The sequence below is a fragment of the Platalea leucorodia genome (assembly GCF_965183815.1).
Source record: "Platalea leucorodia genome assembly, chromosome: 12".
NCBI classification, from domain to species: domain Eukaryota; kingdom Metazoa; phylum Chordata; class Aves; order Pelecaniformes; family Threskiornithidae; genus Platalea; species Platalea leucorodia.
In genome coordinates this window covers 462,719-584,614 of record NC_138834.1, presented here as the reverse complement: position 1 = coordinate 584,614, position 121,896 = coordinate 462,719, and the positions used below count along the sequence as shown (strand labels likewise).

The 121,896-nt window shown below is 42.0% G+C and overlaps 3 protein-coding genes across 6 annotated transcripts in view; all 3 read right to left on the bottom strand.

The window, feature by feature from the left end:
- Positions 1-19,206: 19,206 nt before the first annotated feature.
- MAPK1 (mitogen-activated protein kinase 1) lies at positions 19,207-57,103 on the bottom strand. Its single transcript, XM_082325280.1, has 9 exons — positions 56,770-57,103; positions 39,308-39,490; positions 37,387-37,576; positions 31,403-31,519; positions 29,507-29,621; positions 28,796-28,927; positions 26,530-26,639; positions 25,683-25,810; positions 19,207-23,141 (listed from the first exon to the last, which is right to left on the bottom strand). The coding sequence occupies exons 1-8, from the start codon at positions 56,910-56,912 to the stop codon at positions 25,694-25,696; spliced, it is 1,107 nt and encodes a 368-aa protein (XP_082181406.1). The 5' UTR covers positions 56,913-57,103; the 3' UTR covers positions 19,207-23,141; positions 25,683-25,693.
- A 6,440-nt stretch (positions 57,104-63,543) lies between these two features.
- On the bottom strand, positions 63,544-106,715 carry PPM1F (protein phosphatase, Mg2+/Mn2+ dependent 1F). 2 transcript variants are annotated; one of them, XM_082325146.1, is made up of 9 exons: positions 106,494-106,715; positions 95,742-95,872; positions 90,113-90,312; positions 89,302-89,490; positions 88,019-88,162; positions 86,948-87,041; positions 85,676-85,800; positions 65,413-65,525; positions 63,544-64,585 (listed from the first exon to the last, which is right to left on the bottom strand). In XM_082325146.1, exons 1-9 carry the CDS (start codon positions 106,667-106,669, stop codon positions 64,513-64,515), a joined length of 1,245 nt encoding a protein of 414 aa, XP_082181272.1. In that variant the 5' UTR covers positions 106,670-106,715; the 3' UTR covers positions 63,544-64,512. The 2 variants fall into 2 exon arrangements, with proteins under 2 accessions (XP_082181272.1, XP_082181271.1); XM_082325145.1 differs by lacking the exons at positions 63,544-64,585; positions 65,413-65,525 and having other exon boundaries at positions 77,008-85,800.
- A 5,093-nt stretch (positions 106,716-111,808) lies between these two features.
- The window catches only part of TOP3B (DNA topoisomerase III beta), a 14,538-nt gene continuing 4,450 nt past the window's right edge, over positions 111,809-121,896 (bottom strand). For 2 of the 3 annotated variants that reach the window (XM_082325296.1, XM_082325295.1), the window contains 13 exons: positions 121,337-121,533; positions 120,739-120,895; positions 119,530-119,643; positions 118,563-118,653; positions 118,092-118,246; positions 117,756-117,861; positions 116,367-116,513; positions 115,470-115,643; positions 114,540-114,668; positions 114,134-114,283; positions 113,583-113,683; positions 113,140-113,341; positions 111,809-112,291 (listed from right to left, as the gene is read on the bottom strand). In XM_082325296.1, coding sequence (XP_082181422.1) covers positions 111,810-112,291; positions 113,140-113,341; positions 113,583-113,683; positions 114,134-114,283; positions 114,540-114,668; positions 115,470-115,643; positions 116,367-116,513; positions 117,756-117,861; positions 118,092-118,246; positions 118,563-118,653; positions 119,530-119,643; positions 120,739-120,895; positions 121,337-121,533 — 2,205 coding nt within the window. In that variant the 3' untranslated portion in view covers position 111,809. Of the gene's footprint in view, positions 112,292-112,526; positions 112,940-113,139; positions 113,342-113,582; positions 113,684-114,133; positions 114,284-114,539; positions 114,669-115,469; positions 115,644-116,366; positions 116,514-117,755; positions 117,862-118,091; positions 118,247-118,562; positions 118,654-119,529; positions 119,644-120,738; positions 120,896-121,336; positions 121,534-121,896 lie in introns of those variants that run through there. The other variant, XM_082325297.1, reaches the window with a different exon arrangement.

The window sequence follows — 121,896 nt, the reverse complement described above, 5'->3', positions numbered from 1 at the left end:
CAATCATATTATCATCAGTAATATAATGCACACCGTTTTCATGGGACTGATTTTGACACTGACAACTCTTGCCTATGTTTTTGTTGTGAGCTCTGCATCATGAAACTTCTCTTGAAATATAATTCTGTAATAGGAGGGGCTGGTGTTGCTGTTTCTCGTTAGCATTCTAATCAAGAATTATGGCCTGTAGTTCTGGAATTCAGTGGGTTATGGGAATTGGAGAGGTGGCATGCAGTCATTGTCCCTGTGGTTTAGCACGTTAGAAATAGAACTGGTAGGTGAATCGTATCCAAAAACATAAAAAGCCATTCTGAAAAGAGGACACGCTCAAAACGTGACAGGTAGAGGCAGGAAAGATCATTAAAGGCATCGAAACTGACAAAGAACGTCAGGATCATTCCTTCCTTTGCTTCTTCAGGATATGTTAAGTCTCAAAAGTTTGGAGACTTTAACCAAATGTAAAAGAAAAACCCCGATTGGTCTTAGAATTGTCAAGCTCCATGTTCTCCGTTGTAGCTGAAAGACGACTACCAAAAGAAGGAAAAATCATTTTTTTAAACAAAAATAATTTCTTTCCTATATGTTTGCCATAAATGTGAGCTTAGTAATGGGGAAAAAAAAAAAGTTAGCTCTTCTCGTCCCAGTTACTCAGGTTTATAACATTGTGTTCTCTGAAGTTCTCCAAGGAAAAGAAATATGCGTCTGTTTCTTGGGACATGGCAGCAGCCGGCCTAAAGAGTATAATATAGAAATAACTGACAAAATTAATATCAAACTTCTGATTATATATTATGAAAATATAACATTATGCATGAATTGCAAAACAGCTTGTTGCTAGGTCATAAATTATACTGGTATTTGTCACAGCATATTTTAGTTACTTGTCTGAAACTGCGTGTGTAGGGAGGTATTTCAGGTGAACAAATAAATGAGTATCTTTTCATTAGGGATGATTTTTGAAACCAGTAGGATTAAGTGTTAAATTGTACTGCGTATGCCAACGTAAAACCTGCAAGCCCAGGAAAGATGCAGTGAAGCTATTGCTTCAGTGGATCAGGGAATATCAAGCGGTATGATCAGCTGTCCTGAAATACTTTGAGGTCTCAAGCTACCCTCACGTGGAGAATAGGCAGAGGAATTTGTTTGGGGGCTATGAATCATGGGTTTTATACGATGCAGACATCTGCTCATATACATATAAATGGACGTGAGGTGGAAAAAGGTCTGTATCACCCAACTCTGGATACCTAATTCAGGGGTAGATGTATTCTCTCTAATCAGAGGGCTGAAATACACACCACTAGAGGGTGATTTGTCATCTGCAAAATCTGAATTGCTCTTTTTATCCCCACCATCGCTGTGGAAGTGCTACTTTTATCTCTTGTGTGACTTTTGAAATAGCAAAACCAGATGTTAACTAAACTTTTCTAATATTCAGACTGACAGATATACAAGTGTCCTACCTAAAGCAGAAAAGTTCACAAGGGAATTAGCCAGCATACAAGCCCTTCAAGCTTCAGCGTGCCTGAATAGCTAGGTTAAATGTCTATTTTTTTTCCCCCCAGAATTTGGTTTTATAATACTTAAGTATCTACTTTCACTAGAAAATCTAGACCTTTCACTGCAGGATAACAGTAGTAGGCGCTTATAAGCGTTCAGGTTTTGTTATATGCTCCTTTTGGTCTTTAACAAAAACATAAGGCCAACAGAAAGAATCACCTTGATATGAGCACAGTAATGAAAGTGGTGATTGTAAGGACAAGTGACAGCCATATTTATTCCTGAAAGTTGTTTCTTGTCCTAGCCAAGCTGTGGAGAGAAAAAGATACTGGCTCCATGAAGTTCTGACTGTCCACAAAAGCGGAGGCAGCTGCAGGGACTGCGAGCAGCTACTTGCCTAGTCCGGTAAGTGGGGAAGCCCTGCAACTGGTTGTTTCTGCTTTTCCTGGTAGCTGTCATTGGATTTGCAGAAAGTCTTTCAAGAGACTCAAGAGCAGAACAGGCAGTTGTAGTGTGTGAATACATGTGTATATTCCTCTATGTAAAATGAAAACCAGTGTTTTTCTAATGGGAGGCTTCATAACTGTTCCATTTGTGTATGTATCTGGCACAGTCAGTCAATTACAACCTCTGGAACCGTAGGATTCACAGATCAGGATGCAAAGGTGAGATACAGTAGAAATTAAGTCCTGAAATTGGGGACACAAGTATTTTGACTCGTTCTAATATGCTTTAGACTGCTACAGAAGAAGATTCAGGACCAAAAAGCAGTACCAAAAGTAAACATCAGAAGGTCTTCCTATTTTAATCAACAGTGTAGATTTAGCCAGTGGTGTGAGCTGAACATTATATCTCCCAGTCCTAACTCTCAAATTCCAAAACTTGCTGTCTATGTACAATTTACCTCAGGTTTCCCCTTATGGGAAATAAGCACAAGCATTTTATCTATCAAATGCAGACTTGTTTTGATAATTAATGTTGTGAAAGCATACTAGAGATGGAAAACAGGATCAAAATGGTAGGCAGTCTTAACATTTGTCTGTGACCTGTTTCAGAATTCAGTATTTGGATTTAGTTTCTGATTATGAAAGTGCATTGATGTACATGAGTGGACTGGACAAAATCTGTCAGCGAACTAGCGCCTAACCCAGGAGTTCTGTAACTTCCCCCTCATCTCTGAAAAAGTAGTAGCTATTTTAAACTATCCCAAGCTCGTTTGGGAGGGGCGTGTCTAGATCATATCCAAAGACTGAAAAGACAGAACTGTTCTGAACCGCTGACAGCGGCTGGATAATTCTGAATGCAGAGAGGGCTAGGTTGTGCCTCCAGCAAGATACATGGGGACTGTAGCCAAGAATCAGACTGCACTTTACCGTGAGACTGGAAATGGCATCATCAGTTTTGCAGCTATTCACTCCTGGTAAGTAAATTACACAGTACAGTGGAACATTTGAATCTCAATTTAGCATGCAAACAGGAGTGGCAACACAATAAACCAGCACAACAACACAAACAAACTAATTGCACTTTGTGAGGACCATAGGTTTTTAAAGCGCAAAAGCAGATGCTAGCATGTACTGTCTGTATTTAGCAGTGAAGAAAGCAGAAGATGCGTTTCTCTAAGGCAAAAGGGAAAGGTACGAGACTTAAAAGAACTACATAAGCTTTTCAACGTACACATACTTACAAAATCCCCCTTTATACAGGATTGTCATCTGCTTCATGCAGCTACAGACTCCTTGGCTAATTGTTGGCCAGCTATTACTTACCTGAGAAGTTAAACCTGTGTTTCGTGAGCCGTAGAAAAGCAGAGATTAATTTTCTGTTGATTCATGTTTTGTATAAACACATTCTGCATATGCTTGCCTATATATGCAAACCAGTTGGCTAAAGGCAGGGATTCAAGCTTTTTCTGTTTTAGGTTGGTTTGGTTTCTGTTTTTTCCTTCCTCTAAGAGGTGTGTTTCTCATCTTAAAACCTAGACTTACATTTCCATCCTCATTTTATATCCTGTCCAGCACAAGCATAGTCTATCATTTCACAGATAAATAGGGCCAAGGGGATTACTGTAATCGCGTGGTACAGCTCGCTGTAAGATAGAAGCCATGTGACTGGTGATATTACTTGTCATTTAAACCAGAACATCCCTTAAGAAAACATCCCAGAACATCCTGTCTCTACAGATTGTTAATTCCTTGTTCCAGGGCACTGGAACTCTCATTGGCAAATACATACATCTTATTTCTCCCTTGAATGTATTTAGTTTTCTCTTTCAGCTGTTTTTTTCCTTCGTCCGTAAGACTGAGGAGACAATAGGACTCACCATAGATAGAAGAGCAAATCATCCTTTGGAGTAATGGCATTTTATAAAGCACATTTTTCAATTTCTAAGTTGTTTCTGTATCTCTTCGCAGATCCTTCTCCAAGTTATCAAATGATAGCTGTGGATTCCAGCAGTGATTTTTGTCCCTGTCAAGCACAGGACAGCTCTTTTCCTATTTAGACAGTCTAATGATCATATCTGTCTGGTTGGTTGATTGCCAGGCGTTCGACTGATCCTTCACTAGGACCCCCAAAGGCATTTCAGAATTGCTGTTCCCACTTCAAGAACACAAATACCTGCCTGTTCCCACCTTTCTTTCTAAGCAAGCAGATTTGCAAAGTTTAAAGCCCAGAGAAGCCCTATAGAGAGGGAAACGAAAGCTTCCCTGAATGACAAACAGCATCTCAGATACATCAGAGGCACCGAGTCGAATTTCTTTTTTTTTAAGTTGTAACACCACTTTCCATAACTTACTAGGAATATATAGTAAAGTTTCTCTAATAGCTTAAATGCAAATTAGATTTGAAAATCACTGATGTTTTAAGAGAATATAAGCAAAACGGACTTCTGAGAAGAGATAACATGGCAATTGGTCTAATAAAAATGTTAGGCCACCCCACAGACCCCATCTTATAGATGTTTTTAGACAATGATAGCTTATACAATGCTAAGAAAATATATTTCTCTTACCATTAATCCGTTATTAATCCATCAGCCTCACGGCAACTATTTTAATATAGTTAGCTGTTTGAATAAACAATATATGAAAGATAAAATGACTGCTACAGATGTTTAACTCCTGTCTTTTTTACAAGCAGTACTGTTGTGCAGATCGTATGTTGTACAAACATATCCATTGTTAAGTTGAAAGAAGTGGGGATGTGACTGGCCTGTTCATAAATGCGCTGACACTTTGACGAAGACTTCTGCTACTGAGAATCTGATTATAAGGGGAAAGCACAAAAAATAAGTTAGCTAATTGATTGTAAAAACATTTTCAGCTTGTTAGTGTTTTCTCCTGAATTGGTCCGGACGTACTGTACAAGTTAAAAGCTTGGCTACATTCGGGAGGCACCTTTGGTCAAGTACGACCAGCAGGTCACCTAGATTTTTTCAGAGGTGAATCAGAACATAGGTTTCCTTAGTAAAGCTATACTCCAGGAAAAAAAAAATAGATACCTATTTTGCTGAGGAGGATTGACTTCCTGTGGTAGCCAGCGCACTGTTTGCAGGGCAAAATGCAACAGGGCAGGGTAAAACTGCAAGGCATCACACTATTCTCTAGAATTATATGAAGACAGATGTTCTTAAAGAGCTTCTTCTTCTTCGCAATGTCGAGATGACTATACAAAGTAAAAAGTAATGATGTTGGCCATGGAAATTTTCTACCAGAGAAGGACAAAAATAAAAGATTTTATTGTCGTTAGTATGAGTCCAGTCTAACTTTGAATGACGAGGAGACTGAAGAGGAGAACAGTAGTAACAAGAAGAAAACATAGATGCTCTGTACCTGTCAGAACACAGGATTGTACACTATAACTCGACACTGCAGGCAGGCCTAACTGATGAATTTCTTTTTAATAATTTACCAAAAGGCGTCTAAAAAGACACTGGAAGGAGAACATACATGGCAACCCTTGTCTTCCAGTCCTGCTCGCGGGGATTTTTATGTATTAAATTCACTGCGGTAGCTGCTAGAGCTGCCTCTGCTGTTTTATTACTTATATTGATACACCTGATTTTGTAAGATTAACCCAAGGGCCTTATTTACCACCCTTTAATTTTTCCCTCCTTTTAATCTTTCCTTCTTTCTTTTCCTCAGGCCGCTTAATTTCATAAACCCCCAGAGAATGCAACTGAGTCTAAAGACTAGTTTTATTTAGAGTCAGGAAAGAAGCATCACTGATTTTTTTTTTTTTTTTTTTTTTTTAATCGGGTTAGCTGTAAGAGTGTCATTTGTGCTTTGGAATGATTTATATATGAACTCTGTACTCTAACTACCAGATATTTCTGGGTTTTGTTTTCCCAATGCTGCCTCAATAACTAAGCAAGAAGCAAACAATCCTCTTAAAGCTGCTGAAGGATTTAGAGACAAAATACCATGTAACGTTTTCTTCAGTTCGGAAGATGTGCCTGGTACTGTACTGGCTCCATCTTGTGGCTAAAACTGTACCGATTTTTTATAACAGGTTAAATCTTCTACCATCATCCTTACATAAATATTGATAAATAAATGCGTGACCTTCCTTTATAACTTTTAGAACAAATGGGTCGAATGTTTCTGGTAACAGAGAAATAAGGAGACTGGTTAAAGACCAGATTAGCTCAAACATTGCCTGTTTCCCTGTGTAACACTATCAATCATAGTATTTGATTACATCCTCCTCGTTACTGTTAGAGAAGCCTCAGCCAGGCATAGTGAGCACAGACATACGTCAGCACTTTTTGACTCCAACCTGCAGTAATGTTGCTGTTTGGTATTAATGTGGTGCGGCCAGTGAAGTAACTTGCCACTTACCTTCAAGAATTGCCTAGAATTTCTACCAAAACATAAGCACAAGATGGAGTGTTGTTTATTTTGGCCCCATTATTTTTTTTCTTCTCTAAACCAAATATTTTTCAGGTGGTTGTCATTAAATAAAATGCTAGCCTTTGAATGGAAGAAAAAAACAGATACCTTTCAATCAGCCTCTTGCCTGTAGAGCTCTTCCTGCATCCCTGAACTAGAAGTGTATTCAGTAACTGCCCCAATTTGACTGCTTGCCCACCCAAACCATGAACTCAGCGTAGGAAAGGACAAAACAGGCAGCAGAAATTACAGAAGGCCGCCGACACCTGGACTCACTGACCACATAGCTCAGCAGGTCCCCTGTTCATATCCCAGTTGCCTAAGTTCACATTTTGGTATATAGCACAACTATATGTTTTCCTCAGACTGCAAAAAAAGTAAGTAGTTCGCTTTTAGCACCTTCAGTGTTGGCAGCAGGAAGGCAGTGAGCTGACAGGGTATGCTGGATTTTCTGCGCTGTCGTATGTCGCCTTGTATGTTACTGGATAGAGCTTCTAACAGTCACATTAGAAATTGCATTCATCTCTCCATAAATACTGTCAGAGATGCGAGATTGCAGAGATCAGGAGAATAGAAATTACATTTCCAGAAACTGGTACAGAGCTGGTTACTGGGTACGTGACAGGATGAGGCTAGCTGCACACGTATTTTGTCAGTCTTAATATGAAAGACGTATCCCCTGATCCATGTGACATGGAAACAAAGAAAGTGCCTGTTTCCAAGGAGTCGCAGGCCCCAGCAAAATATGCCTGGCAAGAACAGTCTCTCTTGCTATGTCATACAGAGCAGCCATGATACCCAAAGGTGAGTGACAAAGCAGCCTTACCTTGTAATATGAGTGCCAAGCTGCAGCGCTTTCGGTATCTAGAATTCCATTTTATATCCCCTGCAGACGTGCTCAGACATCTGAAAGTAAGTAAGTGCAGGTTTGCAAGACTGACACGAAGTGAGTTAATAGTATCAAAGTCTCACTCTTTCTGCTGTACATCATATGTGTTTCATAAATCGAATTTGCTCATAGCTGCACTACAGTTTTATATGAAGAATTCCTTGCTAGATTTTGTACTAAGAAAATATCTTCATATTAAATAAGTGTGTCACTTGGTCAGAAGGCAGTATGCACCCCGTACGCACACACTGTGCTATGTACTGTGCTGTACAGCTACTAAAGACTTATTCTGTTCTGCTCTGGTACTTAAGCGTTTGTCAAAATGTTTTCTGAGCCTGGGACAGTCACCAGCGTAGCTTGTAGCTCAGCGAGGCAGCACAGGGAGGAGGACAGGAGAGGAATGGGCTGGCCGGGTTGTTGCAACCACCGCACGGTTAGCATTTTAAATGACTGGAACAAGGGTGGGAGGAAGCTATAAAAGACTATCTTACATCTGCTCGAGACAGCAGCATCCAGCACTAAGCATAGAAGTTACCAGGCACATGTCATAGCGTGCAATAACAATTACTTAAAATAAAGACAGAGGCAATGCTGCTGCTTCACGTTCTGCAGTGCGCCAGGACAGAAGGTTGACTGGTGATACAGGGATGAAATGCAAATATTGCAATGCCGTCTCGATCGGTATCTAAGTTTTGGAGAGGCTGGCACTCAGGTGTATCTTATCCACACCGCCTATGGGCCACAGTCTTCAGCATCGTTTCCTGCATCACTGTATTCAAAAAAAGTTGCGTCAATGCTGGCATACCATGCAAAATAACTGTCAAAGGTGCGCTTGTCCTTTGCGTTTTTGAAATCCATTTTGCACCCAAGGTTTTGCTTTTGTACTCCCTGGTATCCTTGTCAAGACCCAGTTCAGCCACCCTTTTCTGCAAGAGCTTCAAAAATATCCGCATTCCATTGCCTCATTTCTGGAGTATCTCAAACTTTTAGGCTGTAAAAAAAAGGTCAGCCGAGACCTCTGCATGGCTCAGTGAGGCACAGGGCGGGACCAAACCAGCTGCTCCGGCAGGAGCACACAAGCACAAGTCAACATAACTCACAGAAAAGTGATACCTGCTCTTTCGTCAGCTCCAAGAGTTACAGAGCAGACAGCGTACCTGTCTGAGCGGGGTGGGAAGCAGTGCCTGGGAACCAGTGCAAAGCCTTCAGAATAACTGTCAGAACCAGCGAGGTCCCCCGAGCGTTAGTGTCCAGAAGCTTCCTCCAAGACACTGCTGCTGCTACAAACAAGATTCTGCAATCCCTTGGATATTATTACAAGAGAGAAATCCAGTCACATATAAGCTACAGTAAAATTAATTTCTCATGTTATCAAGCTGCAATACTGTTTTCTCTCAGTCCTCTATCTTGAATTGCTTTTTGATACTTATGTCAGTATGTATGAAGAGGGGTGGATGGGTACAGAGACGTGAAGAACAGATTGTACGAAGTTCGACCATCATAACTAGCATAATGACCATCATTATGTTTATATTAAGAAAGTACCCGATGCTTCACCTTGCTTCTGTGCTTCATTCCCTAACGTGCTTTATTCATAGGTGGTTGGAATTGCTTGGACCCACACCAGAAACTGGGGAAAAAGGGGAAGAATGATCAAATCAGTCCCCCCACACCAAAATTTTCTTTTAATCCTCATTTCTGCTGCCTTGACCAGTCATACTGCACACCCACTGTGAGACTCAGCCTGCTTTAAAAAAAAATCACACACAGGAAAACAAAACAAAGAAACAAACCCAAAAGAAAAGAACCCCCAAACCTACCATGTAAAACCATAAATCATTCACTAACAGTTTCAGAGGTATGTTCCTGCTCTAAACTGTCGCTAGGTTAGCCTTTGATAAACATTGGAGCTATAATTCTAGAGGGTTTAGATGATGTTTTACAGAACACTTTAGGTATTATTATTATAAATTTCGCTCTTTAATGATCACTGTTGTTCAGCAAGGTTTTTACTTACATAAACGATATTCATGGCAACTTTCCACCAGCAGATGGCACGACTACAGACCACAATCACTCCAACAGCTCTGCAATTACTGGAATGGGCAGGAGAGCTTTGAAGCACGTAGGTCTAAGCTACGGTTATGCTTTTCCTTTTCTTTTAACAGCTTTTATTTGGATTTTCATGGAGGCAAGGCTTCTAGTGGGAGGCTGAACAAAAAATATTATTACATCTTTTCTAGGGCCAATTTTATCTCTGTTCTTTTTCCTCTCTGGAGACTATACAGCCCTGTTGCTGAAAACTTTGACCTGCGGACAAAATTAATAGCAAATGTTACACAAAATGGCTTCTGATTTCTAGAATATAGATTGTCTTTATGTGTAAAATCCAGTGCTTGAAACGTGCAAACGAGTAGCACAAGAATGAAAGCTCGGCCCAAGAGCAGGAGCAGCACAAACGGTGGTGGTGCAGGAAGGGCAGCCTGAGGAGCAAGGAGGGGTTCGTTGTGTGCGTCTCTGCGGTAGCTGAAGGCTCTGTACGGATGTGAATGACGCTCTTTGCTCCCAGTATCTTCCAGTCAAAATGGAAAAAAGGATGTTGTGAGTGGTAGCGTCCTGTATAGCATACAGGCAATGTGGCTGAAGTACGGGCAGAACCAAAAGTGAAAGGGTATATTCCATGGCTAAATCTCTGCTAAATTACTGCAAAAATGAGCGGTGTAAGGCATAAGCAAGTAAGAACTAAAGATCTACATTCTCCTCCTCTTCTTGAGTAGGTCTTCTCCAGCCCCATGCAGTCCAGAGGTGGCCCAGGGCACCACCTCTTCATTGCTGTCAGCGGGGGTTGGACCGGACGGCCGTCAGAGGTTCCTTCCAACCTCAGTTTTCTGTGGTTGCCTTCATTAGCTTGCACACATTTGACAAAGGCTAGCATATAGTTGCAAAGAATTACAGCAAGTTCTCACGATGGACTGCCTATTCTCCAGCTAAGGCTGGGCATTAATCTGACCCTAGGACAACCCTTAAGTCTGACAGGACTAAAGAAAAAAATAAAACAACAAGAAAATAACTGATTACAAGAGACAACACATGGGAAAATCATTGCAAGAGGATAGCAGGTAGAGCACCTCTGACTGCGCCCATTACTTCCTGAAGGAGACAGGGCCCCGGGTGAAGCCAGCTTTTGGGCTGGTGTAATAAAACCAACGTGGCATCGGAAGAACCACCCAGTCGCATGGTAACTTCTGCTAACTGCCAAGCCCTGGAAGCTGGCGGCCCGTGGTTTAGTCACCAGCAGGATCTAGGAACTGTGTTTGTAGGAGAGCATGAGCTGGGTTTACACTGTCTATTTTCCCGAAGCTTTTTAGATATTAGCTAGCTTTTCACTGCCTAAGTAGGTGCAAAGGGTATACGATGTATTTATTACCCCTGAGCAGGCCATACAGATAGTTTGTAATTTTTAGTAGTTTTTTTTTATTCTAAAGAGATCCCAGGACATGGAAGGGTGCATCCCAAAAGAAAAGCAAATAAAGTTTCCCCCTGCTCCAAATTCAAGTACAGTCAGCAGGCAATAGCAAGGCAGGATCCCTGAAACGCCGTCACACTTCTTTTCACAGTGAAAATTACGAGGTGTTCAAGTGATTCATACATTCAAGTAAAACCAAAATATACACATGCAAAATTTCAATAATTTAAGCCAAAAATGTCATCACAAAGCCATTCTCAGTGCAAGTGAATGCCAAGGCAGTACTTGGATATCCTGAATAAGCACCTTAAGAGCTGCAATGGACTCTCCTGGTTAATTAATTGCTATCTTTGTTTGAGGAGGTGTGTGGCAATTGGCGGATAGAAATGTTTATACAAGAAATGCCACGGGCTTCATTGTTGCTGCTCACCTCCCTACCCACAAAAAACGCCTGGGTTATAATCACCGCCTTCAGACGATCTCTGTTGCACGCACAAATTTCATTCATTCAAGCACATTGCTTCTGAGACATTTTTGTTTTCTAGTACCTGTTTTTTTGTTTGGTCTTTTTTTGTCAGAGATTCCATTCAATAGCTATCATGGACATGACATTTTATTCTGAAAAGGGTTGTATTTGTTTAGAGTATGCTTAGTCTTTGAACTAAGCGTTTAGTTTAATATGCTTGCTGTAAATAAACTCAATTACCCCTTACAGTAAAAGACCACAAGCTCCTGCTTTGAGAAACTGTTTGATCCATGTTAAGTGGAACTGTTTCCAGATAAATGTTTCCATGTGGGATTTGTCTCTTAATTCACTTAAATAGCTTGAAAAGAGTCAGGCTCCCGAAGACTGTACGTAACAGTTGCAGGGAAGGAGATTTAAAGGGAAGACTAAGGTGAAGAATTACAGGAGCAATTGGAAGCTGAGAAGCAGAAATCATATCCAGGCACTGAAAGTCATGAGCAACACTGAACGGTCATGTCTTTCTCCCCCGACTTTAAAGGATTGGTTTGAAGGGAAAGCAATTTTCTTCATTACTTAATAAAAGTAGGAAGGGAAGTTGTAGTCAAAAACACATGCGTTAATACAGCCGCTTTCAACAGACTGACTGTGACTGGCAGTACCTGACGTCGAGTGGTGAAGGCGTCTGGCCCAGCTGCTGGTTGTCTGCATCTTCAAAGTGAAGGGCAAATTATTTGTTCTTTGCTCATTTATTTGGCACTATTTAAAATCTGAACATAGCTAACATTCTTAGACAGCATCACATAGCATTTTGTGGCTGACCAGTTGCTTTTAAAAGAGTGGAGACTCTCCTTATTTGCTTCCCCCCCTGCGGGCAGTTTCAGGAGAACTCCAGACTGGATGTTGTGCAAGTGCTGCATGCCTGCCACTGGACCTCTGCAGCCCGTCCCTTCAAATAACTGTACTTGCACTGCAGATCGCTAGGACAATTATCTGTAAAAATGAATGCACAAAATGCTTCCTAAACCTGAGCAGTTTTCTAAAAACGGTTTCTTCCAAATTTGCACGCTCTTGATGACTGTCACCACAATACACAAGGAAAGCAAAAAAATCTGTTCTGGTTTATCTCTGTCAACTCCATCGTACAAAACAAAGCTAGCACGGGCAAAGCTGCTTGCCCAGGTTGGTATTACTGTCTCACTTAGTGTCATTTGCCTAGCAGAAAACTCAACTCTGTAATAACTACCACCAGCTCTCACAAAAGAAAAAGAAAATAACTGATTTCAGAATTAAAGTTGGAGTGAACTTCTGCTTCCAGAGGAACTTAGAGTGGAAGAGGGAGGAAAATCTAATCAGTCACAGACAAGGCATCGACGAGCAACATCGTGTAGTCTGCACCGGCAGGAAAAACCAGGGGAGGAAGCCAGAGGAAGAGGGGAGAGAGAACTGCAGAGGGTGATCCCACAGAGGTGCCCCAACAGCAGGAGCGGCGTTCAGGACGGCGGATGTCCCACAGCCCACCCCCCTGCTTCCCCGGCCCGCCCCGGCCCAGGCCGGCTCTTCGCAAAGAGCCCGTTGCCAGGGCACGGAGCAGAAGGGGGTTTTTACCTGCGTGCACAAATACAGCTGACTGCAGCCTCGGGTAGCTGGGAGTGACGAGTTGCTCATCTCCCCAGCGCTGCAGAAAATTCAGCCATTTGAATATTTTCTTAAAGTATTCCACAGGACTGACTAAAACATTCATCCCCCAAAGAAAAGGCATGAAAACCCTTACACATCAGATTTTATCTACGGCTATACTGGCATGAAAACCCTTAAACATCAAATTCTGCCTACTGCTATACTGGCCAATGACAGGCCCTCCGCAACACACGCGTATATACACGAAGGCAAATGGTTGTGAAGAGCTTAACATCTGACTGCTGACGAGATCTCCTCAGGACTGTTTTCCAGAAGAGAAAGGGAGTATTGTTCACAAACGCGTCCCCGCCAGCTCCCGGCGGTGCCTGCCGTACCTCTCCTCCCGCCCGCGCGCCCCTGGAGCCAGCCGCGCCGCGCCCCTCGCTCCATCTCTGACAGCGCGCCAGCCACGAAGGGAACGCAGCAGGGCAGCGTATCTGTTCTTTGCCCTAAAACACAGCACCTTGTGTTCTCTACGCAGGTCAGGCCTCTTCCGCTTTTCTCCGCCACCCTCTCAATTGGATGGGAAACAGGCAGGCCTCGGCTAGCGCTGATAGGCTCCAAGGACAAAATGCTACCACAGCAACAGCTTCCTAATCAGCTTCCAACCGTAAATCATTTTGCGTTCTCTACTTGCTGAACAAATTGTGAGAGATATTTACATTAAAATGTATGATTGCTCCACTGACAATCAGTTTGACCTAAGTGTTGATTTGTTGTCATCTAGCAAATTATGTTGCAAAGTTTCTGCCTGGGAATAATTGCTGTCAATGCTGTGGTTGCCTGGAACTTGTTACCAGGACTGGGTTGCTGTGGAGGCCAGTCACCAGAACGTTTCTTGTAAAAGGCGCAGACACTGGCTTTATAATCACCAAGCGCGACGTATAGGTCCTTCAGGAAAGCACAGTTAAGATTTACAGCTAAGGTCACGTCACACGTTTACAGAGCAGCACCACAAATAACTTGACCATGTGTTTACAGTAATTTTATTTACAAGTTACCACATGACACCTGTAGTACTACAGTTTTCATAACACCATTAGCAGTAAAATAAGTCACATCTAGGAAGAGTAGGAGGCAGCAGAGAAAAATGTGCACAGAGATTGCAGAAAAGCTATTCAGTTACAACTGAAAGTAAGTATTTCTCTACAAACTTTGAAAGTGAGGAGGAATATACACGTGGAGAGGAACAAGTTCTTCAGCCCTGTTATTTCTACAGCGTTAAAATTTGTGTACAGTGACACTTGAGTATGACGAATACTACACACTAGCAGTCAAATGCAAGTGGTGGGGAGATAACTGTCTTAACATCTTGCCGTTTCGAGCACTCAGAAAGGAAAAACAAAGGTTCCCTCTTTTAAGGGAGAGTTATCCAGGGCTGGTTTACTTGCAGAGCCAGCGTGCAGAACGGCTGCTGGGGGCCAGGAGGAACAGAACTTACGACTAGAAAGTTCCCATGCATTGCATGTTGCCCGCGCGGTCTTATCTGGTCTCGAGTTAAGTAGGTGGTGAGTAAAACCAGTTGCAGCATTCCACAAGTCTTGTTACAGTGCCATGATCTAGTAAGGCTGAGCATAGCTTAGCAGAATCCCAAAATCAAGCAGAGAAAAAAAGCCCTTCCGCTCGCTTATAATCCTTGGCTCTAACGATGCTGGTGTTGAGCCTGGGCCTTTCTCAGGAGGAAAAACGTGGAGGAGCAATTCCGGAGAAACGCTCTAGACCTAGATGTATTCTGACGATAAGACTCAGAAGAAAATAAGCTTAATGCAGCATCAGATGCAACCCTTTTCTGCTTCAAAGTACAGCAGCAGCTTCCAGAAAGCACACACGTGTTATTCAGGACCTTCCCCCCACGGACGTCTTTAACAGCCCGGAGCAACTGTCAGCGCACACGATCCATGCTAGTGGCAACCGCTGGAAAGACAATGAAAATAAAAGCTGCACGGTAATAATTATTTCCACTAACTACACACAGGATATATTGCTTTTGGTACAGTGCCATTTATTGTCACAAGAAGAAAGCCAGTGATTAAGTTGAGCACATATGGATTATGCAGACCTTCGCCATGCTGGAACAACAGCGTATTATACTTAGAGAAATCTCACCAAGTCAGCTGTAAAAACAGCTTAATACAGTTCTCCCAAAATACCAGACATCATACCCTCAAAAACAAGTTTATAAATTAAGTTTAGCTACAAAAGAATGCTTAAGGAATGACCACAGTTTTTTTCCTTAATGCCCACGCTTCTGTCTGCAGCGCTGCGCTTATGCTGCGTGCGAGAGCAAACGGCGTCAGAGCACGTAGCTACAGTGACATCAACAAATTCGTTTAAGTGCTTTTGAGTCGGCTGGCCTGCGGAAGCTCGCGTTCCCTCTGCATCTGCGGCATACCTGTTCCAAAAGCCTGCAAAAGTATATACGTGTACAAAAACTAACAAAAAGCTTTTTGAAGACACAGAATGCATTAAAAAGTCTAAAGTTCGAGCTCTTGAGTCTATGATGTCTCAGCTACAAGTTAGAATATTTGTGAGTTTTAGCACTTCCAGGAATATAGAAAGGTTTTTTAGTCAAAATTTCCTTTTAAGCACTAGCTATTGAAATTAAAGGTGAATGAGGAGAAAGGCTGGAATAAACACCTTCCCCTGAATTGTTCAGCTCACTTGTGTTATAATCAGTCCAGCGACGCTCAAGCCAAAATTCTGAATATTCGGCATTTTGCATTTGCAGTTTTAAGGCAGAAAACCGTCTTCAGAACAAGCCGTTTAGTCTTGGATCTAACAAAATAAAAACCCCAAACCCGAAAAGGTGCACCTCAAGCCTTTTAGTAATAGCAAATTTTAAAAATTTCTATGGCATTCCCTTACAGCTTTGGGTTTTATTATTTTTTTTGCTAGAAAAGCCTGATTTTTGAAATAGTTTTCAGTGTGCTGAAGCACGCACCATGGCTAGAGAGACTAAAACTTTCCATCGTTACTTCTGGGTTTTTTGTTCGAGGTCAGCATCGAGATCCTAAGGTGGAGTCAGCAGACGGCTGTGCCGCGCAGCGCCCGGTCGGTGCCGCCCCGGCGGCGGGAGGGGGGCGGCTCTGCGCCGCCCGGGCCTTCTCCCCAAGGCCAGCGCCGGCGGCCGGGGCCCAGCTCTGTCACGCACAGCTGCGGCCTTGGCTCAGCTTTACAGAAGGACAAAAATAAAAAAGCAAACAAAAGTTGAGCGGTGAGAGCGCGGGTAATCTACGGCCACGCAAGATACAGAAAAGTAAAAACAAAGAAGCGCAGTCGCCGAGTCAGTCATAGTCGTCACAGGGCTTTGGAGAAGAATGCCAACGTGGAAAGCGTAAAACCCTGAGGAAGAGAAGCGTCGCTGGAAGACGGTAACGCAGCGAGATCAAAGGCAGCCCCGTCCCAGCAGCGAGGGAAGGAGACACAGAGGAGGAGTCGACAGCTGACGCGGCTGAGCGTCGCACAACCTCACAGAAAGACTCGAGATAAATGAAAGTATTTTTTACCTCTGTATTTTTAGATGAGAAAATGCTGCAAACCCAACATGCTGTCAAGGTATTTCCTGCTCTTTTCTGGGAAATCAGAACTAGAATACTTTAGGGCTCCTTTTTCAGCCTTCACGTACAAACACAAGCTACCTCTGTACCAAGTAAAATGGAAAGCTAGAAGGATCACACATTTCTCTGCCACACTAATTAATTAGATGGAAAGGGAAGGAACTTAAGGAAAACGGGCCGTGCGTGTGTGTTGGGAGGAAGACGAGAGGCAATTTTAGGGAAGGAGCAGGAAGCTTTCAGTATTCACAAGGTGTTTCAAGATTTAAAGTCAAAAAGTTTGAACCAGAAGCTGTTGGACTTCAGGCAGAAGGTCCCAACAGCAGCAAAGAAACCCACTGGAACTGGGCTTCATGCCACATCTCAGCCGAACGCATTGTTCCTTTCTGTTCCTTACACCTATTTTGATGTCGCCTTCCCAGAAATCCACGTACAGTTACCAGATGGCATGCTGTGCTTCCAGCAGGAAGAGTCTCGGGAGACTTCCCGGCTTTCTTGCTTACCTCTCCGCTGATTTACGTCAGTTTAACTAATGGGATCAATAATCTGTTGTTTACCATCAGAAAGCTCACGAATCGTACAGAAGATTGATTTTTGGAACAACTGGGACTTGCTTAGCCTCGCCTTGAGTAGGAAGACAAAGAGAAAAGTAAATTGTCACTAGCAAGATAGATACACTGAAAAAACAGGCAGAGGTCTGGAAAACACCTCAGGGAAAGTCATCGGCGCGAGTAATTTCTAAAGGGGAAAGAGAGAGGGGTTCCAGAAGGATTCTCGTATCCGACTTCCAGGATGAGCCTTCGCAGGAGCACCGCATGAGCGGGGCCACATCTGGGATGGGGATGCCAGCACCGGCCCCCTCCAGCACCCGGCAGAGCACCAGGGTGTTGCTCTGCAGGCTCGCTAACGCGGCCTCCGGGACCGGAGCTCCAGCTGCGGACCTCTCCCGGCGCCAGCCGGAGGGCTTCGCATCTGGGGGAAGGACGCATCAGCGCAAGGTGCCCATGAAGAGACACGGCACGTGCTTACGCGACAAAGTTTCCAAGTCTCCTACACGCCTCAAACGTTTTTCTTATTTGTTAAGCTTGTCAAGCGTTACATATATGCAATTTAGTAGAAAGAATAACTGAAAATGAAATGTGCGCAACACAGAAGCTGGCATCTTTGGTCTGCAGAGAAAGTCCCGGGGTCAGCGCTCTACAAAGCTCGATGCCATCACACCTACACTCGTCTCTCTCCCAACAAACAGGGCTCGTACTGGGAAGCAGTTCCTCACAAGCCGTCGTGAGCATCTGAGCGCACCACGGCCCCCAGGGCGGGCGGTGCCGCTCCCGGAGCGGCCGGGGGCTCCCGCTGAAGCGGGCCGGCCCGCACAAACCACAAGCCCACGCCCAGACCCCAGCCCCGTCTCCGCACTCTGACTCCAACAGCTTAAGAGCGCCCGTTGTACCTGGGGCTTACAGATGGAGAGGATCAGCGTCCAATTCTGGTGAAATACAGGAAACATGCGTGATATTTCAAACGAGCCCTACTTGAACAAGGATTACAAGAGTGCCGAGTCCATCAGGAGCTTGTCAAAACCCCCACTGAGACAGGCTGCAGTCCGGCGACGCCCTGAAGCAGCTCCCTGAAGTACGTGCCATTGTGAACGCAGCGTCCTGCTAGAGGGAACGAAGACAGCGAGAGGCAGCTACAGTCAACAAAAAAGTAAGAACACACATAAACCTATCTACGGCAAAATGAAATTCTCTAATATTCTGGGAAAAAGTAACACAAAGGAGGATGGAGAGATGAATTTTGACAGGCCAGTTCTCGTGGCTGTTACAGACCTGTCAGTTACGGCTAAGCTCTCTTTAGTTTCAGGTCACATCTTCTGTGTTTTCATATTAATTAGAGAAGTTTCCAGCTGCCATTATCCAACTACACCTTTTAAGAGTTCAGTTCTTTGGCACAGTCTGATTTTAGGCTAAAAAAAAAAAAAAAAAAAAATCATTAAAAGCCCATTACAGCGATAGAAGCTTACTTGTATCGCTCCCAGAAATCACGTTTCAAACCCGTGGCCTGAGAAAAACCTTTTTGTAGTAACATGAAAACATCTGGTCTCTAGGGATCCCTCAAGTAGTTGTTGTCAAGACTGCATGGGAAGAGGGCGATAGCTGCATGAATATCAATGTAAAGCGTCAAAAGAGCCTGTGAGTCATCAGATACACCGGGATCGATTTGCATTACTCTGCGCTCAACAGTCCAACACACTGACGATTTCCTAACTTTCTCGCACCAAAGAGAAAACATTTCTGCCTGGCCATAAAGAAACTTACACCTGTGGTGGTTTGGATGGCTTCCCTAATTTAATTTCAAGCTGGTATAATCGTACAGTGGAGCGAGCAGGCTTGAATATTTACAAATATTAAAGGTAGGCTACTCACTGCCGCAGCGTTCAAGTGCCAGCCACTCCTTAGATAAGCCCGTGTAGCGCAGCAGCGTATTCACGGGTTACACAACAGCAGGTCACCTCCAAGCAAAATTCCAGCCGTTCTATACATGCACAGTACTATGCCGATTTGGTAATACAGGGACACAATTTAATGATTTTCTTTGCATTTGTTTTTACAAGATTCAGATGCCAAAAACAAAACAGAACATTAAGTTACCTGATTTAAAAAAGAAAATCACATACGTTTACAACATCAAAAGAATAAGACGAAATATAAACCTTTGCTACTTACAATTGATCTATACAGATTAACCAAATCACACATCTGTCACAATATAAACGTTTAATTGTTACAATGAATAAGAACATACAGAAAATGGTTTATTTTTTTTTTTATAAAATCTTCCTTTGCTTTTTTATTTTAAACTTACCATTAACTAAATTAGCTATGCAGGACTTGTGGGGTACATGACTAAGAAGGCACCAACAGTACAAAGCAAAGACAAAGCAGTTTGAGTATTTTAAGAGTGCTCTACACTGATACAACACGAGAAAAGGCAACAATAGTAAGTAAACCAGCTGCAACCTTTAGAAATTTGTTCTAGATTTACAAAGGTAGCCCAACTTCTACACTTCCGCCGATTTCACTTAGTTTGATCACAGCACATGCTACAAAAACCATTGTAAGCTTCACTTTACTAATGTGCACTTTTCACTAATTTAGTGTCTTGATTTCAATTGTTAACTAAACCATTTTGAACCACAAATGTATTTAAAACTTAGTAAAAGGATTGTTTGGACTTTTTTGTTGAAACCACTGCATTTACAAAAATATTTCCCCTAAAATCTGGGATTGCTTGAAGACATTGCTGTACAAATATAAAAGTACTATGCAAGGGACCAAATTCATGAGTCTATGGTGTGTGTGTACAGACCTATATTTATACCATATCACTGTGCTGTAACAACACAATAAATTTATCGATAACCAAGGCCTATATAAACTACACTAACATAAGCAAATATATATTAATAAAGTTTAAATCTATAGTACAGTTGCTCAAACAGCTTCGACATGGTATAAATATATCGTAGCATATTACAGTGGGCAGCAACAACAGGTTTTTCTTTTTCTCATTCTGTAAGGAAAACCACGCTCAACTCCTTGGGTTTCATTTGGCCACTGCCGAGCTTTGTCCTCACTGCTACTCCCGAAAGCTCCTGGTGCACCACACCGCTCAGCCCAGGTAGCGCGTCGTGCACTTCAGGTTCGCTAGGACGGGGGGGATGAGGAGGAGTCTGGCGACAGTCAGGACAGCAGAGTAAGATGCCTATCTGCCAAAGCATCCAGGAGAATTTGATGTTTGCATATTTTTCTTCAGCTGCAAGGTTGGAATGTTTTTGACAGTGAACTGTTTACATTCCTTATTCCCAAAACATCTTTACCATGAAATATGCGTGTTACTTCAGTTAAGAGTTGCTGTTCTCCGCTCTAAAATATAAAAACTACATAAAGAAAAAAAAATTAATGTAAAATTGATGAAATAACTGACCTAACACAGTGTTGTTATAGGCACCTTCTTTTAAACTATTTTCAAAATCTGACAAAAAAAAAAAAAATCATGCTTCTGCATTTGACACGTCAACAAATTCATCCCAACAATGTTTACTGAAGTCAGGAAAAGACGGATGAAGGTGGTTACTGGTACTAATGGATGCCAACTGGATTCAGCAAGAATAGCTAAGGAAGAAAGCCCGAAAGCACCAGCTGTTGGGTAAAGCAAACCCTCGGCTTCTCATCCCGAGAGACAGAACGCAAGGGTAAGCCTGCATCTCCCCAAAAATCCAAAATTAAAGGAAGTATTAAAAAAAGAATTGGGCAAGAGAAGGATGAAGCAAGCTGCCAAAGTTCTTCCTTAATAAATTAAAACTGAGGTGTTACAAGCTAATTTCAGTAACAGTCATCTTTCCAACCACGCCAAAAATGATTCCTGTAGTAACGATGATCGTGCAAGTAGCAGAGATTCTAGAAATATTTCAACTTTTCAAAACTGAGTGAGAAAAGCATTTTGGTAAAGGTGTGTAGAAATGTCAAGAGAAATTTCTACACTAGTATCAACAGTCAAGTGCATATTTCTATAGAAATGTTTTTAGCATAGGTTCCATACCACAATTCAATGATCACTTGTGCAGTGTCCTGACAATGCTCCTAATATGTTCCCCGCAACAGAGATTCAGGTACCACAGGAACCTCCTAATAGAAAATGCCCTTTGATGATGAACCCTTGCTTATTAAAAATTAGTTTTGGCAGACTAACACTTAAACGATAGGAAAAGAAAATTCTGAAATGGAATCTTGTAAGCACCCTTATCTATTGAAGTCTAAGTTAATGGCTTTCTAGATTTCTTTGAAAAGCAGACTAAATGGTATGAGGAAGCCTGGAGTTATTAACCAGCAAGCGTCCTTGGATACTACAGTAGCAATTGAACCTGATTTCCATTCAAACACATTACCCAAGAGGAAACCAAAAACTAATTCTTAATGTTAATGTGAAGATATAAGATTTAAATTTATTTCCAGGAATTACAAGTGCATTTTGTTCATATTAGCAAGCAGTCTTTATACAATCCATTCTTCACTGCTGCCAAAATAAAATGAGAAAAAGACAGCAGAGATATGAAAAGCTAAAAATAGAACTATTTTTCCTAAATTATTTGTTGAATAGCATTTCAGTTGAACACAACTCAGAGGTAACAATAGATTATTTTTTTTCTCAATCATAGGCATGTGGCACTTAGACAATCATCTTTGCACAGAAAGCTTTAACAGTCATGCGAGGGCACAGTAATTATTTTAAACAAGGCAAATTTCTCACCACAGAGAGCAGTGGGGAAAGAAAAGGAGGCACTGCACTGGAACATAACACCTAGTAAACTCCACATTATACAATTTCAGTAACAAATACTTGAAAAGATCATTAAAAGGTATACAATTTTAAACATTATTTAGTGCTAGCTTTGTTTGGTTGTCCTAACTCAGCATTATCAGAAAAGTTTGATAGTACTTGACAACAGAACAGTACTTCATGTCACGAGCTCATGGAGGCTTGATTACAAATCACCATAGTGTAGGTTGCAAGAAATGAACTGGAGATGCTGACATGCTGTAGGAGCAAAAGTAAAATCAAAACTTTCTCATTTAAAGATGCAGTGTTCCTCTCTGCAAAAATTCTGAATGTCAGTGATTAGAGTCAAATGTAAAAACTATCAATCCTCATTTGAAGCATTTCATTGGTATGCAGGATGTAGGCTGAGTTTATTAACATCGTATTTTGGTTTCTCGCTTGCCACCACATACGGATGCCTTCCACAGAGAAAAGCATTCACCTTTAGGTCATCATGCCACTATGTTCTTTGTTAATCTTCCACCGCACGGTGAGTAAGCGTAAGTTGGCGAGCTGCCACTCATTCTCTTTGCACAAGTCTTATAAACACTACTACACGGTATGAATTTTGGAAGTACTAGGCCTCCAACATGGTTAAACTTTAAACGATCTCTTTTAGAAAAGGCAGGGAGAAAAAGGTACAAATTTTGTCGATACATGGAAAAAATGTTTCTCAGATGAATTCAATTAAGTTGGGTTCCTATGTGGCTCTTACGCTGTATAGAATACCTGCATGTACAGCACAGGACACCCAAACGAGTGCATAAGCAAGATTAACGTGGACACGACTTATGCTGTCATCCATAGCATAATGGTATAAACTCCGCTGGATGCTAACCATTTCTATTTAAAAAGGAAGTGCAAAAAAAATCTGGGATGTCACTGACTTAAAGTGCCCTGAATAGTAGCTTTTCTAAAAAAAATGCCAGCGACTTCAGTAAAGTCAGAAAAACATAGTTCATGGTGTAAACTTCTTACAGGTTAATGAATTATCTTCTTGGATATTGATCCAGGAGTGAAAGGAACCACTGCATCTTTCAAACCAGAAAGCAAGCAGTTAAAATACGGCCAGCAGTAGGTGCACTTACAGTACAGTACTGCAACATGGGCATTACGCGTAGGAGTGTCAATTACAATTCTTCAGGCTTAAAAGATTCATTGAAAGCATGAAAAGCCAAAACTACCAGGAACTGCCCTCCTGAATGGCTCAAAGGAGTTAGTGGATAAGCTGAGAGAGGCCACAAGACATGACCAACAATAAAGAACTGGGAGGAGGAACAGCAACGTTTGAGCATGCCCAGTCCTTTAAGTCCTTGTCCTACAAAAAAGAGCAGAGACATATTTCAGTGAAGAAGGTTTTAACATCGCCTTTTAAAACAAGCACACTTTCCTAGTTCTAGGCTTTATGCGCACTATGTTTACCATGAGTCAGAGACAGCGGTACCAATGCATGTTAAAAAAAAAAAAGTCAGAGACAGCGAATATCAGTGCATTACAGCTTACGTCAAAATTTTAAATCTTCAAAGGCCTAGGAAGATTAATCGTAACTAACGAAAGTACATTATTTGGTCATCTGAAGAATCTGTTATTTTCACATTGCTTCTCAATTCCAAAAACTGCAGTCAAGGGGGAACTCCTGAATCTCCAGAAATACCACACAAGAAGTACAGGGGGGGTGCAGGGAGCAGAAACCCGCAGGAGGAGACTGTTCCTGTCCATTTTAAGCCAGCTCCTGGGGACTGGCCTTCATTAGGGCGTCAACTACTTATGTTTAAACTGTTGTGATGTGGAATAGCTAATAATTCTAACCACAACTGACTAGGACAAAGTACCAGCATATCATTATCAAGCTGAGTACAAGATGTAAATTTCAATATTGTGTCAGCCAAATCAACTCTTCATAGCAGCATTTAAAGGTAACATTTTTAGCAAACCAGAAATTTCCATTAGCACCGGATCGCTGATGTCTTTATCCCTGATCCCTTTATCCGTTAATCCCTAATACAACCGGGGTAAGTATGGTCTGGGCAAAGAGGCAAGCAGGAGACATCATAAACTACCATTTACCACAACGTTGGCTATTTGCTCTCCCTTCCTTCATACCACCGCCTGTCGGTAACAGATTTCATCTTACTCCTAAAAATTTATGTCATTTTCTTCCAGCATGTGTACATGTGCTGCTAGTGCCTCTTGTGCAGACTCAGCTTTAGAAAACACGGACGGGAAACAAGCGCCACGCATGTTACTGTGTCCCAGGTCTAATTCCATTGGCAATGCCCAGCTAATAAGAGCCAGACGTGTGAACCTCAGATTCACCTGACTTTTAATTATTAAACTAGTTTCAAATGTTAGCTAGCAGCTTAAATAAACAAAATACGCTATTTCTAAAGATCAAAATTACATTTGCGAACTTCTATACATTTGAATATTCAAGCCAGTGGCAACAGAAGTTACCCTGTTGTGCTGGCTTTGGCTGGGATAGAGCCAATGTTCTTTACGGTAGCTAGCGGGGGGCTATGGTTTGGATTTGTGCTGGAAACAGCATTGCTAACACAGGGATGTTTTAGCTGTTGCTGAGCAGGGCTGACACAGAGTCAAGGCCTTTGCTGCCTCTGCCCCCACCCCAGCAGCGAGCAGGCTGGGGGCACCGGGAGCGGGGAGGGGACGTGGCTGGGACAGCTGAGCCCAGCTGCCCCCAGGGCCGTCCCACCCCGTACGGCGTCATGCTCAGCACCTAAAGCTGGGGGAAGGAGGAGGAAGGGGGGGTGACGTTTGGAGCGATGGCGTTTGTCTTCCCAAGTCCCCGTTACGCACGATGGAGCCCCGCTTTCCTGGGGATGGCTGAGCACCTGCCTGCCGGTGGGAAGGAGGGAATGAATTCCTTGGTTTGCTTTGCTTGTGCGTGCAGCTTTTGCTTTCCCTATTAAACTGCCTTTACCTCAACCCACCAGTTTTCTCACTTTTACTCTTCCAATTCTCTCCCCCATCGCACAGGGGGGGGAGCGAGCAGCTGGGTGGTGCTTAGTTGCCGGCTGGGGTTAAACCACAACATCTACTTAAGAAAAAACTGTATTTTCAAGTTTCCTCAACTTTTTGTTTTTCTTTCTTTCCTATGAAATCATCATTAAATAAAAACCTGGGGGTATATGAAACTACTGAGACTTGCAAGCCTTGTGGTATATGAAGAACAGTTAAGTTCGTTGATTTATTAAAAAGTCAGAGACAGTGAATATCAGTACATTACATTTTAAGTTAAAATTTTAAATCCTCAAAAGATTAGGAAGATTAATCATAGCTAATTTATGAATATTTAGATACCTATTCTTTCTTACTCACACTATTTTGGAGGTACTTAAAACTGAAGTTAAATCATACTGAAGCTTCATGGGGTTTTTTTTCCCCTTTAAAATAATTTAAGAGATTTCTCCTCTGTACATTACATTTAAGGAAGAATGTTTTTAAGTAGTATTTGAAGCCATATGACAAAATAGTCTGTAATATATGAAGAACATTACCCCCTTAAAATGTTTTTTTGAATAAAATCTGCATCTCAAAGTGTTACCAGAGCTTTTATTCAGAGAAGCACTATTTAAATGTAATTCTTATTCCCTAAATGCAACCTAAAAACTAGGTAAACATCTCAATTGCCTGGCTTCCCTGTAGACACTTCAATGTTGTGGGCAAAACTAAAGTTTCTTCAATAACAGAGTGGGACTGAGGTCAAATGAACACGCATAAAGCAATCCTTTAACAGCTAGTATCGTGTCAACGAAAAGGTAAGTTCTACATTTCACCAGTGGTAACAGAGTTCCAAAATTCTTCCCCCTGCCCAAGTGGTTTCGTGTTGCTGTGACTTTACCTATGCACAATTTAAGATCGATATCCCGGCTGGAATCTAGCAGTTTCCTCAAAAATCAGTTCTTTCAGCTTTTCCTTCGGCAAGTCATCCAACTCCATATCAAACTTGAAGGGTGCTTCAGCTACAGGCTTAATAACACAAAAGAAACATTATTACTTTGTTAAATGTTACTGTTCTGTTGAATTTCATGTAGTCCCTGTATGGGGAAAAAAAATCTGAAAATGCACCTCACAAAAATATCTAATACTGTGCAGTCTTCAAGGAAGAACTCATTCTATTAATCCTTTGTGTGCTTTATATATTAGTTTACCAAATTTTAAATCAAACCACAGCTACTCGAATCTAAACCACAAGTTAAAATATTTGTTAAAGGCTCATAACTTAGCATCTACCTGAAGAAAAATTATCTGAAACATTTGTATTTCTTGGAATAAACATACCTGTCCCTTAAGAAAAACTAGCTGATTTCCTCCTCCCCTACTTCTTCACCAAAAGCAAACTGAAATCCCATTAGAACGGTATGCTAAAGTACAGCGAGTTCGGGTTTGGGGGGTTTAAATGCATCCTCTGATGGCCAGCTCAGTTATTCTCCTCCTTTCTCTCGGACACTATGAAACAACCACAGCAAGCCGCGCAGTCCCATTTTCAGGAGAGTACACCTTAGCATCTATTTATTGTGTTACACATCCAAAATGTTGTAACACAACAAGAAATACAAAGTTTTGGTAAATTGAGGCAATCCATTCTTCAACTCCATTAGAGCAGTAGAAACCCTGTCCTTAAACTAACGAAGAAAATAACCTGTTGCATCATTTAATCAACATTTACATTTTAACAATGTCTTTACCTCGTCGCTTGGATCATAATACTGCTCCAGATAGGGATGGGCTAAAGCTTGCTCGACTTCAATCCGCTTATGAGGATTAAAGGTCAACATTTTATCCAACAAATCAAGTGCTAAGAGGAAAAAAAAGTGAGCAAGAGTTTAATACACGCTCCAAAGTACAGAAGCGTTATAAACACTGGTATTACATAGAAAATACCCGCTACCCTGAGTTTTGTGCCAATTTCAATTTACAGTTGGATTTCCCAGCTGCAGCAGCAGTACCAGGAGCAGCCGACTGCCTCCTCTGACAGAGGATCTTCCTCTGCCCATCTTATCGCCGCTCCCGGTTACAGCTGCCTTTGGCACGGCCCGGTCTGATGGAGGTGCACCCTTTCAAAGGCTCCTCAGCGTCAGCATGAATGTTGAGAGAAGAAATGCACAGAACCCTGTGGTACAGTCTGTTTTTAACTACAGCAGAAATTGAGTAGGTCAGGCTTTTTCTTCACTCAGATAGATGCTTTGCTTCTCAAACCAAGAGAGAGCTTTTCTGAAATGACTAAGTAATCAAGAATACGTTCTTATTCTGAAAAGAAAACTCAGCTGTTTAATAACAAAAGTGTCATCCAGAAGTCCTTAGGAGTTCTGGATCATCGCAGTGAACTATTATAGCATAACTAGCAGCCCAGAAGATGCTCTCCAGCTAAGATGCAAATATATTAATATTCATGAGATTCAGGCAAAATCTGTTGAAGACAACTCGTAAAGAATCCACAGAGAACTTGCAGATCCAGTAAGACAGAGCGAGGTCTGATGAAATTCTGGACAAACGTTACAAGTTACTGCAATTGCTCAGCTGCTTTGATTGTAACACGTTTTCCTTCTCCAAGAAAAGGAAACAGAAGGATTAGAGTAGCAAGAAGCCCGAAGAGATCTGCAGTGCTCTACGTTCCATTCCACTTCTCCTCACCACACCATTTATGACACGGAACATAAATAGAGGCTTCTCTCTGCAGTAAAGTCGTTGTAGCTTTGCATCAGGATAAGATGCATACCAAGCATTGCAAAAGAGAGAGAACTTTACCACTGCATTCAGTGGCAGTTTGAAAAAGCTGCAAACTTGCACAGCAATTAACATTAAATATTTTGATGCAGTTTTCTGAACACTGGAAACTCACATGCTCACTCCATGCTACGGCGTGTCGTGCACAACGCTTTTTACTGAAATGATTGACAAACAGCTTTTTGAAAAACTGCTCTGTCAAAGCTACTCTTCAGAGTTAGATGACAAGGTGTTGCAGAAGTCAGGCAAACTGCATGTTCCCCTAGCAGCTAAGCGTATCAGACTGCTACAATTTGAGCTGTCAGAAGCCCACGGTAAAAATTCTCACATTGATGAGCACTATTATAAAAGCAGAATAAATCACTGCTCTTTCTCTGAATGATAAGGATAATCAGCTCTACACAGTTCCATCTGCAGAAATCAGCTCTTACATGGCAGTTCAGTACCTGATCATATTCACTAAGAGTAAATTATCATACCATTTAAAAAAGAAAAAGTGACTTAGGAGTTGTGTCAGAACAGGTAAGAGTGCTGTACCGTGAATACAACTGCCCTTAAACTGTATGAAGTAGAATTTAAAAGGCAAGTTAGTAGCTTTATAGCAAAACAAAGTCATATTTACCCTCTACTAAAGCTTGTTACGAAAGGCAACAATTATTACATTCCTTGCTTTTATAACTTTTGCTCCACTTATTGTAACTGGGATTCTTTAACCCGTTAAATTTTAACCTTTCATACTGCCGAAGGACCCATACTTTGACTGAAATTATCCTGTTTGACCTAGAACTGACATGCAGCCTGCACAAACGATACCGAGTTCAGCAATAAGCAGCTCTCTCCTATCTGATTTTAGAAGCAAAGTTCAAGATTTGTTTGACGCCTATGTCAAACTCCAATGCCTATGTGTAGTAAAGTGTCATGCTTTCAAAGACAACAACGAGAGTTAGGATTTACATTTTACATGTAAGTTAAAGATCAAACACCACAACATGTAATCTTAGAGTTACTAAAAATTGCTTTAAAAAGACAAGCTAGTATGAGGGTTTCATGCTGGTTTATGAATTTATCTTAGACTTATACTGCCGTTCTAAGGGACTTGCACGTTCTATTTCCAATATAGATAAAGATAAATTCTTAGGGTGGTTTTAAAAATCCCATCCTGCCATTACTTTTGGTGCTTATTTCCATTTTGGAAGATCTGATACAATGTAATAGAGCATAAAATACCTTTGGGGTCAGCATTTGGAAACAGCCTGTTCCATGGTACCTTATTTTTGTGTGGTAGGGAAAGCAAGTAGTTTCTGGCCTTTAAATTTATTATACAATTCAAATCTTCTTGGGAAGGGGATCCAAGTATGCCTAAAAAAAAAAAAATACAAACAGTACTGTGAAAAACACATGAAAACAGTTATATCACATTTGCTAAAACTCAATATTAAAACTGCTGGGAAGAAGATTTCAGTCTAAATGTTTTAAGAGTATAGAATACCTTAGAATTTTTTTTTTAGAAACCCTTACTAAAAAGGTTTTAAAGTTTCTTTTTCTTGTAAGTAAACAAATGCATTTGAGTTTTCTAATGATCAGTAATTTGTTTAAAAGATCCAGTTGAGTGGCATATCTATAGACATTTAAAAAAAAATTTGACCTGGACTTAATAGTGTATTTGAGCCTTTTTTTTTTTTCCATATTATTTCAAAAACATCTCTGCTGATGTAGTAAATAAACTGGTAAGTATCATCTAGTTGCCCCCCAAATCAATGATTTGTTGTAGAAACCACTGCGGAAATAACTACAGGGACCAGATGATACACCTGCCGGTCCATCCGCTGTACACTGACCAACAAGAGAAAGAAATGAGTGCCCAGGGCCAGTTTGGTTGGCAGAAAAGATGGCGAGAGACAGGCGGATGTGGAAATGCTACTTTCGTATAGAGCTTACCAAGGATATGGTTAAGTTGGTCAAGGTAGTGTTTTCCTGGAAAGATAGGTCTGTTGGAGAGCATCTCTGCCAGAATACAGCCTACTGACCAGATGTCAATAGACTTGGTGTAACCCTGCAAGTAAAGCAAAAGCACGTTTTTGGCAAAGAATTTTTTGCATGACTGTAGCAACATGTTACTTTAGTAAATTTTGAAAGTGCATGCAAATAAATCGTTTTTTTAGATGAGTCATGCTTGTTCATGCTGTTTGATTTTTCCGTACAGAATGGAATAATTAAGAATTGTCTATCAAAACACTATTTTGAAGGGGTAGCAAGAAGTATGCAAGATATGCTTTTCTAAAAGGATTCTCTAAGTTTAGCTAAACATATTACCAACTGCAAATTTTTGAGACTCCCTAATTTTATAGCGAATTTACACTAGCAGATTTTGGAAACGAGCTATTCTTCTTCATTGTATATCTCCTAACAGTATGTGAAACGTGAAAAAAGCCATCCTTCTTCCTAATAGGCTCTAAATACCACACAAGTGAGAAGCCTTCAGCATCAAAGGGGCGAAAGGGCAAAACTGCGTGCTGGTTAGCTGATTTGTAAAACACAACGGGTAAGGAAGCAGTGAAGATGATATGAGAAGGCCAACAACAGTAAATGGGACATAAGGAGAATGGAACGAACGGCCCTATCTTCCCACGTACGGATAACCTGTGGTAGCTATGCAGAGGCACGCTGGTTACACCAGCGCCTGGGTAACACAGGGGCAAGTTTACCTCACGAACCCCTGGCCCCGTAAGCGCCTTGCCTTACTCTCCCAGAGCCTGCTGCCCACCGTCCCCCGGCATTAGCTGGGAGCTCCCAACAGCAGCTAACACCTTTGCTGAGCCAAGCCACCTCAGCGCCCGCTTCGCGGGACGTGGTCGCGTGACCATCTGTTTTCACGGCACTGTAATTCTAAAAGGAATCGGGCTATAGGCCAGGAAAATTGTAAGTTGACCACCTCTTCAGAAACACACAAAATATTTTCTTGCCAAAGCTGCTGATAAATGTATGTGGATATCCAGAAATAAGGTTAAGCTGCCCTATGTTCATGGCCTCAATGAGAGCTTAAAATACAAGAAGCTGGAAAAAACCCCTCGACTGGTCAGATGACTATTTTCTAGAAGCACATTAGACACACTATTGCCACAACAAATCAAACCCAACCACCAATGAAGCAATAATCCTACGGAAACAACAAAGTCTTTGAGGAATACAAAATACAGACACAGATGTCACATAGGTATTTTGCGAACGAGCATATGGCTGTAGAAACTAATGCGAAGGCTATGAAGGATACCCACTACTCACGCCATACAGGGACCGGATACACCTTAAAACTGCCACAGAACATAAGAATAATTCCAAATATAAAAAGACCCAAAGGGATGATTTCATTAAGACTATGGGAATGCAATTAAGATTGGCACACAACAAAGATCCCATGCCCTCAGAATCAGATTCACCCTCATTATACATTCTAAACCTAAATCAAGATGTCAAGACAATATTAAGGCAACATTTGCAAGCCTTGATGAAGACAGTAGTAAAACGCTCTCGTTGCTCGTACTTCTGTCCCGCTCTGTGGAAAAGCATTTGATGGAAAGAAGTCTCATGACTGGCACGGAACCGGACACAGGGGGGCTCATGCACACGTTTACTCAGTTGTAGTATCCTATAATGGTATCTGGAATCACAAATTCATTGCAAGCCAGTAGCTACACTGCAAATCCACTACCACATTTCCTCAAGACTATGCACGCATTCTGATCCTAAAAACACAGAGCGGGGGGAAGCAAAATTGGTACTCACAGGTGAATAACCAGCCACAGAAGCACCGCAGCAGTCCAGTGTGGTTCTTACCTTAGAATTCAGCATGATTTCAGGAGCCCTGTACCAACGCGTGGCCACATATTCTGTCAAGAATCCTGTGTGATCATGATCTGGATCTGCAACACGAGCCAGTCCAAAGTCACAAATCTGGTTTTAAAGAAATTAAAAAAAAAGTATATTAGACATACAGCTTCCAATACTACAACAGTACTAATTCGCCATTCCCCAACCCATGATGTAACACCTACAAATACAGGGATGGCAACCTGTATTTTTAGAAACAAATTATCTCACAAAGGTTAAGAAAAATGTTTCGGATAGAAGTAAAAAGAGTATCCGATTAGGCCATGCAGGGGGCAGGAAGAATAAACGGTTTGGGGAAAAAAAAGATGTTCCTGGTGTACAATTTATGTTCCACTTACTTAACCCCTTCTCTGCCAGATAGGTGGCAAGATATATTGCTCCAACCTGTTATTAGAAATTTACCAGAAAACAGAAAGAGATGATTTCCAGAAAACAAAATTACCAACCAACACATTTGTAGCAAAGTTCAATACCCCTTTTTACAAAAGCTACCATCATAACTGCATCTTTGCATGAGAAACATCCTGTCCAATTATGAGATAATGGTAGCCTGAGAGATTATAGGTTGCTGAAGGAAGCATGAGCTTAAAAAAAAAACCAAACAACACAGAAGAAAATATTTCTCAACCTTGCATCAGGAAAATAGTTTTATCTAACCATGAAAAGAAAAATAAACTTTGATCTAGACTAGTAAGTTCAGCAAAAAGGAAAACGTGTTTTTATGTATACTCTGGTAAGGAGGCTCCATGGCTTTCAGAGCTATTTAGCGTCCTCTCTCCAGAGAGAAATTCAGAAAACTGAAAATGTGAAGAAAGACAGTGTTCTAGAGTACAGCAGCTGTTCCCTTCTTGCCTTCCGAAAGGTAAATGGCAAACTTGTTGAGTGGCACATTAGACACACTCATATGCTTCTGCTACCACCAAACCAGTTTATCATAACGATCAATTGCTACACGAAGTGTATTTGCATGAAAGAATATGTACTCGCAGAAAAACAAGGCAACAAACGTAGGAGTAGCAAACAGGAGGTTCCTCTGATGCAGGCGTTTTATAATGGTTTACTCTTTGATAGGTAATTGTGTACACTGATTATATTGAAAATGTGAAGTAATAATATGTTGTAGTCAATAAAGACTGTAATGGATAATCCTACCAAAACCACAGAAACCTCATTCTACTCTGGCAACCTACTCCTTTATTTTCCTGGAGGGACAGCCTGTGAAACAACCGATAGATCGGTTAAGGAAGAAGTGATTCAGCCCACTAAAAGCTACATCTGAAAAACAAGATTCAGCAGCTGACTGTTAAACAGAGGGACTGAAGAAACGGCAATAATGAAATTCATAAGCCAGGCTGCATGGGATGACTCCTCTGACTTCAGGTACATACTAAAAAAAACCCCGAAACCCGGAATCCTTAGAAAACAAAACCAAAAAGAGCCCTTTTAAGCACGTCAAGGTTTTCCCAGGCTACGGAAACAGAGCAGCTGCCTTGTGTGCAATTAGCAGCTTACATAAAGAGAACCAGTACAAATAATCAGAAAGACAGAGGCGAAGAAACTGTAGAGGACAGCTTTATGGACTTCAGAAAATAATTATGCAGGCAGACAAAACTGTTGCAACCTCTTCCTCCTAACCTCAGAAAAAAGCTAGATAAGACTATAGGCAAGGAGACTTGCGCAGAATTATTGCGTTACACATAAGCAAAGTGCTATGATTTGTTATTAGTAAGACAAAAGAAGAAAGACACTCTCCAGTCCACAGTGAGGAGAAAGAACTGAATTAAAGAAGGTGTCTGTGAATCTCTCAACTCAAGTAGAAAAATGCACATGGGATGGAAAGGAAGATTAATGACATAAAAGCTCATTAAAATGACAAAAAGCCCCTACTGACTAGAGCAGAAACAAGTTAAGCAGAAAAGAAGAAACACCATTAGTGAGAAAGGCATCAAGGTTGAAGCTGCAAGAAAGAGGCTTTTGGCTGTTAGCAGTGTTCTCAGCAGCTGCAGAGCTGACCGGGAGCATCCGCAGGGCAGAATAAAGGAGAAGCTGGAGAGGCCGGCATTCTGCCTCAAGTCCCGGCTGCAAGGGTCGAAGCAAAGGAACTGGCTGTACCCTGGCGAGGGCAGACAGTTCTTGCCCTGTGGCAACAGAACACATTTAACAAAGCAGCTACCCTATTTAGGGGAAAAAAAATCCGAATCCACCATGCCTGTTCAAAAAATAATTGGTAAAAGTCAAAGCACCAGAAGAAGGTAGGCTTCTCAATCAGAACTAAAACAAAAGGAGAAAGAATCTGTGACAGCAACATAATGACAGGCAAAATTTTCTTGGCATTTTGACTAAGTCATAGCAGAGAATAAAAAACTGCATAATGAAAGACCCAGGTATGTCAGTCAGTGCTTCATGCCTCCGAGAGACAGAACAGATGCTGCTAAGAGAGAAGGAATAACTTCCCCACTAAATAAATAAATAAACAAAATGCCAGCATCCTATTTATATATTTAGCTTCCACTTCTTGAAAACAATGTTCTTGTAATCAGTATCAGGTATGCTTTTTTTTTTTTTTTTAAACAGAGATGGCTTAAAATTGGATGAAGCTATCAAGCAGATGGGAAGATTTACGTGGATCATGTACATATGACCATTTACTAAGCAAACAGGATGACACCCCATAGCACTACTAATACACTGAAATATCTGAAGTTGTATCATGGAGTGGTCTGTCTGTGCGTATGTATACACTCGTACAAAAGGAAAAGGAGAGGCTTCCATTAAGTTTAGTTGTTAATGATAAGATGGTAGTTGGAACAGTTGCATCTCTAGAGTAATTGGTAAAATCCCACAACACAGAATAACTTGCAGTTCTCCTCAAAAAAATCCTCCCTCATCACCTTCCTTTCAAGCCTATTGAAGTATCTAACAATTCCTGGATGTTTAATACTTGGGAGTATTCATAAATAATATTTATACAGTGTGTTAATGTTTTAACCAAGTCAAAGAAGTAGATTCTCAGCTACAGCAAACTGGTACACTGAAGACACTTGCAACACACTAGTTCAGAATCTGTTTAAAATAACTTTGACCTCATTTTCTGAAATATTAATGCCACTGGCCTAGGAAAATTATATGGTCATGATAGTTTTTATGTAACTTATTTCACAAAACTGGAAGACAGGTCAAATTGTTGGATGCAGATCATCATGAAAGCATGTGAAAATATTTCTAAAAATCTTAGATACTGTTTTAGAGTATATTCCAGCCCGTAGCATGTCAGTATACATTAATCTCATTCACGGGAAAGATGCCAGGCTGCAAAAGAGAAGACCAGTATCTTTATTACCCAGGACTCTCACTGGAGAGAGATTCCAAGGTAGCAGCTTTCATGGACTCTCAAACCTAATCTTTCACTGAAAATACATAACAGGAGACAGTGAAGTCACATGACGTACTCTCAGAAACTTTCATTCGCTATGTGGTAAATTATATTTAAGGTCTCATTTAAGTCTGTAGCATAGCCCAAGGAAACAGAAACAGCTTTAGGTTCTGCACTTCTGCTCTGAGCCTTTCAGCTGCTTAGGTCAAGCTATAGGGCTCACAGACAAATTGTGTCAATAGAGACTCACACATTTCTTTCCTGGAAACAGAATCTATGATGCAGAAGTCAAGATCACGTTTAAGGGAGAAGAAGGAAGCAGCTCTTGTTACAACCTGTAGGACTCTCAGGTCCAGAAGAGATCAACAGCACTCTCTCATAACGCCATTAAAGAAAGCAGCTAACAGCATTACCACTGAAGATGAACCAACTTTCTTCCGAAAGTGTGGTTTTAAGTTGTTCATTTTCACAGTATGCTGTGATTCGAGTTTATGTGCAGTAATCAACTTTGTAAGCATGCACAAGTACATAGCTGACACACAGACTTGCAGAACAGCCCTAAAAGAAACAAGTTAGTACAAGTTCAGCATTCATCAGACAAGGCCTAACATGTACTAGTTTTCTCTCCAATTCTGTTGTTTAAACTTTAGATGCGGTATGAATACAACACCAGAGTTCCCCTTAGGTTATGAAAAAGCATATGCTCTGTCATATAGACTACCATATTCTGCACTAGGAAGCACATATTGCAGTGGCATATTGTTTTTAAAAATCTTACAAAGAAATTGGAACAGTACTCACTAAGGTTGTATTGTATTATTTTGCCATACAGGGAGCTTACCTTCTTTTTCATGACCATCTTACTTGTGTTAAAACATTGCATTTTATTGCCTTTAATTGCACATAACACAGAGCTACACTCAAACTGTTCTTTCCTGCTTCTATCACATAGTCGTCGTAAATTTTACTCCATTTCTTTCATGAAGGGGTTAATGCCTTGAAGGGATCTGATGTAATAACAGCTGCTGAAATCCCACAGCAAGAGTCAGAGGTGGCCAGTCCAGCAGCACCGTGCATTAGGAAAAGCTGACAAGTAGTGGTGGGAATGTAAAGCAAACTGATCGTGTAGCCAGTACTTAGAATCCACCAGCATATGAACAGCAAGGACTTTTCTTGGAATTGTGACAAACTTGTATGGCCAGCAACTGGTTTAAATTTTGAAGAGGCTATTTTTGGTTTGTTTGTTTGGTTGTTTTTTTTTTTTTAAATGAGAAAGCGAGAACTACTATAAAAAACAAAGTGTAATTAGGTGCAACACAGTACGCAACACACACAGTTGTACCACCTCAGATCAAAGTAATGTAAGCTCCGTAATCTTGCTCCACCAGTGGCCAACAGCAAATGCATAACGTAAAGCGTAAAAGGGAACATACTCCATTGCTTCTCTACTAGTCTCTCTCATCTGCCACGGATTTGCCACCGTGGGACTCTAAACCAGAGGCAGCATTCCATAGCTTTTTCTTCTACTAACTTGCTTGGTATTTTTTTAAGTCACATTATCTGTAATATCTACAGTGCTCTGTGGTACCAAATTCCACCGCTTAACAACGCTGCCAGTTACCCACCGCGTCCTTTCACTCTGAGTGTGCCACCGGCTCCCTTCATTTCCGCCCCCCAGGCCCCCTGCCTTTTTAACAGGTAAAGACAGTGAACAACTGTTCTCTATTCACCCTCCCTATGCCCCTCACAATTTTATCAAATTCTATTGTTTTCCTGCTTTTCCTCAAGCAGCATCTCCCAGCAGAGGAGGCTAAATAGTTCTTTCTGATATGGAGAGAAGTACTTTGAAGTCCTGGTCTCCTCATTTCAAAAGCATATCATACAGAGAAGTGTGATAACTATGATCACACGGCACTGAAGACTCAAAACCAAAGAAAGTTATAAAATGGCATGTTTTCTGTTTTATTCTCTATTTCTGTTCTAATTCTTCACACTTGATTTGCTTTACTGAATGCCACTAAGCATTGAGCTGACATTTTCCAAGAATCATAACAGCTCTAAGATCACCCTTCTGTAGTATTAACTAGTACAGAGCCCATCCCTGGAAATGTAAATTAGGTACGTTCTCTCTCCAAGTAATTGCATTTAATCAGCACTGAATTTCACATGCCATTTTAGCTGGGCACTAATATGAAGTCCTTTTCCAAAACTGAACAATTAACAGTTTAAACACAGAGAAACCAAGACTCGAAATACACACAGTTTGAGTTTACCTTCTAGGTAAACACAATTCTGCTTCAGGTAAGTATTTTCACCTGGCTTTCAAAGAGGCTGTTTCAAAGTCGGCCTCCAGATGGAAACAGTGATGCACTCATTAAAATAGCATAACAGTGAGTTCTTAGTCACTCAATAGTTATTTTATCAAAATCAATAATGTTTTAGCAATCTTTCCAGGATACAAATCACATTAATCCCCAGTAACAAAACCACATTCATGGTTATAGCAGGTAGTTTCTGAAGACCATGGGAGCAAAATTTGTAAGAAATTTCAACTAACCTTGAGATCACAAGTGGTGTTAAGCAGCAAATTCGAAGGTTTGAGGTCACGATGAAGCACATTGGCTGAATGGATATATTTTAACCCTCTCAGAATCTGGTAAAGGAAATAACAAATGTGGTCGTTGCTGAGGTGTTGAGTCTTTAAGAGCTTGTAAAGATCTGTCTCCATAAGATCTTGCACAATGTATCTGTCAGGCATCAGATGTAAGGCAGCAAAACAAGCGTGGTGTCATGTTAGATATCAACATACAGTACCAGATGAAACTTCTGTAACAATTTTTCTGTCTTGGCTGTTTCACAACAATTACAAACTATGTAGTTGCTTCTTGCTTTACAAGTTTTGAATCAAATCAATCCTGTTACATGATGCAGCCCTTTACAGAATTAAGAGGCATCAGCACATCGTCCTCTCAAATTAATGATCATAAACCTCTATTTCTTTATATTAGAACTTGATTTTTATTGGAATCTTAATATGATCAGATTCCTATCCTGCTTGCCAAGAAATAAAGACTGTTTTTTTAGTTTAATGAGTAACAAGCTTCTGAGATACTTGCTTCCAGTGGTGTAAAAGCATGAAGGTTGAAGATCTGATCATTTCTGATCAGTCTTCTCTGCCACCTCTCCACTTCAAAAATTCAGCTGTTACTCTCCTTTACTATATATTTATTACGCTACATTGAACAAAACAGTCCTTTGCTTACCAAAATTAAATTCTAATATTTTCAGTCAGATAGTTTTTTTTTTTTTTCCCCAAGACTGGGAGGAACATAAAGAAAAGGGATTTTTTTTTTCTGCTTTGGCAGGAATGGGTTAAGTAAAATTTTCTTCTCCCTTAATTCAATTTGGCTGCAAAACCCTTGGGGTGTAGTTCCATGATCACTTTTCACCAAAATAGGATTTCGTTAAAACACACTACTATTGCCATTCCAGCTGGGCGTTCCCATCCTCTCCTCTGGGTACTGAGATGGGATCACACAACTAGGACATCTTTTTACAGGCAGTGTTCGCTTACTTTAGCCAAAATGGCCACAGAAATGCACCCTCAGAAGCCCACATGAGACCGACTGAACTCAAATAATATATTGATAATTTATGAAGTGAAAACATTTGACCTAGATTCAACTCAGTTTCTGCCTTCATGCACTTACGCCTTTTATTCGGCGGACATCTGCAAAGCGCCACAAAACCAACAGGAACCAATGCACACGGAGTTGGGAAATTAAGCTGGTTGACTCTAAACTAGGCTTTGTATCTCAGGTAGAGTCTCCCAGCTAAGACTACTTCGTACGTTAGATATCCACATGAAGTCATATCTACACAAAGCCAAGTTTCCCCATGAAAGAACAATTAGATTAACAAAAAGGCCAGATCTGCATATATTAATCAAGCATGTTTACCTGCCCACGTGCAGTTTCAGACTTTTCACATATGCAGGAAGCACTGCAAAACTGGAGGTTGTGTTTTGCTTTAACACGCCCCCCACCCCCCCGATGTATCCATTCTATTCTTTAAGAAAATTTTAGACAATTATAGCAGAGTCTGGCCATTTTATTTTCTCCTCAAAACAATCAGTTCTAACAACAGCTCTATTAAGAGCAAATATAGTTTTAGGATTAAGCAATTAAACTAAATCATCTCTACAATGTTGAATTCTTTGCCTTGCAAGACAGACATTAACATTTTTTTCTTTTCCTGAAAAAGAACAAACAAAACTAGTGTTCACCTACATATCAAATCTATCTATATATCTATAAACCTATCAAACACTAGGAACTTCCCTTTCAATTTACAATAACAGAAGGCAACTTTTATTAAAATTTAGTAAGGAAGAGGATGACAACGAAGAAATAATCAAAACACAGAAGACTGCAACCATCACTGACTACATAGAATAACTTAAAACTTTGAAAGGATACACATCTTTCATTTGTTCAATAGTCGGAGCTCTGATAATATCATTTATTCCAATAATATTCTCATGCCTGAAGCGCAGTAGGATCTTAATCTCTCTCAGAGTTCTCTGGCAGTACGTCTGATGCTCAAAAGGACTGATTTTCTTTATAGCAACTCGAACTTTGTTGACATTATCATAGGCAGAACTAGAAAGGAATTAATAACATTAGTTATTAGAAATACTAAATTCATTCAATTCAGAAAGCAAGAATGTGAATTCAACTGAATACAGGGGCAGCGTGTTTGTTTTACATTTATTTTTATCAAATGAAGAGAGGCGACAGCAGCACATATCTTTTGGTTCGATGAACAGACAAAATACTGTTGTACTACCACCAGCCTCTTTGGGTATCTACAAGTCATTAGCTTTCCCAACTGACTTAGAATCTGCTGATTCTCGGGTACCTGAACAAAGAAAGTAGTATTCATCTTCTTTATCAGCCTGTGGAACAAACAAGTGTGAGTCTTTTTCTACATGCTGTAATCAAGAAGACTGAGATAAAAAGTTCATCTTGAATTAGCCCATTCACTTCGGGGCACAGAAAAGCCTTCAGAAAGCATCTTTCAAGCAGCAGAATTCCACATCCTATGTCTAACTCCTGCAAGGAATTCCAATTGCCACAACCTTTTACTCCTCCGTCGAGCTACACTGTTGGCACCTCCACGAAGAACAGACACGGAAGAGCAAAAAGGAATGGAGAACTTGTGAAAACACCTTTCCGAGTTCAATACCAGAGATAACAGAGTTCCAGAAGAGAAAGAACGTATCAGACTGCACACATGAAGCGGAAGCAAGCAGCAGTAGGAGGTAATATGGTGATTGTGACCCGTATCCAACACCACGCTGGCTGCTACATTTACAGTACTGTGATTTCTGAAGTTCAGCGCAGCATTCCTTGCTACACCAATAAAGCAGGCTCAGTACTTCAGTTCAAAATGCCTACGCATTTATGAAGAATATCACAGCCTAAGCCTAGTAAAAAGGCTCAGTGAAACATACATAATTTTCTAAAATTGGGACTCAGGTTATTATTTAGTAAAAATGTTACGAATACTTACAAATTTTAGGATGTTTTGCTTATATGAATGACAAAGCATCTCATCATAATAATTTCTCTTTGTATTAAAAGTATATGGTAATTTAATTAATTAGAATTTAAATGTGCGTATATGATTCTTGTTCCTTTCAAATTTCTTTTTGCTCACTACTGCATTGTTTGGAAATTAAAAAAATAATCAAGCCTACATTTAAGCATTCCTGTTAGCCTCACCTATTTCATATAAAAAATATAAACATGCTAGCCAAACAGGCTTTACATTCCACCAATTTTCTATAATGGAGTCCCAGAACATTCCTTTACACTCTCTTAATTGGCCTTACTCTGCTGAGATACCCAGGTATTTGGTGACCAGGTAAAGCAGAATGAAATGTGAAAATCCAGTTAGAAAAGGAGACCTCAAAGGAATTCAAATGCCTGGCCACGTCAAGGTTCTTCTACCACCAAGCAGATTTATGGCGCAACAAGGCGTTTTTGAGACAGTACTGTTACCACTGTACGCAAAAGTGTTTAACATTTCTCACTTTTATTATTAAAAATGACATAGAATTTGTGCCACCAATAAGATCTTCACACAGCTCATGCATATGCAGTGACATCCTTTTTGCATGGTTTTTTCTGCAGAATCACTTAGACCTGCCTGCATCTGTAACTCCGGTCTATAACCACAGACAGACTGCACAATTTATTTGCCTCTAGAAACACTGAACTCAAATGCTCCACGGGTGCTTTGAAATTCCACATGCTAATCAAGTATTCATTACAACTATTGCTATTACATATGTATAGATAACACATTAGCAGTTCATAAGTCCCAAAACAGATAATAACAAAGTGCCATAAGTGGAACTTGGCATAGCCTTCAAGAGCACTTCGTCTACAGTAATTTTCTTAGTTAATCAGTTAATCACCTGCGGTGTTTACAATATACCAGTAAGGTAAGTCACAAGCAGAAAACAAAACTAGAAATAATTCTGAAGCATGAACAACCTGTATTTGGGAAAGAAATGACAGAATCCTATGAACCATTTTATCGTTATAAACAAACCTCCTACCTCATTCTTTGTATTGAGTTAAGCATTTTTTTTTTCTCCCCCAGTGCAGAATCTTACTTCCTTTCAAAGTACTGGACAGCAGCAACTATGCAGAGCAGAAAGGCAAAATGCCAATATTTACCAACCGATGCTACTTAAATAAAAGCTCCTAATCTCTTACAATATTTGATAAATCTCTAAGTTATTGCTTTTCAAGCAAAGGCTGGTTATTGATAAAAAAATGCACCCTTCCTTGTACAGATTCAATGCACTTGAATCCATCAATTAAGTATACAAGATTTCCTCTCCTGTAGCTGTTTCACTTATAGTTCTTGAAGCATTTTCTTAGCAAAAGGTTTATGCTGTTATTTAAAAAGGGACGGGTAATTTTGCTTTCAGATGGCTCAACTATAAAACAGATGATTCAGTGTGGAAAAAAAGCTGACTATTTGCAGTAAAGATGCAATCAATTTCCTCTCCAGCGTACATTCTGCATACAGTCATTTTTCTCTTCATATCAGAAGATCTCGCCATGCTAATGTAGCTAAGCATGCATTGCTGTTACCACTGCAAAGCCTCAGCTAAGGAGAGCAAAACCGAAATACTACCTAGTTGAAACATCAAAAGGGACACTGGATTCATTTTTGTTGTCACACTTTCTGAAATATGAGCTTTTCTGTAACTTGATTAAACATATGAAAGATTATCTCAATTCCTATGAGCAAGAAGCCAATCATACAAGTAGTTAGGTATGCTTGCTTATGCGTAATATTTTAAATACCATGCATAATACAGGTATAGAGAATCTGTATTATGAAGTTAACGCCACTTCATATTCTCAGAGTTACAGCCCTCAAAGCAAATACAGCTTTGAATAAACCCTGTAACCTTTACAAAACAGTGCTTTTTCAATTTGACACATGCTATAGAAAATTGTAAAAGCTACATATTACTCTGAACTTCAGTAGAACTGAAGAGTCATGTGTTCTCTCATGCACATATGCTACAATCAGACACCTATTTGGGCTACGAAACCATACAGCACTACCTATTTCACTACCTAGGCAACACCGTAAACTAAGAAAACTGGGTCCTTTATAGGTCAGACTGAACCATTTCCCAAAGTTTTCCCTGTTCCTCACAATCTCCATCCAATCGCTACCTGCCATCACACCAGATTTACCCACTCCTCTCCAGAACTCTGCTGAAGAAATATGCTGCTCACACACAGTGTCCCTTTGTAGTGTTTGCAAACAGAACAACTATAAAAAGTGCAAATCCAAACCCTTGATGCATTAACTCGCTGCAGTTAATATAACAGCTTACTTATCACTTAACGCAGGATTCATCTTGCTTAGCCTTAGCTAGAATTAGAGATCTAATTTTATGACTAATAATCACCTGTGCCCCCCCTACAGTCCAAAACGGAATAGCTCCACATATACATCCCATCCACCACCCAGTGGTCTTAAATTTAGATTATTTGCATTCTGGAAGTGCTGTCCCAGTGTCCACAGTCTAACCTAGTTGTCTAGACTTCCAGCTACTACTAAATCTCACAACAACTGTTTATATTTTCACTGAAGCAGTTAACTAGGACTCCTTCTAAAAGCAGGAACCTTCAATTATCTGGACTTTTTTTCCAGAGAAGATAAAAATCTGTAAAGTGGGAATAACAGTTCACATACTAACAACTTTTACAGTGATAATATATAGCTTTTAGTTTCTAATCATTAACCACATATACCAATCACTGCACATAGAACGTTCCCTTTAACAGTCTGTGTGTTATTCACATTACAATGAATCTAGTTACTGACACTTTAAATATTCAGAAGGAAGGATTTATTTCCACCCCAATGATGTGCAGCTTCACAAGCTGATGCAACCATTCAGCTGTGAGTGCTATTTATCTGTAATGTGATAAATTTAAATATAGATTTTGCAACTGCCCAACTCGAGTATACACAACATTATTCCTGTTTCAAGCTGTGGTTACTATCCTGTGACAACCAAGCAATAGCACCGTTATTTAGATACTTTTAAGACACCACATGAAAATCAATATAAGCCCTAGCAGTACAGTTTATGATTCCTAATATTAAGTGTCTTGTAAACATATAACGAAGTTTTGACTAAGTAAAACACCTTGCACAGCTGTTCAGAATAAACAAATGAGCATTTATAACCCAAGAAGTTGTGCCACACAACTTCTAAAGCCAGTGTTTTATCCTGCTACTGCTCCAGTACCAACTTCCTTTTTAAAAAGAAGCCCAGGGTGGGGCTGCTTCCAAATGCAACCACCAGAACGTGCACTGCAGCATCTGAGCGGCCTACAGAGAACAGCACACTAATGGCTAAGATGGACCTCTGACATGTAGCCCCTCTTCCATTAATTCCTTCTCAAGGAAGGAAAGCTTTTCACCAGACAGATCGGGATGAGTGCCAAAGCTTAGCTCCTTCTACCCACAATGGCTGCTGCATGTTCTTCCATCCATTTCTATTCTTCACATGTTTCATTTTGGAGCAGAGCTGGAACAAGTGAGAGCATGCTGCAGCTGCCGGGAGGAAAGGAGCCAGCTCCTGGCAATGGTTACAGCCCACAGAGGGCTGTTTCTTCATACAACCGTTGAAAAACAACTGCCTACTCTGTCGGCACCCCCATCCTCAGTACACTCCTCTGCCACGCCGCCTGAAGGCTCACCCCATCCTGGGATATTCTTCCAGCACTTCTAGGATTCTTCACCTTATGGCTGTTTTACAGGCTGCTCTCAGCATATGCATACACACACATAAAAATACACAATGCTACCGGCAAACATCCTAATTACAGCTCTAAATAAAAGACTGAAGTTTAAAAGGGATGTTTTATCAGTAGCTTTGTGTTGCTGTGGAAACAAGATTCCAAGGGCATATCCAGGGATAAGAATCTTCCTGAAATATTGAATAATTCTGCTTGCAACCAGGAGAGGAAAGACAAAAATAATTCCCAGCAAACAAGCTGATCTATGAAGATCTTCAGTCTTTTCGTTCAGTCTACATTCAGCTCAATGGCAGCCATTTCTACAACATGCTGACACTTATCAAGTTACAATGCAAATAGCTTAAACTTATATTAAGACTGCTGTAAGAAAAATAATGCAGTACTATGATATAGTAATAACCAGCAGTACCGTAACGGACTGTTCGCTACAATTTCTGGGGGTGGGGGAAGGCAGTGTTATGGGTGCAGATCTGTGGAGGGGACTGTTCGGTGTTTTGTTTGTTTGGGCTTGGTTTGTTTGTTTTGTGTTGGTTTTTTGTTTGTTTGTTTTTTTAATAATCAGATATTAACCCTTTCAGATTCTTCAGAATAATTAGTTTCTGATTCTAGATGACTAAAATACAGGGAGCAGCTACAGCGTATTATTCTTTTACCAAAGAGAAAAGACTGGAAGAAGGATAAAAGTAGTCAAAGACTGTTTCAGATTTGAGGACATCCAGTAATGTGTCATTTTTATACGCTGAATATATGTTTTGTCTCCAGTTGTAAATATCTATAGTTACTAGAAATATTTGTTACTTTGTTCCATTTATTCATAATATTTTTGAACATAAATAAGTACATTATTCATTAGACCTTTTTTATTAGCACTAACTTACAGAATCAGCACTTAGTTTTAAAAGGAACATATGCCTATTCATATTAAGATATCTTTGTCTTGTTTTAACAGACCTCGGTTGATGAAAAGACAACCCATGTCTCGCTCAGAGTTTTTGGTTTGATTTATTAGCTTTCTATAGAACAGGCTCTCAATAACGGAACATCTCCCAGGCTTCTCAGCTGTGAATTCAGGAAATAAGCTATAGAAACAAGGGCATCTTAATACGTGTTTACTTTTCTCCATTAAAGATTCAGTTTTACAGTCTAATTCCTACCACGTAGGAAAGTTGTTAGATCCAAGAAAATGGAGAGCCACCTAAATATTATATTCTTTAAAAACCTCCCAAAAAACCCCAACAACTCAGCCTTGAGGTTCTAGTTGCTTTTCAAGCTACGAAAAGATTATAATAACATGAGCACCACGTACTTTTTCATCCTACTCCGAGGGACAAACGTCAAAGTTGTAACTCGGCACTCTTGAATTATCTGTTGGTATGCTACAGACACGCCCCATTGATTATTAAAAGACAGCGGTATGTATTATCTTCTCAGTCTTTGGGAAACATGCATAAGCACTAATAGCTTATAATGAAAGAAGAGGCAAAAAACTTGAACTCAAAATTGAGATACTTCAGAGTAAGCTTAGATACAAGAATTACATACTGAATTGCCAAAAGTTCGAGCGTTCAAGAAATAGACCTCTTCTCATAGTTATCTGACTGCTGAATTCTCCACCATTTGTCAAGCGTGTTGGAAAACTACCTCAAATTTTAAATTACAGGATAACCTCAGATTTATCTTAAGTCTTGGTTTTGTCGAGGAAAGAAAAAGAATATGCACTGCTGTGACATGCAGCTGCCTGCAGACACTGAAACTCACTGACAATTTCTCCCCATTTTCTTGCATCTCATGCTACAAAAATGGCAGCAGAGGAAGACTGAGCAACAAGAGAACATTAAAATAACTATATAGTAGATGTGACCCAATTTGCAGTAGTATTAATCTGGCTCTACCTAAAAATTCCTAATTGCATGCTATTTGAAAAATTTTGGTTTTGTTTTGTTGTCGTTTTGGGCTTTTTTAAGCAGTTTTTCATCTGTCAGGATTCTAGTATCAGTGGATAGATTATTGCTTTGGGGCTAAGAAAATATGAATCCTTGTTTCTAAACCTTTTATTATGACCCCTCTGCACAGCAACTGCCATAGTTTACAAACTCCTTATGAGTTTATCCATATTCCTAATCCTTTTTTGTCTGTTGCTCATCACGAAGTTATCACTGCTATGGTTTGGTTTTGTTTTTATTACAGAAGATACCTAAACAAACTATTTTTGTTTGTATTTCTTAGAAAGTTTTTTTTTTTCTTTTTCAGTAAGGGGGAAAATAAATATCATTTCTAAACCAGTGTCCTTTATTTTATCACAAGTCCATAGCAAGATGCCCAAGTAATCTCTGCAGACTGCTCTATCATGCTTTTAGTTAACCTCTGATGCTTACTGGGTCAAAATGTTTTTTGGGTCAAAATGCATTACCTTCACCTTTACCACCTACTTTTTCAGTCATCTTTCTCATAACATTGAAAATCAACCCTAATACTAAAGGTTTCTGGCACAATTATGCCAACCCTTACCTTCCATGACAAAAGTGAATAATTACTCATAAGTGATTTTACTCTTTGGCAATTTCTGATCTACAGGTTATTGCCCTTCATGCCACAAATTCTTAAGGCACTTTTGTAACCTCCTATAGAAGATTTGTCTTCATATATCTACTCAAATAATTCTAATAGGTTACACAAAGGCACAACTTTCTTTTTCAGAATATTGAAAAGTAAAATCTGATGGAACCTTTCAAGGCATTACAATTTTAAACTATTCACTATGCACATAATAATGACTTAATAGTTTAATTCCTTAGATCACTTCTAGTATTTTGAAAACAAAGAGCTAGCCGTGCAAAATGGAGTCTGTTAAATAAAGTACTTTCGCCAGCTCAGGCAATGCATAATCCTGGGTGTGGCAGACCAGATGATTTGTGTTTTGTTAGCACCTACTAAGCAGAACTATGATGAGCAACAATTCTAGAACTACACCTTAACATTAGTATTAGAAAAACAGTAGCTATTTCACCCAAGGTTCTGTTTTGTGCAGCTAAAGATGTCATTTAGCTTCATGGTGCTTTGATCAATCTTAGTCATTCGAAAGAAGTGATCACTTCTCTCAATCTCTTCTAATACGTATTTTTCTTTCTCTACTTTCAGCTGTGAAGCACTGTGACTTCAAATCATCATATATGCCTACTCTACTCTATGCCACTTTAGTTCAAGTTGGTCTTCAAAAAATAGACAACTCTTACATCTTAGTGTTTTGTCTACTTCTTGCCTTCCCACTTATCCTCCCCATTTTAGAGGTTTACAGGTTCTGTGCTCCCAGTATTTCCTTTGATAGCATCTATGCCAAATTTAATATTTAGGCAAACTGCACTGTTATGTTTAAGGGCCCTTTGGCTATCTGTGAAATAAACTCCTCATTCCAAAAGCACTCATTGCTTTTGATAAGATATTGTGATATTAAATATCATTAGCTTTCTTCTCTCTCTATAAACTTAAAGACAATTCCTGTGGGAATCCATTTCGGAGAAAAAATTGTAAGAGCTCGACAACATCCGAGACAACCTAAGGGCTCAGCCAATTAAAAGGAGTGGTTGCGGTTCACTTTCCTTTTTGTGCCTGACAACCCTGCCCCTTTCTCACTTTTTTGGTTGGAGCGATGGCTTTCTTTGTGACAGTTCAGAGAACTGAGACAGCTCCAAGTCAAAGCAGCTTACAAACAGGAACAGTAAATAAGTCTTTACCCGCGTATTCCTATTCCCTTCCTGGGTCAGCACTAGCATTTACAGGGTTTTGCGTCAGTGACATCAACTTAACCACCTTTAAATTTTATTTTATTTTTTATGACGTAACTTTTTAGCTAAATCGGTTTTCCACCACAGCTAACTCTACAGCTCTGTAAGCACCAGCACAAGAGCGGAGGAAGGACTGACACGACCCGGGGCAGGGAAGGAAAGGCTGCCCCTTTAGAAGCAGCACAGCCTGAGATCAGCACCAGTCAGTCATGCAAACCACAGCTGAAGTGTCTAGGCCCGTGAAGTGTCACGAAAGCTAAACCTCCACACATCAGCCAGTGAAGTGCTGACTGCCTCCCTCCTGTGCTTATGGCTTCTCAAGAGGCAACAAAAAGCCACCAAGGCAGTGACAGCAGGTCACGTCCATAACCATTGTTACTCCAGAGCCTGGAAAACAACCACCGCCGCCACCCTAGCTGCAAAGCAGGCGCTATGAATGCGTGTAGGAAATATTTCCCCTTTCCTAGAGAGAAGAGGGAGCACTACCAGAGAGCTGTCAGTGGTAACGGCATTAAGAAATCCCCTAATGTGGTTTACTCTTTTGTCTAATAAGGTCCTAACTTGACTTATATCCCAAATACTCCTCCCAAAATCAGCTTTAGAAAAAGGAAAAAACACAAGATCCAGACAATTACTACATTTTTCAGTAATTAGCTTATTTAATTGATTCCACACAATATAAATCTTCAGAAGAGATAGCTCACAGTATTTCACTCCAACAGAAAATAAAGAAATAAATCACTGAACAAAATAATTCATGCATACTTAGAAGCAAAGGTTTTCCTAAACCTGTAAACATCAGTGCAAAATTAAAACTATCACAAAGCAGTAGAGAAAGCAAGCTCATTGCTACTGCCCGCTCTGCCCCGGTTAGTTCAGTATTCCACTTGCAAAACAAAAAACCAAACCACTAGCACCGAGTGTGCATCTCACCACTATCAGAAGTTACTTCCCTTCAGTATCAGCTTACAAGGCATTTTTTGCATATTTTTTTCCATCTTTTTAAAAAGACATGCCAACAGTAAACCCTAGCCCCTCGATATATTAACAGTTTTGTGTTTTGTTCAGACAGGGTATCAGCATTAAGATATGCTGGCTACTGTAACTAAAAGGAAGATATTTCACAATTATGAAGCACTCCAAAAAATCCAATATAAAAGTCAGCCTGAATGTCATTTGGAGTTCTCTGCACCATCCAAATCCCAATAAAATTGGGCAAATTCCAGACTGAAGCAGTTTGAGGAGTATTGATTTGTGGTGCTCAAATGACTTCGAGTTTTACTCAGGACACATCAGAAATATTTGGTGGAGAAAACTGCCTTCCCTCCAAACAAGTGATAAGTAAGGTACCGCAGCGACAGCTGCTAATTTTAAGGAAAACTGCAAAATGAAGTAATTGCATATTATAAACTGTAAGCCTAATTGCAAGTTGCTGGTACTTAAAACATACCCACAACACAGATGAATTACTTTCTACAATGTAACAAAAACTCTCATTTGCATTCTAATCACGACGGAGTATTTCAGTATTTTATGAAAATTCTCGTAAAATACAAAAGAAGAACTTCCAGGAGAAGAGACTTTCCCTTAATACAACTCAGGTTGTTGTGATTTTAGGTACTGCTAAGCAAGATATATAGTAAAATCACACGCACAACTCCGCTAAAAACTGGACTGTCGTGGAAGATTCTGCCCAAATCTAACAGAACGGTATTTCTAGCAAAGCCTCTCTACAAGCCGTGTATGCACACACAAGTCAGTATTTCACCCACCACCGACAGGCCCGGGAAGGCACACGGCAGCCTTCCGACGGCTCTCCCTTTGGCCGGCGCGCGGGCGGCCAGGGCAGCAGAAGGCTGCCCGGGTGGAAGCCGGGGCGCAGTCCCTTCCGCCGGGGACGCGAGGCTGCCTCTGCTCCAGCTCTCACCCAGCCACCAGCAGCCCAGCGGAAAGGGGTGGAGACAGGAATGCTCTCCGAAACAGAAACCAACCTACTGCGTGCTGATGGAGTACGAGAAACCTCCTCTTGCCAAAGTATCCACCAATATCTCTGCAAATAACCCCATCTGAATTAGACATTTATTACTACTTGGATCTTACTCATTTGCCTGGTCAAAGCTGATAATGAAGGAATGCATATTTGGCTTTTAACGCACCTTGCAAAAATATGAGTTTGAAAACAGCTTCTTTATATGCCCAAAAGTCGTAATAAAGCAAAGGAAAATAAGCTCCCTTCTGAAAAGGGGATTAATTCACAAGCAAACAACTCTTCTTAATAACTGGCCTAACAATTAATAGAATCTAGGTTTGACGCAGATAAATCACCTGAAACAAACTACACTTTGCTGCATTTAACATATACTATTAATTTAATTTACCCTATAACACAGTAAAAAAAAAAAGTTATATTCTAAAATATGTTTATGGCTCCATGTGCTTCATTTGAGTGATTTGGAAATCAAAATTAAATACAATTGAAATCACTTAATAAAACATTGTGGGGTTTGGGTTTTTCTTTCAGGCATTATTTGAAAAGTTCCTAAAAATACCTCACTTTAAGTGCAAGTAAAAGTATTTTCTAGATTACCAGAACAACATCCAACTTCATCCGTTAGCAGCACCTGCTCACAGCGATGAAGGCTAACCACGGACCGGGCTGCGTTATTAAGTGGTAACCAGCAGGTCAAGGAAAGTGATTACTGTTGTGAGGCTGCATCTGGAATGCTGCATCCAGTCTTCCCCTCTCCCAGTACTGGAGCAAGTCCAGCAGAAAACCATTAGGATGCACAGGGGGCTGAAGGAGATGACATACAAGAAAAAAGCTGAGGAAACTGAAAGCATCTAATTGCTCTTTTAAGTTGCATAAAGGGGAATTACAGAGAAAACCGATCCAGACTCTTCTCAGAGGTAAAAAGTACAAAGGACAAGAGGTGACGATTTCAAGTTGCAGCAAGGGAAACTCTCTTGTTTTTAAGGGCAAAAGTTTCACTGGGCAGTTGGTTAAACACTAGAACTAGAAGCTGCCCAGAGACACTGCAGAATCTCCTCCGTCCCTGGAGATTTTGGAAATATTGAGTGGACAGGTTGAGCAACTTGATCTAATTTTGACATCAGCCCTGCTTTGAGTAGGAGGTTGGACTACATGACCTCAGGAAGTCTCTTTCAAACTACATTATTCTGTGAAATATTCCACAGCAAGATGTCATAAAATATTTTTATTAAATATCAAATTGATCAGTTAATTCCATTTCTAGATCACAGCTGAAAGCTATGACAAAGCATCAACATAAAAAGCATTAAAAAATTACTATGTTGGCGAAGTATTAGTTTTCATCTCAAGTTGAGCTGTACACCTACTCAGTTGGTAAGTATTAACTCTTCTGTGGGCTGTAGATCCCCACTCCTAAAGAAGGCGCTCCCTCAACTAACAGAGCCTGGTGTCCTACAAATACACATTCCTGGTCTCGAGAGTACCAATAAATCCATCCGTGAAACTGGGGCATCTGTCATGTCTCTTCGGGGGAGTCTGACTTCTCATATGTGACCTCCTGATGCAGTCTCTTCCTCAGTGGAGCAGCGTATAGGATCTCTTCACTCTAGCAAAATACCTATTTTTAAGAAACTTGCAGAAACTTTGCATCTTTAAGACTTCTACCATCTGTCAAATTTGATGGAAGGCAGGCAAACAGGTTCGAGAATCATATGTAGGGTACAGGTGACAGACTGATGCAACCACGTACAGATACTGTGAACATATAAGCCTTATTTCCTTAATAAATCATGCTTAAAAAAAAAAATAACACAAGTTATCTCTATCTGTTTTCGTGGGCTGGACCACGCTATGTTAAGAAAATGTGTATTTATTTATAAAATGCAAGTGTCCCTGAGCCACACTCTTCAACTCTTAAGCTAGTATCCCATTACTTTGGGCAGACAGGAAAAGTTGCTACCTCTTATCTTCCATACATTTTAGAAGACAGCTCCGATAGGAGCAGAGAGCGAGTAGCTGCTATCCCGTCCCTGACGCCTGCTGCACAGCTTGCCCACCACGGAGGAGAGCAGGAAAAGCAGCTCTAATTGCTCCTTTCGTGTTTCCATGTCAGGTTAAGCAAGTGCTGGAAGTCTGAGTGACTGAAGGGAAATGCTTACCTCAGCCTTCTCCCCAGAGGGAAGAAGCTGATAACTAGCCACCAATTACATTCCCTAATTCTCTACTCTGATCCTTGCACTAAGGAGGACCTACTAGGGTTGGCTAACGTGCATCAGCTCCCTGCTTTCCTTATCACACAGACACGAACATGTTAATTACCAGGTATCGACACCCGTACCCAACCTGTGCTCCCTAAAAGCCCATATGAACAGGGACGCGAATCTCTACACTTGCTCTATCATTAAAGGGTACTCTCTCCAGATCAATGCAATAGTTAACAGGAAAAAAATTACAGGCTGTTTCTGATCCTTGCCACTAAGCAGCCCACCCCAAATCACCAATCTGACCCCCACAGAGGGATGCAAACACTACCTTTTTGTGTCGGACTGTCTCAAAAGAAAATATTATGCAACCATCAATCCCATCAAGTTTTCTATTTTAGTCTTTTAATTTAAATATCTACACCTTGAAGATCATTCTATTCCTCTTTTTTTTTTCTCCTGTTTTGAGCCTCTTCATGCATATACTTCTCCGATTTCATTTTAAATGATCCATCCTCTAAAAGCACAGCTCTTCCGTGAGACAGGAGAAAGGAGCAGAACTTTGAAAAAACTACTGCCAAATGTTTTAAATATTCTTTTCAGTATTACTTTAACGTTCATCTATTGACTACCTTAACTTCTAATATCACTCTTCCATAGCACATCAGTAACACAAAGATGCCTTTGTAACAACCCGGTCAAACTCAGGCCAAGAAATGCAAGATCTGAGCTTCAAGATTGTTTTCTTCCAACTGCATTCATGTTTATTATTTATATGCAGTTATTTGCAGCAGGGATAATACTTCACATTCACATAAGCCTGATGACAAAAAGGACTTCCAAGAAACAGAATATAAACCAGAACATCCCTATCACATTCCCATTCACCATTTCTTTCCAGAAAGATGACTTGTTTTAACTGTCAAATGATCATCCTTGCCAAACTACCACCAACCAACTGGATAAAGAACAATTTGCACTGGAAATTTAAAGCTCAACACAATCCTATTTTTATCACCGTTTCAGCATGTTTAAAGTACGGCCTGTTAACAGGTTGATTTTGGTTGGGTGTTTGGTTCGTTTGTTTTTTTTTTTTCCCCCAAAAAGAACACGAACAACAACAACAACAACCCAACAAAAAAGCCCCATACATTTGGGAAGGAGGAGAAAAATCTCAAAAACCTTTCACACTTTATTGTGCCTGAAGGGTAGTTCTGAAACTTCAGACTTGGTCTGAAAGTCAGTCCCAGCTGGCTCTGAGGTTGATAATCCCCTATCACTGAAAGAAAGGGAAAGTCATATAAACAACTTCACACCAAAACCCCTCAAAACAACTCTTAAGCAAAAAAGGGGAAGGAAAAAAAATAAACACAACATTTGCATGTATTTGGATAAATTAATTCAGAGTAACAACCATGACTGTATAACTAAATTGCTCAAAGAAGGTCCTGCAGTCCTGGGAAGTGCTGAGGATTCTGGCTAAAACTTTGCACTGTGGTCATCCCCTAGTTCTACATGCAGGAATGCTGAAAACAAAAAATAGGTTAGAAAGGGGCACTGACATGGATATTCACTGATTTACCACTTCACCCCCAGCAACAAAACTTCCGAGTAAGATGCAAGCCTGTATCAAAGGATGAGCATTTTTGGTGGACTTTAACTGGAGGACATTAAGATGGAGTTTGCCTGATAACATGCCTTTTCTGCTTACAAAGCTGAGAAAGTGCAACCACAACACAGCAGTAAATATACTGCTCTGTTAAGTTTATTTTTACTCAAAACCTGATTATGCTAAAAATGACTGCACTAGGGAAAATAGCTGAACGCCTTTAAGGGTTTTCAAATCCAGATGAGAGAATATTCGCGTACAGTCTATTCAGTCCACATCTTCCTCTATTTCCTGTGCCGTTATTTTATGTTATGATCAATATTTCTCAAACGTTTTTCTCTCTGCTGCAAAATCAAAATGGAAGACTGACCGTAACAGCATCATCCTAAGAATACTTCACTTGCCCTTTTATTCAGGAATATAATTAAAAGAATTTTATTGTTTTCAACTCCTTAATCCAGAAATATAAGAATGAGATAAAACAAGGAAAAGAGTGAAGGATTTTAAGAGTTAAATCACTTGTTTTCCATATAACAAGCCTTACGGTACAATGCACTTGTAAATAACCAGCATCTCCCAAGTCATACACATTAGCCATGGGTCTAAAACAAAACCATCAGAGCCTGCTCTGCTCTCCTTCATTAACGTGTACAAATTTAAATGGATTTTGCAGTTGCGGGAAGCATCTCCATCTGCACACTCATAGCTTGCCCTCTACTCCGCCCCCCAAGGGAGAAGCTTCTGCAGATCCTCACTGCATTACCCATCAAAGCAAGATAAGAAACATGTAGTATTAAACTGCATAACCTATACCTCCATTGATTGATAACTAGTCTTATTTAATCATAAGAGTGTGTATGTTAGGCACTACAAAACATTACAGTTGCTATGGCATTTAACTACAACAAGTGCATCCAACACTTTCCTTACCAAGTATATAATAGAAACCGAGACTTTGTTCCCTGTCATTTCACATCCAAGGCAGAAGAGCAATAATTCAGAGCACAACACACCGAATTTAGTATTTAGCATTAATAATTTTAAGAGTAGAAACACAGGAGCCAAGTGCATATTTCAACTGAACTGGAGATCTGGATTCTTCTGCTAGTAATTTTCTACAGCATTCATAGCAGACACAATGTATCAGAATTAAGTTTGTAAATAAAAGATAACCTTATCTAGCTTTGGAGGGGAAACAGTTTCAGTATAGAACTTAATAACATACCATTTGGAGGGGCAGAAAGCGGCCCCGTTTCCCCTGCATCTGCTCACTAGCACAGCGATGCCAAAAAAGGCCATCAGCTGCCATCGTACTGCTTCTTGTAATCTCTGATCTGTGGTGAAATATTTTAGCTTTAACACGTTGTCTGTTAAACAACCGGACTATGCACAGCGTACATCCTGGGAGTACTATTCCCAAGTGCCTTCCTAAATCAGACTGCAAGTGTAAACTGGTGCAGTTAGTACTGAGATTATCTGCACCGGTTTACTTGCCCTAGCTCAGATGATAAAGTACACCGTAACAAAATACAGCTTGTACCATAAGCTACATTAACAAGTTTCAGACTGGGTACATTGCCGTGATTTCTAAAACTAAAACAATAACAAGGATATTTTTACACTGTAAACAGGATTTCTGATTTACATTTTGAAGGTTATTCCCACAGCAAAAAAGTAAAGGCCGCAGCTCAAAACTTTGTAAGAGAGGCTCATCTCCCAGCGAAGTTCAGGCCTAGATGAAAGCTTCCACCCTGAAATGCAGGATGACTTCATCTTAACAGGCCAGCACAATTCAATGACTATGTGCAAAAACCTATAGCTATACAAATCTGTAACGTACGGGTGAAGGCTGCAAAGAGCCTTCGCTGAGAAATGCACTAGTTTACAAAAGATTAAGCATCAGAGAGAGAAATTAATGCTGATAAAGCTTGCATGAGGTCATAGCCTGTAAACCTCATTTAGTACCTCTGGTCAAAAAACATGCTGAAGAAACAGAAGCAGCGCTGGGAGAAAGTTGACAAAACAATAAGAAAAAAAGTTTTTCATCTGCATCCCATAAATTATTTCAGAAGTAAGTTTTTTGTTTTAAAACCTGTTTTACTAACAGAAGACAGAATAAGAAATCCTAAGTAAGGTCACCGAGCGCGTCAGATTTATAACCCAGTCGCTAGATGTACCATCACAGAGCGTCATCCCACCTCATTTAGACTGCTAAAAAACCCCACCTCACACTCTCAATCGGCTTAGTTTACATTTTCAGCATTTTGTAGTTCATCCACCTCGCTCTTTAAGACTGATGTTCACCAAAGCAAACACACCTGATCGCTTTTTAGTGAGACTCAGCGCAAGTCTTCACGATACAAAAGAACCAGAGGGGCTGAGGAGGACGCTCCCCTGCACACCTTAATTTAGACGCTGATCTGGCAGGCTGCGCAGCGCAGGCAGCGCGTCCTAAGAAAAGCCAGGTAGGGGCAGCAATTCGTGTGCACAGATGCACTTTTTTACCGCCCCCACGGCGGGGACGCGCAGCCAGGTGAGCCCTCGCACGGGCAGGGAGCGAAACGCGGGGCTGCCGGCAGCGTTTTACCACCTCTCCCCCCTTTTGAACCTCTGCAATCGCCCCACAGAGACGGAGAGATAGAGAGAGCAACCAGCTCTCGAGGCAGGGACGAAAAATATTCGAGAAAATAATCGCACGACCGAGAGGAAAGGAGCCGTTCGGCTGCGCCCGCCGATGAGGAAGGGGGGGCGGCCGCGGGGGGCGATGCCGGGGGCCAGCCTCGGGAGCACGCAGGGAAAAGCGGGGCTGCGGCGAGCGAGGCAGAGATGCCTCAGCCCCGGCTCCCCCTCCCCCGAGGGCAAGGGCGGGCCGGAGCCCGGGGCCGGGCCCCGGGGAGGCTGCGGCCAGGCCGGGCGGCGGGGAGGGAAGGAGGGAGTTGTTCAGGGCAAGGGCGCTGCCCCGGGCGGGCGCGGCGGCCGGCACTCACCACACCATGCCGTAGGCCCCCTCGCCGATGTAGGAGAGGTTGGTGTAGCGCGGCCCCACGTCGAACACTTGGCCCCGCACCATCTCCGGGCCCCCGGCGTTGGCAGAGCCGCCCGCAGCCCCGGCCCCCGACACCGCCGCCATGTTGTCCGTGCCGGGAACCGCGGTGACTGCGTGCGGGGGGGCGGAGGCGGGGGGAGGAGGAAGGAGGCGGACGAGAAGAAGGGTGCGGGAGGGAGGAGAAGAGGCGCCGCCCGCTCCGCCGCGCTCCGGAGCACCGGCCGCTGCCGCCGGCTCCCGGGCCCCCTCAGCGCCGTCGCCGCCGCGGCCGCTGTGAGGAGACGCCGCCGGTCGCGCGCGCGCGCATCGACCCGGGCGGGGGGAGGGGAGGAGGGGGCGGGGGCTCGCGCGGAGGGAGCGGCGGGGGCGGGCCCGGGGGCGGGGCCGGGCGGGGGGGCGGGGCCGAGGACTGCGGTAACCGCAGCCGCTGGGGAGGGGGCGCGGCGGGCGGGTCACGTGACGGGCGTGCCGGCGCTGCGGGCGCGCGGCCGCCCGGCGCCATTAGAGGCGTCAGGTGACGGCGGGCCGCGGCGGGAAATGGAGCCCGCGCGGCGGCGGGGTGAGGCGAGGCCTCCGCGCCCCGCCCGCCCCCCCCCGCCCGCCCGGTGCTGTGCGGGGCCCGAGCCGCCGGGCCCCTGCGCCCCGCTTCCGCCCGCTGCAGGCCGCGGGGCGCAGGAGGGCCGGCGGTGAGTCAGCGGCGGGCAAAGAGAGCGCTGCCCGTGCGGGGCTGGGAGCCGGGGCGGCCGCGCGCGGCTCTCGGCGTCGCCGCGGCCCTCTGACGTCATGCAGCACGAGGCTATTACACGCGAAAGCTGAATTTCTGTAGCGAGGGCAAGTTTATTTCTGACGTTTCCTAACTTCGGCGCGCAATTTGCAACCTCTAGTTAGCAAATGGTTTTTATATAGAATTACATTTTCCTGTTGGTCGTTTCCCATATAAATGTAAACAAACTCCAGGCTTTGAACGGGAGGTGAAAGTGCGGTTGATGGTGGTTTGTATCGTGCGATGGTCCCCCCTGCAGCAGTGTCCACCCTCTCTGTTTTCCTGCAAGGCTCACTTCTCATGAAGTAGCTTTTGCTTGATCTGGAAGTTCGCAGAAGTTCTGCACAAGGATCTTAACACCACTGCTGATTTTTTTTCCCTGCAGTTCTGTAACGATCTTGACAAGAAGCATTAACCCCTGGTCCGAAATGCAGCTGCTACTTGCTTTAACTGCTGCTGCCACCCCTGCTTGAGATGTGCCGTATCTTCTGCTCCTTTGAAAAGCCCTTCAAATACATACCTTTATACATCTCGGTGTGATTGTGTCTCCATGTTTATACCCATCCCAGGCTGTCAGAAGACCCCAGCGTGGAATCATCCAATTACCCCTTGACTATCAAGCTTTTTTCCTTACAGGTAGTTATTAATTTTGCATTCCTGTTTAACAGTGCTCAGCCAGAAGCTGGTACATGACAATCCAGTTGCTGGATTGCACGACAATCACCCCTTGTACTTTGCCCTCTTTCTTTCTTTCAACATTTCTCTCTCAGCTCTGCTCTCTCTTTCTATTGACATTTTTACTATTGACATCTCTGCCGACAGTCCTGCTGCCTCATCTCTGTCTTTGCCTTGAAGGTGTCCTTGCCAATGTACTCCATCTTCCTTTTCCCAGCTGCCGGAGGGTCATATCTGGCATCCCACCTTCTGTCGCTACTCGCTGCAAACCAGCTTCCTTTGCCATCGACTGACAAATTGCAATGTTCCATGGCTGCTTCCGAATGCTGTCCAATCTCCTGATTACAACTCGCTAACGTCCCCCAGAGCACTGGGCTTGCTGTTTGACCACAAGTCAAGAGGGACGAGTTTCTGGGTTCAGCTGCGCAGCCGGCTGGCCAGACGGCAGCCCCGGGACTCTCCTTTGACGCAGAGCTACCCAGCAGGGTCTGGGCTTCAGATGCAGCCCCAGCCTGGTTTGGTGGAGTGAAAGCTGTCACGGATGACCGACATAACCTGATAGACGCCTCGCTGTATTTAACAGACATTCAACTATACAGCTTGGTTCCTTATGCATTTGAGTGGGACAATGCTTCTGATGTATTTATTTTTACTTGTATATAATGCTTTCCTTTCCATGATGTGTTCTGAACTTTAGAAACACAGCATTACTTTTCTCAGAAATTTTAGACAGCAGTAAATGTGAATAAATGTTTAAATTTTCTGAAACCAAGTAAAATATTATTTAAAAGGTTCTCTTAACTCTAAAAATGAAATTATGCTTACAGTTCTGATTACATACATAAATAAATCTGTCATCAGCAAACGCAAAACAAATTATTACAGAGAATCTAGCTTAAACACAACCTGTCATAGCAAATTTAATTAAGAACTGGCGTGTATCTAGATTATTTTCTACCTTCACAAGGATGTGTCTGATCAAAAAGGAAACCAACCAGGCAGACCAGGAAATTGTGGAAAGACTGTCAGCTCCTTCGAGCGCTGTGTTCAAATATACGTCTAATCCAATTAAACCCAAATAAGTGGTCAAAAGGCAATGGCATGCTTTCCCAACAGTTCCTCCTGTAACAGAACTTGGTGCATGTACTTCAATGAAGCACTACAGTTACGGAGAGAGGCAGACCAGATAGAAGCATTATCAATTGCTTTTCAACCTATTTAAATACACTGCCATTACCTGCACTTAATGTTGGGTCTTTTACCTTAACAAGGCGACATTAAAGCCTCAATTCTGGAAAGAACGTAAATGTATTTTAAGAAAATTATTAGTTCTGTGATCAAAATAAAGGGTTCTGTTGGGGGAGAAGAGGTGATACTTACTAAAAAATGATAGCAGATAATGAAAAGCCAGAGGAAAAATAACGCTTCTGTTTCAAAAAGAAATAAAAGCACTGCTAGGAAGAGTTTGTCTGAACAGAAATGCAGTATCTTCAGTCCGAAAGCTATATTAGGAAACAGCTAAGCCATACAATCAGCCAGTTTAAATATGCCATGGTTTGGACTATCTCCATCTTCATATCAAGTTCGGGAGTCACATGGATGAGTTCATCCTACAATCAGGGTCTAGAAATTCTCTGTACTGTTACACATATCTACTTTAACTGTTAACTTCGTGTTCTGTAAATAGGTCTCTCGAAAAGTAAATGTCATGCTGTGAAAGGCCCCACGCGTCCTGGAGACAGCATTACCGGGCTTAGGCAAAGGACAAACGCCGTGCAGCCGCCCTGCGGTGCCGCTCTTTATCGGGGGCGGGAGGGGTTTCAAATTCTTCTGCTCATTTAAAACTAAAGCTACATCTCCCAAAATCATCATTCTTGTGTTTTAGTTGTATTATTTGCGTGGGGACATGGAAGACATAGGCTTCTTGGTAGCTGCTGTAGGAGTATGGCATTTGCTTTCAGAGTACCTCAGCATGACCCCGAACCTCCCCATCATCCCAACAAAATGCAGGCATTAAGTATATAAAACAATTTTCCCAGCATTATTCAAAAAAGACCTCAAGCCTCTGTGCGGGGGTGACGAGAGAGTGAAATAAGACATGTAAGATATTTTATAAAGATGTATTTTAACTTCTAAGGCACTCAGGAACCATGGTGATGAATGTGACACAAACTTAAATTGCTTAGATATGAGCTCTGATCCACAGGGAACTATCCTAAGATTCATAAAGAGCATCAGATGCTAATAACTTCTAGTCAGTACCTGCCTGGGCTCGATTTAACTGGTGGCATACGGCCGAAATCCCTTGAGACTGCTTTTCATTGTAATGTCGGCCACTGCTTTGACAGTGCAAAGTGACCTCCACGAAAATGAGGATCTCGCTGTAATCTTACGCCGCTGGGAAGGTAAAAACAGTCCGTCACCAAAATTGCCGGGCAACTGATGCCAAAACAAATTTACACCACCACCACCCAGCATTTTCTTTTTTCTCCACCACCACCACCACCCCTGCCCCCCAGCATTTTCTTTTTTCCCCATTCAGCATTCTGGTTGACTTTGCAGGAAGCTTATGATAGCTTATACACGATGGAGTTGAAACTAGTAAGCAGATTGCTATGTTTGTATTGTGCATGCCAAGGAGAGCCCGAAAGATTATTAATTGCAGAACTATACTGTCAGTAACAACCTTGATCTCGCACTGGGTATCGTTCTGTCACTGTTGTAGGAGATGTATTATCTATCATGTTCTTGTTAGATTTGCTGTTCCCAAATACAGTTTGAAAACACAGTTGCAATTTGAAGTCATTTTTATGTTCCTTAGTTTTGTGCAACTAGTTTACAATTATACTCTAAATATTTTAAAAGGGATCCATTTTACAGCAGTCTTTAAAGCTTATTATATAATTCTAACAATTTTAATTAATATACTGACACTTCGTTGCTGTCTATATAAAATTAAGTTGCTTTTATTTTTCAGCTGCAGTAGCAGCAGTACCCAGGCACTGTCCTGCACTTCAGTAATGGAAATTTCCCAGCCTCAAAGCACACTCTGTCTCAGTCAGCTGCAACACAACTCTGAGCGATTTCAATATTGTTGTGTGCTTTACTTGTCCTCAGTTATCTGGAGCTTGTATCTTTTGAAAACCAGCTACTCCTCATGAGCTTGCTTCATCTTGCCCAAGACTTAAAATTCAGTAAACAAGCTGTGGATGATAGGAGAGTCGAACCACCAGATAAAAAGTTATTTTACAGGACTGATTAAAAAAACCCCATACGTATAGGCAGTATTTATACAGAACGTTACAGTGACTTGCAAGGATGCCACTGAAGTCCTGGTATATGACCGTTGTTTTCTTGTGCCCAAGCTTTGTGCACTGGAAGGCTATTAAGTTTTTACAAAAAGATTTAGCTAGTGTGTATCATCAGTCTCTTGATCACTGTATTTCTGATACCATTGATTGCTAAGAAAATACAAAAAAGGAGATAAGATTATTACAAAACCTCACAAGTCTAATGATTTACAAATACTAAAATATGCAGTCCGTTTCCCCCACTTGTTCTCAGTTCAGCTGTAGACAGGACAAGTGATGCCTCCAACAGAGGCAGAAATCAAAGAATGTAGAAACAGGATTATTAGGGGTTATGTTGTCCAGATATTGCAGTAACTCCGTTTTTAATACTTCTCATAGCTAAAAATTTAGGGAGCATTGGTGATGAAGAAGTTGGCTGACACGAGGGCAGAGGAGAAAGGATGATGAAGGAAAGAATAAAAGAGAATACAGAGGGGGGGAAGAATGTAAAATAAAAGTAAAATGAACAGGTAGTGGGAAGGAGCTATGGGAATAGAAGGGTTGTAGTGGGAGGGGTGACATCCAGACCCCGCTGCATCTGGCTTTGTGCAAGTGAAGCACCTGGCAGACACACACGTCCCTTCGTGGGGAACCAGTTTAGGGAATGGTGCCAGACCTTCTAAAAAGAGCTAACCAGGACTTGGTTTCACGCGACGTTGTTGTCAGCTGGGGTGATGTTCATCGCAAATAAACATGTAGCTAATGATTTTGTGATGGCACAGGTATACTTCCTAGTTGTCTCCTGTTATTACATTTAGTCTAAATGGTGGGCAGTGGCTGAACAGAAACAAGCGACAGGGAACAGTACAGTAAGGGGATCCTGAGATTTTCACGTAGAAGTCACCAGGGTTCAAAATTCAGGCAACATTGATACACCATCCCATGAGAAGTGCGTGGCAGCCTTCATGAACAAGTTGGAGGCCACAGCACAGTTATTCTGAATATAAGGTTCCGCATAAGAACTGTCATACTTCGCTTTCCTGTTGCTAGACTTGGCGGATAACAAGACCTGACTGGAAGCAGGACTGCCTTTTCTCCTTTACTGGCCAGATCCTGGCCGTGCTGACACCGAACAACAGAAGCGCAGAAGAGGCACCACCAGATTTATGGCCGAGATGCTTCAAGCGCCTGCAGGGAATCTGCGTCTTTGCTCTCTGGGCTGCCCCTGTGCTGTGGGACAGGAGGAAGGCTAGCAGTCTCTTCTTGCACGTTGTTCAGTCCACTGACCTGAGAGCCCAAAGAGGCTGTACTGCATTTTTTTAATAGATATTATATAAATTAGACATCTGTTTCTACGGTCCGAAATTGATGAATCATCATTCACTTTAAAAAAAAACCATTTCTTTTGCAATTTCGCATATCTATAGTAGATAAGAGCCGTGCAGACGAGAGAGATTTCCTGAAGGAAGTGGTGTCACAGTATTTTGAAAAAAAGAGCCAAGCTGTTGGAATCTGTGTTGCGTTACAGGGGTAATGCAATACCTCTGAGCGCTTCCTGTTTATCACGAGAGAGCCGGTTTTCACCACATCATAAAACTTTCAAGCATTTGTTAATAAACACTCCTAGAGAAAAAATAATATCCAAATATACAAACCCCTGTGCCATCTGTCATTATACACAGAAGAATTTCATTATATATATTTCATTATATATACCAGGGGACTGTTGGTGTGAGAGAAGCAGATTTTGAGGGCCCCGTCCACCTACTGCTGAAGTCCAGGCTGCGTCTCTCATTAGGTCATTGGACCCCTGGCATATGATTTTTCTTATATGTAAATATCAAGATGTTCGAATGAGCAAATGTAATTTTTATTATCAGCATTTGTCATTTTTGTAAACAATGCGGATATACAGAGAACGAACATCTGCAGAATTACAGCACAGAGCCTTATAAGAAAATGGCAACAGTAAGATTTGCTTCTAACAATATTCTGCAAGTGCTGAGGTACCTAATCAAATATACAAATTGTGCAGATGTTCAGAGCAGTGCTGTCTTGCTGTGTGGCCTTTCTCACTTGACAGCTTTGTTGTCTCAATTAATTCTTCCGGATAAATTAACCTAGCCTGAAAACATAGAGCTGGGCAGCAGAAGGGTGCAGATTTTTCAACACTAGCAACCTTGATGGTGCAATTTGCGCCCTCAGCAGATAACATCTTTGGCAAGGAAATGCAAATTATTGAAACTGATTCAGGATGTTCTTGTGATCATGGCTAGGACTTGGTCTGCAGCTGACAGGCACACAGGGTGGGGGCCGGGGAGGAAATTCAAGGTTTCTGCCAATTCTATAGGGAATAAGCATTTTGATAGGTAACTATACACCAACAATGCAAAGACAGGCCTTGTGTCTCATGGAGCTTCACCACTGAAGGGGGCTTGTTAAGTTCAGAGCAAACTATTTGTTCAAGCTTTCTGGGACAAATGGGAAGATCTGAACTGCAGTTTCATGTGGTAACCCTGCTGCAAGGAAATTCAAGATCGGTAACGACTGTATACAATTCTTACTTCTTTAAATGGCTGTAACATTTTAAACTCTGCCACATAGACTGTTATCAGTTAGACCAGGGGAAAGATTGAACTTCAGAAAGATGTTCCCTCCGGCCACCAGCACTAGATCTAGCTAAATTGAATTAATAACGAAGACTTTTGTAGCTTTTTGGATTTTGAAAGTTTTAACAACGGGAAAATTATCTGGCTCACATTATCGTTGTCTTACCTGACATATGGTAGTTATTACTCCAGATATGCAGAGCCTAACGATAAGAGATGCCTCTTATAACTGCAATACATCCATTGTAATCAAGTGCTACATTTATCTTACTGCATTACTGAGTCTCTGGGTTTTGTACAAGTGACGCAAAACTGTTGTGAGGATCTATCAGCGTCCTGCATCTCAGCTAACTTTTCAATACGATGTCTCGTTTCCCGCTGATGTTAACAGAGCCAAACTGAATCCCTGGCCTGGCAATCCTGAGAGAAAGACAGAGAAAGCAATGAAAAGTATTTTTATTATGATAAAGGCTGCTTGGGGCGGGGGGGGAGAGAGAGGGAGAGAGAGAGAGAACACCGCTCTTTTTGAGGATATGGCAAAATATCTGTAGGATGATGCTCTGCATCCAATTTTACAGGTACCATTAATGACAGCAGGATAAGATTAAGTGATTATGCTCTGCCAAACAGTAAGTGTGGGAGAGCAGACAGCAGATGTCCAGCCACTTAGGCCTATGCCTTGCGCACCAGACCGTGGTATGGAAATGTGTGTGGATATTTAATTGTTATTCAACTACAAGTTGCCTGGATTTATGAGTCTGGGAAGCGCATATGCTGCAGTGAGAAATGAGTGTTTATTAGCACAGTAGCTGTGCCAGCCTTTCCCGCAGAGAGGCAAAGTACCCCCATCTGTAGAAAATGGATTAAAAGGGGGCAGAGTACCACTCTCAGGTCCCATTTACCTTTGTGAAGTGCAGCTGGATAAATGCCAATATACAGATACGTTTCCATCACGAACTCTGAACAGCTTTTACTGCTGCTTGTCACAGATAATAAAAATGCAGCAGCTGTCCTCTTATCAAATCCCAATTTGGAGAAACGTATACCTAAATAAGGGACATAAACAGGACTCGTCCTTCAGGGACAGCTACGTGGTTACACAAGAATAAACCCTTTAAGAGCTAGATGAGGAAGATGGGACCATTGCCCTTGCATTCAAGCATTTTACGGTGCTTGTTGCAGCAACCTTCTGTGGTCACCCTGAACATGTCCTCTTCCCTCCTTGGTTCCTCTTCCACTACTCTTACCCAGGACAACGTCCTCCTGGGCTGCTGCAGTCCCGCTCGTTCCCTCCTCTGCCGTGTGGATCACCTCTCCAGTCGGCATCCTTCATCTCGCGCCCTTTTGAGGGGAGCACCACCTAGGAGGTGAAGTGGGAGGTTAGGTGCAGAGTAGCAGCGAGGCATCCCCCAGCACACCCCAAATCTGCAGCAAAAATCTGACATCTGTACTTCTCCCACTCATTGCAGTTCCAGTCTCCATTCTCGCAGTGTTCAATTCTCCTCCTTTCCTGGGCTAGTATATTTTTTGCTGAATTCATTTTCTTACCGTGTATTGAGCTGCACGAGCTCATCAAAGGGCCTGACAAGCACCAGACCTGTACAAAGAAAGCAGCAGGGCTGGGAGCAGAAGTGTCCTTTTTGATACCAGCAGTCCATTAGCTTTGGCTCGGCTGCCATGTGATATCACTCCCTAAGTCTAGTTTCATCTGTGAAACAGGGAGGTTTGACCACACTGCTGAGAAGCTTTCAGATGCTTCTTTTGCCTTTGCCATCCTTTGCTGCACTTTTCTCTGTTTGGGAAAAACGCGGGAAAAAATAATCATGAGGGCAGTTTTATAGTGACTCCTTACCACCTCCTTTCTGCTTGTCCTCTTCCTCGCCTGTTTCTGCCATTTACCCCTCCTAAAATCCTTCTGCTGTAATCCTCCATGCTCCTGGTGACCTTGTCCTACCACCTTCACAAGCAGCTGTTGACCTCTAGAAACGCACTCCTGATCCAAGATCTTTTTCCTTGCAAACACACTGCACAAGCAAGACAGACAAACGCAGGCCTCTGTTCTCAGGACAAGCGTTCAAAAAAAAAGTATTACACAATCCGCAAGACATGCGCACTACTCACCAAAACAATCATGGGTATCCTATTTCTGCAGCCCTGCCTCTCAGTGCTTGTTTCTTTCCAGTATCGCACCAATGTGCCGAAGCCAGGACCCAATAACAACTGCGTACGTATAAACCTAAAGCCTGCAACGGAGGGGAATTTTCTGTACAGCTACAGTAATGATCAGAGGCAGTCCTGCTGTGAAGGACAGAAGTATCTTGCTGTGTTTGTTTTGTGATGTGGTCTGATCATTTATACTGTTGAATTAATAAAAATAACAAGATAGAAGCTTTCCAAATGGAATCCATTGCTAACTGTTGTTCATCGCTCTAGTCTTACTCCACATACGTTAGGAAGAGCGCATTATCTGATAAATCGAGACATAAGAAACAAATAAATGCCTTTATATTGTAAGAAAAAAACCCAAACCTTTCTAGAAATACTGTAGAAGCATTCACATCCTCTATTTCTGTCTTTTATAAAAGGCAGCCTGTGTCTTATTATCATCAAGGAAAAAGTAAACAAACGTAATTTAATCAGTTCTGTCTTTCGTTGATTTGCATCAGCAAGAATAAAAGACAAAAGGCAGAATGGAAAACAGCAGCTTTGTGCTAAAAGTTTGAATGCACAAAATACTTCTTTCTCCAGCTGTCAAACATTAAAAAACGCTATGCATACCAGTAATAATAACAGTGTCAAACAATTGACCACAATGGGAATCACAATGCTTCATTAAAAGCTCTAAAGCAGAGAAGAAAAGCTTCCAGCCATTTGTTAAACAGAACTAAATGCTTAGATACTTTCCAAAAGTGTCAGAAGATGCTTTCATCTAGTCTCGTCAGTCAGATAAATATCTCCCTGCTCATGTCAGCCCCGTCCTGGAGCTCGCGCCGCTTCAGCAGTGACAGCTGCCTGTGCCATTTGCTCTCCCGAGACCGGGGCATCTCTCAGTAAAACAGAAAAGGTTCCTGTCCTTTCCAGGGATCAGGCTGTCATTCCGCGCGGTGCAGGGATATAATCAGTGATTTTGTATTTACATACGTAATTATGTATTACTTGGACCACCTAACCTATTTGTTCAGCTGACAGGCGATGTTGTGATAAGGAATTTCAGCAGACAGGATATTTATAGACCCTTTATCTCTGCGTACAATCAGAACTAAAATGTCAAACAATACCCCGAATGAAGGGTTGTTTCAGTTCAACTTTTCTCCATTGTTGCTTTTCCCTTTTTTTTCTCCCTCTGTCTGGTTACTGCCTAAAACTTGGCAGTGAGGAAAAAAGGGAATGTGACTCACGCTGACAACTTCATGTGCTGTAAGAGACCTCAGTAATTGCTCTAACCCACTTACAGGAAAGCTACCCCTCCTCTTTCTCTCTTCCTCCACCCTTAGATAGACAGAGGCCATATTTGTAACAGGAGCAGCCTGGCTGATCTCAAAGGTCATGCCATCACTTACCAAGTAACCAGGCCTCTTTCTTTTCACTTTTCTTCTTCTGGATTCAAGTTAACCCCTCACAAGAACTCAAAGCGGCCTCAGCTGAAGGGGCAGCTTCCTGCCACGGATTTCTCACGAACCCGGTCGCCAGGGCTTCCCAAGGGCTGGCGGCTCAGGCGCGGCAGGGGCGACGCGGCTGCTCCCGCCACGCGCGCCCGCGCCGCGGCGCCGGGGGAAAGCTGCTGAGCAGCCAAACCGTTGTCGCCTTTTCCTCTTCACGTGGGGTGGGGGCAGGGGATGGCACATAGGAGCGGGAGAAGAGTCAGCACAGATGCCTATGCAGCACTCTACCAAAATATATTTTCATTTTTAATTACATAATCAACATAATGAGAGCGGCATTCATAGTGAGGGGGCGGAACAGATGGCAAAGACTTCGTTTTCAGCAAGACATTAATTAACAACAACTCTGGTTTCTGCTAGAGAAGGGGGTTTGCTCTGCTCCAGCAGGGTTAAGACAGGTGCTTACTACATAGGACAAAAGTCAGTTTCCAAACACAGAATTGTGATCTTGATTTTTTTTTTTTTTCCCCCTACCTCCCCGTTGAAATTTCCAGGATACTCGCTAAAACACAGCAACATCCTACGTGCAAGGCCTTATTAAAAACCAACACAAGTTTGGGTCCTAGCAGTAGCTTGAGATTCTCCTTGCCAACACTTCTGCATGCTCTGTGGACATATAAATACAAAAAGGAAAGGGAAGAAGAGTTAATACGATTAAGTGAGAGTGGTTTGTGCAACTTAAACTGCAAGCGAGGTTTGTGTAATATACAGCAGCTTCACAGGGATATGGTTAAGGCTCAAACTTTCTTAGATGCTCTACGTGAAGCTCCCTCTCCTTTTTCCACTGTTCCACACACTTGGATTTTACATCTTCAGCACATCGATGCAGCTGAGTTGGAAAGAGCTATCCCAAGGGAGACTGAAGCAGAAAGTAGCTATGAAAGATATTTATTGAAACCACAGGCAGGGAATACATCACCCAGACACAATGAATAGGGAAACAGCACACGCAGCCGAAAAGTCTGGCCTCTCTTTTTCGTCCGAGAAGCTATCCGGACAGCCAGGCGCACCGAACGGCCCACAGACCCCCAGCCCTTCCCTCCCTGTGCTGCCAGGTGACATGGGATTGCTTGGGAGTCCTGCAGAGGCCTGCGGGCCACATTCCTCCGGGGATTACATCCGTCCCCAGCAGGAGAGAGGGAAGAGATGCAGGCCAGAAGGGATGGGCAGGCAGTGGGGAGGGAGAGGAGGGAGCCACACTGCAGAGAGCATCAGGACGAACACAGGCAGGAGCCGGAGGACAGTGCTGCAGGAAAGGGAGAGGGGAAGCAGCCACGTACTGTAACAGTATCGTATACAACAGGGCAACAGGGCATCTAGATTCATCCGCTGTGGAGCTTGGAAATAAACCCATTATTCCCACGTCTCAAGACTCATCCCTGTGCTGCCAGCAGATATCCAACAGCTGAGGAGAAACGTCTCTGCCCATTCTAGTGACGGGCACATCTAGGAAGGATGCTTTTCCATTACTCCCACTCACTCCGTGCAGGCAGTAAGATGGTTGTGGGACTGTGCTGTAAGCTGAAAATCACGCCCCTACCCATTACCCAGGGGGAGTGAATGATATGACAGCAGATGATTTTTAATTTTCTTTCAATGTGTGTGTTAAAAACATAGTTGGGATGGAGTTAAAAATTACATTACAAGAATATTGCGGTTACGAGGTCCAACGCTAAAAAATGAGTATATGCCTGAACTAAGAATGTCTGTTCCACCTTTCAGCAGCCGATATCATTCAAAATGTCAGGTCAGGCTCCCATGCCATATTGCTCTCAGCCGTAAGAAAGTGCATCCTGACATCATTGTACTGAGCATAACTAACCTGCAGAATTGCACGTGACTTGGGCCTCCATCAGTTTGTGTTGTGTTGAACCAGAAATGGGCCACAGAGAGGAACTCAGTAACTTGCATACATCAGATGGCAGAGATTCTTTGCAGGATGATTTTTAGGAGAAGTGCCAGATACCACCAAAACTGTGCTTAGGAGGTGCAAAGTAGAGGAAAGAAAAGAACACAAAAAAATTATATTCTGCTGAGCCTGTCCTCCTTTCGCAGCGGTTAAGAGGGAGATGCGAGAATCAACAGAACCGCATTTGTACTTATGGCTACTTTACGGGGCGGAGAGATGGGCGACTAAAAACCCTTTGCAGATATTACCTTTAAAAACATAAGATCGACACAAGAAGAAGTTAACTTTTCAAACAAAACCGAAAAGAAAAGCGACCAACAGATGCACAGACAGGCACTGACTTCAGTGGAGCTGCAAGGCTGAATTTGGCTCGAATTCCGTGAAGTACTTTCAAAGCAGGAGCATACTGCATACAAATGAGCGTTAAATAATTCGCATCATTACAAGAGCTCCGAGCAGCTCATCTGGACTTTGAAAAAAGCTAAAGCAAATGTACATTGCTTGAATGCCATTAGGGACGGTCACTAACTAGCATTAAGACATCTATAGTATTGACACTTAGTGCTGTAACAAGAGACCCATCCTCCTTTCCAGGTTATTTTCTTTATTGATTTGTAGAATTTCTTACACACAAGCTTTGGAGCACCACAGAGCTCAGCAATTCATGTAGGAATACCCATTAAAGAACGACACAATTACTTCTTTTTTATATTGCATCTTTTAAGTTTGGTTTTTAGTCCTGTTTGTTTGGTGTAGATACCATAGACAATTTAAACACCAACGTGTATCAAAGAAACAAAAGCACCAGTAGGTAAATGGATTTATCCAGGGTGACACAGAAGGATGCAACGTAACAGAAACAGACTAAAGGCTCTGGATGCCCCGTTTCGTGGTTTCACCATTTCACTCGATCAGCTCTAAGCACAGCTGCTGTAGGACCGGGACAAACCATGGCCTCATACCGTATCTCAAATGCTTGAAAACACGTTTCAGAAGTAGCAGGGACAGCACAGAACAGGTCAGGTGAAGAAAGCAAGTTGTACAAAGAACCAAAGGTACGATATAGTTTAATATGGCTGAAGGTATTCAAGCGACAGAGCTGCAGGAGTTGACGCGTGATGGAATACTGAGAGCTAAATATGTGCCGCAAAGTGCATAGGGGGAGGCAGGGGCAGGCAACAGCCTACAGGCAGTTGAAGGGGAGCTGGAAGGAATCTCTAATGAAGGCAGAAATCATTCTGGGTGACTCAGAATATTGGTATTCACAAGGAGAATTGAGAACAGGCAAAAATAAATAAAGCTGAAAGCAAAACCCAAAGGCCAAATCCCTCTCAATAGCCAGAACACTGATATAATCAGAGCAACCGAACAACAGGTCCTTGTGAAAACCTCTCTCCGGCTGCTTCCTGCACCCCAGCCTCTCTGCAGGCTGGCGATGCCTGCAAGCAGCTCCCGCTGCCCCAGCCAGGGAGCTTCGCAGGCCGCTGGTCTATCGACACCCTTTTTCTTGCAAAACGCAGCCCCGGTGGTCTCCCCTCCACACCCCAGCCCTCGGCTTCCCCGTGACGTCTCCACTAGCGCGTTGTGCAACTTCACAGACTTCCCCTGAGCCCCGAGCGGCTCAGCCCGGCTTTCGTTAGCCGCCAGCTTTTGTCCAGGTCACAGGCACACACATCGGTCACTGACAGATTCCAAGTCGCAGTAGTTTTATTTATGAGGGGATTCGTGCTAGCCAGCTTCCAGATCCTGCTGCCATCAGCCCAAAATGTATGCAGGCAGCATTTAACCAAAAAACCACAAGTTCTACAGTGAAGACTGAAAAAGAGATTAGTTTCCATTTTTTATATAAGCGTGATGGCTTTTTGCTTTTCTTTTTTAATTTTTCATTAAAGAGTAGTCGAACAAGTTAGAGTTATATATATTGGAACTGAGATAGATATATAGATATATATATACACATTGGAACGGAGATCAGCAAGACTGCAGAACAGGAAGGGCTTCCTGACGGCGAGAGCTGTTAGTCAATGGAGCAGGCTCCCAAAGGAGGCAGTGGGAGCACAAGAAGTGCTCTAGCAGAGCCAGTATTAAGTGCTCCAAGCGATGCAGCCAGCTCCTAGAGGATTGCCATGAGACACACGGCCTTCAGCAACGCAGGATGCCTGCCATTAGCCTGCTAATGCACATCCTGGCTTGGCTGATTGCTGTTTGGGAATAGCTCATTGACTTAAAATTTCATTAACAAGACAATATTAGAAGACAATTTTCTGAGGGTAGGGACAGGCCTTTGCAACATATCTTCCCATTACAAAAGGTGATTATTAGTAGGGGGAAGAAATGAACAGTTTTCATTAGTATTTGTATCGGGATTTATTCATTAACCTTTCCTTAAACTACTTCAAAGTAAAAAATACTAAATTGCTTGGATCCCTTCTCTTTTACCCTGCAGAAAACAGCCACTTTCAAATCTCTTGCTAGCATTACCAAATAAATAAAAAAGTAAAAGCCACCAGTTACAAAGGGGCTTAAGTTTGAGAATACAGATCCATGATTTCTTCACCTTAGAAAGCCGACAAAACCAAGACACAAATTGAGATGCTAAATTTAAGGCAAAAAACAGCCTTACAAACATTTCCAGGAGGAAGAACATAATGGGGGAAAAAAAGATTGAACTATTTTTCAGAGGTTTTAATGTCAGTCCAAAACCAAGCACTGGAAATGCTTTCTTCATAATCTTCTGGTTAGTATACACCGCACTGTGTAGCAGGAACGTTGTTTCAATGGTCCAGCCAGTAACTTCCAAACACGCTCTATTTAGACTTTAAACGTAACCTTAATACTAATGTCTAGGGTGTGATGTTTACTTTAGTGTCCTCATCAATCACCAGTACAGGCAATCAGCTTTAGATCTGTAGTAAGAGGAAGGTCTGTCCATGCACGATTTGCTATTTCTAACATTTTGAAGAGATGAAAATCCATGGAAAGGCGGGACAGAGAGAGGGAGAGGATTACTTTTTGGTTTTAAAAGCAGACTCACCAATGCAACAACAAAGCCCGCCTACGCTGTTGAATTTGACCTTTGCCTCAACTGCAACGTTTTGTTTTTTCAGAAAGATAGGAGACTTCAGGTGACTGATACGACAGAAAAGGGGAACTGGCAGAGCCATTTCAGCCTCTAATTCGTTCTCCCATCTCGAGACCCTCAACAGCAGGGGTTCAACCGGAGCAGCGCTACAGCAGCTGTGCTCCAGGGAGTCTTTTGAGAGCCGGCGCTAAGGACGCGGTACCTTTGAAGACCAACGACATCCCGCCAGTTCAGTCTGTCAGGGAAAGCTCTTGACGTGCATCCACGCTTCACCCCGTGCCGGTCGTTCCAGCTGCTGGAACAGTTGCGCGCAATTAGCTGCATCAACAGAAAGCAATTGGGTGAAATATCTGTCAGTGGCCCAACTCGCGTTACCTGCGCCTGTCTGTAACCCAACAATTAGATCCATCGTTAGCAGCTTGGCTTAATTATAACTTAGAGCTTCATCAAGCATAGACTTCGCACAAGATTTTAAATGACTATAATTACTTATACAGAAAGCCTGAAGTGTCTTTTGGTCCATCGTTTAAAGTTTTTTTCCTTTCCCCACACTGACACCAGAACTTGGTTTCGTAACGGAACTGGGCTGTAGACTAAAAGAGAGGTATCTCTTATAGCCTGATAAACGCGCAGAGAAATACCTTTTATGTCTTATATAAAGAGAAACAAGGCGTCAGGTTTTTTTAATCTCGGCTAAGAGATGCAAAAAGGAATATTATTCTAACCTTTTCTTGTTTAGTCCCACTCTTTACATGAACGACTTCTTTCCTGCCCCCCGTTTAAAAGGCTTTTTGCACCCTCCCCAGGTCACTGCTGTTGGCGGTTGTCCGGGCTCCGTACCCCAGCCTGAGCCAACTCCTTGAAGTTTAAGCAGTAAAAAGCAAAGCGCAGAACGGGTGCCAGAGACGCTGCAACCTCCCAAAAGACGCGGGGAGGGGAGGGGAGGAGGTATTCTCACGCAAAGGAACTCCTCCCGCCCCGCCCCGCCCCGCAGTGCCCGCCTGCAGGACGCCGCTGCCGGGGCAGGGCACGGCGCGCAGCGGCCCCGCTCCGGCCGCCCGCGCCCCCCCCCGGCGGCAGCGCCCCCCGGCGCCCGCGGAAGGCGGGAGCCCCCCGGGGGCGAGGCGCGGCCGGAGGCGCCCGCGGGTCCCGCGGAGGCCCCGGGCGGGGCAGGCGGCGGGCGCGGCGCGGGAAGCGGGGCTCCCCCCTGGCGTCGGCGCAACCGCTTCCAAGGGGAGCGGAGCAGCGCCGAGCTGCAGGCTGAAGTACGGTAGCTGGTGCGGCCCACCACAACACAGCTAGAACCTTTTTCTTTTAGGCTACGCAAGAGACTTGGGCTTGCCTTGCTGTATGCCTCAAGCATACAGTGACCTCTTGTATAAAATGAGCAGGTTTATGTTTGTCAAGGCATGTTCAAAATACTTCTCTCCAAGAGCTACTTCTTTTTGAAGGCTAGGTAACAGCTGCACCATTTAAACATTTAAATATTTTCTTATTCTAATGAGAACTTAAGATTCTTTCCAAACAGCTCAACATAACAACCTGAGAATGAGGCGAACCCAAACTTCAAAACATTTTAACTCCAGTAAAAAAACAAAAACAAACCACAACTATCAAATCAAAAAGCACCTAACAAGATATTAAGAACTCCTTGTAGTGCAACAGGTAACAGATCTTGTTAGATATCCAAAACAGAAAAGTTCAAGAACAGCTTAACACTTTGAAAAAACAAGTTTTCTTTAATATGTGGGATGTTGACTGTAAGACATCTGCACAGTTACATGTGCAAAACCGCATTATCACTTTGGTGAAACAGGTAAATACCCATCACAGTCTCTACACATAATTTACAAGCACCTTTCTGCATGACACATTCAAGATTATGCTCGATTTCTTAAAAAAAAAAAAAAAAATTAGAGACAGTAACATGAAAGCCTGTAATCTACATTAGTGCTACTTCAATAGCAAACTCGATCTAAATGCAGAAAATGTTTTGTCTGGCCCTCACCAAAGAGCAGAGACATGTGAAGTCTGCATTACTAGAGGAGAGCCCATACTTCTCAAAGTTCTCCTAGTCTCTGAAGAAGCTCTTCTGCTCACTCCATGTCCCAGGTGTAGAGGACAGGCATTTCCAGACTGATCTGGTAGAGCTGAAGAATTAATTTCTGCATAGCATCCCCCGGTGAAGTTTCCTAGAGAACCTGGATGAAACCAGCAAATACTAGTCAGGGCAAACCGAGCAGCTCTACAAGAATTAAATACCCCTCATTTGTGTTGTAACAGTCACTAATTCGGGCTAAACCAGAAACATCTGCCCCAACACCTCTGTTATTTCATTACTTTCTTCAGTCTAGGAAATGAGTGGTTACAGATTTTACAGCACATTGTCCACAAAGAGACATGCATCAAATGGGGTGGTTAAACAGGACACAAAGATTTGTCATTGCTTGCTCAAACAATTGAGGTGGATAATGCTGCTGTGTCATGAACCCCATCAATGGCATCCGAGTTCAGCTTCATGTAGCTTTAAATCAAAGCTTTACATTCGTTTCCATGGGCTTATTGATTGCTTCTTGCTCAAACCCACCAGCAGCAGAGACTGCAGATGACTGATATCACGGAGCAGAAGGTTGGCTACGAGCCCCATGTTGAACACATGGTCTATTGGAGATCTGCTAGATGAAAAAGACAACATTCATGAGTAAGACAGCACAGCCAACAAGAATCAGCAACGTCTGGATTTCACCTCCTACTAATCAAAAGGAGACAGTGAAGCCGATGGTGGGCACCAGCAAGGAGAAACAATAGTGATGTCCAGTCCTGTTCTCAACTGCAGCTGGAATGGGCTCAGATCTATAGGAAGACAGGACCCGTTTTTAGGAAGGAAGTACCAAAGATGCCTACAAGACACTGGAGCGATTTTGTTCAGCTCTGTGTTGTTATCAGCAAAGAGTAGCTGTAGTTGCCTTTGGATTGTGGAGTTACCTGGATGATGGATACCCATAGTTGCTTTACATCATCACGAAAGAACAGCAGCAGTTAGCTGTTGCTTATGCTCCCTGGTGAGCTAAGTGAATCACGGGCTAGGGAACTGCTGCTAAACCTAGTCAAGCAAATCCCCAATCTTTGCTTTTCTGAGAATTTGCTACTTTTCTGGAGATTATTAAAAGTGAAAATTCACCCCTGGAATTCTTACTGTTAAAAAAAACAAAAACAAAACAACCCCAAACCAACAAAACATTTAGAACCATGAAACGGGAGATATTTTAAAGAGATCTGAGGTTTGATCTGAAGTAGGTTCAAGTATGCCCACAGCATCTTGAGCAGAACCTACCTGATGATTGATTATGGTTATCCTTATTTTTGTATTTCAAGAAATACTTTGTCTGCTTCCCTCTGATGCAGCATCCTGGGCTCTTACTAGATTTTTCCTTTTCTTCTTCACTAGGATAAATATAATAGTGTTTAGACAAACTGCCTAAAAGACTGCATCTCTCAGATCCCCAAGACTGTTAAAGCTTGCTTTTTGTCGAGTCTGTTCTCTCTGTCCTACTCTCCTTACATCTTCCTTTCTCGAGGATATGAACACCAGCACTTCAGAAACAATCACACAGATCACCTTAGCTTCCAAGCCATCCTTACAGTTTGAAAGTTACCGTCCTTCTCAAAACTTCCTCTGTGTTCTGCAGTAATTAACCCTAACGTACTCCAAGAATTCACTGTCCATCCTTACACTTCAGCGGTTAAAGACCACTTCTTTAACAAGTATGCAAGTAAACAACAAATTGTCATGATCTGTGCTGCAACAGGGACTTTCAGATTATTATCCCTTTACTGTAAGACATTAGGTAGTACACCAAACTTAACCCACATTATTACTGTTGTTAGCTGGTAAAAAGAATGAAAGAAAACTTGGACCAAATCAATGAATTAGAGGTACACAGTCCATTTCTAAGACGGTTTTAGTGACATCATCTTTTCAAGTAAGCATGCTCTGTGATCCCAAGGATTGTTTCCTTCTAGTTCTTCCTTCTAGTGCGCTGGTCTCTTTTCCCAAAAAGGCCCTATGGAAGAAGGTAAGATTTGGTGACCAGGTAACCACTCAAAGATATGCAATATGACCACTGCGGATCCAGCTACGTGAAGTATTAGAATGAAAAAGACATTTAAGAAAAGAAACAAACAATGCTTCAAATCACTATACTTTATTAATACTTCAGAGACATCAGATCCTACAGTGGAGAGTTCTTATCCCCCCCTCTTCCAATCACTGCTTTGAAACAACTCCTTGCAATATGCAAATAGATACATGAGGCACTGTGTGAATACAAAAGTGACAATACAAAAAACCCCCAACAATTAAACCTCATGCAATACATACATACACATATATAAAAATATTGTAATGTAGCATAATACACACACGCACTATTAGAACAATCCATATAAATGAATGTACAATATGCATAGCATTTAATGATCAACGACAACAAGTTTCTGACCTGAGCAGAAAACCAGTCAGCTTAAATACGAGTTTTAAGATACTAGTTAACTGCTTAAGCCACAGCTTATAAAACCTGCTGTACTGCAGCTTTTCTGCTCAGGGTCACAAGTGCAGATTAGCGTACAAAATAAATAAGGACTACGGTTCTACAACACTTGGCTAACAGCTCCTATTTCAAAGTCACTGGCCCTCTTACTTTCATTCAAGGTTCGTTAGCCAACACAGTGGCAAGAAATGTGCCTAAAGCAACAGTTCTGCTCTTGTACTATTTTAATACTGATAAGAACACATATTTTTAAGTCAGCAGGAATAGTTACAGAGGTCTAACTTACCACTAAATAAGCACAGGATTGAAGTTATCGTACAGAGCAGACACTGAAGAACTACACTGACTGAGCGGCTGATTAGCCACGTGGCATGCTGCAGTTACCAACCTGTCTGTCCGGTCAGCTAGGGCAAGAAAGAGAGAGAACTGAAGAGGCGAAGAAAGTTAGAAAGCTTTTTCCCCCACTCTAAACAGTGCAAATGTTTGAAAACACAATCAATCTGCTGGAACAAGGAAATACAGAGACAAGAATATTTCTGAAGTCCCGTATTCAGGATGAGAGCTACTGTTACCTGAATTAAGCTTAAGTATTCCTATGGAATAGCATGCAAATAACAGGATTTTCTTCTTACGCATCCAATACTGGTCAATGCCAAAGACACAACAGGGGTTGTAGTCTCTTATCTTCCTAGCTGACATGGTACTTCCTACACTCTTGGTGTTGCAGGCCTCCAAAGATCGGACCACATTCACAATGAACACAGATGAAATTAAAATTATAAAGTGGCAACTAAACTGACTTAACAGCCAATGGAGTTTACAGTCTAAGAAGTAGCATTTTGGGGAGGGGGGCGGACAATGTAAAAGGACATAAAAGATAGAAGAAAAAGAAAATTGGGAAGACAATAAGAAGGAGACAGAGCAGGACTGGCTTTCAGAAGAGGAAGATGAAAGTAGTTAAAGCAGTTAAGTAAGTTAAAAGTACTTAAACATTTATACTGGCCTTTTTTTTTTGCCAGTATAAAGTTTTAACCTCCAACAAAACAAACATCTTACTACTATTAAACACAGTGAAAGGGAAAAAAAAAAAAAGAAAAAAAAAGAAAGCAGCATTCATCATCTAGTATAAGCAGAATGCCTTTTAACAAAGTTAGGAAGGGCAAGATGAAAAAGTCATAGTATTTAATTGCCCTGAGAAGGTCCCCATAGGATCTCTCCAGTTCCCTAGCTATTATCTCTTTATGCTTAGACACCCAAAAGGAACCGTGATTCCTTAGATAAAAGGATAAATACTTCCTGCAGGGCGTGATGGTCACACCTTCCAGCTCCATTTGCCAAAGCAACAGACCTTCCACAGACCTCACGTATTGCCGCACAAATGATAATAAACTTCAAGAAGTGATCTGCTAGATCAGGAAAGACTGATGGCGTTCTTGTGCATGGGAACTCAGAACCATTTAGTCATTAATAAGTTCAGTACTTGCTACATTAATATCTCCTGGAAATTAGTAATCAGGCTTAATAGTTGAGAGAAAATTCAATAATCATAATCTAACTAGTCACAAAGCACAGATACATTCAGCTTTTTAGAAAGTTAAATGTATCTTCTCTCTTCAGACTAAAAAGCATGTATCAATAACAGGACATGAAACCCTGACTGAGAGGAGTTTGTTAACAAAATACAGCAGACTTTACAAAGCAGCCAAATTCATTTGCTTAAAACAGTGGTTTTAAGCTGACAGTGCACTGCCAACTCTTCTAGGTTGCTTTTTTTTTTTATTCCATTGTTTGCATTCCAAGAAGCTTGAAAACATTTCTTTTCCTATTGATTTTGTCCTCTTCTGTTTGACAAAAGCTGCATCTTGCTAAATTTTCTATGCTGCCAACACAGCTGTCTTTTGTTTATTTTTGTGTGCACCAGCAGCAGCATGCACAGCTTGGAAAACACATTAAACTAGCAACACTGAGCAGCTTGTGGGGAAGGCTTGCGAGCGTTCAGGCTCTGATGGGTCACACCAAAATAAAGGTTTCAGTGATTCTCTGTAGGATTTTGGTTTCCTGTTCTGTTCAGAGAGAAGGTTATCACAAGAGCCTACAAGTTCATTTTAAGGTAGTATTTTAATAAGTGTCTGTGACAGGTGTTCAGGTCCAGTCACTCCCTCATGTCTCCATTTGATTACTTTTCAGCTGGCATGGCTGATATCAATAGAAATAACTTTAGATAAAGTAAAATCCAATAAATATACTAAAACAACCGAAACACATGCAGAAAGTGGCTGGCTTAGCTCTTAGAGCTGTCAGTGCTGCAAAACGAATACTCAACAGGGCTGGCTGTTTTAGTGGCTCGATTTAGGAAAGAGGGCAGACTAGCCTCTTGGTTTTGGTGCTGTCAGTTTTAAAGGTCATGACCAGCTTGGCACAAAACCCATTGCTTTCCAGCACAACTATACAAATGCAATCAGACCTGCTGTAAACACGTGTTTAGACGGAATACATAACTTAGTGTAGATTGGGAAGTTTTGCAGTCATTTCAAAGCTCATTTTTCTCCCTCTCCAGCCCTTCCTGAATGACATTTTGTCCATCAGTAGTTGTTTGCTCCTCAAAAAGGGGGAATGGGCCATTACTTCCTAGTAGGATTTTGTCCGACAGCACAGGCCCAATTCTAAAAGGGACAGTAATAGAACTAAGCAGGGAAATTTAATTCAGGCTTAACTAGAGCTAAATTATATATGAATCATCCACAATCTGCTCTGTTGTGGCTAACATCCCCCCACCTTTTCCCTAAAGCATTTGCCTGATACTCCAGTACTGTAAGAACAGAAATAGACCGTGTCTGGTGCTGTGCAGTAAGTACCTGCATCCACAAGAACACCAGTAATTGAACCAACAAAGTCTCACTTACACAAAGAGTGGAGCTGCAATCTTAATTTAGACTTTAAGCAGCTCAACTAACTGTCTATGCCCTTTACAGATTGAGGGTATTTACGGGCTACCTTTTGTGCAACGCCATTTAGAAATACCCATGTTCCTCAGCCACTTGTTTTGGAAGCACCTTTTTGTTAGTTTTTAAAGGATCGCCTGGGAAGCAAGTTTCAACCCCAAAGAGCTGCTTTAAGCTCTCAACTGAAAATGGGTTTTCCAGTGCAGATAGCCAACTTATCTCCAAAATTCAGAAAGCAAGAGAAGCATTTTTCCCAACATCCAACAAAAAAATGGAAATTTTAGTGGCTTTTCATGACAGAAAGCTAATAGCACTGGAAATGCTTTTAAAAAGAGCAGTATCTCATCTGACTTTGAATTCAGATAAGTGTCTATTAAATGCTATTAAAGTCATCACTGTGATTAACACTATTCAACTGCCAACTCTGCTGTAACCACTCCGTGCCCAATTACTCATCTTATGAGAGCTCACCAGCCGTATCGATTCATTAACACACTTCGTGGCATTTACTCCTGGCAGCAGTCGCACAGTGACCAGTAACTGCATATGCTGAATGCTCCCTCGTAGCACCACCTTACACATAAGGATGTTTAGAAAAATCCATTTAGTAGCATTAGCTTCCAAGACAGTGTTGAGGGGTCACAGTGAGTCACCTCGGATGCTTTTACTGCGATTCCTTCCGCGGCTGTTTGAAGACAGAGTTACCGCATCTGAGTGTTGCCTTTTTAATGGGTGTGCTTCTAATTCTTTCAAGCACTGGTATTTCGCTCTAAAGAACTGACGTTTGTAGCTCTATTTTCCAGCCCACTTCCTTTTTAAAATAGGCATTAATAATACTTAAATGCGTTCCTGTCTCTCTCTTTCACTCCTCCATCACTCAGAGGGTGGATTCTACTTAATCTCCCTCTGTTCTAAAAATTTTCCTCCATTTCTATCCTCTGTATTCTCAAAAAAACCCCAAAACCAATCACCCAACAAATGTAATTTGTAGAATTGTAATCTTGTCTATGTCAGACCCAGAAGACTTCACTGTCTTCGGTATGTTTGTTTGTAGGAGAGGGCAGAGTAGGGAAGGGAAGGGAAGGAAAGGTAGAAGTATAAATTACCCATAAGCAGAAGACATGTTGGATACCCACTAAGCAGAATGACTAAAGCTAGTTTTTAATCAAGCACAATACAAGAATTTAAGCACGCTCTGTTTTAACAATGCAGGCTCCTTTAAGGAACAATTTTTCTGATGCTGGGTGCAAAAATGCAGCAGCAGACACTCATTTGGAGTCTAGTAAAATATGAAATACTTTCATTTTTCATTGAACATTTGTCTTGAGTCCTCTGGCTAACTTCTACAGCTTCAAAGATTTTGGCTAGACTCAAGAATTGTTTTTGTTGCCGGCCCGTTAGAAAGACAACAAGGAAACAGGCAAATTAGTCAATTCGTCATTAGTTGATTTGACATTGGTGGACAAGTGTTAGTACACTGTAGATGACGCTGGGAAGGCCCAGAGAGGCAAGAGCATTCTCTCACCAAAATTACATATTATTTTTAACCAAAGGAGGGAAAGAAAACAGAGCAGAACAGCCAACACCAGAAATCCAAGAAGTTTTAAGAGGAAAGATAAGAAAAGCTAACGTAGCAGATTAGTACTTTAAATTCAAAACGTAGCACCACTCCATATTTTGGATTATTTAGTTCAACTTCATACCTTCTGCTAGAGCTCCTTCCCATCTCTCGTCACCACCCATACTAGTGACACTTCTTGTAACAGCATTATGCGTTATAGCTGGTGGCTTCTAAAAGTGATATCAAAGTCAGAAGTGAAACAATAATTGGAGGTTGCCTTGCCATCCCAAGGGTAAGACCATCCCGACGACCATTTTCAATAGAATTTTAAAAGCGTACTTCCAAAATCCATACTTGCATGCTGTGTCATACTTTTGTTACTGATTTAACATCAAATTGAAACGTTGGTTTTTCAGTTAAAAAAAAAAAAAAAAAGATAAAAGAAGAGAAGGGAAAAGAGAAGAGAAGAGAAAAGAGAAAAGAGAAGTTTCCATAGGTTTTGATCAGGCTGTCAAGAATGGGTAAGACATCTCCAAAACCAATTTTCCCCCCAAACAGTATTTGGAATTTTACTGTAGATGACACATTACAACTTATTTATTCCACTGATAGGATACAAACTGCCATTTTTGACCCAGTTACAACTCCTATAGACCTGACCAGACTTTTTAAAGCTAGTAAGAAGTCTCTGAAAATTAGAGAAATATTTTTTATCCCTGCTGAAATCTGTATGAGTTCCCAAAGACTATCCCTATCCACTTAGATCTCAAAGAAATGAGGCACTAAGTCATTCAGAATGAAAACATCTATATAAGGGAACAGCTGCTCAGAATGCAGAATTTCTTCCCTAGAGCATAGCTTGAGAATTAAGTTTTTTGATTACCACAGACAGCTTTCTAAAGGCCCATTTCACTTAGTTTCCATTAAAAAAAATCTATCAAATTTCAAACCAAAAAGGATATTTTCACGTTGCTCTAAGTATCCATTGAAAGACTTAAGACTTTGTTTCCTCTGTAATGCAAATCTGCCCCAAAAAGGTTGAAGTGAAAAGATCATTACAAAGAATTTAGCTTGTTCAGTTTCCTCCACGTTCCAGGAAATTTGGCAAATTTCAGAAACTAAACCATACTAGGAATCTACCAACATTTCACACCTCCCTTCATGAATACAATAGCTTCCCCCTCTCCCGATAAACCTCAGATATCAGTGAAATAAAACAATTCTGCATGATTCTTACTATATTAATAATGAGAACTATTTCCAAGACACCAAGAGGCACTAGTGGTCATCAGAATTTAGCATGACACTGAATATCTGGGTTAGAAATCAAAGAGATGAGAGAGGTAAATCCAAAGGGATTACTACGCAAGTCTAAAGGCTTCCTTAACTGAAGTAGGTTCACTACAAAAATTAACACCTACCCTACCAGGCTGCCATCACAGAAAGCCTTCCCCACATATTTTAGGACAGCAAAATGTAGGATGGAAAAGTGCTTGCAACCTTCTCAGAAGAAAAGCTCCTGTTGTTGCACAGCAAGACAAGGAAGTCCCTGTCTGAGTCGCTATGTAATGAGATGGTAGCTCACTGAGGAGCTTCTGTGTTAAACCGTATGATCGTTCATAGTAATCCAGCAAAAAACTCAAGTCGCTCGGATAACTGCACTGCCCCACACTAGCCAGCGATTCAGAGACTCTATGGACACAAACAGTGCTGCTCTGTTCTTCCTTTTAGCCATCTCAACTCTCCTACCTAAACTTCCTCCCTAAGCAACATTAATGTTCAACACATTTTAATAAACAAGACTGACATACTGCAATGCCATGTGCCTCTAAATTAGGCATACAATCTTGCTGCCAGATGTAGAGCAGCTCTTGTTTAGATACAGAAATTACTAACACGTTTACCATTGAGCCTTCAGATCTTGTTGAGTCCTGCTAGCCAGGCTACCAAGGCAAGACAAGGCAAAGCACAACCAGAGGCTCTAGCGTGTAATGGATATAACAGTTGCACAACAACATATACATTCATTAAGATTCTTTCATCCTCACCTTAGCTTCACATATCCTTAGAAAGTTATTTAGCCCCGAAAAGTTCATGAAGTGTGGCCAAATTAACCATCTATTAATCAAAAGCGGTTACTAAGCTGTTCCTAGTTTGTGTTATTAAATTTTCTTGTGAAGGTCAGAAGTGTATTTGTTTTTAAATGAAAGTGATGATGACTCAGATTGTTACTTTATGGTTAACTAACTAGAGCTTTTTGCATGGGGCAGGGGGTTAAGTCACAGTCAGTATTGTGAAGCTTTTACTACAAGCCACAAGATTTGACAACAATGAAAGACGTTTTCTTGAAACCTAGTTCCCACTAAAATCATTCACAAAAATGAAACATTTAAGTGCATTAAACATTAGTATTAATGAAATAAAAAAGTCACATTTTAAAAAAACTATAAACTGGCTCACCAGAATAGGATAGGAAGCCAGCAGTCCTTGGGTGAAATATTTAAGGCACTTGAGGGTAGTCAGTTTTTAAAACCAGATAATAAAGACACAGCCACTTTAAAATTCTAATTTAAATAAAAACCACAACAAAATAAAGTAACACTGCAAAAAATTCCTCCAATTGTAAAGGTCAGTAAATAAACAAATAAACACTTAGAATAAAAATAAAATTCTCATTTGTTATAGTACACAAAAAAGTGGCAGAAACAGAGCATATTTAACTGCTAGAGCATACACACTGTAAAGATCTCTCTCAAGTACAACAATAAGGGTCCTTTCTTTTCAGGTTGCCAAACAGCCAATAAAGTGTGTTTGTTAGGGAGGAATAATCCAGTGCACTTAAATATTGGATTCCAGTTTATAAACCAGAGCATCCCAGAAAGCAGCTGGGATATTTCTAGTTAGCCTTCATGCTCTTTTTCTGGAGCATTGAGTTTCATTTTCTCCTCTCCATACACACAAAATTAAATATCTGAATAAAGAGGTCGCATCATTCTTGTAATATCATCTTTGGTACAAAACAAAAGCAACTTACACAGCATAATGGTGTCACCCAGTCTCTCGCACACCAAGCCTGTTCCTACAGACCACAAACAGTAACAAGCTTTTCTGTGATGGTGACAGCTTCTCTCCACCCAATCTCCAAAGTAACATCACAATTAAATATAACATACAGCGTTCTTTTTAAGCTAATTTAAATTTTCACTCAGAATTCACAAACGGGTATTCTCACCCATTAGCTTATACATATTATGGTTTCTTACCACTCCCAGGGCAGAGGAATATGACCAGCAGCCCTGCGACACACTTTAGAAGTCTGCTCCCAGAGACGAAATAGCTGTACAAATCTCCACATCTGCTCAGTGTTTTTTGAACGGAGGGGGAAGGAAGGAAAAGACAAATGGGAACTCAGTAAAAGGAGTCTTGCCTTTCTGTTATTTGTCCATTTGTCATTTTTTTTCCTGACACATTTTGCCTATTGTATTAGAGGCTTCTTCAGTGGAAAGCAGTTCCTTACGTGAATTTATTTGAACGTTCTGGATTAAGCAGATTTTGTCACTGTGTGGCTGCTGCCTCACAGCTGAGGAAATTAAAGGGTGAGCTCCGAGCATCATCACCAGCCCCGAGGCTCTTAGGGTCTCTGAGACAGTCTGCCAAGATGTCCTGAGGATCCCTCAAGAACACCACTAGAACAGTGATGTTATCACTGGATCCATTTTCCTTTGCAGCAGCCACCAGTCTTTCTGCTGCTTTGAGACCCACTCCTTTGGTTTGCATTAAATGATCTAGAACCAAGTCTACAACCTCATATGGCTTGATAGCATCAAAGAATCCATCGCAGGCTAGGAGCAAGTAGTCTTCAGAACCAGTCAGCTCAAATGAATCTCCATCTGCATCACCAGAGATGTAGGGTTTCTGACATATGTCACCTAAGACAAACAAAACAAAGGCTTTATTACTTCAAATGTAAACAGCTACTTCTTCACCCACCAGTTGTTTTTACCGTCCTCAAGGACAGCCAGATCACATTCCAGAGGCACCTGATGCAGGACAAGGGTAGTGAAAAGCTATGGAATAAGCATGGAAGGCCTTTGTTCCTTTAAGAACGCTTGAAACCTACCCAAATCCAGTGGGTTTCTAAGGAGTTACTCTACTTCACGCTTTCCCAGTTTCGTGGGGAAACTAAGGAAATTCTTTCGAAGTTTTTTCTCTCTGAAATATATTTGTGCAAAGAGATAGTCAGGCCTTCATTTTGCAGGCGTGCCTCTTGTACAGCCTTCAGAATGCTATGAAAATAAGATTTTTCTTAGCTATCCAGATACAGAGCACAATGCCATAAGAATCTGCTCATTGTGTTTAGTTCATCAGTTTCATATGGACATATTTATTAAACATGGGTTGCTATTGACCCAAATAATGTTCTACAAATTTATACTAATTTGCTTCCACTTGCACATTACAGTTATCTACTGTACTTGTCCAGTGTCTTTTCTCTTTTTGCCCTAATTGGTGAGTAACAAAGTAAGCTTGTTTAATAAGATTCTGGAATACTACAGTTAAAATGCCATAAATTGCTGGATATGTGTGATTTGAAGGAGGATGCAGAGATCTGACTTAAGAACTGCAGTCAGGAGAAAGATATATTAATATTGAAGTGGACAAAAACCCCACAAAGCAGACATTCAGACACATAAAGGAGGCCAGATGAACATTTATTACTTCCTCCACTTTTACAAACTAAATACTCCACGTTTGTTAAGCTACTGTAGAACGCCACAGTATCAAAGACATATACAAGAAGCAAAAGACTTAGAAGTATAAAAGAATTAGGACTGTCATGGCTAGTATGTAAAATAAAACAATATTCTGTGTTTACGGTAAAACCAGTAAGATTATATAGCTGCAAGCTATGTAAGTTATATAGCTGTAAGCTAGCCTTATGGCAAAGACAGTAAGAATGGTTTACTATTTGGTTGATGCTGAGCAAAACGTCATTTACAGAAAACATACAGTCTCAGGTGGTGTGTTTTAATCAAATTTAATCTGAACTATACTAATTCTGATGGTTTATCTTACCAATTGCTCTGGAAACAGCCAAGGTACCATTAACCCGCCAGCAGTCCATATAGGTTACACAACCACCCAGAGTCTCAATACGTGCTCTCTCATCCTGAAAAACAGTAGAATATAATTTTTATACTGAAAGCCTACCCATGGCTTACTGACCTTGGTGTTATCCAGTCGAAGAGGAAGAAAAGGCAAAACCCAAAACAAGAGCTGCTTCACCTTCTGTATTTATACTATGAATATGGCAAACACACACATCAGAATCTAGCTTGGAAAGATGCACTTAAGATTACTGGAAACAACCCACCTACTTCCCAACCATACCATGGCTTGTCCATAAAAAAGCAGAATTCTTAAGTTTTTGTATCATCACGTTCTTTCCCATGTGGATGAGTACCCTCTCCTGCCACTTCTTCCCATCCCATACAACAATTGGGTGAATATTTGGAACAGAATACAAGATAACTAGGCTATGTAACAATAGCATTTGCATTGATATTCCTTTAACTACTCAGTTATTACAAATATTCGTGCTATGAAGGCAAAGGGTCATGCAATGCTATCTAACCTCGCGAGATCCCCATCAAATTTAATGTAATAAAATACCTGGCTATTTAAAATATATAGAAAATGCAATACACTTTAAGCCAGTTAGGCTAGTAGCTTATCGTTAGCTTTTGAACGACAGTATAACATACTATGAACGACTTGCATTATGCTAACATTTTAAATTGCTGTTAATCTCAAATTAATAAGTTAATTTATAACAGGCAGTTTTAAATTCACACACAAAAAAATCCTGTGAAAGTCTTTAATTACTACAAATTTTGAAAAGACAGTCTGAGCAGGAGCTGAAGTCAGGACTACCAGTACCATCAGTACTTTCAAGGAGGCACAGTTGTAGGGATCACCTTTTCAAGACACAGCAGTGGATGGAAAAAAAGAAATTGTCAGTTCTCTGAATCCTACCATACAATATATGTTATTACAGAAAGCACTGAACACTTAGGAAGGCTTGATTCCAAAAGGTTTCAAGAGAGATTCTGACAACACAGACAGAAAAAACCAAGTCAGACTTACTTCTCTTTCTGGTTTGTGAGGTTCCATTAATGTCACAGCTTTTCCTTGCTGCACGAGCATTACCTGCGAGTCCCCTAGCCATGCTATGTGTAGCTTGTTCCCTACAATCAACGCAGATACACCTGTGGTACCACTCCGCAGCTTCTACAGAAGAAAACAGGTATGTTAGGTGAGTATTCAACAAGCCCTACTAGGTAACACGGCAATATTGTAAACCTAGCTTTAATCACACTTAAATGCAGTAGAAGAGACCTGCCAATCATAATTCAGGTACCTGGAAAAAAGGTACAAGATATTAGACAGACTTGAAACAAACTGTTTACATATTCTAACATGCAGATGGTTAATACTGCCTCTGTTATGTTCTTCCTTCTCTGCTATTAATTCCAAAACTGATCTAGGAGACTAAGACCTTGTTCAAAACACAGAGACACACAGAAAAGAACGAGGATCTGACCTTCAGTAGTATGAACATTTCACAAACACACACAGGTCTCCCCAGTCCCTTTCACATTCTCCACTCTACCACTAGCAGCTACGGACACCTTGCTCCGCATACATCCCCTTATCCTTGGGTATTTAAATGAGGATGTCAACAAAGGAAGGAACCTAACTGTCCCAGATTCCCTGTAAAGAACAGCGAGAGTCAGACCTCATGAAGATGCTGGTCCCTCTTTTGTTCCTCACTGACAGAAATGAAGACATTAACAGTGAATACTTCCATATTCAGTTACTGCTATAATAAAAGAGTTCTCATTAAACTGTATAATAAACCATCCTCCCATTATGTAGATTTGAAGAAAGAATGTTCCTCATACCAACTTGATCCAAAGCTGATCAGTAAGCTTAATGAACTGAAGAGTCTGATTTAAATCACAGAATACATTTTTCATCTTACAACCACCTGTGACATTAATGGTAGGACAAGAAAGAGGAAGATAGTGACCATACTATCAGGAAGAGAGGTAGGACAACAGAACATCTAGAGGCTGCCTAATTTAGGCAAAAAGGCAGCAGAGTGTTCTCCGAAATAATTGGTATGTCAGGATCATTTAAACCACTTAACACTTCTTTTCAATCACTCATCTTGAACTTGGAAGCACTTTGTTTTTCCTCAAAGAAGAAATAATTTGATCAAAGAAAACCTTTACCTGTAGCATAATTTCATAAAGAAGTCAGTGATTCAAAGAAACCGTACTGCCAGAATTTTCTGGATAATACCATGTTGCCCAACAGTTCTCAGTGTTATTTAAATACAATGGAATTAATCTCTACCCACTCACCTCTCTTTTGGCTTTGAAAAGAAACATTTCATCTGTCTTCTGGAAAGAGCATTTCAAGGCCTCAGCTGGATTCTTAACAATCTCTTCATGTAGCCCAACATTCACATGTAAATGGGTTGCTGAATAATTGGCAGCATCCACTCCACCATGGCCGTCAAATACGGCAAAGTAAGCGCGATCAATGTCATCCTTTTACGGGGAGGGAGAGAGAGGAAGACGTATTCATGGTCAAAACCAAAATAGCTCATAGACTGGTACCAGCAAGCAAAGGTTCTTTATTCTGGGCTTTCTTCCACGCAATGTTGCATAGGTAAGGGCAATTTAAGTCAGCTTACCCATGTGCAAAATGGATAAAATGGGTACTTTGCAGGGGAATTACTTTTCTTTGTTTACTCTTAGTCATTTAAGATCCTTGAATATAATCTGGAATTGAAACAGCAGACAGCTGGTTATGTAGTCCCACTGCAGCTTCATTAATTGGCACTTGTACAACTGCTGTTCTCCCCCCTTCTTTTCTTAATGTATCAGTTACCTCAGTCACCAGAGCATTGTAACTCCAGCACCGTAACACTACGTGAACTTCTGTATCACTTATGACACGAAACCTAAGGTCACAAGATCCTTCTTTATCAGGGCAGTAGTTAGCCCCTGGCAATCTGAGTCAGTAAGTCCTTGTCCCAGCACAGACATGATAAATAACTTGTGGCAACAAATTCTCACCGTTTCACAGATCGTCCATCACTAGGTCATTGTGTTTACAGGACTGTTCAAAAGCTAACAAACTGGCCCCCCCAATTTTGTCCAGACTTACTGATAAACCAAACAGCTGATTGAACTCCGGGAGCAGAACGTGGCGGTCCTCCATTTTCCGGCGAGTGTTACGGATGGCGTGGATGGAAACAAGCAGGAACCGCTTCAGTGGTCTCAGTGGTGGCAACTGCTTCTGCCACTCACAGCAAACATCCCGAAGCTTGTTGAAGAAGCAGCGCTGCAACGACTCTCCATCCAGCACTAACAGCACAAAGACAAAACAAGAAGTTGTGTGCCCCATTTTCCTACATTACCCCATCTTTTGGCCTGTCTTTTCTTGGAGCTACATACACACATTCAGCACTCTGCCTTTACAGGCTCTGCAAGAATTAAAATAGGCTCCTGAGAATAATGTGGAGAGAAGGTTGCAATGGAAAACAGTAAGGATAAGAGCAGCTTCTTTACTTGCTAGCTCTCTTTCAAAACAGAGGCTTACCAAGTAGGTGATTACATTACAAAAATCATAACAAATACCCAAAAATCAGTCTGGCATATTAGACATAAATGTTAATTATTATGTAAGTAAAATTCACAAGATATAGTGGTAGGAGTGCATCCCTACCAAAAAAAAAAAAAAAAAAAAAAAAAAAAGGAAATAACCAAGCGGGCAGAAATGCCTTCAAGATAAGAGATTGCTGTTATCTTGGACACAAGGATTGAAAAAGCATTAGCCTGGCTGTGGGTCACGTTATGTCCTACTGAGCCACTTCCACTGAACCAACAAGGAAGTCTGAGAATATTTTGCTGAGGTCAATAGCTCAACTCGTAGTTGAGCTGAACAGATTAAAATTTTAAGCTGTTGTCTTTATCTTTTTAAATACATGGGGTTGTAGGAGGTAGAGGGACAGAAGAACACTTCCGCCACTTTCCTGCTTTGTCATTACAGAGCGGAACTGTAAACACCCATTGAGCATAGTGTGAAAAGCTCCCGCCAGACACTTAAATCCTTTTCTGGATAGGTCCCAAAGATCAATTAATCCAACCTTATTGTTCATCAGACTGAATGGTTTGGTGTTTGGCGTTGGGTCTCGCTTTGCAATGCAGTCTCTCTCAGAATAGGTTATAATTTAAAGTTTTGTTATTTGAGTAAGAACCCTGCCTCAATGCTAAATCAACAAATTTCAAAAAGCATTGGAAAGATCATCTATAGAGCAAAAATAATTTGCTGGTCACTAATGTGTTTCCTAAAGAACTGAAGTGCATGAACTATCTTTCCTATTTCTATTTTATCCTGACTCCTGCTAACACTGCGAGCATTAAAGCGTCCTCAGAATTCCTTTTTATAACTCCTGGTTCTCAAGCATTTCTTTTTCTCAGCAACACTGGATGGCCAGCTTCAGATGCATCTCTGGGCCTGGAGAATTAAAAGCCTAAATTTAAACACAAATCTTTGATTAGCACTCACTACATGTTAACCAGAACTACTTTTGGTTTGCTTAATATGCAGATGTGAATGGGCAAGATATTAAAACCTTTAAATATTAAGTCAACCCATATACAAATACAATTAAACAGGACAGCATCTTAGACAGCCTTGTCTACAGCTATTAGTTTACATATTTGTAAATGTCTTGACTAATACTGACCAGAAGACTTAGACACACATTGCTGTTTAAAGATTAAGCTTGTGAAACCTGACATAGAATTTAGTACCTTAACACCAGAAATTCTTCTGCAGTATACCACCGTATAGGGTTTGCGTGGCAAGGTTTTGGTAGCAGGTGGGGTGGAGCGGGGAGGCTACAGGGGTGGCTTCTGTGAGAGGCTGCCAGAGGCTTCCCCTATGTCCGACAGAGCCAACGCCAGCCGGCTCCAAGATGGATCCACCGCTGGCCAAGGCGGAGCCCATCAGCGATGGAGGTAGCACCTCTGGGATAACAGATTTAAGAAGGGGGAAAAATAGCTGCACAATGGCAGCTGGAGGGAGGAGTGACAATATGCGAGAGGAACAACCCTGCAGACACCCAGGTCAGTGCAGAAGGAGGGCAGGAGGTGCTCCAGGCGCCAGGGCAGAGGTTTCCCCTGCAGCCCATGGGGAAGACCATGGTGAGGCAGGCTGTGCCCTGCAGCCCATGGAGGTCCATGGTGGAGCAGGTCTCCACCTGCAGCCCGGGGAGGACCCCACGCCGGAGCAGGGGGATGCCCGAAGGAGGCTGTGACCCCATGGGAAGCCCGCGCTGGAGCAGGCTCCTGGCAGCACCTGTGGCCCCGTGGAGAGGAGCCCACACTGGAGCAGCTTTGCTGGCAGGACTGGTGTCCCTGCGGGGGACCCATGCTGGAGCAGCTGGTGAAGAACTGCAGCCTGCGGGAGGGACTCACGATGGAGAAGTTTGTGAAGGACTGTCTGCCGTGGGAGGGACCCCACGCCTGAGCAGGGCAGAGTGTGAGGAGTCCTCCCCCTGCGGAGGAAGGAGCGGCAGAGACAGCGTGTATGAACTGACCGCAGCCCCCATTCCCCATCCCCCTGTGCCACTGCGGGGGAGGAGGAAAAGAAAATCGGGAGTAAAGTTAAGCCCGGGAAGAAGGGAGGGGTGGGGGAAGGTGTTTTTTAAGATTTGGTTTTATTTCTCATTATCCTACTCTGACGTGATCGGTAATAAATTAAATTAATTTCCCCAAGTCAAGTCTGTTTTGCCCATGACGGTAACGGGTGAGTGATGGCCCTCTCCTTATCTCGACCCACGAGCCTTTCATTGTATTTTCTCTCATCTGTCCGGCTGAGGAGGGCAGTGATAGAGCGGCTTCGGTGGGCACCTGGCGTCCAGCCAGGGTCAACCCGCCACAACCACATCAAACAGTGGTACTCATACAGGCACATGTACACGCCTTGCTTTTATATAACCACTTCTCTTTCATGCCAAGAATGCTTTTTTGCCAGAGTTATCATTGCAATGCAGGAAGAGAGAGCCCATACTGTGCTGTAGCACAAGGAACATCTTTCTTCCTAGTCGTACAGTTAAAGTGATGCAATAGCAATTACAAGATAGGGAAAACAAGTGCAGTCCAAACATGCAGAGGAATTAACGCCTTTAAAGTAAATATTCCTTGCTGAGATTAGGCAATGCAAGTACCTGAATTGTAAGCAGATTTCCCTAATGTTCAATAGGGGAATGGCGAATAGCGATTTGATCTAAATTACAATGGCGGCACAAGAATGAACAAACATAAAATAGACAGGAATACGTAAAATGGAAATTAAGGTTTCAGCCATCAGAACAGGGAAGGTTCTGGGGCATCTGTCAACAAGGAGTAGTGAGAGAGAACTTGAACTAGTTCAAGATGAAACTCAGCCAAGGATTTTCTGACTTTGCCTGCACTATCCTAAAAGCAGACTCCAATCCTGTATCTTTATGGCCTTTAGAGTATGAATTATTGTACAAGTGTCACCAGTATAATGTAACCATACAGGATTCCAGAGACATTAGATGCATGTGACCAAGAAACTGTCCCTGTCCTATCAAGTTCTTCATTACTCACTGTTTCTAAACATTATAATTTCTTAGCCATTCAGATGAGGTTCACTAGCTGAAGGTCTGTAGGCCCAAGATTTTCATAAAACCCAGAACAAGAAATTATAATCCTTGTCTCACAAATACATAGCAGTTCACATATTACTGCTACAGTTAATTACATGGCAGTCAATGAAGAGTCCCCAGCAGAGTGACTGCAAGATGCTCTGATGACCAGTTTCCAGCTGCTTTGTGAAATATTTCTGCTGAAAACCTATGTAATTATCATATGGGTTACAATATGCTGTTCCTTATTTTCCTGTAAAGGTGGAGCAATAGCAAATAAAGACACACTACTGGAACACAAAGTTACAATGCAGTAAGATACAATTCTCTCTGATGTAAGGGAGACAATACAAAAGATGCTTTTATATCACTTTTGACAATAGCATATCTTACCACATGCCTTGCAGTCATTGCTGCAAACATAATATAGAGCTGCTCGTTATGGAAGATGAGTACCTTGATCTCCTTCAGTTTCCCCTGCACAAAGCCATGCTCTAGCACTGCTGCCTGTACTTCTTTATTATCTTACAATTGCAGTGATCTAGTCACGCAAAACTCTTATTTGCCAGCTCCTCATCGTGGGCAGCGTCCTGCTCCAGGGTAGGTTAGTTGCAGTGCAGTCCACATGACTGCTGACAGACAGACAGACACAACAGAACACGGGAGTGCAGAAATGGGGCACTCTGGGGAGACTGCACTCAAAGCGACTGGAAGAGGCGCCCGCGGGAGTCTCTGAAGGCCTGCGGAACACACTCGGAGGCTGGTTCTATACGGAGGTGCTGGGAGGCTCCAGTCCCGCAGAGCCCAGCCGAGCCCGGCCCTGCGCCGGAGGGGGAGAGCCAAGGCATGCTGCTTAGACCCCAGCCAAGCTGATACGAAGGCAACTCTTCCCATGCAAAGTGCCGGAAACTTGCTAATTCTCACCACACATATGAAGGCTACAAACATTAAGGCAAGGGATGAAATACTCAGGGTGCAGGAAGACTTAATTAAATGTGTTCCCCCTCCTGCCATTTCAGACTTGTAGGTGAATACTGAAATACGCTTCTGGAAAGTGCCGTATCCTGGCCATTACCAGAGCTCTGCTTGGAGACGCAGCCTCTGGGGCACGCTGAACTGCCTTTCGAGTCATCCCAGGGAAATGGGAGGGCAAGTATTTCCCCTTGCAGGATAGACTAGTTTGCCTAAGACATCTCTCCTCCATTTTTATCTTCAACTCTGCCTGCATCCTGCTCCATTTAAATTCTCGGCACTGGGATTGAAGGTTTGGTGAAGTCTAACGTTAAACACTTCAGAATGTGAATGCAATAGGACCATCTGTTACACGAGGCACAAACCCAGTACTCGGTCACCAAGGTCTGTTCTCTCTCTGATTCACTCAGATAGGATAAGATGCAGGCATCAGGCAGAAGACCCATGCACCAGGTTCTTCATCCCCAGCATCCCTTCTTCATAGGGGAGGGTGGGGAGAGAAGAAATCATCGATAAAGACAGAGACTATTGAGAAGCTTGCCAAGAGAAAGATCTGGAGTTTCAAGATGTTCAGGTTGTAGAGGGCCCAAAATCTGGCCCCAAGAACAGACAAAAGCAAGATGGATTATATGGATGAATTTACAGTGTCAGCATGGCTGCACAATAGCAACTGTGATGATGCCAATGTCAAAACATAGGAGTAATTAGCTAAGGTCAGTCCACCAAAGAGAAAAGGGCACTTCAGAAAATACAAGAGGTTATCAACTTAAGATAGGAACTGAACCAGTTCAATTCAAGTGAAATTATCCAATGAGAAAAAGAAAAGTTCTTAACTAGTTCAGTTCAGGAAGCACAGTGGACACACTCATGAATTCTTTTGGGGAAGAGAAACTCTCTTCCCTTTCCAGAAAGCCAACCCACACGATCAGTCCGGGGCTCCAGACATCACCACATTTGCATCTTGCCCACAAAACCAGCATAGCTACCTTTCATCCCACAGATACCCAGCAGGAGCAAATAAAGCTCTGTTCACTGCTGCTTGCCAGACAGCCTAACCAAATATTCTGGGAAACATTTCAAAACACTGAAGTCTTCCAACAGACAGCCTCTGGGAAAACCACAGAAGGAAAAAAGTATACTTACAGGTGAACCTTTCCTCATCTCCTTCTCCCTCTGTTTCCACACCTTGCTGCTTAAATTCAGTCAAGTCTGTTTGGAGGACTTCATCAACTGCAGCATGGATCAACGATGCTGCAAGAAGTGGTGAAACACCTCTGCCGGTAAGAGAAGGAAGGGAAAGCAAAATAGACTGCATTAGTTTAAATTGAGCTACAACCCCACTGTTTATGGCTGGTGACCTCAGAATTAGAAAGCATTACACACAATCAATAATTCCAACTTCGTTAGTAAACTAGTAGAAGAAACCATATGTTCAATATTTATTCATACAAATCTTTAGTAAGATCTTCAGTTAGACAACTGCTTTCTCAAGAATGCAAAGAGGAAGAAGCGTATGAATCATGTTTTCAAACTGTTGCCTCACGCTCCAGTCGCAGATGGTACCTCCTTCTCTTGAGCTCTCGGATGGGAACTGCTACCTTCAATCCTAGCCTCTGAATGCAAACATTTTGTTGCTACTCACTACGCAACATTTCTTGCTTGCAGTCAACTGTCTCACCACAGCCAGTATCGGGATCTCTGCACTGTGGTACACGCAAATCTCCAAAAAGGTTACTTAAGACGGCAGTGCCCTTCCCTCCACAAGAAAAGTCATGCTCAGCACTGACCCACAGCCCTTTAACACTCAGTTTCTCCTGACTAGAAGTTCCCCAAAGAAATCACCCAGGAAGAAGGCGCAAAGAATTGGCACTGGAGACTAGGCTAAGAAAAGACTCCAAGACTTGTGATTCAGCTGAAGGTAAGCACCTAGAAGACAATAACGCTACGCAATCTACACACCCTCTCCTTTTTACTCAACACTTTATGCAAGCTACATGCTTTATAGGAAGCACATACTTGCTATACTGCTTTTGAATCTGTAAACAAATAAGCCCCATCCAACTTTAAAATGGGGCTACTAGAAAATAACTCTTTTATACTCACTATATTCCTGTGGCAGGCACTAACAATTACAGCACATAACACACATTCTAGACATTTTCTAAGAGCACAATGAAGAATAAGCGTGGACGTCCATAAAAAGCATTTTATCCATTGTTCATGGAGTGTTTGATATCCACAAATTATCAAATTACACAACCAAAGCAAATTACACATTAAGGACAAGACTTTGTTTTGCCGGGAAACGTTTAGGAAGTCCTGCATAAAACTGGTTGGCTACAGAGTAAGAAATGGTGGAAGCAACTGGTCTCTGCAGAGGTTCAACAGAGATGACTGGTTTTGTGCGTACAGAAGAGCGGGGAGGGGGAGACCATGAGGTTTTAGATCCCAGTGACGACAAGCTGAAATGCATTTGCCATTGTGTTTCTGAAAGAGAGGCCTTGTCATATCCTCACAGCCACGTACGAGTACCTCCTGTGGCAGCAAACAGAAAGCATTGTGTTAGTCAGCAGGCTGCTAACAGAAGCGTGTTCTGTGCTACACATTCTGTAGCAGTGATGGCCTACTTTAATGAGTCATTTCGGTACTTCAAATAGATGGCAACGTGTTTGCGGTCCTTTCAGTGCTAGCTGCAGTCATACCGCATCAAGGAAATGCAGAAATTGGCTTTTTTTTTTTTTTTTTCAGGCTGATATGTTTACGGGAGTCAGTTCCTTTCCTACCCAGGTTAAAAGTAACGATGCCTGCTTATAATCACTCTGACACTAGCAGACAACCCTCTGAAAGGTCAGGCAGGAAGCACACCTGAAACGGATGCAGCGACCCCCCCTCCTGCTTCCTGGGTTTGGGTGTGTAGGTGGAAGAGAAAGGACTAGGAAAATACAAGCCACACAAACAATGTTAGGAGTGTAGCTGATGCTGCTGGAAGTCAGAAGCTTTAGTTAAAGTAGGTTTCAGCTCCAAGAACAGAGACAAAAAATATTAAGTGAAACAGCTATGCGTTTAAATGCACAGTGAGAGCCACAGCTTCAGCCATCTTCAGAATTCCTCTGCTATGCTGGAGGAAACATTCAAATCTAGCCTGGGTTTCCAGCTCAGCATCGGAAGAGGGCTTAATGCTTTGATTTTGAACTTAGTAGACTTCTGCTTTCCAGAGCCCTGGCTTGCTGAACTGGGGCCATAAAAAGAAGGTTAAACAAAAGGCAATATAGTAAGTGCTATAATTCACCAATCCTGTACAAACCTCTGCTTACAGGATGCCTGTAACAAAGAAAAGGTTTACGAGTTATTACGTCACATCCTTCAACTTTTTCCAGTTGCCACCCAGTTCCTAAAAAGGAAATCCAGAGATTCCTCAGTACTGATATGCTTCATTCAGCTTTCCTTCCTATGGATTTCCTCCCCCTCCATAGTTTTGCAAATCTATACAAAGAAAATGGTTGCTTATTGGGGTTTTATTTGTTATGCAGCCAGCAACAACATTGAGCAGTTGATTCCGACACACTGACAAAAGATAAAAGCCTAAAAAATGACCCAACCTATTTAGTTCAACCTCAGTTCCCAGCAGAACGTATTTGTCAATTACTTTATAAACTCTTAATACTAGTACTGCCATATTGGTAAGCCTGTTTTTTTACTCAGGCTCAGGTAAATGGAGCTCCAAGGAAATGGCATCTTCCATTCAGTTCCGATGTTTACTGGTTCTAATTTCATCCTCTGAATCAAGAGGCTTCAAGAGTTAACAAAATATATAATTAAAGAAGAATAACAACTGCTTCTTTAGTTGAGAGCTACAAGGTCTCACTTGGCTAGAGAGTTATCTGGAAGCAGAAACAGTACCTATGGCAACCAGCGTAAAAGTAGAAGCCCACTGCAGTTACCATAACAGACTGCAAACCTTTTTCTGTAAGCAAAGAAGAATGTCACTTATTGTTAAAATCTTCCTTTCACAGAAGCCCAAGACACCCTGCTGACAGGCTGAACCAAGCATAAGTTAATCTTCACGAATCAGAAGAAATACTGTAGCTGTTTCCTAAGTGGGAAAACAACTGTGTGGGGACGAAGAGGAAAGCTGGTGGGGTATGTTACGTGGAAAGGATGTTACCTTCTCTTAAGAGAGTCTTAGAAGAAACGTGTCAGCCCCATTGCTATGACACATGCAACACTAATTACCTAGCCTCAGCCTACACAGGCTAGTAGTAAACAAACTTAGAATTTCTGTGCTACAGGCTATTTCTCTGCTAACAAAAAGGGTGTGTTTTGACCACAATAAAAATATTTTAAAATAATTAATGCATGTTGTAACAGTGCAGATGAGACACTGTAGCTTCACCATCAGCTACAGTCAGATCACCAGTGGCTGGAGCACAGAGTTCATATCCTCCAGACACTTCATGGTAAAATACAAGCCTCATTTTAAAAACCTGAATATAGATAAAAGTGGTAAGTTAAAGAGTAAAGCAATACTTATGCCAATAAAGAACACACTTAAATTTACATGCCACCCTCCTCCTTGAAAGACTCTGGACTACTGGACACGTACAGTATGGTTGAAAGGAGCTATGCAAAACTTCTGTTGATATACATACCCGTGGGCCAAAATAAAGTTACACACAGAAGGAGAAAGCAATTACGATATTTTGCATAGTGTAGATTTGGCATGAGGTACAGAACAGAACTTACTTCTCTTCTTGTTCACCTCGTTTCTCTTTTGCAATACAATTTAGTTCTCTATTTTATTTCAGTTTGAAAGACCAGCTGCCATGCCATCACAGCCACAGTGCATTCATGTGTGTCAGATCAACCATAAGACTGTTACTGACCCCTTACCTACCAGCCATCAGAAAGAAAAGACAGAATATACACAAGTTTCTTCAGGAAGCAGAAACTCTAGCAAGATCACTTCCTATTTGGTTTTATTTGGGTCATTAAATCACCGTGCACTTGCAGTGAGTGCTGCGAACAAGTCACCAGTTCAAAGATGCCCCCACCGCCTCTTCTCCTCCAATTTAAGAGGGTACATTCAGTCGTCTCTAGTGAACAGCTTTGTGGGCAAGGGGAAAGCATCTAGAACATCAAAGGTCAGGCCACCACATCTCGTCCAGGGCCTCAGCTATGGCTACGCTTTTTTCGAAGGCTTGAAGACAGCTGACAGGCTTTCTGTTGTGCTCTATGCCCACAGCTTCCCGCAGCTTTGAGAAAGCAGAGCAGCGCAGCAGATGGCAGACTCTGAACAGCTGCTCCTCAGCACGTCGAGCAGAGAGAAGCAAGCTCTGTGTAACCTGGTGGAGGGTGGTACAAAGCCTCACCAGGACATACCAAACACCCAGCGTTTACGCAAAGCCTTCTGAATTTTTATTTACTTTTTTGGGAAGGAAAATAATTCACATGCCCCTGCCCCAAACACACACGCTCTCCCACAGTACTGTTGGGAAATCTCTGTCTGTATAAAGAGAAGCACAAGAGACTACTAACTGTATTGGCCAAGTTGTTGGTCGCTTGTCACCTTTCAAATTTAAAAAAAAAAAAAAAAAAAAAAAAAAAGTTACACAATGTGCTTTCTAGGTATTATCACCAAAGTCATGGCAACAAGGCAGCAGTGGCATTGCAGGCCAGAGCACCACTGTACGATCCTCTTTTCCTTTCAGAGCGCACATATAGATCTACGCATGCATATATACATATATGCATATGTCAGGGAACAAAGAGGTGCTGTATCTGCTAGCAAAAGCTTCTAGCGTAAGTCAGCTGCAGCTGACTTATATCGGGGGGAAGATATATTTTTGCACTTATTTGCTACCCAGGCTCTGTAATACCGTAAGATCGCATACAGTACAGCTTTGCCAGTAAAGCAAAGTTTGTCACTGTGGACTCGGAGTGTGTTTCCAGCACGTTACAGCTCTATCAGCACAGTGTTTTTAGTGCAGATCTGCAAATGCTAGCAGTTCTCTACTAAGTGAAAGATCCTCTCATACTGCCAAAATAATAGCAGGTCACAAGTTTCCTCATAAACAAAAGCTGCTTGTATTCAGTATTTTCTCCCCAACCTGTCACTTTTATTTCCCTCCCCCCCTTTTTATTCTTATAATCAACTACAGAACGTTTCCTCTCGAGTGGCTCTAAGCATTAGTATTTATTACAGCAGCACCCAGAGTTCCCGGGGTGACGGTGACCAGAAAAGTACAAATATACATCTGTCGAGGAGAGAACGTCTGACATCCTACAATGCATAGGAAGTTGTTTCTTGTGTTAATGACATCAGGTCTTTACAGTAGATGAACAAGACGGAATCAAAACAAACAATAGATATAAACAATGCCACACACAGAACTTCAATCTTTTATGTTTCCATCTTTACATGAAGCAGTTTTTCCCAGATTTTCTTCTGAAACTATCAGAAGCAGCAGCTTTAGAATCCAGAATCCATCTGTTTAGGCCCTTCAGTCATCATCCAACAGTTTTTACAGAAAACGTGCAATGGAGAGTCACCTGCTACTTCCATTTCATTCTCAGCGGGAATAAAAACTACACAGCAGAACAGGAGAGGCTTAATTCCACAAAAGCCACTTTTCAATTAAGCCCTAAACCTGTTGTTTCAAAATTGAGTATTTCTTATCTTGATGCCCAATTCAAACAGCAACAGAAAGGGTGTTTTACACAGGTTACAAGAGCAAAATATGCAAGTTCTAGAGAAAGACAATTTCAGTTTTCCAAGCAGAACCAAAGAAACTGGTTTAAACACCAGCAAGCCAGCCCTAAAAGCGTCCTCATCATTATAGATTTCATCTTTTTTTTCAGCATTTCACCAAGTTTTTTCTCTCTTGTATTGCAGGCATCCCCATATATACACTTTCTTTTTAAAGGCAAAGCAATTCTTTCCCAAAATTACTGTTGAGAGTATCTTGTAAGAGGGAAAACGCCCTGGGAGTTTTAAATTAAGGAATGTATTCTGAAAAGCAATTTGCTGATCACAAAATTAACGGTTTGTCCAGCCTCTATATACTGTTGGAGGCAGGTCAGAACTGCCAAAAACTTTATTATCCATAACTTTATCATGCCAAAAACTTCATTGCACACATGCAGTGTGAGCTGCACATCATTTCTCTCAAGCTATTTATCGTCCTGCCATCAGCTTCAGAAGCAGCAGTGGACAAACCACTCACAACAGAAAACAAGCTAGTTTTGACCACCACCCAAAATCACCGGAGCCGGTTTGTTAACCGTTTGCTACATTAACTAGTAAACAGCAGAGTGCCACATTCCTCTTATGTGTTAACTTTATCAAGGCTTCCAATTCTAACATTATTAATCATAAAGCTGTGAGAACACTGGTGCTCCTGAAAGAGTAGGCTGCTTCTGCTAATCCCATGCTGGCTTTCGCTACCAAGCACAACCAGTCCCAGGAAAACGAGAAAGTTTGTCTGCAGGCAGTCACACATCAAATTCACTTTCTTGTCTGAAGTGAACGGATCGCTGATACTGTACACATGTTCCTAGCAATGAGAAGTATTAGTGCATTACAATAACATACACTAAATGGTACAAATTAGGACTAAGGAAGTAAGTTTCAGGGGATTTATTAAAAGCAGAGGTCGTAGACAGGGTATTAGCAGTTTTCACAGAGGAAGGGGCTAAAGGGAGTTTTAAGAAGAGATTGGGTAAACCAGAGGCAAGATAAGATTCCCCCCCCCCCCCCCTTCATGCTTACATCACATAAAAACATCAAAATATCAGAATTGCTGAATTAACTATTCTAAAAGCAAGGAAATGCTGAAAATAAAGATGCCAGGGCCACACCTTGGGTGTAAGCATTACGGCGCAAAACACAAAGACACAAAACAGGATGCTGAGGCAACCGAGAGATGTGACGGGAGGGGGCAGAACAGGAAGCCCAAGTCCCACAACTGTTACGGTAGCAGAGTCTCCCCAAACAGGAAGGCTGCTGGAATTTCACGTTGTTCTTTGGCTATGTTACAGGATGGTCATACAAGTTTCAGCTGCTATCAAGGGAAAGGAGAAATTTCTGTATTTGGGGGTCTGATTTCCCCTCATGCTCTGTTTCAGTACAAGTTAGTAAAATTTCAGGTTAATTTCTAAAGCTTTGGAAGTAACCAATATGGACTCTTCATTCACATTCACCCGTTTCCATAGACTGTCAGAACACACAGCTCTTACCCAAAAGTGTATGTTAATTAAAATTCTGCAAAACAAGATTACTTAAGCCTGCCCCAGTTCTTCCGAATTTTATGTATGTATTTAGGTCCATACTAGGCAGGCAGTTCCACTGATGTAAACGAATTATTCGAAGTAGAAACACCTGCAAAGCTTCACCGGATGAGCAATTTAAGCGCAAGTCCTGCCAGGAAGCGAAAGTGGTTGGCTGTCTTAGCTAGTGTTTAGCTATGCTAGCTGCATTTGCAGAAGATGGTTAAAATAATTCATTTTAGATTAGTAAAGACATTCAAGGGGGCTAGCCTGAGATATCTGGCTGCTTCCATGTAAGAGATGTGTGTAGCCTTAGAGAAGCGATAGCATTCAAAAACTCCTCACTGGACCTAACAAACATTATTCCTTACCCCTTTCTCTTCTCACCAGCAATCCTGATGGGTGGTGAAGAATGTTTCTCCTTGCAAAGACACAAAGGTTTATGCCTCCAAGCAACTGGAAGGACAAGCTAAACATCACCATATGTTGCCTCACGAACCGAGGATATTGCTGGACCTTTATTGGCTTGGGCCTTTCAATGCATGACCCACACATCTGTGCGGGTGTGAATGAAGTATCTGACAACACAGAAATAAGAAGCAGAACTGTGTGCCAAACTCTATTCCCAATAACACTTTGATATACAGAGAAACCCTTCATCATTACTAATCATCATGTAAAATACGTTCTGTGATGCTGGAGTGTTAAACTGAGGAAATACAGAACAAGCATCGATGCCAGAAGTCAGCAAGGTACGTCCAATAACATCCTCACAGTGTTAAACCTAGCTTTATTTACACGGTAATATTTGAATGTGCATATTTTCCACTGAGCTGCCAATCTGTTTGTTAGGGATGCTACCGTGATAGCCTGCAACAGCAGATCGCTGGATCTAAGCTACAGTGACCTCTCGCGAACTCGCTTCCTAATCTGGCATCATTTCTGCATCTTTAAGAACTCTTACACAAGCATTTATATGTCTTGTGTCATCCCTCCCCTTATTTTTCCTTTTCTTAAAACCTTTAGCATCCTTCTTTCTCCTATTTCCTTACATTCCCTGATCTATTTTATCAAGGATTTGGGGGATTCAGATCAATTGAAAAGTTTATTTAACCTTAGAAACTGCATTTTGAGTTGATCTGCAGTAGCGAACCTGGGAACACGGGAAAGAAAGCATAATGTTTGGCAATTTCTCACACAGAGACTTTAGTATTGGTCCTTAATTGCATGGATTATGAGAAGAGGGCCTGTACTTTCAACATACTAGATTCCTGTCTTGGCCTTGGGCTCTACCAGTCTTTTCCTCCACATGCAAGAACTTCGCCTACCCAATAGGAAACTGCAGCCTTTTTGCGATTGCAAAATGAGGTTTCTCTTTGTCACAGGGGTCCAAAACTGAGCTGTAAGTCTGCTGGGATCCCCACATTTGACACTTCGGGTATGCAGCCCTGTGCCCAAGCACATAGCTTCACACACAGGGTTGCTTCACTGTTTTCCCTGCAGGCAGCCACGAGAATCCGTAAAAACACTTTCCTTGTGTATTTCTGTTTTCCAAGTACATTTTGTGAAAAGAAGCATAAATAAGTACATTGCTGCACTTTTATTCTGCTTTGCTTTCTTTAGCTATCTTTCCCTTCCTTTTTTTTTTTTTCTTGCCAGCTCAGGACTTCAGAAGCTCCACAAAGCAGGCTGTCTAATCAGAACTGGCTGCAGGGCAGGTATGCGAAAAATGCAGCTTCTGACAGGGCAGGCTCCTTTCTGCGTAAACACCAGGAGTGACAGGTGGGATGAAAGCATTGCAAAAGCAGCACTACTCTTCTGCTTCCACTTGTTAATATGCCCAGCAGAGAACAACAGAATGTTAGCAGATATGTAACTCAGAAATACTGGTTTTAAAAATCACTGCAGTCTGAAGAGCCTATCCCATATCTCTACAGCTTCATACTCCCTAAAACAATTTTAGAAAACATTAGCCTGGCCCACGTGGCAGATGGGTTGCCATATGATAAGTATTTGTTCAAGACTGGCATTACTCTGTTCTTTAAAGTGTTTATCCAGAAGCACTGGAGAAACTGTTCAAAAGATTCAGTGCACACAATGAATTTCCAGTCTCTTTTAGGAATGCAACAGCTGTGTTTTGTTCAAGAGCAATTTAGTCAAAGCACAACTAAGTAATGCAATGATCAACTGGGTCTTTTCCAACTGCAGCCTAAAAAACTAACTTTTTTTTGTATTCATTTCTCATCTTTCGGTTTAGGCACACCATTTAACTGAATGATGCTATGTCCAGGGGCATTTACATAATATAAAGCACAGAAGTAACGTGATTTTTTGAAGGCAATTTAAGTACCTAAAAGTCACCTAAACACTTTTGACAACAACAACAACAAAATCTATCCAGTGTTCATAAACGCACCAGATGGCAGCTAGACAGACTAGTAATTCAAACCGTTTTATATCCCTTTATCAAATTCCTGTAGTAACCAGGTAACATTCAGCATACCTAAACAGAACCAGTCTCCCTTAACTCCCCCTCTTCGTTAGTTATCCCCCGTACCACAGCACAAAGTCAGCTCCCCGCTTGGATTTTTTTAGGCCATCCACAATCCCTGTTCTTGACTCTTTTCAAACACTCTAACGAAGCAGAGCGCGGTAGGAGCTTCATAAAACCCAGGACACGCAGGCCCTACGGCCGAAGCGCTTCGGGGGCGGACACAGAGGGGCACCAGGAGACAAGAGGCCAGAGCCGGACCGCTTGTTCTTGGTGAAGCTTGCCAAAACAAGTCGGTCGCATCCAAGCTCTTAGCGGCGTTGAAGTCTGAGCGGATAAGGGCGAAGGCTGCCAGATCCCCTGAGGGGAGGGGGCGACAGGAACACCGCGGGCTGTGTTTTCCAGCGGTGGTGCGACCACGCTCGTCAAGCGCTGAGAAAACACCACCTTGAGAGACCCACGCAAGCCCGTCCTGCTGACCAGGACAGCCCAGGAGGGCTGGGAAGCCCAGCGCTGCCCCGGCGGGCCGGCTCCCCCGGCGGGCCGGCTCCCCCGGCCCGGCAGCGCGCCGCGCACCGGCTCCCCGCGACCCAGGCGGCTGCCCCCAGGGGCCGGAGCCCGGCTGCCCCCAGGGGCCGGAGCCCGGCTGCCCCCAGGGGCCGGAGCCCGGCCGGTCGGCACTCCACCACGAGAGCCGCCCTATCGGGGTAACTGCGGGGCTGCAATTTAACCTCCCCTGCACCGAGCGGGAAAGAAATATTTCTGAGAGCACACAAACGTTACTACAAAGGCGCAGGTCTCGGCAGGAGGCCCGTGACAGAAGCACGCTATTAAAAGCCCAGCTTCCAGGAGAATATTCACGAAAACAATTAAGAAGGGGGAAATAAAAATAATAATAATTTTTTAAAAAGCGCTAAAACTCCCGAGGGAGGTCGAGCGGCCCGCCCCCAGCGCCAGAAGGCCGCCGCGGGCCCTGCCGGGCCGGGCAGCCTCCTCGGGAGGAAGCGGCTCCCGCCGCCGGCCCCGGCCCCGCTCCCCCGGCCCCGGCCCCGGCCCCGCGGCCCCGGCCCCTGTCAGCGCGGCGCCGCCCCGGGGGGAGGCCGGGGGGAGCCCCCCGCCCGCCGCCCCCGGGCTCTCACCTGCCGCCCAGGAGGCTCCGCGCCCGCTCGGCCAGCGCGCCCGGCACCTCGGCCCTGCTCAGGGCACCGCTTCCCGCCGAGCTCCACGGCAGCGGCTCCCCCGGGCCCAGCGGAGCCGGGAAGTCCCTCAGGAAAGAGCTCAGGGGAGCCCCGGCCGCCTCCACCTCCAGCGCCATGGCGGCGCCGCGCTGAGGCGCGCTGCCCGGCCGCCGCCGCCTCGCCTCGCCGGGAGCGGGCCGGGCACGGGCGGCGAGGGGGCAGCGAGGGGCGGGGACAGCGGGGGGGGGCGGGCGGCGGCGGCCCCTTTAAGCGAGGCGCGGGGCGGGGCCGGGGGCGCGGCCTCGGGGAGGGCGGGGCCGGACGCGATGACGGGGCGGGGCGGGGCCCGGCCCCCGCCGCGGGGGACGCGCGGGTCCCTCTCGGCGCCGCGGCGGCGGCCGCCCGTTCCCCTTCCCCGCCCGCCGCCACCGGACGCGGGGACGGGTCGAACCGGGGCTGTTCGGAACGGGGACGCGTTCACAGGCGACACCGTTCACCGAGCCCTCCCGCTGCCCGGCGCTTCCTCCGTCCCCAAACACCAACCGGTTCTGCACCGGAGCCGCAGGCCCCGACCGGCCGCGCGCGCAGGTGCGTGCAGCTGGCACGGGCGCGCGGGCCACACGCCCCCCCGGGCCGGGCCCCCCCGGGCCGGGTCCCCCCGGGCCGGCGCCCCCGTCTCCTGACTCGCACGCCCGGGCCGCTTCCGTGCCCGCCGAAACGCGCGGGAAAAGGCTGCAGCGACCCGACGCCGCGGCCGTGCCGGGTCTTTGCCGCGCACGAGCTCCCGGCCCAACGCCCCTGCTGGCTTTCAAAACCTTATCACAGGCAAAAGTACCAGGTGCCGTCACGCCAGTGACTGTTAGCTAAAGGGAGGGTGATTCTGAAGAGCCAGAGCAAGTCGAGCTGTTTCTCGAACTAGGTGTAGTTAATTAACTATGTCCACCAAATCAACTGTAACCTTTTCTTGCTCACTCAAGAGCACCTCTGGCTTAGAAAAGGGAGAGTGTCAGTGAGGGAGATGAACAATCTTTGTACCGAGCTGGAATCTTCCAAGAAAAGCATGAATGAGAATCCCGAACGCTGGACTCGCACAGATAACCCGGTATCAAGCCCCCAGTGAGGTCAGCAGGACGCAGGCGTCCCGGACACCTGCGCTGCCCCCTCCCCCAGGTCCTTCGGGCCCTTTGGGGTACTTGCAGCGCATCGGCTAAAAGCCCTTCCCTTCTTGCCTCGCACAGAGCCCAGTTAACAGCGTAACTTGCTTAAGAGTAGTACCAAAGTACAGTGCCGTTCATTTATCTCAGACAACCAAGAAACGGCAAGTGTCTTTCCCAAAAACAGGACTCTAGTTTGTTACTTTGTCTACTGGCTTTTCGATTTTTAATACCGTAAAAACACGGGCCTTTCACTTGGGAAGTATTAAATAGTTTTATCACGACATTTACTTGAATATTCAGTTTGGGGGAAAAAGAACCCCAAACCTCAAAACTCTTTTTCCCCCCCAATGACAACATCTGTAATGCTATTTGTATTCCCATCTCCTCTTCAATATTCAAACATCTAGACATGACCAGGTGACATGTCTTATCTTCCAAACAGCAGCAGTTTCCAGCCCGCACAACTAGAAATACCTTTTTGCTTCAGGTATTAAGAGAGTGATAAGGATTCTGTCCTCACATTACAGCATATTCCAGGGGTAACTGGATATAATAGAACATTTTTAGAGGAGGAAGGAATAAAACACCAGATGCTGCAGAGCCGGGACAGAGAACACATTACCCAGAAGCACTAGTACACCGTCAGTGAAATAATACTGCTGCAAGCATTTGCAGTACCTTGATTTCTTGTTTTCTCCTTCTCAGACATCTCTATTTCAGACCGTTAGCTCGTGTGCCGTCCCCATTCTACTAAACAAGCTAGCAAACACAATATACTTCACACTTTTTTAAATCGCAAGAGCTCTCTGAAAAAGAAAGGGGAAGCACAGTTAATGCTTTCAAAACTGGCTTATTTTTTATACTGGGACACTCCACAGAGGATCCCCAAAAAATAAATTATCTATGAAAAAGAGAGGGCCGCTATCACACTGTTTTAAGTAGGCTTTTAATTCTGTGGTTGGATGCTGTTTTGTGAAGGATCTGAGTGCTCTGAACTCGTGCTGAACCTAGTACAGGTTCAGGATTCGTAACAGATTGAAGCATTGGGCACAAAGTTAATTGTGTTCAGCAACAGAGGCTGCTGACGTTTTGAGAGATTTCTAAGCCATTAAAGTTAGGGAGGTTCTTATCCCACCTCTTCCCTCGCCTGTATTCCCATGCTGAACTATAGCAGCCTCTATCCTGCAACGTCCCTGCTATGATCACTCCCTGCTGGCAGGTCCAAGAACAAAAATTGTTGTAAAATAGTTGAATGATTTAGGAGAGCGCAACCCTAGATACGGAATGAAATCACCGCTTCGGTATTACTAGCCCTAAAATGGCTACGGGTCACTTTCAGACAGATGTTTTTTGTCTGTACTGTATTCTTCCTCGGCTCCTATCAGAGATCTAATCCTTCTTTTCCTTCCACGCAAAAATAATTATCAGATCAAAAATTGGTATTTTGATACTCTTCTTAATGCTGAGCACTGCACTGTCTGTCTGTCTTTTGGCAGCAACTCTGTAGGCAGACCAGGTGCTACTCCCTCTCCCCGGGCTGACAAAAGCAAGCTTCCTAGAGCACGCTAGTGCCATCTCAGCAGGGACGAGTGTGCAGACATACCATATGGATCAACTCACTTGTATTCTTTCATCAGCTACGGGAGCCAAACCAATTTCCTCGAGTAAATGATGCTATTTCAAAGGTAACTTCCTAAATAATAAAAGCTTTCCCCTGAGCTTTTCCCATGGAATATAAACTGAAAGTAGAAGAGATTTATTGCATAAGCCATAATTCCTTTCTTTTTTCCAGTAAGAACCATAGACATGAGACACATAGTGCTCACCTTAACGTTAGAGACACGTCTCCAGGGACTTCATCATTTTAACAAGTTTCTTGCTCTCTTGTACCTTTTAAAGCAATCCCAGGAATATGCCTCTAAGTTTTAAGTAGAAACTGAAAGCGCTCATCACCTCTGCATTCTTTCCACTCCACTCTGGAGACAACTGCCACCACCAACCTGTGTGCCAGGCCACAGCACCGGGAGCCCGCTGTGGCACCTCCTGCACCGCACAGCCCTCTCCCAGGCCGCGGCCGCCCCGCGCTGCCCGGCTCCAGAGCGAGAACAAGCTTCTCTGGCAGCCGGGGCAGAGCAAAAACAACGCCTTCGTTCCTCAGGCATAGGCACCGACAGTTTGAATGACTGTTCGCAGTTACCAATATATCTGTGTCAGAAAGAACTTCACCATTTGTGGTGGTTACGAGGGAGCCACCAAAATCGGCCAGAACACGTGAACAGCTCATTCTAGGCACTTGAGAGAAAGATCCCAGCAATTTATTTCCACCGGGACTAATACAGCAAAGAGATTTCACAAGCGAAAGTTTGCCTGCAAATGGCCAAAATAAAAGCCATGCTTGGAGAAAGGAAGGTGTTCTCACACAGCTCAAAAGCCATGAAGAATGACTAATGACAGGTTTCCCACGCTTCCAGGGCCACCGTCTCCAAGTATCACAGAAATCCCAGCCAACAGCCAGTGTCATTACACAGCAGCAGAAGCTAGCTGAGCACACAGGTATTTTCAGAGCCGTATCCTAGTGTACCAGAGCAGGCTACAGAGGTGAGAGAGGACCGGAACAACTGAATCAATACAAGCACCCTGACAGCTACTGTAGTTTATGCTAAGATCTATGGCTCTGAGACATTACAGCAAGATGATCTTTAAAACGTGAAAAGAAACTACTCGCTCCAGGCTAAGGGAGATGCAAAGACAGTTTGTTTTTACCAGAAAGAACATTTAATATTTAGGAAAAAAACAAACAAACAAGAACTACAAAAAGAAACTTCTACCTATGGCTGGGTCTTTTAAGCAATACCATTAAAACGTAGTTCATGTTTGAGCTGTAACTGTATAAACATTTGATCAGAGGAACAGGCTTGGGGCTGTGGTGTTTCGTCTGTGTTCTCTTGTTCAGTAAATGCACACACTGTGCCAATTTAAACAACAGAGTTGTACATTACCTTTTGCAGGGACTTGTCTTTCCTTTCTGTTGCCAGTGAATCACGTGTCAAGTTGCTCTCTGCACAGTCTGTGTTCAAATGCAGTAGCCTTTGCGCCACGTTAAACTGCGATGGCATCCTCCCATCCAACCACAACTAGTGCTGAAACTGTTTTGGGGGTATAGACGACAAAAACTGTACTTGATCAGGTGACCAGATAAGATCAGCTATGCACACATGGAAGGAAAGGAGAGAGTATTATATATTTATACAATTAGATTTTGTAATGTGGCACCCGGTGCCACAGTGGTTAGATACAGCTCCCTATAAAAACAAGAGGACGCCCTCCTTTTGGTGACAAAACAAACCAACACTGAAATGACAATTTAGGGGACAGACAGTACAAACTGTATTCGATCAGGTATGATCAGCTGTGTGAACACAGAGGAAAAGAGCAGCATGGGTACCCTACCTGACCTCCAGCAGCAGGAGGTCTCATTTAACTGGGGCCCACTGACCAGAAGTTACTAACTCGGCTGCACAGGCCATAATTTGGGAATCGCTGCTCAGTGCAGATATTCCCCCTTGCATTTATAATTTCTATTTTGTATATCTCTTGGCATTATTCTCTTATGCAGCAGAGTGACAGATTTGAAGTAGTGCTCTTGCTATTGCAGATATAATTTAAAAATCTGACAGCTACTAATCATTTATTTTTGAAGATTCAGATGAAACAAGTCTCGTTCCACACCTAAAGACTACAGCAGCATAACACTGCTCTTCATCAGCTCTTACATTCCCAGCACTTGTATTGCAGGCAAAGGCCCCAGAAATGACAGAAGAGGGAAATTTAATTTCCTTTCTGTCAGCCACAGGTAACAGTCTAGATAGACTGCTTGAATCTCCCTGCTGTTTGTGAGCTCTACTTAGACCAATGAATTCCAATTAAAAGCTTAAAGGCTTACTCAGTTACTAACTGATCATCCAGAAGAATTTGTTTTGTGATTAAATCAAGGCGTACAACAATCTAAGGTGTTTAACTTTTCTAAGAACAGGAAAGCCATGAAGATCAAAAATACTTAAAAATGAACTTAAAGGGAAACAAAATTTTATAAGAAGTTTATTTTTCTGTTGTGTGGCCATTATACAAAGTAAGCAGCCAGAGCTGCCATTTTGTCCTTGGGTTTCTTTGGATTGAGTCTTCCTCCAGGCCTCCGGCCTTTACCTCTTCCTCGACCTTGCCTTTTTCCTTGTCCCCCACGGTGCATGGGGTGCCTCATGGCTGCATGTTTCAGCTCCACCAGATCTTGAAACACAGGGTCACAGAATATGCAGCCTGAATGCTGGGTCTCATCACCAGGTAGAGGAGATTTGGCCTTGTTAAAATCTACGTCCACAAGGGCTGCGTCACACAAGTCGCAGGTCTCCGGTGACACTCGGACTTTGTGGGCATTCTCAAAGAAGTGCACAATCACATTGCATTTGTTGCATGCCATCTTCCACTTGGGACCTGATGTCGAGTCTAGCACCAGAACCCCATTCTCACATTCAACGCACTGCCCAATTCCAAGCATGCTAAGAGAATGCTGGCACGTGGGGTGGGTGCATTCATTACAGCCCATTCCTGGTGGAAGAAGAGTAAAACCATACCACGAGGAACCCTTTATATCGCTACCCACACTACCCAGTTTGGGGGAAGTGAGACAGGGAAGTCAAAGACAACTTAATATATTACAGGTTTTCTAAATCACTAAAAAAATGGAACCACTCCCCAAATGGCAACTTGCCTTTTCACAGATCCAGAATAATCCCTTGCTCAAAAATTTTTCTATAATGGCTTTCAGAATTGCCAGATACTGCCACTGTACAGAACAGGTGGTTTGGACACATTAGTGATGAAAACTAATTATGTTTTCAATTAAATGTAGGGCTCCCAACTAAATGCTATTTTATACTTGCACTATACACCGTTAGTGCAAGACATTTTTAATTAAAAGATGGTAATAAAAAGATGCCAAAAAGTTCCTGATACTCAGAACTTCAAAGCACTACTTTAAGTAAGTTTTGGTCTCACAGTTACCAAACTAACTGCAACTTTTACCCCTTCTTATATCCTTCAACAGCTTTTGACATACCATCTATCTCAGTATGAAAACATTCTCAAGACCTGGTCTTAATCCATAGTCCTATCCATACCAAGCATACTCCCATTGGCAAGGTGGCAGAATCTCAGTGTCTTTCACTGCATACTGAGTGTTACGGAGGTCACCAACTGTGCAAGTATACAGAAAAGAGTTAACTACTAAATTTTGGTCAGCGAGTTTGATGTGAATGTTAGGTATCTGTAATCTAATTTGAACAGCCCTTTATATTAAGCAACACTGATTAAGAACTACGAAAAAGCACACTGTATAGACTGCACCTAATTTATTTCAAGTGAGGCTGATCCCTACATGTTTACAGAATTCCTACCTTTTTTCATGTCCCTGAAGGGAGGATGGTTGTAACAGTATGGACAGAGCGGGTAGCTCTTTCCTCTGGAGCCAGACGACCACAGCACCAGCTCAAAGTCATCTAGGGGGCAACGCAACTCTTTGTAGAGTTTAATGGTACCATTCTGCGGGAGACTGTAAGTGTCATCACAGTGAGAGCAGTGCAGACGACTTGGTTTGGCCTGGAAATAGAATACAAATCTTCTGAAAAACAGTAGTGTCAATAGAGTTCAAAACTTGCAGTAAATCCAACCGGGGCTGCTCTCTGGTTTGTTCCCCACGGAAAAACTCCATCAGGCTTTTTGTTTTAGAAATGCACTCTTGACAACCACATTTGAATCCACATTCAATAATGGAAAAGGGGTTTCTACTCAATGCCCCCCAGCAACTGAAATTTAAATTCCAAGCATGAGCTGAACTTACCTGAATATACTTCATGAAACGATGGCATTTACCACAGCGGGAAAGAGGTTTACCCGTGGCAGCTAAGGGTGAAAAAGACACTTCCATCAGCTCATCCATACCTGCAAAAGAGACAATCACATTTATGTTAGAATTCTAGTTCTTAAGAGGAAATATTACACAAAATCATCTACAGGACCTGTGAAGAAGAAGCGGGAATGAAAATGTTTTATTCACAATGCTCTTCCTTGTTTAGGAAGGCTTTTTAAATACACAGCGTTTTGCAGTGAGCATGCACAAACACACAAGGGTAAGTACTTCAGCTAGTCTGAAGTTTTTGAAAACTCCCCACTAGAGAGTCACAAAATAAATTTGAGGTACAGTTTTGAAGCCATGATTCAGTCCATTTCCTTCTGGAAAGCAACTTAATTCAACTGGAAACTTCCAGTCCTGGTACACAACTTTTCAGTAAGCCTAAACCTCTGAGAGGAACCTAATATATAAGTATTTTCTACTAGCACCTTTGCAACAATTAAGTAGTTGTAGGGAACTCCACATGTAAAAAGTTTTACCTGCAATAGAATCCACAAAGTAGTGAAATTTCCTTTTGAAAATGTCAAGGGTGTGCTCTAGGACCTGATGATAATTCGCTTTACCCAGAGCTATTAAGTTGAGTTGCTTCTCTACAGCACTGCGGATCGTGGGAAGAACCAATTCTGCATCTAACAGAAAACCAGAGACAACAGCAACAGAGAAGCAGCAATGAAAGATCAAAAAATGGGGGTAGCAAACTGTCCATACATAAACTGCCATCAAAATAAACAAATAAGTTTTAATTATTATAGTCTTTGGAATTAGTAATACTTTCCTAGATGAATTATTTCATACAGAAATGCTACTTATACAGTGACAACAGCCCTTAACATACTGAAGGGAAAAGAAGGTAAGAAGATGGTAAGGGAAGAGCGTGTAACTGACCTATTTTGTAATAACCATGAACCAGAACAATGCCAAGGTTTGTAGGCTTTAGTCTCCGACCACTCTCCACTGTGACATAGTTTCGTTGGCAAATGTTGTTAATGTGCACTGGAATACTCGCATCAGTTCCTGCCACACAAAGGAAAACAATATATCCATCCTGAACAAAACAAAGTTTTCATCGAATTGCTCATTTCTGACTTATTTAATTATAGTGCTCCTGAGACTGCTTACAATTCAGATACCTTTTTACTGTTACCCATCTTCAAGTGGGTAACTTCTCTCTCTAGAAACTCTTACGTACGTTGTGGTTCTGAGAAGTCTGAAACATACGTTTTAACCTTAATTCTTCAACTCTTCCAAGGAATTACTATTGGGAAGACACCTATTCTCACAGTCACTTATTCTGGAAAAACACAGTGGAGTAAGAGACTATGTTTGTTTTGACTGGACAAATTTCTGAAAATGCATCAACGCAAATAAGTCAGATTAAAAAATAAAAGTAGTATTGTGGTAAATTGAATAATAAGGTATATAAGGACTATTGGAGCCAGCAAAGCTGGAGCAAGCTGTAAAGGAAATAATTCCTAAGAATGGGGAGATGCATTCTTCCACACAACATCAGCTCCTTCTGACAATAAGAAGGACATGTTATGAAAGGATACTGCTTTGGCCAGAAACTAGGCATAAGGATAAGAAAGGGAAAGGAATGTGGAGGAAGGGACAATCTACCATCTGCGAAGAGGTGCTACAGGCATTGTGGTTTGAAGGAAAGGGGAAAGAAAAAAAAAAAAAAAAGATCGTTACTGTACCTATTCAAATGAATACTGAAAGGTCATTACCGACAGACATAGTTCAGAGGAGCGATTCAGACTCTTTGCACTCTTGGTGGACGTATTATAAGATAATGTCAGTTAAGCAAGTTCCTACCAATGCCATGCTTTTCCATCAGAGTGATAAGTTCTGCTTCTGTCAGGTAATCAGGAGGACTGGTTTGCTTTTCCAGCAATTTTATTTCACCAACTGGAAAAAGATCTCCTTTCTCACAGTGGGGAAGGCTCTCTTCTAATGGGATGCTGTGCCATGGCATAATTTCTGTGAACCCTGGAGGTAAAGAAACAAACAAACAAAACTAATGAGAGCTTCTCTGCACAGCTTTCAAAAGGCCAAGGTATACATTTCTAAATTTAACATGGGCCACATTATACAGATCAAAGTTAAGAGGCTGCCTGCCACGCCATGCAGAAAATATCTGAGGCTAGGAATACTGAGGCAATATAGCACAAGACGGTATCTCCCACTACACTCCATCAGATCTATTTTGTGCGTGACTTGAGTCAGGTTGATGTACCAAAAAATAGTAAATGCTTTCCTTGAATGCAAGCACAGTGCCAGAACGAATGGGAAGAGTTTCTCAAAAAGGAAATACAAATAATAAGTCATATTAATGTAACAAGGATTATCGGGCCAGCTTACCATAAAAATCACGGTGGTGGTGCTACATTCATTTTAGAGAAGCCCAAGAAAAAAAATCTGCCTTTCTGTAATTTAACCCTCAAAAGGCATTCACTGTCTATAAAAAGACTGGTCTTCATGCAGGCAAACGTGGCTACAATCTTTGAGACCACTACATGAAAAATAAGACTTTTTCTATTGTAATTGAAGTATGGAAATGAAGACAAAGATTTGCTCTCTGGTCTCGATAGCTCAAAAAATGTCTTCAAAATTGTACTTGCCCCCAAAGCTTCACTTTTATATACATTCAATGTATTAATGAGGAAAAAAAAAAAATCTGTAGCTAACTACTTACTCCCTGATTTGTCTTACCTGGTGAAGTTACCACTTTTCCGATACAGGTAAAACGTTCAGGGCCAATACTGAAAGAAATGGTGGTTTGTAGGTACTTGCAATCAGCGCTGACAGTGGCAATGAAATGCCTAGTTATGTACTCATATAGTCGCCATCCATCTCCACCTGAGAATAAACAACATCTTACCCACAAAACTCAAGTCCTGCAGCTCTATGTAAAACCTGCACTAAAAGGTACCAGATTTCCACAGGTATCACAGGAAAAACTGGTGCCTAAAAGAAAATAACATTCAAAAGTCCATCCAGTTTCCCCTTTAAAAGTTCCTGCTTGTAGAATTGTCATGTCATACAGACACGAGCCGTGTCCAGATGCTCTTGGAGAAGGACTGACAACTTAGCCAGCCCATCTCCCAATTTTGCAATGTGTTTGAATGAGAGGATAAAGTAGAAAAGACTTTTATTTTTGGCTTAAAAGAAAAAAAAAAAAAAAAAAGAGACATATGAACAAAAATATAATGATCTACTGCTTAGGGCACTGGAGATCACACCCTAATCTAAAACCTAAAATGGGGTTCTAGTAGCAACTGCCACACTGGTCAGCTTGAAGTCCTGCAACAGATCACTCTAAAATACTACTTATTAACACTAATATAGGTTAAATGTCAAAGCAAAGTTTCCTTATTCACAATCAACAGATAGGAAATCGAACAGTTGAAAGGTTACACTGCTATGAACAGCTTCTAATTCTTAGTCCTGTGTGTTGCATATTTCATCTTGCTGTGTATATAAGGGAAAAAAAAATCTTACACAGCCATTCAGTATCCTGTACAATTACTCAAAATTTTAAAGCATTTTTCTATCAGAGATTATTTCACTGATTCATGAAAATCAGAAGTTACTAGTTTTCTACAACAATCTTAGCTATTCCTAATAATACAATACATTCACTAGTTTCTTATGACCTTAAAATCCTTCTTTGAGGGAACACAGCGTACAGAAAGTCAAATGTTACATTTTAATATAAAGAACACAAACCATAGAGACTAAATTAAAATGCAGTTGATGTTTGACTTTCAAGCACAAAAATACAATAAAATTTCAATACTTGGAAGCTACTATTCTGGGGCAAATTTCTCCTAGCGAAAGTAGGCATTAAGTTGCTAAGCTGGCTATTCCTTTTCTTTAGCAGTACTATGGTCCCTAGGATCAATTGCTGAACAGCAGAGCAGCTCTGAACTTCACTGTCACCAGAAGTTTAAGTTAGGATAAAGACTGCTCTCTCTTCACTTCCTGCTATTCAAATAATCATATTTTTTGTTGAAACTCAGGGATTTTGAAACTGGCTCCTATACCTCAAGGAACTAATTTCCTCACATAGCGTTCCAACACTACTGAGTTTGCCTATACCTAATTCTGCTTCTGTTGCTGCTCTCATTGGAGTGATGGGAGGATGGTCTCCTGCGTCATGGCCTTTCCTGGGACGATTAACGCCATCGGACAGTAATGCTTTCACCTGGGTGAAAGAAGAGAGAGAAAACAGGCTGGCTGAAGTGGGTAACAGGTCTCTCTTAGCAAGTCAAGAAACTTTTCAGATAAAATCCATAGCAACACAACATCCATAAATAAAAGCAATTACAGATATTTATTGTTTCTGAAGACGCACAGGTCATAATACATCAAGTAAGGTATATTCTAAAACACAGACCAGAGAATGTTAGTACAGGTTTTGCTTCATGTACTCACAGTTTCTGCCCAGTAAGGATTATTGGCTTGTTGTCTCAAACATCCTTTCAAGTCAAAGTTTTCTGGATAATGAGTGGTTTCTGTTCGAGGGTAGCTAATATAACCCTGAGTATAAAGACGCTCTGCTATTTGCATGGCATGTTGTGGACCCATTCCTAAGATGGGATAAGAGGAAACAAAAATCACCTACACATCACTCTGATTACGATTTGCTTGCTGCATCTAAAAGTATACCTTATCAAAGCATTTAAATAAATCATCGTTTGTCCTTTCCGTAAGACTTTTGTCACCTTGATCTTACACAACATTTCACTTTTGACAAGCTTTCTAAACTTGATCCTTCCCTCAAAATGACATATTATAGGGAGAGGAGGGTATCAATCTATATTTGATACGTCCTTGATTATTTTGTCTGAGAAGTCAAAATATTTTGCTTTAAAACGGTGTGAAAATCTGAACTTTTACACATACCTAAAGCAGCACTGGCCACTCGTAGCATTTCTACCGTGTTCAGAGCCAGTGGTCTCTGCTTCACCTTCTCTTTTTTACTCACAGATTCTACCTAGAAAATAGCATTTTCCCAATAAAAGTTTTGAAGTTTGGTAACTGGTAAACGTATAATTTCAATCATGCCTATAGCATGTGGCATACCCACCATTATCTATTCTTGTCATACCTGTTTTGTTCTCTTAAAGCAGTAACCACCAATATATTTTTACTTTAGGAAATCTGACTGGAGGCAATTTTACCAAATTCCAAAGTTACAGTCCTGAGGCCTATAACTGTGAAGGCAGCAAGGTAGCTTATCGCTATCTTTATTTCCCATTTACCTCAGCAGCATGTACTTTCAGTGCTACAAGGATTTAGTGCTTATTCCAAGTAATGGTCCTAACTATAAGGATCCTGATTTTTAAAAGCTTCATGAAGTCTTTGAACCTTGATGGCTATAAGCACTTAAATCCAAACATACTGTCAAACAAGTATTGAACGGAGCAGAATTAGAAGTTAATTGGCTATAACGACTGTACCATACACATGATTAAAAATTTAACTGCAGGAATATTGCCATATACGTAATTAAATTCTGATTTATACAACGTCTCATGGGAAATAAGAGGTCTGCTTGGAGAGATCTGAACAGTATTTCCTAGCAGGTGTAGTAATGAAGACTTCCTACCCTCAGTGATGATTATTTCTGAAGTCAATATTAAGAAGCAGCTTCTGCCGAGATGACCACACTAGCATAAAACGAACTACAATAAAAAATTCTCTTGCCTTTTATTCTCATTTACACAAAGTTGAATGGAGTAAAAAACAAGATACAGATATTCTACGTGCTTATTTAACAAAAACACCCCAATATGCAGCAAATGAAATATTAAATTTTATTTCCTTTATATGAAACATGGCTCTACTACCACCTAGTAAATATTATTACCTTTGCTTCTTTTGCCGTCTTTGTTATATTCAGGAACATCTGAGCAATTTCACGATCAAACACCCTCACTCTATCCCAATCCAAAGTGAGCGAACTTTCTTTTTCAGGGTTCACCTATTAGATAAAAAAAAAAAAAATTAATTCCCACCAACTCTATCACTAGAAGTGTGAGAATGCACATTTCCAACAACAATCCAATAAGCAAATCCTATTAATACCTGTACTAGGACACAAGTGCTCCAAACGTGCAGCTGTACTTTTTAACAGGGGCTTCTGAGAAAGGAGGAGTACTTTGAGTTCTAGGGTCACGGGGAATGACTGGAATTATTACTGCAGTTAACTGAAATACTTTTCTTATTTTTAGTATTGGGAATAGTAAAGGCTGAAGCGGGCAGAAATTCAAAGTCTACCATTTTGATTTAGCAAAATCAGTCATTTGTATTAAACTGTAACTAGGTCATGTTTTAAGTCCCATGTACAAAAACAAATATGAAGCAACCAATATGAGAGAACACAAAACTCCCCGAAAACAGGCACCAACTATTTCCTAGCATGACACACGAGACGCATCAGAAAAGAGGTGACAGCAGACACCAGATTTAATCTTTTCTATTATTTTAAAATCTAAAAATGGCAACTTTTTACCATCTATCCCTTATTTGTTTAAAAAATCCTTGTGATCACAAGCACTAAAACCACGTTGGTTTGCTCTCAGAGCTTGGACAGCAGTGAGGCTATAAAACTGCTATAAGCTGCCAAAGTATTCAGAGGACTCAATTGCCAATTAACACAATGAGCATTTTATTTGCTTTAAAATTCCAATACTCAGCAATGCCAATGTTTGTTGGCAGCCTAATTAATTCCTGGATTCAAATTAACAACACACTCAGTCCAAGGACCCCAGGGAACAAAAGAAAACCATTTTAAGTAGTCTTTTTGGCTGAGTCTAAGCTTAGATGGTTAGCGCTAAAGAATTCTTATAAGCAGTGGACAATAACCACTTTAACACAAAACTGACATCCTGGAATCTGTCCTTGAGAGAGTGGTGACACACATGTGAACCGAATGAGAACAGATGAGTAAATTGTAGGCATTGTGAATTCTTGACAGCAGCTACAAATTTATGAATGAACAAAATTAAAATATAAATGCATTTCTTTGGTAAAAAATATATGTTCCTCATACACAAACAAGTATTGTAAAACTTACTTTAGCTTGCAACACCCAGTAAGTCTCAGGCTTAAATGACTGGATTTTGTCATGCCTTTCAACACAGAATCCAAGTGTTGGGGTCTGACACGGCCCAAAGGAGATGAGGGAGCTGTCTAAATTCCCGTATTTCCCCTGAAAATATTTAGTCTGAAATCTAAGAGGGGTAAAAAAAAAAAAAAAAACCAAAAACAAAACAGGAAAAAGTACATTAATATCCTCATTCCCGTGAAAAGCAAAAGTTTTCATTAACTTATACACACAAATACAAGTAATCTATTAAATCAGTCAGGCGTTAGGAAAAAAGCACTCTGAGAAATATCATCTCTTACAGCTAATTAAGTCATAATTACTTTGCCTCACTGAATCCTGTTTATTCCCAAAGAAACGTGGGAGAACATCACAAAATAAGTTCATACCATAGCTGCCGATAGTACTTTACCTATCTCAAAGCCATAACACAATTATTTATTTGTCTGTGCACAAAATTTTTCAGTTTGGTGCTGAGCAGAATTAGCCACTAGAGTTCCAAGACATATTTTGTGGACAGAGCGGTATTCCTGAATCTTTCATAAAACTCTGTAATCTATGCCGTCACCTTGTAAACGCACAGCCAATTCTAAGGTCCAGCTCCTGGCGGGCATCCACTGAAAGAGCTTCATTGCGATTGGGTTCTCCCAAGTGATTCATGGCATTGCAGATGTCTGTGTCAGTAATAGAACTGAATTTAGCTCTATAAATCGTCCTTTCGGTGCTACGAGGTTTGTTCATTACAGGAAGAACAGCATCAAGAACCTAATGAAGATCAGAAGCATATTTTAAGAGTATTTGAAAGGTAAGGGCTTAAGCCAGTTATTCTCTCTAAAGAAAAAAACCTCACTCTCCACAAAATCTTTGCTGATATGTAACTACTTTCTTAATTCAGTAAGATGTCATGCCAATACACTAACCGATAAGCAAGAGCAGTATTTGTCTACCCACTCAGAAGCGTATTAAGAAGTAGCAAAACTGGAGGATTTATTTATTAAACAGCAACTGCTGGAAGTGAAGCAATATTCTTCGCTAAGCGCAAAGAAATGCACCAGTGCGGCTGCAGCACCTTTTGGTGAATACGTATCAGTTTGTGTCTGGGTTTATTCATCGTATTACCAGGGCCCA

What these genes read in the sequence shown, in the direction of transcription:
- MAPK1 (XM_082325280.1), bottom strand. Translation starts at nt 56,912, where the DNA reads ATGGCGGCGGTGTCGGGGGCCGGGGCTGCGGGCGGCTCTGCCAACGCC. An exon ending in ACACCACTTGTGATCTCAAG is followed by an intron (nt 31,520 to 37,386) that starts GTTAGTTGAAAT and finishes CTTTAAAACCAG; the next exon opens with ATTTGTGACTTTGGACTGGC. An exon ending in CCAACTTAACCATATCCTTG is followed by an intron (nt 28,928 to 29,506) that starts GTAAGCTCTATA and finishes TTTTTTTTTTAG; the next exon opens with GCATACTTGGATCCCCTTCC.
- PPM1F (XM_082325145.1), bottom strand. Translation starts at nt 106,669, where the DNA reads ATGGCGCTGGAGGTGGAGGCGGCCGGGGCTCCCCTGAGCTCTTTCCTG. An exon ending in TTTTCAAAGCCAAAAGAGAG is followed by an intron (nt 88,163 to 89,301) that starts GTGAGTGGGTAG and finishes TTTCTTCTGTAG; the next exon opens with AAGCTGCGGAGTGGTACCAC. An exon ending in CTCACAAACCAGAAAGAGAA is followed by an intron (nt 87,042 to 88,018) that starts GTAAGTCTGACT and finishes ACTGTTTTTCAG; the next exon opens with GATGAGAGAGCACGTATTGA.